The 127,593-nt window shown below is 27.1% G+C and overlaps 9 protein-coding genes and 2 non-coding genes across 13 annotated transcripts; 6 read left to right on the forward strand and 5 right to left on the reverse strand.

The window, feature by feature from the left end:
* Nucleotides 1-3,293: 3,293 nt before the first annotated feature.
* Nucleotides 3,294-8,239, forward strand: LOC124941836 (phosphoethanolamine N-methyltransferase 1-like). Its single transcript, XM_047482191.1, has 12 exons — nt 3,294-3,448; nt 3,537-3,652; nt 4,994-5,131; nt 5,207-5,344; nt 5,451-5,594; nt 6,091-6,204; nt 6,313-6,454; nt 6,751-7,031; nt 7,199-7,360; nt 7,635-7,688; nt 7,764-7,838; nt 7,939-8,239. The coding sequence occupies exons 1-12, from the start codon at nt 3,433-3,435 to the stop codon at nt 8,035-8,037; spliced, it is 1,479 nt and encodes a 492-aa protein (XP_047338147.1). The 5' UTR covers nt 3,294-3,432; the 3' UTR covers nt 8,038-8,239.
* A 1,382-nt stretch (nt 8,240-9,621) lies between these two features.
* On the reverse strand, nt 9,622-14,847 carry LOC124941141. Of its 2 annotated transcripts, none has more exons than XM_047481406.1 (5): nt 14,645-14,847; nt 13,672-14,439; nt 10,290-10,349; nt 10,071-10,205; nt 9,622-9,962 (listed from the first exon to the last, which is right to left on the reverse strand). In XM_047481406.1, exons 1-5 carry the CDS (start codon nt 14,771-14,773, stop codon nt 9,948-9,950), a joined length of 1,107 nt encoding a protein of 368 aa, XP_047337362.1. In that variant the 5' UTR covers nt 14,774-14,847; the 3' UTR covers nt 9,622-9,947. The 2 variants fall into 2 exon arrangements, with proteins under 2 accessions (XP_047337362.1, XP_047337361.1); XM_047481405.1 differs by having other exon boundaries at nt 9,622-10,008.
* Nucleotides 14,848-40,004: 25,157 nt separating this feature from the next.
* Nucleotides 40,005-49,435, forward strand: LOC124941767 (mitogen-activated protein kinase 9-like). Its single transcript, XM_047482120.1, has 11 exons — nt 40,005-40,476; nt 40,992-41,400; nt 41,491-41,618; nt 41,729-41,788; nt 43,968-44,117; nt 44,367-44,522; nt 44,625-44,762; nt 44,859-44,932; nt 45,479-45,580; nt 46,978-47,200; nt 48,882-49,435. Exons 1-11 carry the CDS (start codon nt 40,201-40,203, stop codon nt 48,951-48,953), a joined length of 1,788 nt encoding a protein of 595 aa, XP_047338076.1. The 5' UTR covers nt 40,005-40,200; the 3' UTR covers nt 48,954-49,435.
* Nucleotides 49,436-52,570: 3,135 nt separating this feature from the next.
* LOC124943244 (guanine nucleotide-binding protein subunit beta-like protein) lies at nt 52,571-57,937 on the reverse strand. Its single transcript, XM_047483784.1, has 3 exons — nt 57,927-57,937; nt 52,803-53,241; nt 52,571-52,738 (listed from the first exon to the last, which is right to left on the reverse strand). Exons 1-3 carry the CDS (start codon nt 57,935-57,937, stop codon nt 52,637-52,639), a joined length of 552 nt encoding a protein of 183 aa, XP_047339740.1. The 3' UTR covers nt 52,571-52,636.
* A 4,065-nt stretch (nt 57,938-62,002) lies between these two features.
* Nucleotides 62,003-63,400, forward strand: LOC124943245 (zeatin O-glucosyltransferase-like). The gene has a single exon (XM_047483785.1). The coding sequence runs from the start codon at nt 62,003-62,005 to the stop codon at nt 63,392-63,394; it is 1,392 nt and encodes a 463-aa protein (XP_047339741.1). The 3' UTR covers nt 63,395-63,400.
* A 6,686-nt stretch (nt 63,401-70,086) lies between these two features.
* Nucleotides 70,087-73,068, forward strand: LOC124942342. The gene is made up of 9 exons (XM_047482822.1): nt 70,087-70,428; nt 70,492-70,569; nt 70,635-70,764; nt 70,928-71,028; nt 71,123-71,225; nt 71,839-71,939; nt 72,027-72,201; nt 72,286-72,456; nt 72,518-73,068. The coding sequence occupies exons 1-9, from the start codon at nt 70,147-70,149 to the stop codon at nt 72,628-72,630; spliced, it is 1,254 nt and encodes a 417-aa protein (XP_047338778.1). The 5' UTR covers nt 70,087-70,146; the 3' UTR covers nt 72,631-73,068.
* On the reverse strand, nt 72,929-73,000 carry TRNAW-CCA. The gene has a single exon. It is a non-coding gene; the product is annotated as a tRNA-Trp (tRNA).
* Nucleotides 73,069-74,937: 1,869 nt separating the features above from the next.
* On the reverse strand, nt 74,938-75,009 carry TRNAW-CCA. Its single transcript has one exon. It is a non-coding gene; the product is annotated as a tRNA-Trp (tRNA).
* A 969-nt stretch (nt 75,010-75,978) lies between these two features.
* On the reverse strand, nt 75,979-77,742 carry LOC124942472. The gene is made up of 5 exons (XM_047482987.1): nt 77,245-77,742; nt 76,997-77,146; nt 76,736-76,837; nt 76,495-76,650; nt 75,979-76,331 (listed from the first exon to the last, which is right to left on the reverse strand). The coding sequence occupies exons 1-5, from the start codon at nt 77,629-77,631 to the stop codon at nt 76,200-76,202; spliced, it is 927 nt and encodes a 308-aa protein (XP_047338943.1). The 5' UTR covers nt 77,632-77,742; the 3' UTR covers nt 75,979-76,199.
* A 4,151-nt stretch (nt 77,743-81,893) lies between these two features.
* Nucleotides 81,894-86,427, forward strand: LOC124941398 (GPN-loop GTPase QQT2). 2 transcript variants are annotated; one of them, XM_047481712.1, is made up of 7 exons: nt 81,894-82,022; nt 82,271-82,381; nt 82,864-82,978; nt 83,050-83,276; nt 84,496-84,786; nt 85,696-85,901; nt 86,012-86,427. In XM_047481712.1, exons 2-7 carry the CDS (start codon nt 82,283-82,285, stop codon nt 86,280-86,282), a joined length of 1,209 nt encoding a protein of 402 aa, XP_047337668.1. In that variant the 5' UTR covers nt 81,894-82,022; nt 82,271-82,282; the 3' UTR covers nt 86,283-86,427. The 2 variants fall into 2 exon arrangements, with proteins under 2 accessions (XP_047337668.1, XP_047337667.1); XM_047481711.1 differs by having other exon boundaries at nt 81,901-82,022; nt 82,256-82,381.
* Nucleotides 86,428-101,575: 15,148 nt separating this feature from the next.
* LOC124943246 (LEAF RUST 10 DISEASE-RESISTANCE LOCUS RECEPTOR-LIKE PROTEIN KINASE-like 2.1) lies at nt 101,576-106,596 on the forward strand. Its single transcript, XM_047483786.1, has 3 exons — nt 101,576-102,287; nt 105,128-105,160; nt 105,278-106,596. The coding sequence occupies exons 1-3, from the start codon at nt 101,576-101,578 to the stop codon at nt 106,444-106,446; spliced, it is 1,914 nt and encodes a 637-aa protein (XP_047339742.1). The 3' UTR covers nt 106,447-106,596.
* The last annotated feature ends 20,997 nt before the right edge of the window (nt 106,597-127,593 follow it).

Below are 127,593 nucleotides of genomic sequence, written 5' to 3' on the forward strand. Positions count from 1 at the left end.
ATTGTCCCACATTGGATCTTGTCTTCTCGCAAAATCCGTCCCTTCTCTCTCTCTAATGGCCAATTTTTTTTTACACATATAATGGAAATGTTTAATTCAATCTTTAATTTATTTATTTATATGTAAATGTTTAATTCAATCTTTAAAAACATTATATAAATAAATGTATATGAAATTTTAATTTTAATAATGAATAGATGTAAAGCTTTTTTTTTAATAAAGTCTTGATTGTTTATAATTATTTTTCTAAGAGAATTATTATAATAAAAAAACACTTTTATCAAATGTTGTAATATTTTATATGTTTAAATATTGCATTAATTGAGTTATCATGAATACATAGTGTGATAATAAATATTGTGAGTCAAAATCTTGAACACGCTTTTCACAAAACAGGAAAAGAAAATTGAACAAGTGAGTTTTGACATAAATGTTGTGTAATTAATGAAACTCTTCATTAAATTAATATTTTAATAATTTATAATATTTTAATCTCCATTGTTACTTATTTTTTAGATTGTGAGAATGCATAATTCAAAAATTAGAATTATTGTTGATGTAAATTTCAATTCAAGTTAGTTAGAAGATTGAAAATGATTATTTTTGGTTCTTGCTTTCATGTATATATTAATTAAGAAGATCTTCGATTTTTTTCCATTGTTCAGACTCGAGTTTGATTTTTAATTTTTATTAGGTATTGCATTTTGGTTAACCAAATTAAATTTATTGTCAAAAGATTTTTTTTTAATTATAATAATAAGCTCAACTTTTTATGGATTGTTTGTTATTATATGCTCTGATTTTGTGGGTAATCATTTATTGGGCTATTACTTTAGTAACAAAGAATTAGATTTAAAATTATTTTTCATTTTTTTCAATCACTTTCTTTTAAAGATTAATTATTCTTTGACATGACATTTTTTTTTTATGTATTACAAAATTTTGGATAAAGATAATTTTCATTATCGTTTAGAATACTTATATGCAATTGATTTTTTTTCATACTTTGTTTAGTTTGTTTGACTTTTTTGATTAATTATTTATTGTTATAAAACTCAAATAAGTCCATTTTTTAATTATATTAACATTTTCATTGTAGTTTTTATTTTTGTAAATTGGTTAAATAATTTAACATTTAGATTTTAATTTAATTATTTTAATTTTGTAAAGATTATTTATTATAAATTATTTTTTGTATATGTAATTTTTTATTTGAATTAAATAAAAATTTAACTATTTATTTATAAATTAAATTTTATTTAATTTTAATTCTTAAAATTCTAATGTAGTATATCAGGTGGTTAAAGTGTCTATATTTTAACTAATAAAAAAAAATTGGATTCAAACCTTAATTTAGCATGTTTTACCTTTCCAAAAAAATAAAAACAAATCCATAATTATGTATTTGTTAGCATATATGTAAATTTATATTTTTATGTTTCTCTTGTTACTTGTTAGCTCTAATTAAATATCACTATATGTTATTTTTATTGAGAAAAAACATTATTGTTTACCTATTTTTGTTAACCTTTATCAAATACTTTGATTTTATTATGTATACTTTGCCTGATGATTTGTGTGATTTTTGTTTTATGTTCTAATTGTATTGAAATTTTCTTTTAAACAAATGTATTAATTTTCTTTATAAGATTTTAACATAAATTTTCTGATATTTGCACAAGATATGAATCAACAAATAATTTTATCATAAATTCAAATCAAACCATCTCCTAAATATCTTTTTTTTAAATATATGGTGTGAATCTAGAAAGAATCTCTTAAATCTTTCTCAACCACTTAAAAAAATAAAAGGAAAAAGGGAAAAAAAAGTTGATCATATGATTCATATCTTATTAAAAAAAGATAAAATAAATTCACGAATTATATTAATTAGATTACTTTAGGGCTGGTTTGATATGAGCTTAGTTATTTTTTGCTTTTTTTTCTTTTTCTTTTTTTAAAATGTTGCTTGATAAAAAATAATTTATCTAAATTAATTAAGTGAAATATATATATATATATATATTTAATATTATAAATAATAAATTTATTTTATTTGCAATATTCAAATAATTAAATAAAAAGTAAATTAATAATAAAATATTAATTTATTTGTTTTTTATAAAATAAACTATCTCAAATAATATATTTTTATATAATAATAAAAATTGATGTAAAAACAATTTTTTAGATTATATAGTAATATATTTTAAAATTATTTATTACTTTTTTTCTATGAATGGATGTAGACCACCCACATTACATTCATGTCAGTGAGTTTAATATTTTCAAATTATTATAGAGAGAAAATTAAGAATAATTTATATGTTTTAATATCACTATAAAGTCATATTTGAAAATAATCCAAACTAATTTTATTTACCCATTTAATTTTTTTTTATATATAAATCAAACTGAATTTGAAAAAAAAAAATGTCAATAAATTAACAAATATATATCTATTTAATTTATATTATAAAATATTATCTAATATAAAATCAAACATCAATAAATAACATAATATGTATATAAAAATAAAAATATTTATCAACTTTTTATTTTGAGTACAAACAAAAATTAGGCCTTGTTTGAATATAATTGTTTTTAAACATATAAAGAGAAAAATAATAATAATTGGTAATGATTTTAAGAAAATATTAATTTTTTTGATAAACAAATTTAAAAGTTATTAATATATAATAATAAAATAAAAATTATAATTTAAAATAGAATATATTTTAATATTTTTTTGTTAATGAATTGAGTAATTAGATAAATAAATAGGAAATAAAATAATGTTTAATTAGTTTTGTTTATTTAAATAACTTAATCCGAACAAACAAGGCCATAAAGTTTCTTAAAGATTGTTTTTTTTTTTTAATTTAATCCTAATTAACCATCATTTCATTATCTCACTAATCGCATCACTCAATTATTTTAAAAAAGAGGAAATATTCAATATTTAAGAAAATAAATTTATTTTATCATTTCATATTATTCTTTTATAAAAATAAATACCATCCTCTTTGAAATCACATCCACTAAATATTTGATAAATAAACCAAATTTATTTTAATAAACTCAATCCCAACCAAATCTAGAGGCATGCATATTTAAAATAATCTAAAATATCAAATCGACATAATGAGGCATGCATATATTAAAATAATCTACATTATATTTATTATCTATATCATATTCTTTGATTTTTTCAAAATAATTTATTATATAAAAATTGTTTATTGAAAAAGACATATTTTTCTTTCCTTACTTGGTTTGGTTCATTAAAGGAAACTATAAAAAGTGGCACTGAATGAATGCAATTTCAGAAGAAGAAGAATCACCATTGTAGATCGAGGGTTCTTTACTCTCTATCAGATCCCACATTGCAATTCGATTCATTTCTAGTTCCATACATTCTCAATTTTCACAATGTCTACTCAATTGGGTGAACAAATCTATCTATATATCTATCTCTCGGTTCTTTACAGAGAATTCAAGACTTACATTTTGATTATTGTTAAATTCACATGCAGGACAAGAACGTGAGGTTCAGAAGAATTATTGGGTTGAACATTCTTCAGAACTTACTATTGAAGCTATGATGCTTGATTCAAAAGCTGCTGATCTTGACAAAGAGGAGAGACCTGAGGTTTAAGATTTTTTCAATTTTTATTTCTTTAATTAACCTTTTCACGTGCAAATCTTGTTTTGATGAAGAGAAATAGGACAATGGTTGTTGTTTAAAGTAAAAATGGAAACAGTCTTTAAAGTGTGTTCATTATTAGATCTTAGATCTAATTGATTCTTCATTTGATTCATTCTCTGTTATAACAAACATTCATCCATCATTTCATCATATAGTTTATTGGATTACATATAGAGAGAATATTGGGGCTTTCTGTTTTTTTAATTGCTATTTGTTTATTGGATTACATATAGAGAGAATATTCCTCTTTGTTTTATCCAATTAAAATGTAGAATGGAAAATGTAAGCTACATAGTTCATGAGATGATGATGGGATTGATGTAACCTGGAGAAGGAGCAGATTTTACATTCTTTTACTGTTACTGGGTTTTAGTCTTTGTGATACTTAAAAAAAAATGTAAATACTATTTTTTCTAAATTGAAGTTTATTTTCTGGAATAAGTTAGGCGGATCTACTCATAAGGCTATCTGGGGTAACTCGCATGACCCATTTCTTTTTTTATCTATATAGCTAAGTGAACCAGGTAGATTTTGCTTGGTTGTTTAATATTATTATCCTTATATTCGGGTAAATTTTATGAAAAGTTTGTAGCCATAGTAGATTTTAAATCCTAACTCTGCCTTTTAGCATAACTCCATAGTCACGTTTTCCTTCAATTTAAGGTATTCTTAGTGGGAATCGAAAGATCTTTATTATTTTAATCAAGACTTTTTGCCCTTAAGTTATCCTAAATAGGGAGTTACAAGAAAAATTTTAAGTTCATGAATAACTTGAACTCTAGCAGATTCTGAAATATTTCTTGGGTTTCAACAGTAATCCAGAGAAGGTTTCAAATTATGTGGTATTTTGTTCTTAAAATATGTATTAATGTTCTTTTTAAATTATGAAATATGTTTTTGATCTCATGTATATCCACTAAACCTATCTTTATGAAATTTATCTTATTTTTTCCTTTAAGCTATAGTACTTCTGAATAATTAACATTAAAAGTTGCATCAAATATGATGTTTTATATATTGAAGTTCAATCAACTTTAATTTTCTTACAATAATATCCTGCTGTGATGTTTTATGCAATTTCATGTGTGATTCCTTAATCCAGTTCATTCATAAAAGTTACCATGCTGAAAATGGTGCAAATTTACCCAATTTTGCAGTAACCTTAGATCATCTAAAACTTTATCTAAATCTAAATATTTCAGAAAGTTCAAATATAGAATCTAGAACTGGAAACTATCTAATGGCCTGTTAAAGAAGCTCATATATAAGGAATGGTTTATGCAGGTTCTTTCTTTGTTACCACCTTATGAAGGAAAAACTGTACTGGAACTAGGTGCAGGAATTGGTCGCTTTACGGGTGAGCTAGCTAAGAAAGCTGGTCATGTCTTGGCTCTGGATTTTATTGAAAGTGTGATAAAGAAGGTATTCACATATACATTGATGCCTTCTGTTTGTTTTTATGGTATCTATTTGTTTTAACTATTGCAAATGTTTCAGAATGAAAGTATCAATGGACATTATGAGAATGTTAAATTCTTGTGTGCTGATGTAACATCATCTGATCTCGTTATTCCTGATGAATCCTTGGACATTATATTTTCAAACTGGCTACTGATGTATCTCTCTGACAATGAGGTGAGGTTTCTTTGGGTTGTTTTTGTATCAGTTTTTTTCATATAGATCATTATCCATAAAAGATCTACATTTCTTATGTTTTTTTCTTGCATCTTCTTTACTGCAGGTTGAGAATCTTGTGGAAAGAATGGTCAAATGGTTGAAGGTTGGTGGATATATTTTCTTTAGAGAGTCTTGCTTCCATCAATCAGGAGACCATAAGCGAAAGAACAACCCAACTCACTACCGTGAGCCTAGATATTACACAAAGGTATCTACTTGGGTCAATTGTTATCAGAGCATATGAAGTTAATGGATTAAACTAAAATTAATATATTAAGATAATGATATGATTCTGAAACAGAATAAAGATGAATTCCTTCTATAAAGAAAATGAGAACCTCAAATGGAATTCAATTTGTCTTGGAAAATCCCAATTTTATGAACCATTTATCTTAAATTATCCATGTTCTGAAAGAAAATGTTAAAGAGAGAAATAGTGTGTTGGTATGGTGAATGATCTTGATGAGAGATTGAAATCACTGCTCAATGTATGTTTAGATGGTTGAGACATAGAAGAACTCCATTAAAACTGGATACTTTTCTTTTCTTCAGAACATAGACAAGAGAAAAAGGCTTACAAAACCTGAAAAAGGTTAAAAGTATAAAATCAAGGAAACAGAGAGAATCCCCCATGAAAAAAAATGAAAACAAAGAGTAGAAAATGATGGATCCAAGTAATTTTTATGATTCCTACTTCTCAACAGGTCTTCAAAGAGTGTCATGTACGCGATAGTACTTCTGAGAATTCTTTTGAACTATCTCTCGTTGGTTGCAAGTGCATTGGAGCTTATGTGAAAAACAAAAAGAACCAGAACCAGGTAAAAAAATAATATAGTTTACAATCCTTCTGTTGGTGTTAATAATGTGTTCCATATCATTTAAGATCATAAAAGTTGTTTTTAACATCACTTGTTTTCCTTGTGCAGATTTGCTGGTTATGGCAGAAAGTTAGTTCTGACAATGATAGAGGGTTCCAGCAATTCCTTGACAATGTCCAGTACAAATCTAATGGAATTCTGCGCTATGAACGTGTGTTTGGAGAAGGATTTGTTAGTACAGGAGGAATAGGTATGCTATTTTTGCAATTGATAATTATATTGAAAACTCATATTTTATCATTGAAAGTGATTTTTTTTCATTTGGGTATGGTTTTCTGTTGGATCATGATCAGAAAAAAGTTACAAATTTAATGTTTTCAAGGCATGAAAAAAGTGTATAACAAAACAGCCCAAATTGTGTGGAAGTTTTTTATTTGAAGGGACAGAAGCACAATTTTCTGTCTTTGGATTATTTGAAAAATGGGTAGAGAGAAAGATTGTCTATATAGTATAAAGACTGAGAATTAGAACCGTTTGATTCAACAGAGACAACAAAAGAGTTTGTTGAAATGCTCGATCTTAAGCCTGGTCAGAAAGTCCTTGATGTGGGATGTGGAATCGGTGGAGGAGATTTCTACATGGCTGAGAAGTTCGATGTTCATGTAATTGGCATAGATCTTTCAGTCAATATGATCTCTTTTGCTCTAGAAAGGGCGGTTGGGCTAAAACATGCAGTTGAATTTGAAGTTGCTGACTGCACCAAGAAAACTTGCCCGGATAATTCATTTGATGTGATTTACAGCAGAGACACCATTCTCCACATTCAGGTAGATTTTCTATGTTCACTGATATGGAAATGTGTATATGTTTAATCAATTATAGTTTTATATTTAAAAGTTAAACAAAGAGAACAAGTTAGATTTACTAAACTTAAGTCTGTTGCATTCTTTCCATATCGTCTACCACAATTTATATCAATGTTTTCTTTTGTCAGGATAAACCTGCATTGTTCAAATCATTCTACAAATGGCTGAAACCGGGAGGCAAAGTTCTCATCAGTGACTATTGCAAGGGCGCCGGAACTCCAACAGTGGAGTTTGCTGGTTATATAAAGCAAAGAGGATATGATCTTCATGATGTCGAAACATATGGCCAGGTACTCTCTCAACATTGATCCTATTTGAAAAAAAATATGTACTTTGTCATAATATGTGTCATAATCATGATTCCATTGAAAAATCGCCAATATTGAAACTGAAAGTGATATTTTTATTCATTTTGTTGCTACCTATATTAGTAATCACACGTTACAAAATTTCATATCATGGACTTCTAAGTGTTATCTTTTTACTTTATTTGATATATGAATTATTTTTCAGATTATTATGATTTTTGACAAACATAACGAGTCTTATGTTGGACTCTTACAGATGCTTAGAGATGCTGGCTTTGTCGATGTTATTGCAGAGGATCGGACCAATCAGGTTCTCATAGTCATAAAAAACTTCACTTTTCACCGTAATGAATTTGTATCTTAACCATATTTTCTTTCTTTTCAGTTCTTAAGAGTTCTGCAAGACGAACTAGATAAGATTGAGAAGGAAAAGGAAGAATTCATTCAGGACTTCTCTAAGGTATGTGTGTGTATGATTAAACTTTAAATGACATGCATTGATGAAAGCAAAGATTTTTGATAGGCTAATTATTCCATGCATGCAAATGTATATTCTCTAGGAGGATTATGATGATATAGTTGGCGGTTGGAAATCAAAGTTGGTTAGGAGTTCGGCTGGCGAACAGCTGTGGGGTTTGTTCTATGGCGTCAAGAAATGAACAATGAACCGAAGAACGAGTGGTTAGCCACCTGCCCGAGTCTTGAATTATTGTGATCGTGTCGTTATGTTTGTTGCGAATAAAAGTGGTTCTTCTTAGGGTGGCTAGATTTAAGATTAGGTATTATTGGTTTCTTTGGAGACCATGGTTATTTTATGGATGTTTGGCTTATTAATGTTATGATCAGAACTTTATTTGGAAATTTAGCTTATTTGATATAATTAAATCTATATATTACGTGATTTGAATATGATAAATTTATATTTGAATAAAATTAAGAATTAAGAAATAATGGACAAAGTGAAAGTCCCTCATTTGAAAACATTAATGAAATGAATACAAAATAAATACAATTTGTGGTAAATTATTTGTCTTATTTTTTAACTAGGATAATCTAATCTATAGAATTTATATTTATTGCTTAAAAACTTACTCAAATATTAGGTGTTATAAGAAATTTCAAAAAGTAATTTTAGCTGAAAATTAACTAAAAGAGTAAGAAAATGAAATATATTTTGAGGTGCATTCTTATTTTAGATTGTGAGTGTTTTTTCAAATCGATTTTTAACGTATTGGGATAAAATGTTTAAATTCAAATATTTTTGAAATAAGATCCATACTCGAAAAAATTTATTTGAAATTATTATATTATAGTAATGTTTTTATTTTTATTTTGTTGATGAGTTGTTTTAAAATTAATTTAAAATATGTTAAAAAATTTAAATAGTTATCAAAACCAGTAATATTTGATACATCAAATCTTCCTAATATAGAAAATTTTGATTGAGTATAACCAATGAAACAGTGTTTATACAAAAAAAAAAAAAAAATTGATAGAAAATTTTGATTGAGTATAAACAATGAAATAATTCACCCATAGTTTTTTTTTAATTGACTTTTAACGGATTGGAATAAAATGTTTAAGATTGAATATTTTTGAAATAAGATCCAGAAAAAAATTTATTTAAAATTATTATATTATAGTAATGTTTTTATCTTTGATTTTGTTAATGAATTGTTTTAAAATTAATTTAAGATATGAAAAATATATGCTCAAAAATCCAAATAGTTATCAATCAATAATATTTGATACTTCAAATCTTTGAAATATAGAAATTTTTGATTGAGTATAACCAATGTAATAGAGATTATACAAAAAAAAATCGATTCAATCCAAAATCACCTAGTATATTGTGGATATAGAAAATTTTGATTGAGTATAACCAATGTAATAGAGATTATACAAAAAAATCGATTCAGTCCAAAATCACCTAGCATATTGTGGCTGCTGTCGCCCCGGTTTTAATATTTTTCGCCACCCTATATAGGAGAGAAAAGAGAGAATAGGGAGCAGCAGCATTCATCAACAGGCTGAAGAATGAAGAACAATTAGTTTAGGGTTTTAAAATAACATAAATAAAATGAAATAAAAAAATAATTTGGTTTTAAAAAATGGATAAAAAATTAATAATATAACAATCAAAATCAGGATTAATCAGGCAGCTTAAGACTCATCTCCAAACATTTGATAAACTGCAGTTGTAATCATCAAGCATAAGGAAAAGGAAATGAACTATTATCCTATAAAATCAAATAAGATCAAATAAAATAAAACCCTAAATCCTCAAATTCCACAATAAAAAACATGAAATAAAATAAAATCCTAAATCCTCAAATTCCACAATAAAAAACATCAAATGTTACAGTGATCTCAGATCATTAAACCAACTAATAAGTTAAAAAGCATTATTTCCCAATGCTAAATGCTAAAAAGTACATACAATAACTTCTCAACATCTAGACACTAACCGCCCCTGTACAAAGGGGCGGTTAGTGACCTTGAACTGACTGATGACTCGAAACAGGAAACATATTTGGATCGGCAATAGGGACAGAGGATGAAGGCTGAACTATGACCTGTTGTTCTTGAGAAGGAGAAGCATCAGCTGAAGTTAGAATGGGAAGTTGAACCTGGATTTTGAAATCTTTATATAAATTTCTCTATTAGCTGAAATTAAAATGGGAAGTTGTACCTGGATACTGAAAGGTGCGTACAAACTCTGTCGTGCAAGTTGTTCCAATTCTTGTAACGAACGAAGAGCATATGCAGTTGTGGTAGTATCTAAATGTGGCTTAACTGCATTCACTACCTGTTTGATTTTACCTTGCTGCAAAAAAAAAAACCGACATATATGACTTTTCATTGTATAAAAGGAGTAAAATAAAGACTTTTACAATGTTTTGAGACTCACAATATGTTCCAGCCTTCTTACAAGATCATCATTTGTAGGAGCAGATTCAAGCAACATTGTCTACAATCCATTGTGTTAACAGGAAAGAAAGCTGAATAAGTTATTTAATAAACAAACTTATACAAAAAATAATGTACCTGACATGTTAAACCAAAAATATAACTCGGTTCTCAAAATCGGACTATGATTTGAATGCTAATCATTTCATTGAAGAAAATGGTGTTAGTTGGGCTAGATATTGCATAAAACATAAAAGGGTGGCCCCTTGACTTCAACTGATTAATTTTGTGGTGGTCACCACAAGCTATCACTACTAATACTAAATGTCATAAGATGAAATAGCACCAAAAAAAGAAACAAATATGTCATAAACTAGAAAGTTGTAATGCAATTAATTCAGAAAAATCATAAATAATAACTTATAATAATAAAGAAAATTTAAATGCTACAGTTTTTATTACTATAGTTGTGACAAAGAAGATATCTAATTATATAATTACCATATTAAACAACTCAATTATTAACAATTATAGCATGCGTAAGTTTTTGTAGACTTATCTCTCTATCTTCCTTAAAATTTGTACAATTTCGTTGTCAGTCCTTACTTTTATTATAGTCCTTACTTTTATTACTTTTTAAATATTTAAATTTCTCATATAAATTATAAATCACTATCTAAATAATATAATCACTCTTGACTCTCAAGAGTTCAATATTCTACAGTTTTTGATAATTCATGATAATAGAAATGGATGAAATCGAGACATAAGTCAAAGGATAATTGGTTTCAGTAAAGTGATAAGAATACATTGTTCTTCACTCATTGAAGAGGACAGGTTGGCCAGCTTAGTGGAGACCCTTATGCAAATTACAATTCAATCAGAATTAATTTAATCATGACTGGCCCCCCGAATTTTAAGACTAGTGTCATTTATCATTCGACTATTCAAGGGGCGCCAACTCGATTCTCTTGGAAGGAAGTGTGGAAAGTCAAAATCCCTTTTAGAAATTCTCTTTTTGCATGGGAAGCAATTCACGAGGGAGTTTTAACTACTGTCAAACTTAAAAGGAAAGAGATGAATTTGGCTAGTAGGTGTTGTCTCTGTAAAAGGAACGAGGAAACTATCAATCACATTCTTAATTGAGAAAACTATGATTGAAATAGGGAGCTCACACCAAACAATTGAGGTTGTAAGTCTCCATACTTTCATAGGAAATGGACAAAAACACACAAATATGGAGAAGATCTTCTTCATGTTGTTGGAAGAGAATACATCTACTTTCCATTTGAACTCCTTTTCTTCCACATTGATGGCTTCTTGAAACACAAGCCATCCATGAAGTGACTTTTGATGAAAACATGACATGTCCTCAAAAGGTTTGTAAAAGAACAAGTGAAATGGTGAGATAACAAATGATTGGACATTGAAGCATTTTTTAATACATCTACTTTCCATTTGAACTCTTTTTCTTCCACATTGATGGCTTCTTGAAACACAAGCCATCCATGAAGTGACTTTTGATGAAAACATGACATGTCCTCAAAAGGTTTGTAAAAGAACAAGTGAAATGGTGAGATAACAAATGATTGGACATTGAAGCATTTTTGAGATTTGTAATATTTGGTTTTCATAGGGATCAAGTTGTTTTGACTTAATCTCTTTGAGAAATTTCTCACTTTTAGAAAGTATTAATTTACTTTTCTTGTAATCTTGAAAGAGAAGGAAACACCTTAACACAAGGGCTTTTCAATCTATCATAAAAAGACTTGGACTAACAAAGTCCCATAATGATCTTTTCCCAATGCAAAGTCTTCATCGAGACTTAAAACCTGAACCCTTTAAATCATTTCCATAACCTATTAAAACTATGTAGGTTTCTTTATGTGGCATTCACAGTTGAATATTCCATAGTCTACCAAGTGCCCAATAATCACATACCAAAGCCTCTTTGTTGGAAACAACTTAAACAAGATTTCAGAAGGTGGGCTTTATATAGTCTATCAACTCTCTAACCCAATAGTCATTCCAAAATGGCTCACTCTTCTCAACTGTCATTTAATTTGTTTAGAAAGTCCACCAAATATCTTCTAATTTTACACCACATACTAAAAGCAGGGTTCAAGTTGACTTCCTTTCTTTGGTGACACAACCCTCTTTTTCCAAGTCTCCAAAGTCATTTACTCAAAAATGCATTATTAAACACCTTATCAACATTGTTTAGCCAAGCCTCACTAATTGGGTTCTTGATCTCTAATTTGACAATTGAACCACAACTTTGATTTTCAAGGTGACCCCAAAAAAACACAAAAGGTGCTCTAATCAATGACATGTAGAAAATAGGAATAGCACACAAAGTAGTCTTGAGAAGAACCAACCTTTCTCCTCTTGAAATAATAATATAATTGTTGTTATAACTAAATTAAATCATAATAAAAAATACAAATCAAAATAATAGTACTAACCATTATAGTATGTGCTTGTGTACTTTGCATTTTATAACATTTTAAACAATATTTACTTTTTCAAAAACCAATAATAATAACAATAACAATAACAATAACAATGACAAGTGACAACTAATTAAAATAATAATATTAACAGCATGGGTTTTTTCAGAAAGACAACAGTATTAATTATATTTTTAGAAAAACAAAAATATTAATTTTACAAATTTATAAAGAAAGTAATTCTAATTATTTAATTATTCTCACTAATTATAAATGTTTGTTAATATGAGCACCTTTAGTAAGTTTTCACAATATAGCAAGTGACATATTTTGAAAGATACTTAATAATAGTAATAAATAATTGTGCAAAAAAAATGTTAAATCTAAGTTTGTATCAATGTATGTATTCATTGAGAGGTAATAGTGGTAAAAGTAATCGGTCATTGTAATATGTTTCCACCTTTTATTATGGAATTCTTCTCCTTGACTTGACCAATTATATTTTACTTCATAATACATAAATATTTAATGATAAGTTCAGAAAATTAATTTATAATATTGAGTTGAAAATCTGCAGCAATTAAATTAATAAGAAACACATAACAAATAATGAACCAAATCTAGCACAACGTTTAGTTTATTATTCAAGACTATTTGAATACTTGAATATATAATATATACCAAAAAGAATGTAATTAGTATCTTAATCCCTAATCTAAATAACCTATTGAAATTAAAGTAAATCAATGTACTTTCAATTAACCAATAAATTATACTACTATGTCAGATTGATTTATTTTCTTTAATGAAAAGAACTATTTTAACGGACTTATGTATGTCTCTCTCTCTAGAATAATTGATATCACTGTATAAGTCAAAGGCGCCATATCTATAAAGTTTCAAATTTGAAGGAAAAATAGTAAGAAATTTTACCTTTCGAGGTCTTCCTAATGGCTTTCCACTGAGTCTCCTAGCTTTCTTCATGCTGCTACCCTTTTTCCTTCCCCTCCGTTTCACTGGTGTTACTCCAACCGAAGCCTGTGCTTCTCCTCCATTAATGGTGGCCACAGGTAAAACAACATACTTTCGTGGTCTTCCACGTGGGTTGCTTCCACTCGGCTTCTGTACTAGCCTAGGCATGATTCTTGCAATGCTATCAATCTTCCTTGGACGACCTGGCTTTCTTTTGAGGTCACCAGTAGGAGATAATTGATCCGCAATCGGACCCATTTGGTCAGTTGGAAAAGTAAGAGTTTTCAGCTTAGGAGGCCTACCACGACCCCTCTTACCCAAAACAGACTGAAGTGGTGGTGCTGACGAGTCCTGAATAGGAACAGGCTCGTCCATGAGTCCCAGAGAAAGAAAAACAGCTTCCTGAATAGGAACAGGAGATGAAACAACTAGCTGATGGTTATGGTTTTCATTCCTCAGCTTAGGTGGTCGGCCAGGTCGTCTTTTGATTGAGGTAACAGGGGTAGGAATGACCACATCAGATTCCTGAATAGGAACAGATCCAGGTAGGGCATAGGAGTGTTTGACCATTACGAGCTGACCCGCTTGTTTCATCCACTTCAAGTGACGAGTTAACAAAGCGGCGTTGTCAGCTGGTAGGTTAGTGAAGACCTGCTCAATGTATTTCGCAATCGCTTGCCTACTCGATCCTTCCTGCTCCCTTAAAGCCCCAATCGCAGCTGATATCATCTGCAAAGTAAGTTAGGGCTTATTTTTAGAGAAAACCCTAATTAATTAATACCATTCGGGCAGCTGGAAATGAGTGATGCATTCAAATAATCAATGAAAATGAGAAAATTACTACATAGAGAAAGAAACGCACATATACAGAATTGGAATTGAATGAAAGTGAGATATAGAGAGAGAAAGGAAAAAGTGGATGTTGATGTTTAACCTCAGGGTAAGAAGGATAATTGTGACCGTTGTTAGGAGCGGGATTTGTTGCCGGAGATATGATATTCAACTGCTCCGGCGTCGGATGATTGACGGCGGCCGGCGGCGGATCTATTGAGGATGGGTCCATGGTGAAATGAGAGAGAAAACGTGAAGGAAGAAGAGAGAGAGAGAGATGATGATAAAAAAATAAAGCAGTAGAGAGAGAAGGTGAAAAAAAAAAGGGTTTTATTTTGTATTGACTGTTGTCGCTTTGATAGATTTGTTAATATGGACCGTTGGATTCTGATTCATATGTTTTTATCTGTTTCCTTTGTTAAGTGGCTTGTGTGATCTAGGGTTATTTGTCATCAAATCTAGTGGTTTTTTGGAAACTATTTATTTATATATTTTTAATATTAAATATTATATAAATATATAAAATTAATAATAAATTAAGTAATGAAAATAAAAATGAAAATGAATAATATGAACAATTTGTTTATAATGCATAAAATAATTTGTTTTTTATTTTATATTTTACCCAAGGTTCTAATTTTGTCTTATTTAATTATTTTTTTAATTTAAATTTTATTTGTTTACGACAAAACCAATATGTCAAAATTAGTTAAGGGAACATGTTTGAGATTTTTGAATGAGATTTTCAGACATATATTTTTGCGACCTAATTATTAAGAGAGAATGATAGGATAGAAAGATTCGGAGCAGAGGGCGAATAATGTGCACGTGTAACATTTTTTTATCTTTAATTTTTAAATAATATTATTATAATTTAGAATAGAGGTGAATAATGTGAATAATTTATTTATAATGCATTAAATAATTTTTTTAATAGATTTTATTTAAGGTTCCAATTTTGTCTCAATTAAATTAAGTTTTATTTTTTAAAATTTAAAATTTATTTATTTACGACAAAATGTCAAAATTAGTTAAGGGAATAACTTTGGGATGATTTTTGTATCTGAGATTTTCAGTATATATTTTTGCGAGCTAATTATTAAGAGAATGATAAGAGAGCTAAAAATTTTGAACAGAGAGCGAATAATGTGCACGTGTAACATTTTTTCTATCTTTAATTTTTAAATAATATTATTATAGTATAGAATAGAGGTGAATAATGTGAATAATTTATTTATAATGTATTAAATAATTTTTTTTATATTTTATTTAAGGTTCCAATTTTGTCTCAATTAAATTAAGTTTTATTTTTTAAAATTTAAAATTTATTTGTTTACGACAAAATGTCAAAATTAGTTAATGGAATAACTTTGGGATGTTCAGTATATATTTTTGCGACCTAATTATTAAGATAATGATAAGAGAGCTAAAAATTTTGAACAGAGAGCGAATAATGTGCACGTGTAACATTTTTTCTATCTTTAATTTTTAAATAATATTATTATAGTATAGAATAGAGGTGAATAATGTGAATAATTTATTTATAATGTATTAAATAATTTTTTTTATATTTTATTTAAGGTTACAATTTTGTCTCAATTAAATTAAGTTTTATTTTTTAAAATTTAAATTTTATTTGTTTACGACAAAATGTCAAAATTAGTTAAGGGAACAACTTTGGGATGATTATATATTTTATTGAAGATTCCAATTTTGTCCCAATTAAATTACGTTTTATTTTTTTTAATTTAAATTTTATTTGTTTACTACAAAATGTGGATGATTTTTGTATTTTTGCAAATTAATTATTAAGAGAAAGATATGAGATCTAAAGATTTGGAGCATAGAGCAAATAATGAATAATGTGCACATGTAACATTTTTTCTATCTTTAATTTTTAAATAATATTATTATAGTTTAGAATAGAGGTGAATAATGTGAATAATTTATTTATAATGTATAAAATAATTTTTTTATATATTTTATTGAAGGTTACAATTTTGTCTCAATTAAATTAAGTTTTATTTTTTAAAATTTAAATTTTATTTGTTTACGACAAAATGTCAAAATTAGTTAAAGGAACAACTTTTGATGATTTTTTTTTATCGTTTGCGACCTAATTATTAAGAGAATGATAGTAGAGCTAAACATTTGGAGTAGAGAGCAAATAATAAATAATGTGCTGTAACATTTTTTCTATCTTTAATTTTTAAATAATATTATTATAGTTTAGAATAGAGGTGAATAATGTGAATAATTTATTTATAATGCATTAAATAATTTTTTTTATATATTTTATTGAATGTTCCAATTTTGTCTCAATTAAATTAAGTTTTATTTTTTAAAATTTAAATTTTATTTGTTTACGAAAAAATATTAAAATTAGTTAAGGTAACAACTTTGGGAGGATTATATATTTTATTGAAGATTCCAATTTTGTCCCAATTAAATTAAGTTTTATTTTTTTAAATTTAAATTTTATATGTTTACGCACAAAATGTGGATGATTTTTGTATCTTTTGCGAACTAATTATTAAGAGAAAGATAGGAGATCTAAAGATTTGGAGCAGAGAGCAAATAATGAATAATGTGCACGTGTAACATTTTTTCTATCTTTAATTTTTAAATAATATTATTATAGTTTAGAATAGAGGTGAATAATGTGAATAATTTATTTCTAATGTATTAAATAATTTTTATTATATATTTTATTGAAGATTACAATTTTGTCTCAATTAAATTAAGTTTTATTTTTTTTAAATTTAAATTTTATTTGTTTACGACAAAATGTCAAAATTAATTAAAGGAACAACTTTGGATGATTTACTTTTTTTTTTTTTATCTTTTGCAACCTAATTATTAAAATAATAATAGTAGAGCTAAAGATTTGGAGTAGAGAGCGAATAATAAATAATGTGCACGTGTAACATTTTTTCTATTTTTAATTTTTAAATAATATTATTATAGTTTAGAATAGAGGTGAATAATGTGAATAATTTATTTATAATGCATTAAATAATTTTTTTACATATTTTATTGAAGGTTCCAATTTTGTCTCAATTAAATTAAGTTTTATTTTTTAAAATTTAAATTTTATTTGTTTACGACAAAATGTCAAAATTAGTTAAAGGAACAAATTTGGGATGATTATATATTTTATTGAAGATTCCAATTTTGTCCCAATTAAATTAAGTTTTATTTTTTTTAATTTAAATTTTATTTGTATACGACAAAATGTGGATGATTTTTTTTTATCTTTTGCGAACTAATTATTAAGAGAAAGATAGGAGATCTGAAGATTTGGAGCAGAGAGCAAATAATGAATAATGTGCATGTGTAACATTTTTTCTATCTTTAATTTTTAAATAATATTATTATAGTTTATAATAGAGGTGAATAATGTGAATAATTTATTTATAATGTATTAAATATTTTTTTTATATATTTTATTGAAGGTTACAATTTTGTCTCAGTTAAATTAAGTTTTATTTTTTAAAATTTAAATTTTATTTGTTTACGACAAAATGTCAAAATTAGTTAAAGTAACAACTTTGGATGATTTTTTTTTATCTTTTGCGACCTAATTATTAAGAGAATGATAGTAGAGCTAAAGATTTAGAATAGAGAGCGAATAATAAATAATGTGCACGTGTAACATTTTTTATATCTTTAATTTTTAAATAATATTATTATAGTTTAGAATAGAGCCAGGGAAAGTTCATTCACTCACCGCCCTAGACACTCTAAGATCGTGAATAATGTGAATAATTTATTTATAATGTATTAAATAATTTTTTTATATATTTTATTGAATGTTACAATTTTGTCTCAATTAAATTAAGTTTTATTTTTTTAAATTTAAATTTTATCTGTTTACGACAAAATGTCAAAATTAGTTAAAGGAACAACTTTGGATGATTTTTTTTTATCTTTGGCAACCTAATTATTAAGAGAATGATAGTAGAGCTAAAAATTTGGAGTAAAGAGCGAATAATAAATAATGTGCACGTGTAATATTTTTTCTATCTTTAATTTTTAAATAATATTATTATAGTTTAGAATAAAGGTGAATAATGTGAATAATTTATTTATAATGCATTAAATATTTTTTTTATATATTTTATTGAAGGTTCCAATTTTGTCTCAATTAAATTAAGTTTTATTTTTTTAAATTTAAATTTTATTTGTTTACGACAAAATGTCAAAATTAGTTAAGGTAACAACTTTGGGATGATTATATATTTTATTGAAGATTTCAATTTTGTCCCAATTAAATTAAATTTTATTTTTTAAAATTCAAATTTTATTTGTTTACGACAAAATGTGGATGATTTAAAATGTGGATGATTTTTGTATCTTTTGCTAACTAATTATTAAGAGAAAGATAGGAGATTTAAAGATTTGGAGCAGAGAGCAAATAATGAATAATGTGCTCGTGTAACATTTTTTCTATTTTTAATTTTTAAATAATATTATTATAGTTTAGAATAGAGGTGAATAATGTGAATAATTTATTTATAATGTATTAAATAATTTTTTTTATATATTTTATTGAAGGTTACAATTTTGTCTCAATTAAATTAAGTTTTATTTTTTAAAATTTAAATTTTATTTTTTTACGACAAAATGTCAAAATTAGTTAAAGGAACAACTTTGGATGATTTTTTTTTTTTTTGTATATTTTGCGACCTAATTATTAAGAGAATGATAGTAGAGCTAAAGATTTGGAGTAAGAGCGAATAATAAATAATGTGCAACGTGTAACATTTTTTCTATCTTTAATTTCTAAATAATATTATTATAGTTTAGAATAGAGGTGAATAATGTGAATAATTTATTTATAATGCATTAAATAATTTTTTTTACATATTTTATTGAAGGTTCCAATTTTGTCTCAATTAAATTAAGTTTTATTTTTTAAAATTTAAATTTTATTTGTTTATGACAAAATGTCAAGATTAGTTAAGGGAACAAATTTGGGATGATTATATATTTTATTGAAGATTCCAATTTTGTCCCAATTAAATTAAGTTTTATTTTTTTAATTTAAATTTTATTTGTTTACGACAAAATGTGGATGATTTTTTTGTATCTTTTGCGAACTAATTATTAAGAGAAAGATAGGAGATCTAAAGATTTGGAGCAGAGAGCAAATAATGAATAATGTGCACGTGTAACATTTTTTCTATCTTTAATTTTTAAATAATATTATTATAGTTTATAATAGAGGTGAATAATGTGAATAATTTATTTATAATGTATTAAATATTTTATTTTTATATATTTTATTGAAGGTTACAATTTTGTCTCAATTAAATTAAGTTTTATTTTTTTAAATTTAAATTTTATTTGTTTACTACAAAATGTCAAAATTAGTTAAAGTAACAACTTTGGATGGTTTTTTTTTTTATCTTTTGCTACCTAATTATTAAGAGAATGATAGTAGAGCTAAAGATTTAGAGTAAAGAGCGAATAATAAATAATGTGCACATGTAACATTTTTTCTATCTTTAATTTTTAAATAATATTATTATAGTTTAGAATAGAGGTGAATAATGTGAATAATTTATTTATAATGTATTAAATAATTTTTTTTATATATTTTATTGAAGGTTACAATTTTGTCTCAATTAAATTAAGTTTTATTTTTTTAAATTTAAATTTTATCTGTTTACGACAAAATGTCAAAATTAGTTAAAGGAACAACTTTGGATGATTTTTTTTTATCTTTTGCAACCTAATTATTAAGAGAATGATAGTTGAGCTAAAAATTTGGAGTAGAGAGCGAATAATAAATAATGTGCACGTGTAATATTTTTTTTATCTTTAATTTTTAAATAATATTATTATAGTTTAGAATAAAGGTGAATAATGTGAATAATTTATTTATAATGCATTAAATAATTTTTTTTATATATTTTATTAAAGGTTTCAATTTTGTCTCAATTAAATTAAGTTTTATTTTTTTAAATTTAAATTTTATTTGTTTACGACAAAATGTCAAAATTAGTTAAGGGAACAACTCTGGGATGATTTTTGTATCTTTTGCGACCTAATTATTAAAAGAATGATAGGAGAGTTAAAGATTTGGAACAGAGAGCGAGCGAATAATGAATAATGTGCACGTGTAACATTTTTTCTATCTTTAATTTTTAAATAATATTATTATAGTTTAGAATAGAGGTGAATAATGTGAATAATTTATTTATAATGCATTAAATAATTTTTTATATATATTTTATTGAAGGTTCCAATTTTGTCTCAATTAAATTAAGTTTTATTTTTGTAAATTTAAATTTTATTTCTTTACGACAAAACGTCAAAATTAGTTAAGGGAACTTTGGGATGATTTTTGTATCTGAGATTTTCAGCATATATTTTTGTGACCTAATTATTAAAAGAATGATAGGAGACCTAAAGATTTGGAGCAGAGAATAATGTGCACGTGTAACATTTTTTTTTATCTTTAATTTTTAAATAATATTATTATAGTTTAGAATGGAGGTGAATAATGTGAATAATTTATTTATAATGCATTAAATAATTTTTTTTATATATTTTATTGAAGGTTCCAATTTTGTCTCAATTAAATTAAGTTTTATTTTTTTTAATTTAAATTTTATTTGTTTAAGACGAAATGTTTAAGGGAACAACTTTGGGATGATTTTTGTATCTGAGATTTTCAGCATATATTTTTGCGACCTAATTATTAATAGAATGATAGAAGTGCTAAAGATTTGGAGCAGATAACGAATAATGAATAATGTGCACGTGTAACATTTTTTCTATCTTTAATTTTTAAATAATATTATTATAGTTTAGAATGGAGGTGAATAATGTGAATAATTTATTTATAATGCATTAAATAATTTTTTTTATATATTTTATTGAAGGTTCCAATTTTGTCTCAATTAAATTAAGTTTTATTTTTTTTAATTTAAATTTTATTTGTTTAAGACGAAATGTCAAAATTAGTTAAGGGAACAACTTTGGGATAATTTTTGTATCTGAGATTTTCAGCATATATTTTTGCGACCTAATTATTAATAGAATGATAGAAGTGCTAAAGATTTGGAGCAGATAACGAATAATGAATAATGTGCACGTGTAACATTTTTTCTTATCTTTAATTTTTAAATAATATTATTATAGTTTAGAATAGAGGTGAATAATGTGAATAATTTATGTATAATACATTAAATAATTTTTTTTATATATTTTATTGAAGGTTCCAATTTTGTCTCAATTAAATTAAGTTTTATTTTTTTTTTAATTTAAATTTTATTTGTTTACGACAAAATATCAAAATTAGTTAAGGGAACAACTTTGGGATGATTTTTGTATCTGAGATTTTCAGCATATATTTTTGCGACCTAATTATTAAGAGAATGATAAGAGAGCTAAAGATTTGGAGCAGAGAGCAAATAATGAATAATGTGCACGAGTAACATTTTTTCCATCTTTAATTTTTAAATAATATTATTATAGTTTAGAATAAAGGTGAATAATGTGAATAATTTATTTATAATGCATTAAATAATTTTTTTATATATTTTATTGAAGGTTCCAATTTTGTCTCAATTAAATTAAGTTTTATTTTTTTAAATTTAAATTTTATTTGTTTATGACAAAATGTCAAAATTAGTTAAGGGAACAACTTTGGGATGATTTTTGTATCTGAGATTTTCAGCATATATTTTGTACCTAATTATTAAGAGAATGATAGGAGAGCTAAAGATTTGAAACTGAGAGCGAATAATGTGCACGTGTAACATTTTTTCTATATTTAATTTTTAAATAATATTATTATAGTTTAGAATAGAGTTGAATAATGTGAATAATTTATTTATAATGCATTAAATAAATTTTTTTATATTTTATTTAAGGTTCCAATTTAGTCTCAATTAAATTAAGTTTTATTTTTTAAAATTTAAATTTTATTTGTTTAAGACAAAATGTCAAAATTAGTTAAGGGATGATTATATATTTTATTGAAGATTCCAATTTTGTCCCAATTAAATTATGTTTTATTTTTTTTAATTTAAATTTTATTTGTTTACGACAAAATGTGGATGATATTTTTGTATCTTTCGCGAACTAATTATTAAGAGAAAGATAGGAGATCTAAAGATTTGGAGCATAGAGCAAATAATGAATAATGTGCAAGTGTAACATTTTTTCTATCTTTAATTTTTAAATAATATTATTATAGTTTATAATAGAGGTGAATAATGTGAATAATTTATTTATAATGTATTAAATATTTTTTTTATATATATTTTATTGAAGGTTACAATTTTGTCTCAATTAAATTAAGTTTTATTTTTTTTAAATTTAAATTTTATTTGTTTACGACAAAATGTCAAAATTAGTTAAAGTAACAACTTTGGATGATTTTTTTTATCTTTTGCGACCTAATTATTAAGAGAATGATAGTAGAGCTAAAGATTTAGAGTAGAGATTTGGATGATTTTTTTTTTTTATCTTTTGCGACCTAATTATTAAGAGAATGATAGTAGAGCTAAAGATTTAGAGTAGAGAGCGAATAATAAATAATGTGCACGTGTAACATTTTTTCTATCTTTAATTTTTACATAATATTATTATAGTTTAGAATAGAGGTGAATAATGTGAATAATTTATTTATAATGTATTAAATAATTTTTTTTATATATTTTATTGAAGGTTACAATTTTGTCTCAATTAAATTAAATTTTATTTTTTTAAATTTAAATTTTATTTGTTTACGACAAAATGTCAAATTAGTTAAAGGAACAACTTTGGATGATTTTTTTTTTTATCTTTTGCAACCTAATTATTAAGAGAATGATAGTAGAGCTAAAAATTTGGAGTAGAGAGCGAATAATAAATAATGTGCACGTGTAATATTTTTTTATTTTTAATTTTTAAATAATATTATTATAGTTTAGAATAAAGGTGAATAATGTGAATAATTTATTTATAATGCATTAAATAATTTTTTTTATATATTTTATTAAAGGTTCCAATTTTGTCTCAATTAAATAAAGTTTTATTTTTTTGAATTTAAATTTTATTTGTTTACGACAAAATGTCAAAATTAGTTAAGGGAACAACTTTGGGATGATTATATATTTTATTGAAGATTCCAATTTTGTCCCAATTAAATTAAGTTTTATTTTTTTTAATTTAAATTTTATTTGTTTACGACAAAATGTGGATGATTTTTGTATCTTTTGCGAATTATTTATTAAGAGAAAGATAGGAGATCTAAAGATTTGGAGCATAGAGCAAATAATGAATAATGTGCACATGTAACATTTTTTCTATCTTTAATTTTTAAATAATATTATAATAGTTTAGAATAGAGGTGAATAATGTGAATAAATATTTGATTTTTTTGTTTTTTTAATTAAATTAATAAAAATAATTTTTTTAATTATTAATATATTAATATGTTTTTAAATTATACATATAAATTTATTATTATATATATTAAGTTTGTTATTTATATATATATATAATTTAATATATATATATATATATATATGAAGTTAAAAATTATATAATATATTTTAATTATTTATTTTTTTGTTTGGTTTAATAATTTATTCTCTCCTATTTATTAAAAAAATTATAATATAATTCAAATTTAAATAAATAATAATTAATTATACCTACTTAAATAAAGAATCCCTTAAAATAATATTATTTTAATTTTTGTTCGTATAATTTTTTATTAGTAATGATTTAATAAATTATTATTTTAATAAAAAGAATTGTTTTATAAGAAATAAAATGTATTTTAATAAAAGTAATAATAAATTAAGTAATTAATTAATTAAAATAAATAAAATAATATTAAAATTTGTATAAAATATTAACTTTTTATAGTTTAGAGCATAAATGAATGTTGTGAACAATTTATTATTAATGCATTAACTTATTTATTTTTTATTTTATATTTTGTCCGAATGTTAAAATTTTGTTTGTATTCAAATTTTTTTAAAATTTTAATTTTATTTATTTATGACATAGAAATGTTAAAATTAGTTAAGATAACAACTTTAAGATTTGTTTACAAGAATAATTGGTGAGCAAAATTTTTGAAGCATAGAGATAATGAGAGCATCATCAGCGCACAAGACTTGCCAGCGGGCACATATTGTACTTGGGCAAAACACTCCAATGATTCCGCCCGCCCTCTCCGTACTCTTATCTAAATAATTTAAAGGTGAATTTTATTTATAATATTTTAAATAAATAACTAACTAATTTATACTATTATAACTAATATTCCTATATTATAGGAAAATTTGATAATTTAAACCTTAAGTTAATATAATTAATAAAAAAATATATTAATTTATTTAAAATATATATTTATTAATTAAATATATAAATAATATTCCTATATTATATATATTATAGGAAAATTTAAGAATTTCACCCTTAAAACATGTTAATGTAATTAATAAAAAATAAAAAATAATTTTATAATTTAAAATATATTATAATATTAAAAATATTACAAAAATAATGCAAGTACAATAAAATACATAAAATTTTAAATATTTTGATGGACATTATGATTATGGAATTGTGAAATATGCTCCACCAAATATATTAATTTATTTGAAATATATATTTATTAATTAAATATATATAACTAATATTAAATAAATTGAAATATAAAATATTTTTATAATTTAAAATATAATATAATATTATTATAATTTAATATATAATTAATATTCCTATATTATAGTAAATTTTAGAATATATATTTATTTAATATTATTAAATATATAATTAATATTCATATATTATATATTATAGAGTATATTATATTATATAATTATGAAAATGTTAGGGTATGACTGGCATAGAAGGCACTGCCCTCTTTTTACTTTTATCTACAATGCCAAAAATGAAAAAAAGCAATTACCTGCCCCTTTTCACGACGTGGCAAATGTAATGCGATGGAGATGCTCTGAAGTGCACACGTGTAATATAATATCTTACTTTAATTTTAAAATGTTATGTCATTCTAAAAATAAAAACATTTAATAATTTTTCTCTTTTTTATTTTTTATTATTAAAATAAATATTTAATAGAAAATTTTGTCTTCATTATTAAATTATTATAAAACATTTTTTTGAAATTATTAATATATTAATAAGTTTTATATATATATTTGTTACATATATAAATTTATTTTATATATATATATATTAAGTTTGTTATTTATATACATACATATAATTATTTTTTTAATTTTAAAGAGTATATAATTTTATATAATTTAATATATATATATATATATATATATATATATATATATATATGAAGTGAAAAAATATTATTTTTTTTATTTTTTTATTTTTTTTGGACATAATAATTTATTCTCTCCTATTTATTAAGAAAATCAATAATTAAAATATTTCAAATTAAAATAAATAAGGATTAATTGTATCCTATTTAAATTAAAATATATAGGTGATGATTTTGTTAAATTATTTTTTAATAAAAATATGATTTTTAAGAAATAAAATGTATTTCAATAAATATAAAAATAAATTAAGTAATCGAATTAATGAAAAAAATAATATTAAGATTTGTATAAAATATTTAACTTTTTTATAATTCAACTTAATATAAAATAAATAATATGAACAATTTATTTATAATGCATCAACTTTTGTGTTTTATCATTTAATATTAGGTTGAAAATACCAACTTTGTTGCATTCAAGTTTTCTCTTTTATGAAATATTTAATTTTATTTGTTTACAACAAAGTTGTAAAATATAGTGAAGATAAAAACTTTGAGATTTTTGTATGAAAGTTTTTTTTTTTTGGGCATACAGTGATGTTTTTGTCTTTTAAATTAAATTAATAGAAATAATTTTTAATTATTAATATATTAATATGTTTTTTAAATTATATATATATATATTATTATATATATATATATGAAGTTAAAAAATTATATAATATATTTTAATTATTTATATTTTTGTTTGGCTCAATAATTTATTCTCTCCTATCTATTAAAAAAATTAATAATAATATAATTCAAATTTAAATAAATAATAATTAATTATACCTACTTAAATAAAGCATTCCTTAAAATAATATTATTTTAATTTTTGTTCGTATAAATTTTTATTAGTAATTATTTAATAAATTATTATTTTAATAAAAAAAAATTGTTTTTTAAGAAATAAAATATATTTTAATAAAAATAATAATAAATTAAATAATAAATTAATTAATTAAAATAAATTAAATAATATTAAGATTTGTATAAAATATTCAACATTTTAGTTTAGAGCATAAATTAATGCTGTGCACAATTTATTTATAATGTATTAACTTATTTGTTTTTTCATTTTATATTTTGTGAATGTGAAAATTTTATCGCATACAAATTTTTTTTTAATTTATTTATTTATTTATGACATAGAAATGTTAAAATTAGTTAAGGTAACAACTTTAATATTTTTTATGAAGATTTTGTCGGCATATATTTTTAATTTTTTGTATTTATTTATGACATAAAAAATGATTGGAGAGCGAAATATTTAAAGTATATAGATAATGAAGTGCACACGTTTAATATAATATTTTGCTTTAATTTTAAAATGTTACATGTAATCCTAAAAATAAAAACATTTAATAATTTTTCTCTTTTTAAATTTTTATTATTATAATAAATATTTAATAAAAAATATTGTCTTCATTATGAAATTATTATAGAACATTTTTTTAAATTATTAATATATTAATAAGTTTTAAAATTATATATATATATATATTTGTTACATATAAAAATTTATTATATATATATATTAAGTTTGTTATTTATATATATATATATACATATAATTATTATTTTTAATTTTAAAGAGTATATAATTTTATATATTTTAATATATATATATATATATATATATATATATATATATATATATATATATATATATATATATATATATATATATATATATATATGAAGTGAACAAATATTAATTATTTAATTATTTATTTATTTTTGGACTTAATAATCTATTCTCTCCTATTAATTACAAAAATCAATAATAAAAATGTTTCAAATTAAAATAAATAAGGATTAATTGTATCCTATTTAAATTAAAATATATTGATGATGATTTTGATAAATTATTATTTTAATAAAAATATAATTTTTAAGAAATAAAATGTATTTCAATAGATATAATAATAAATTAAGTAATCGAATTAATGAAAAAAATAATACTAAGATTTGTATAAAATATTTAACTTTTTTTAATTCAACTTAATATAAATATTAAAATGAATAATATGAACAATTTATTTATAATGCATCAACTTTTGTCGTTTATAATTTTTATTAGGTTGAAAATACCAACTTTGTTGCATTCAAGTTTTCTCTTTTATTAAAATTATAATTTTATTTGTTTACGTCAATGATGTCAAAAATAGTGAAGATAAAAATTTTGAGATTTTTTTATGAAATTTCTTTGGCATATAGTGTTTTTTTTTTTGTCTTTTTAAATAAATTAATAGAAATAATTTTTTAATTATTAATATATTAATATGTTTTTTAAATTATATATATAATTTATTATTATATATATTAAGTTTGTTATATATATATATATATATATAATTTAATATATATATATGAAGTTAAAAAATTATATAATATATTTTAATTATTTATTTTTTATTTAGCTCAATAATTTATTCTCTCCTATCTATTAAAAAAATTTAATAATAATATAATTCAAATTTAAATAAATAATAATTAATTGTACCTACTTAAATAAAGCATCCCTTTAAAATAATATTATTTTTATTTTTGTTCATATAAATTTTTAATAGTAATGATTTAATAAATTATTATTTAAAAAAAATTATTTTTTAAGAAATAAAATGTATTTTAATAAAAATAGTAATTAATTAAGTAATTAATTATTTAAAATAAATAATTTAATATTAAGATTTGTATAAAATATTCAACATTTTATAGTTTAGAGAATAAATGAAAGTTGTGAACAATTTATTTATAATGAATCAACTTATTTGTTTTTCATTTTATATTTGGTCCAATGTTACAATATTGTCGCATTTAATTTTTTTTTAAAATTTTAACTTTATTTATTTATGACATAGAAATGTTAAAATTAGTTAAGATAACAACTCTAATATTTTCTTATGAAGATTTTTTCGGAATATATTTTTGCGACATTATTAATATTATTAAGGTGGGCCTGAGATTTTGGAGGCCCTATCCAAATTTAAATTTTGGGCCCTAAAATATAATTTTTTTTAAAAAATTTTAATTAATAAAATAAAATATAAATAATTAATATATTATAATACGAGACTAAAAAAGAGATAAAAAAGTTATTTTTATAATAGATATTTAATATTAAATGAGAAAAAAGAAAAAAAAAATATTAATAATATAATATTATTAAATATTAAAAAATGGGGCTTATAAAATGGGGGCCTATGTAAGTTGTCACGGCCCACTTGTCTTCCTAATCCAAGAGGCTTAACCTTTCATGAAGGCCCAACACAAGGAACCTTCTAGAAGCCTTGTAAGAAAGAATGTCATTCTCTACATTAATGGGTCATTTAATGTAGTGGTTGGTTGGTAAACTATTAAGGTGGTAGTTGGGTAGTAAGTCATCAATGTAGTAGTTGGATAGTACACAATTAATGGGGTAGTTGAATGTTATGTAATTAATGCAGTAGGTGGGGATAACCCTATAAATATATTTGAGGTATTCCTTTGTAAAGTACCAAGTATTCAAGTGAGATAATATTAATATTCTTTGTAAGAGTTACTCTCTCTCTAGAATTCTTGTGTCAATTCTATTAAACGTCGAGTGTTGCGTCGAGAAAGGCTGACTAGTTACTCGTCTTGCGAAGATCATAACTAGTACCGCACGGATCGTCAGTGGAAAGACTGAGCCCGTGACAAAGTGCATCGACATGAATATTATAATATTATTAAGAGAATGATCAGATAGCCAAATATTTGAAGCACATATATAATGAAGTGCGAAGTCTAATATAATATCTTACTTTGATTTTAAAATTTTAAAATGTTACCTGTCATCCTAAAAATAAAAACATTTAATATTTTTTCTCTTTTTAATTTTTTATTATTAAAATAAGTATTTAATAGAAAATTTTCTTTCATTATTAAATTATTATAAAATATTTTTTTTAATTATTAATATATTAATAAGTTTTAAAATTATATAAATTTATTTTTTATATATATATTAAGTTTGTTATTTATATATATACATATAATTTTAAAGAGTATATAATTTTATATAATTTAATATATATATATGAAGTGAAAAAATATTAATTAATTATTTTTTTAATTTAATAATTTATTCTCTTCTATTTATTAAAAAACATCAATAATAAAAATGTATCAAATTAAAATAAATAAGGATTAATTGTATCCTATTTAAATTAAAATATATAGGTGATGATTTTGATAAATTATTTTTTTAATAAAAATATGATTTTTAAGAAATAAAATTTATTTAAATAAATATAATAATAAATTAAGTAATCGAATTAATGAAAAAAATAATATTAAGATTTGTATAAAATATTTAACTTTTTTATAATTTAGAACATAAATGAATAATATGAAATTTTATTTATAATGCATTAACTTGTATGTTTTATCATTTTATATTAGGTTGAAAAAACCAACTTTGTCGTATTCATGTTTTCTCTTTTATTAAAGTTTTAATTTTATTTGTTTAATGTCAAATATAATAAAGGTAAAACTTTGAGATATTTTTATGAAATTTTTTTGACATATAATTTTATGACATTAATAAGAAAATAATAGGAGAGCTAAATATTTTAAGTATAAAGCTAATGAATTGCACATGTGAAATGTTTTCTCTATCTTTAATTTTAAATGTTATATGTAATCTTAAATATAAACGATTTAATAAATTTTATGTTTTTTTATATTATTATTAATATAAATATTATATACTTTTTTGTCTTCATTATTAAATTATTATAAATAATTTTTTAAATTAATAATATTTTAAAAATTTTAAATTATATATATATTACATATATAAATTTATTATTACATATATATTAAGTTTTATTTATATTAAGTTTTATATATATATATATATATATATATATATATATATAAAGTGAAAAAATATTAAAATTTTAATTATTTATTTTTTGCTGGACTTAATAATTTATTCTCTTCTATTTATAAAAAATTCAATAATAAAAATAATTCAAATTAAAATAAATAAAGATTAATTGTATCCTACTTAAAATATTCAATAATTTTTTTGTCTTTATTATTAAATTAATAAAAATAATTTTTTAATAATAAATATATTAATATGATTTTAAATTATATATATATATATATTATATATTAAGTTTGTTATTTATATATATATTTATATATAAATTTTATAATTTAATATATATATATGAAGTGAAAAAATTATATAATATTTTTTAATTATTTATTTTTTGTTAGGCTCAATAATTTATTTTCTCCTGCCTATTAAAAAAATTAATAATAATATAATTCAAATTAAAATATATGATAATTAATTGTACTCTATTTATAAAAACATTCCCTTACTGTTTTAGATATTTTTTATATTAAATATTTTAAAATTAAAATAATATTATTTTAATTTTGTTCGTATAAATTTTTATTAGGAATGATTTAAAAAAATTAATTTTTTAATAAAAAAAATTATTTTTTAATAAAAAAAATTATTTTTTAATAAATAAAATATATTTTAATAAAAATAATAATAAATTAAGTAATTAACTAATAAAAATAAATAAAATAATATTAAAATTTATATAAAATATTCAACTTTTTATAATTTAGATCAAGAACTTTGGTTATTGACTAATTTACCTGATTCGTGAGAGACTTTTAAAGTTTCTCTTTGTACTTTGTTTCTAGTGGTGCAATAATATTGAAGATGGCCAAAAGTGACAACATGATTGAGGAATTAAGAAAAGAATCTCAAGGGTTTTTAATAAATTTAAATGTGTTGGTTATTGAAATGATGGGGAGACAAATTAGTAAAAATAAAAAAGATCATGTGAGACATAAGAGTCGAAGCAAGTCCAGATCAAAGTAGAAGTTAGTTAAATGTCATCATTGTAGTAAAAAATGGCACATTAAGAGAAATTGTTTTAAGTTAAAATACAAAATGAATGGATCTAAACATAAGAAAGACGATGGTGAAGATCACATGTTAATAACGACTTCCAATGATCTTGTCACTGTCCACGATGAGAATATGATTAACCTTATATGTTGTAAGTCAATTTGAGTGTTTGACATTAGAGCTTACTTGTATTTTTTTTATTTAATTATTTTTGAATGAAGGAGAACTAACATAACACCCCACAACCATGACCCACCACTTTAACTCAAAGCGCTTCCAGATGTAATCGAATCCGTGACATTTTGGTCTTTTAAACCGACTCTTACTACTAGGCTATCTTAGTGGGTTTGAAGCTTCCTTACATGTTACACAAAGGAAAAAATATGTTACGTCTTATAGTGTATATGATTTTGGAGTATTGGAGATGGGTAATGATTTTAAATAAGGTTATTGGTATTGATGATGTTTGTTTGGAATCGAATAATGAATCGAAATTGTTACTTAAATTTTTTTAACATGTTACAAATATTAGGTTAATTTGATATCAATTGGAAAAATTGATGATGATGGTTTCATGAGTTGTTTGGTTATGAAAAATTGAAAATTTCTAAGGTAACTTAATTATAGCTCGAGGAGATAAATTTTCTAATTTATATTTAATATAAACTTCGACATGCAAGGATAGTGTAAATGTTGTACAGAGTAAAGATGCTTCCAAGTTATGGAACCGAAGACTTTGTCATATTAGTGAAACTGGTTTGAATTTGTTAGTTCAGAAAAATGTTATTTCTGGTTTGAATGAGATATATTTGGAGAAATGTCCCATTGTGTTGGAAAACAAACTAGAGTATCGTTCAAATATAATTTTCTTCAAAAAAGTCAAATGTCTTAGAGCTGGTGCATTTAGATATTTGTGGTGTACAAACTATTATTAATGTTCTTTATTTGATAACGTTTATTGATAATTATTCTAGAAAGCTTTGGATATATGTTTTAAAGTCTAAAGATGAGGTTTTAGACAAGTTCAAAGAATTCACTCTTGTTGAAAGAGAGACTAGAAAAAAGATCAAGTGCATTTGTAATGATTATAGTGGTTGTTGAAAGAGAGACTAGAAAAAAGATCAAGTGCATTTGTAATGATAATAGTGGTGAGTACTATGGTCATTTTGATGCATACTACAATCAACAAGGGATCATATGTTATGAAACACCTCTAAAGACTCTTTAGTTGAATGGTCTTGTAGAAATGATGAACAAAATAATTGTTTAGAGGATTAGATCCTTGTTTTCAAAAACAAAGTCACCTTAAGAGTTTTGGGGTAAAACATTACTCACAGTGGTACATATTATTAATTTGAGTCCTATAATAGTTTTGGACGGTAAAGTTCTAAAATAAGGTATGGACTCATAAAAAAACTTCTTATGATCACTTCTATGTATTTGAATTCATGTGTTCTGTTTATATTCCAAATAATGAAAGATAAAAGTTGGATGTGAAAAGTCAAGAGTGCATCTTCTTGGGATATGGTCAAGATGAATTTGGTTACAAGTTGTACGATCAAGTTGCAAAGAAGCTTGTCAAAAGTCGTGATGTCATCTTCCATAAAGACTAGACTATTGAAAACATTGATAAAGATAAAACTAGTGAGTTGAAGGAAAAATGTGAGTGTATAAACTTAGATCCAATTCAATTATCTCATTCACCTACTTTAACCGAAATCAAGTGCAACATGATAATTCACATGATGAACAAATGGAGCATATTAGTAACAAGTAAGAGAAAATATCTACCGTTCCAACTAAAAGATTGACAAGAGATCGACAACCTTTTACGAAATATTCTATTAATGAATATGTGTTAGTAACCTATGGGGGAGAGCTAGAGTCATATAAGGAAATTACGAATAATAAATTCAAACATAAATGTGTTGATGCTATGAAAGATGAGATGCAATATCTACACGATAATCATACATTTGAGTTGGTAAAATTACAAAAATAATTTATTTTTTGAAAAATATGTGGAGTATACAAACTAAAGCTAAATTATCATACTTCATCTCCACGACACAAAGCTCGTTTGGTTGTCAAAATTTTCATCAAAGTCAAATAGCCTTTCTTTGACTAAACTCTTTGACAAATAAGCTTTGTGTCGTGGAGTTAAAATATGATTATCTTGCTTCAGTCTTTATACCCAATTGTTCTTTAAAAAAAATGTGTGGTAATTCTACAAACTCAAATGTATGATTATCATGTAAAGAATGTATCTCATCTCTGCAATCGAGACTACAAAAATGTATTACTATTTAAACTTGATATTATGTAAGAGAGGTATGTTCTTATCTGTGATAGTCAAAGTTCTATCTATCTTGCAAAAAAAATCAATGTTTCATTCTAGATCTAAACACAATGATGTAAGATATCATTTGATACGAGATTTATTAGATACAAAATTATTGATTTTAGAGAATGTGCATACAAACAATAATGACGTCGATATGATGAATAAGGTACTGCCACAAAACAATTTTAAATTATGTTGTACAACCGCCAAGTTGACAACATTCTTCCCATAGTTGTAATGGGGGATTTGTTGGATTTTTTTGTTTAGGCTCCCAATGAAAAAAAGACCAAAAGTGGTTCAAGTTCACTTTAATTTTATTAAGGATAATATAATATTTTAAAGAGTTATGTTATAACCCCAATATCTCTAGTATTTAAAAGAGTAGTAGTGAGAAAGAAAAATAAGTCAAAATAAAAAAGAAAGACAGAGAAAAATCATATAGCATATTTTCGTATATAGTCTAACAATGTTCATCAAACTCACGATCAGAGATTCAAACGAAATCCAATTTAGTTGAAATTTTGTCGGGATATTGGTAACTCATTGAGATTCCTCTAGATTTTCAACGGATGGACCAAGGTTTGAACATCTCGAAATTTGATTTTTTGTGCCTTAAAGTTTCTGTCTAATTTAAGTTTTATTTTACTCGTTTAGGACCAAAATGTTTATATCTTTTTGGTTATGCTCTTTAATCTTTTTGCTCTATAGGTTATTATACATTGATTGTATATCTGACATCTAATTATAATGAAACTTGATATGGACGTGAAGTTTCATGGTTTTACTCCTTGATATGATGAGGTTTTCTATGTTAAATATTGTGCGTTCATTGTGTCAATTTACTTCCATTTTTATTTGTGGTTTATTTGCTCATAAGTTTTTCAATTAAGTATGTGATCAAATATACGTTTCCAAACAAAAGGATTCAACAATCATTCAATTTGTTGAGGGTCACTTCAGGAATGAACTCATTTGAGTCACTAAATGATAAGTGTTGAGATATAGCAAGCTTAACTAACCAAATAAACAGTTTTGGAGGAATCTTTACCATTTTGAGCAGTAGTTGAAATTTTCCTTAGCCGATGGATGGTAAGCAATGCCAAAAAAAATCTGCCAAATAATAATTGATCATTTACATATATGACCAAAATAGTAAAAAACTCGTACAAATCATGGGAGGATATCTTTAGAAGGGTCTCCATATAAAAGATCAAATCAAATAACTCATTATTGAAAATATAAAATAACTCAAAATTAGATAATTTTGTCTCTTTAGCTACTAAGAAATGACAAATACGGACTTGAGAAATGATCACCAACATAATTAGTGGGTATGAGCAGCAAACGACTCACAAACGGTTGCAAGTATTATTTAAATCATAAAAATCTGAGAAGAAAAATTCGATCTAACTAAATTAGACTACGTACCAAATGAAACACAACATTTATTCAAATCTAAGTGGTGGAAAAAGAAACAAGGCATCATATGATTCAAAAAACCCCATTAGAAAGGCCTAGAAGAAATGTCTTTTCAATTTAACTAGAACTTTTATTTTTTTATAAAGCGAGAAAAAAAATTGAACTGTCATATTCATGTGATGATAATAGCTCTAACCTATTTTAAGCTGAACTGATTATACACAAACTCGAGAATAGTGATTTAGTGGACGTAGATGAGTATTTTAGTACTTTTGATAAACATTGACAACTAGTTGACTCTTTTAAAGACAACTAGTGATATTGTACAAATGATGTTGAACTTTATAAACTGAATATATCGATAGAAGAAGAATCTAAAAGTATCTCTTCGATTTGAAACCTGCATTTGAACTGGTTAGATGTCGGATAATGGCGATGAAGCCCACGCCGAGTCTGGATAAAGTGTTTTTTGAAGTTTGATAAGAAGAGTTTCGTCTTCAAATAAATCTTAAATCACCGGTCGTTTCTCTAATATTAGAATATTATGCACTTGTCTCACAAAATGAAGCCTCGTTGCAGACATGCTATGTCGGAACCCTAAATCTAACGAGAAATTTAATCGACTTAAATGTGAATATTGCCATAAAACTAGTCACACAAAGGATTAATGTTGGATCCTACATGGAAAACCCATAGACTCAAAGTTTTGCTCAGACCATCGTTTTGATTCGTAGCGTTTGTCAAGAGCTCTTGGGGGAGAGTCTCTCTTTCATTTTTTCTCAAGAGCAGCTGCAGGAAATGAAACGTCTATTTGTGTCTTTGGGTTTCTCCATAACAATCGGTTCATCCAGTCACTCAACTGGTATAGCCAATTAGAGGCTGTTTATTTCTACCCAAAATACAAACAACAGTTCACAACTTGAACTAACTAGCAGTAGTTCAACCCTGTTTGGTTCCAAAGGTGAAGAACAAACTGATATAAATAAAAATGATAAGGAAATGTTTGCCAATAACAAAAAGGATGTATGCATTGTGAATTAAATAAAAATATGGAAATTAGATAATTCATTCAGGTGCTTCTAATTATATGATGTGTGACAATACCAAAATATTCCCGGAATTAGAATCGCTACTAGAATGCCAATTAAAATATATAGGTTTGATTCAGTTTATATTAATCATAAATTATTTCTTAAGACGATTATATATGTACCAGATCTCAATTGCAACGTATTGTATATTAAAAGATAATCTATAGATTTAAAGTGCAATGCTAATTTTTTTCCTCATTATTGTATGTTTCAGGATACAGATTTGACAACGACGATTGACAATGCTAAGTTGTGTTTAGGACTATGTTCTATGCGGAAATTTGTCTTGTGGCTCTCTAGTTTGCTTTCTACTAATTTTAATGTCATTTTTTTTTATCACAATGCTAAAATCATGTTATGATATTATATATTATGTCACTATAATTTTATGCATCTTGCAAAACTCTTTCCAAAGTATTCCTTAATGCGATGTTTAGTTCATTTCTATGTGAAGTATGTCAATTTGTAAAACATTGTCGTGTTCATTTTTTCCTTGATTATCGTACATTGCATCAAAACTATTTTTACTATTTTACATTGATGTTTGGGGTCCATCGAGAATAAAACTTTAACCGATAAACGTTGGTTTGTAGATTATCACACTCGTTTGACTTGATTATTTCTAATGAAAGAAAAATCAGAAGTCAACAAAACTTTTAAACAATTTCACACAATAATTCAAACACAATTCCAATGTGGAATACTTGTCATAAAAATGGACAATGTCAAAGAGTTTTTCAATCACACTCTTGGTCAATTTTTTTTTATAGTAAAGACATTGTTAATCGTAGTTCATGTGTTGACACATATTAATAAAATAGGGTTACCGAACGCAATACCTGTCATTTAATCGAGGTTACCCGATCTATTTTATTCTCGTCTAATGTGCCTAAATATTTTTGGGAATGCTATCTCTACGACGACTTATCTTATCAATCGAATGTCTTACAAAACAATCAAATTTCTAACTTCAATCCAATATCTTATATCATTTTTTTACACACTAAACTCATTTTTTTACCATTCCTTTTAAAGTGTTTGGATGTTCCTTGTTGACATCCATAACTATAGAAACAAATTTGATCTCAAATCCAATTAATCAGTTATGAACCCTTCCAAAAGAGATATCGTTGTTATTTTCTTTCCACTAAAAAAATATACACCACAATGAATGTTACATTCTTTGAGAATCAACCTTATTTTTTGGCTTCCGATATTTAGGGGTAGAATTTAGATGAATATCATTATTTTCCACAATCTTCCACTCCCATTATAGAACCATTCAATAATACTCTATCTTCCACTACTATTACCACTTCTACTTCTTCCAATTCCACCTCTATCTCTACTTTTACTCCTAAATTGATGTCATCTAAAGATCGAACACACTATTCATCACATCAATCGTCAATGTCGGGGCTGAATCCAACTCCAAGAACACTAATGTATTATCATTTCACTTGATCCTAGTTATGTTGTTGATGATATTCTTAACTTATCTATTGCTTGGACAAGAGGACACATATCTTGTATTCAACACCTGATTGATAATTTTTTATCTTACGAAAGATTTTCACTTCAATATCTTCTTCTCTTACCTATCATGATAATGTACAGGTTCCCGATGAAGCTTTTTAACATTCTCATTGGAAAGAGGCAGTTTAACTGCAAGCTCTTTAGAAAAATGGTCTTAGTCTATTTTGACTTGCCTTCAAATAAGAAAGAGATTGGGTGTAAATGAATTTTAAGATAAACATAATGCCAACAAGACAATTGAACGGTTTAAAGTACGCCTCGTTGCAAAATGGTTCTCTCAATCGTACAATATTGACTATTAGGAGGCAAGTACTCCCGTAGCTAAACTAAATACTATTAGAATCCTATTTACTTTGGAAGAAATAAAGATTGGTTGTTGTATCATCTTGATGTTAAAAATGATTTTCTAAATAAAGATTTAGAAAAAGAAGTATACATGAAAATTAAAGTCACTTGAAAACAAGGTTTGTAAACTATACAAATCATTGTACAGACTCAACAACGTAGCTTTGTTTGATAAGTTTGTCAGATCATGAATTATGGATATTCTCAAAGTCAAGTCGATCACACTATGTTCATCAAAATTTCAAACAAAAAGAAGGTATCAATTCTTATTGTATATGTTTATCATATTATACTTAGTGATGATGAGGCAAAACTTTCAGTCTTGAAAAAGACATTAGTGAGAAAATTCGACACTAAAGATCTTGGACATTCTAAGTTTTTTCTTGACATGGAGATTGTTTGACCATCTAAAAGTATTTTTATGCCTCAAAGAAAATACTCTTTAGATTTATTGACAAAAACAAGAATGCTTGGTTGTAACCTATGACACTCCTATGGACCCTTACAACAAAATTGGGTCTTAGTTAATAAATGAAGATATTAGAGACTAATAGGTCGTCTCATCTATCTATCACACACTCATCTCGATATTAGTTTCTTAGTAAGTGTTGTGAATCATTTTATGAATAACCCTACTCAAAATCATATGGATGCGATTTATCGAATTTTGAGATGTATTAAAGGCACTATTGGTAAATGATTAATGTTCCTTAAAAATGAAAACAAGGATATGTTAGTTTATAGAAAATCCACTTCGGCTTATTGCACTTATGTGTGTAGTAATCCTGTGACTTGAAGAAGCAAAAAAAAAAACAATCAGTTGTATCTCAAAGTAGTGCCGAAGCAGAATTGAAAACTCTTACACGGGTTATGTGAAGGACTTTGGGACGTTATAAATCACCTCTTCTAGCCTAGCGGCAACAAGATGTGGATATCCCACAGGCCTCCTTGAAATCCTAAGTTTGAGTCCGTCATGCGACAAGTTCTACGTCTGGTTAAATGGTTAAGTGTGTTTGCGGGCTATGTGCTTAACCCGTAAGGATTAGTCGCACTCTAAAGAAGCAGCGAAACCTAGCGTTCTAAAAAAATATACTGCAATTAATATTTATTGTGATAACCTTAACGCCATCAGTATCGCAAAAATTCCAGTTCGCCATGATAGAACAAACCATATTGAGATCGATAAACATTTCATCGTTGAGAAATTCAACAATGAGCTAGTTGAACTTTCTCACCTTTTATCATGGTTCCAAAACAATGAGCTAGTTGAACTTTCTCACCTTTCATCATGGTTCCAAATTGTCCGATATTCTACTAACAAAAGCGTTACCAAATACTATCTTTTGAAGATTTGTGTTCCAAGTTAGGGATGTACAATTTCTAACTCCCAACTTGATTGAGCCTAATATAAGGCAATGTAACTTTCTTTACATGAAAAAATTGAGATTAGAAAATTAAATTGTTAAAATGAACCATTGTTGGATAAAAAAAGAAAAAAAAAAGAATATTATTACAGTCAGGCGTCTCTCTCATCTCTCTACTCGTCCTGACGGGGACTGTAACATAAAGAGAGAGAAACCTAGAAGAAACCATAGATAGAGAGATAAAATCGCGAATCATAGGATGAGAGCGGCCAATGATGAGAGCGACTGGCTGTAATGCACCGGTAAATCCACTGGAGCAGATAGTTTAGCGTTGTCGGGAGTGTATCGTTCGTTGTATGGGGAGCTGGACATTGGTGGATGGAGTTCGTCGACTGTTTAAGCGTCGTCAATCATCGAGATCTTCAGTTTTTAGCAGTAAGAGTAAGCTCTGCAGAAATGACGGTCAATCATCTGTGATCACTGAATTCAATGACGAATCATCCCAGTTTTCTTCTGGTCCAAAAGACGAAAACCTTAGGGTTGCTGCTGATTTTGATTTTTCGAGCTTGAAACTAATCGAAGTTCCCTGTCGCTTTCATTCGCCTCCCAGTTACATGGATTTTCATAAGAAGGTCATTTTTCTCTCTCTTCCTGTATCATATATGTGTGTGCGTATTTCATGCTCCCCGTGGATAGGTTTATCTGATTTTCACAATTTTCGATTCTTATTACCTCTTTGTTGCATTGGCCTTTAACATAACAATAGAAAAGGGTTGTAATGGGCGTCATACATACTCATATGCTTTTTTACAAATTATCCACAGCTTTGGATGTGTGTAACATTCTCTTTTGATATTCTGGCCATCTTTTCCACGAAGAAGATACGTTCTTATAGATTAGGAAGCTTCAATATTGGAGAAAAAACTGTCATAATCTTGTCAAATCTGCTTCTTCATGGTGAATGAGGCATAAGTATTCCCTTTTCAGGCAGACCGGAGCTTATTTCTTGTAGATTTTCTTTAAAGATAATCTGGAGAGGATTGAGTTAGATAGAGCTATTAGTATTATAATTTGGACAATAATCCCTCTCATTAAGCTCAATAAGTCCTAATACTCCCTTAACCTATTTTTTAATTTCCAACTCCAGAGTGCACTGGACAAAGAATTTTTTACAGAGTATGGTGAAGCAAATAGATACCAAATTCTTGAAGTTGTCGGAAAAGGGAGTTACGGTGTTGTAGCATCTGCAGTTGACACACATACAGGAGAGAGGGTGGCAATCAAGAAAATAAATGACGTTTTTGAGCATGTTTCCGATGCCACAAGGATTCTCAGAGAAATTAAGCTCCTTCGATTGCTCCGCCATCCTGATATTGTAGAAATAAAGCATACTATGCTCCCCCCTTCTCGACGAGAATTTAGAGACATTTATGTTGTTTTTGAGCTGATGGAGTCTGACCTCCATCAGGTTATAAAGGCTAACGACGATCTTACCCCAGAGCATTATCAATTTTTCTTATACCAGCTTCTTCGAAGTCTCAAATATATACATTCAGGTCAGTCGTTTTTCTTTTTTCTTTTATTTTATGGGTAAACTTCATTTTTCATGCTGTTGGTGATCATTGCTAGAACTTTGGATTTTTCAGCTAATGTTTTTCATCGAGATCTAAAGCCAAAGAATATTCTTGCTAATGCTGACTGCAAGTTGAAAATATGTGATTTTGGGCTGGCTCGTGTGTCATTCAACGATTCCCCTTCAGCAATTTTCTGGACTGTATGGCAATTTGATATTTAAGATCTTTGATTTGATTCGCTCTTTTTCTACCGCATTGACTATTATTTAATACTAAAGTACATGTTTCCTATCTGTTCCAATGTTCAAAGGATTATGTTGCAACCAGATGGTATCGTGCCCCTGAACTCTGTGGCTCATTTTTCTCCAAGGTAGGTTGGTTGGTTTGCTATTATCTATTGTCACAATTTATTGGAGTCTCATCCTGCATTATTATGTGCTTGTATTAAATTATAAATCTTTTTTGTGTATGTCTGTCAGCATTATTTACTCCTAGCTGGTTGGCACTCCAGTCTTAATTGCATGTTTGTCATTAATTTTTTTAACGCAATTTATTGACAGCTTGAGTGGCTTACAATGTTAGCTAGGCTATGTTTGAGAAATATGTAATAATGGATTTTGTGAAGTAAAAGTATTTATAAAATGTTAAAGTTTGTAGATTTTGTGAAGTAAAAGTAACAATTTAATTGATAGTTTCCTCTTTCAATTAGGTTTATCAGTTTTTACTCGACAAAAAATCTGTTAAAGAAAGAAAATGTTTGAATAATATATAACTTCAGACTGTAGTTTCTAACATAAATCAAATTAGAGACAAACAACATTATTTCATACAAGTGATATTGGATTTAATACAAACAATTACAAAGCCACAATTATCCACTACGATGATACCTAATACTCATTGATTTATTCTTGACTTTTGAGTAGAGAATGTAGACTGCAATGTTAGGATTTTTTGTTTTGCATTGTAGGCATTTATCTGGTGGGTCTAGTGCACACATCACAATTGCTGACTTTGCCTCATTAGACTTTGAGGTAATAAGAATGGGATTTACTTCCAACCTGTAAAAACAAAAAAAAAGCGATGTATTATTGATTGTGTTGTCTTTACAGAGACCATCTAATAGGATACCACATGGTAATAGCATATTAATAAAATCAATCACATGTAATTATCATCAATTATGTCATAATTATATTATAAGATATTTAGCTTTTGGAACCAACACAACTGATGTTGCTTCTTCTTATGATTTTACACTCGTATCAAAACTAACTCCAACAAAAATTGCTTCCTAACAAGCTATCTTATATTCCAACTCTAACCCAGTTAATTTATATTTTGCTAGTCGTAATGGTCTCATTGCCCATTGTTAGACCTTGTTTACCGTTCTCTAGTCTTTTAGTTTATTACTTTGTATTAAACAACTTATTGTCTAGCTTGTCCCCGTCCTGGTTTCTCTATCTCAAATCCACTTTGTCTCCCGCACATTTTCTTTATTTCTTTACTATAGTCGGAGATGGGATTCTGAGACCCTTTTGTATGAAGTATGTTAAGAATTCTCTTTATCTAAAATTAAAAACCTGGAAATTATATTTTATTGAAATGATTCCGTGTAACCAACTAAAGAAAAAAGATGTATTATTGATTTTGTTGTCTTACATAATGAAGAGTGATAAGGGGAGGAGAGAGAAGAGAGAGAAAATTTGTTATTTTTCAACGAATCAGATTGTGTCACGTCATTCTCTCAAATTCCCTCCCCCAATCATTTCTCTTACATAATATATATCATCTAATAAGATATTACAAGGTTGCATCCTATTCAAATCCAATTACATATGATTATCCTCAATCATATCATGATTGTATTATGTTATGATATCTCTCATGTATATCATTCATAACTTATATTTCCAACTCAACCTATTCCATTATGTTCCTGGCTCCATTTTCAACATTGGATGAGGGCTGCCTGTTAGAATGAAGTTTCCATGTGAGTTAAACAGTCCCGTGTTTTCCTAACCCAGGATTTTGACCTTTCAACATATATATCCATTTCTTTAATCCTTATTCTGCTGGAGACACCATTGTCTAATTGTAACGAATTGAAACTCTAAATTAGGTCCAATCCAAGAAGGGGCTATCTTATCATTGTGGACCAACTAGTGAATTGTTTCTTATACTTATTTCTTTCTTGTCAAAGAGGAGTTTTCATGTTAAAAGAAGCTGATTCTCCTCTTCATGCTAGAAATGCCTTGCCATTTTTTCTTTTGTAATGTATGTAATTTTTTTTTTTCTCTCTTCTCTTTTTTTTCTTAGCTGAGAATCGTAGTCTGCTTGAATATAATTCCTACCTGGTTGAAACATTTGTCTGCTATCGCTTTCTAAATAATATATATGGGATTTACCTCAGCACATTTTTCTATTTGTTTTGCCTTTTTATCATATAAATGTCTGTACACTTAAAAGTATTATAACTTTCTGTATGTGACTTCTACATCCGTTATATTAGAGACACGTTAATGACCTGCATTTTTACTTTTTTGCAGTATACACCAGCAATTGATATATGGAGCATTGGGTGCATATTTGCAGAACTGCTCTTGGGAAAGCCATTATTTCCTGGAAAGAATGTAGTGCATCAGTTAGATCTCATGACTGATTTCCTTGGCACCCCTTCTACTGAATCCATTTCTAAAGTTGGTTCTTCTTCCTTTTCATATATTCCTTTATTCTTTGATAGTTCTTCATCTTTTCGTGATTAACAGCAGCTTTTTATTTATTATGCTATCTGGAAGCGGAAAGGTCTATATTTTGTTCTCATACCTTATTATTCATTTTCAAAAAGAGGAGCTATATTTACTACATTATTCAGCTTGTTTATTCCTTTTATCTCCACTTCATTCCTTCATAAGGGATTTATTTTTCTATTTTTGTGATAATGACAGATTAGGAACGAAAAGGCGAGAAGATACCTAGGCAACATGCGGAAAAAAGCACCTGTTCCTTTTTCTCTGAAGTTTCCTAATGTGGATCCATTAGCTCTTCTTCTTTTGGAACGCATGCTTGCATTTGATCCTAAAGATAGACCAACAGCCGCGGAGGTGAGACTCTTAATGTTCAACCATACTCCTGCCTTAATAATGTTGTAGGAATTGATCGACTGACTCAAAGAACTAGAATTCAGTACTTCGTGTCTTTTGCAGGCATTAGCATTTCCTTATTTTCAGGGATTAGGAAATGTTGATCGTGAGCCATCTACTCAACCCATTTCAAAGCTTGAGTTTGAATTTGAAAGGAGAAAATTAACTAAGGAAGATGTTAGGGAGTTAATTTATAGAGAGGTACTCTCTTTGAGATGCAATCCTTTGGTACTTCTAAATTCCTGAAGGCTCTTTTCTGTTTCAGTCACTTCAGCTCAATTTTTCTGGAGTTCACAGATTTTAGAATATCATCCTCAGATGCTACATGAGTATCTACGTGGTGGTGATTTGACCAGCTTCATGTACCCAAGGTATATTCAATGATTTGAAACCAAATTAGGTCATTTTAAGTTTGACCGTTATAGTATTATGTGTGCTAGGTTGAAACCTGTTCAGTTCACTCATGGCCTTGTGCTGTTTTTGTAGTTGGGAGGTCTAAACGTTCAAGAAAGAGGAAGTTGTAAATAACAAAAAGAAATGTAGTTGAAATAAAATTAATCTTGCTTGAAAATAAGCTAAGGAACAGAAGTTATGATAGAATTCATACATCAATGTCCATAGGATCAGTAACATAAAAGAACACTGACCAGAACTCTAGTATTAAGTGTTTCCAAATGCTATGATTTAGCCTAAACTATCACATTACTTGACTTCTTTCCACTTCGTAGATATGTAAGCATTATGACACTTTCCCTTACTTGGTTCCCACCACAAAAAAAATGATGCTGAAAAGCTCAAATTAAAATTTCTTTTGTTGGATTATTATGTGTACAGATTTATTATGCCCACAAAATGGATTGTTATTTCCTTGTTTTCATTGTTAAATTTTTAACTCTCATTCCTTTTTGCGATTGTAGTGGTGTTGATAGATTCAAAAGACAATTTGCCCATCTTGAGGAGCATCAAAGTAAAGGTGAAAAGGGTAGTCCACTCCTGAGACACCATGCTTCATTGCCAAGGTATGATGATGAGGACGAGTTACCTAGTTTTATTGTTATCTGCTTTGTGATAGGTTATTTAGTTAGCATAACCACACAAGCAAACTTGTCTTCAGTGGAACTTGTTTTGAATGTTGATATCTTGAAAAAGATTAACAAGAAATAAGTGTAGACTTGGCCAATGGAGATAAATGCGTAATAGAACGCACATTGGTAAAAAGCTTTGTTGAGTAAAGTGTTATTCCTCTTCAAATTAGATGGTTATATTTTTCAGTAGACATGCCCGCTCTGAATGTTATCCACTACATTGTAGTCTGGAGCTTGTCTGCTTCACTGAATGTGGGAATTTCGTAGCATCTGTATCCATGCAAGTGTGTCTTCATTTGATTCCTTTATGAATTCAACACCATTCTGGCATTCTTATAAACCTTACATTTTGATCCAAATGTTATATTTAAGGAAATTTGCTACAATTGCACCCAAGGACTAAACATGTATCTTATCTATGCATATTCTATCTTACCATTTCAGGTCGCTGCTATTTTATATAAACTGAAGTTCTATAACATTTTCAACTTTTTATTTCACCTCTTTGGCAAACTGCCAAGTATACATGGGTAGTATCATCAGAATATGTGTATTTGTCATGCCTTCACATTAAATTAATAATAATCAAATATATTTAATAAATAAAATAATGTAAAAATATATACTACAATCAAATTTTATATATTAAATAAAAATTTATTTTTAATTATTTAAATACAATAATTAAGAATATTAAATACTGATAACAAATTTAATTAAAAGAATAATAATAAATAACAACTATATAAATAAATAAAATTATATCACCAATATAAATAGAAGGGCAAAAATGTCTTTTTAACTTATACAGTTATACAACTTGTACCTCTTACCAAACACATCCTTACAGTTTACAGTATTATCATTCTTTTTGTGCATTTTATTGCAAGCAAAATTGTGTATTTATTGCTCAATTGTTCTCATTTAACTTGAATTACATTATTAGTATTTGTTAGATAGGCTAATTCTTCTGTGAGAAATATGGTTCAAACAATTTATAGAAGGTTTTAGTAATTACAGTATTATCATTCTTTTTGTGCATTTTATTGCAAGCAAAATTGAGTATTTATTGCTCAACTGTTCTCATTTAACTTGAAAAACATTATTAGTATTTGTTAGAGAGGCTAATTCTGCTGTGAGAAATATGGTTCAAACAATTTATTACTTTTTTTTAGAAGGTTTTAGTAATTACCATGTGAAAAAGTAATAATTTTTTACCCCTATTGTTCACAAACTGCCCCCCACCAAAACAAATGAACTAGATCCTTAACAATAACTTCTACACGAGTATCCCTTTTTACCGAAAGATAAAATGGCCTCACTGTTTCCAGGGAGAGGGTATGTGCACCAAAAGATGAAAATGCTCCAGACAGTAATGATCTAGAGGGCAGAACTGCTGCTTTTGTAGCTTCAACTATTCAGAGTCCTGAAATTGGAGATGTAGTTTCCCCCAGTGGACAAAACCAGGCAAATTACAGTAATCGCAGCCTTATGAAGAGTGCAAGTATTAGTGCTTCCAAGTGTATTGGTGTTCAATCAAATAATGATCTCGAGGTATTTCATCTCCCTCATTACTCCATGTTCAATGTCAGTTATGGCTCATCTTTGGACATTAATGAATAAATGAACTATTTTTTCTTTTGTTGAGGGGGGGAGGGGGCACACAGATATGGGCCATCCTATGCATCTGTAAATTCATACATTTCAAATTAGTCAAAGGTTCAGATACTGGAAAATTCTTACAATGCATAATCGCCATCTTATGTAGATTTGGGATTTTTTAAACAAAAATGTGCATTTGTTAAGTTAGATTTGTCATGAGTAACCAGAGGTGTACATTGGAAGACCTGCGATTAGGGGTAGGGGAGCAATCCTACCAAATATATTGTTAATTGCTAGTGACATGGCAGTTTGTTACGTGAGGTCTATATAGGATGATAAGATCCCAAATGAGAGGCATGATCGGAGTGTAGTATCTTATATTCGATCTAAGTCACTTTATTCTCCTCTTGGTCTCATCTTCTCTTTTTTATTATACTTGTTACACATTTTGCAGCATGCTAGTGTGAAACATAGGAAGTTGGACTGTAACTGCCTATATACGATTATTGAACTAGAGCCCATTTAGAGTTGAACTTTAGAGTTTGTCTAATTTTGGTTCTTATTTGACATGTAATTCTCACATATGTTGCAAGGCGCAAAACTACTTTTAAATAGGAAAAATTGTTAAACATCTTAGAATATTTAGACTATTGACATATCTTGTAATTTTTGGAGTCAGCAACCTCTGAAGCTTCAAGTTAACTTTTCCCCCCAATAAAATACAGCTTAAAAGTACATCCAACTTTTACTAAAGTCTCTCACTACTGTAGCTCAAGTGGCAAGAGTCGGTGCCTAAGATTTCGAAGTGGAGATTGGAGAGTCATGCTAGCTTCCTAAACTAAAAAGAAAACGCAGAAAACACCTGCTGAATATTACATTGACAGCAGTTCACCCTTTGAACTTGTTTGCTTAGCTCAAATCACTCATTCATTGAAAAGATTTGCCATGCCAAAGCTTTTTCTTTTCTTTAGTTCAAAGCTGTGTTATTGTTTTTCAAAATGAGAAAATTGTCACGAAAAGGAAATAACTATTCTTCATCTCATTGACAATATTAAAAGACCTAACCTGAAACGCTCCTCCCATTTAAAGAGGCGAGAAAGAGGTGAAGAACATTCCTTTAATTCTATAATTGTTTAGAGCTTTTTCTTCGAATGTTTGTCTGTTTATTTCACACCATATGATCCACCAAAAAACAACCGGGATCAGAGTTGACATGTGTAATTCTTGATTCTCTAATTCTCACTCGCTTCACTAACCCCGTAAGTACATTCATTCCCTTCTTAACTCCATCTGAATTCTGTAGTAGAAAGATTTAAAAAAAAATACTGCACTATTCACATCCATCTTAGCCTTCTTTTTGTATTATTCTTCCTTTTTACTTAAGATTGGACCAATAACAGAGTTTAAGTAAATATAGTCATGTAGAAATGGTGTAGACCAAGTGTGTAGTTTTATTGAGTCAATTTAATGTTAATTAGGTGATTTGAGCATTTTTTATTCAAAATTATTGGCTTTGAGGTTTTTTGTTTGTCTTACTCCTTATCACGTATTATCACTATATAGATAAATGGTATAGAGGATTTGTATATACTTACTTGCTTGCAAATGACATAATTTTTTATGTTAATTGCAGGAAGAACCCGATTCAGAAAACATTAGAGCGTTGGATGGTTTAATACAACAAATGGCAACCCTTAACTATTGATCATCTTATGCTTCTTCATACCACACTCACAATATGCGGAAGGCCCCAGCATAATTCTTTTTGTTTTAGACAACCAATGATGGGTTCGTCGGTTACCCACGTAAAGAGCCAAACAGGGTTTACATGTACTACCTCTCCCTTTCATATCCCTCCCCTTGTACTTTTTAAATTTTTCTATGGGGTTAGAAATGGTAACATATGTAATTATGTTCAACATATTTAGATCTCTACATGCTGAATACCTTCTTTCTTCATTAGCAAAAACTAAGGCAAGAAAAGGAGTAATATATTGCCTTGAGAGAATGCACAATCTAGGTCATCAGTATTGAGAGTTGTAATATGTTATTAGTCTATTGATAGACATGCCGGTATCTTTCATTTGAAAACATTTTTATGTCAGATTTATCCAGATGGGATCGTGTTTGGAAACACTGAATTTAGTCGAACATATTCAAAATTTATTAGCAGTTTTTCATCTGGACGTAATCAAATATGCCTAGTAGTGAATATTTTTATTGTTATGGGAATGGACATTTAAATGTGAGTCAGGAAGGCAGAGGTGGTTTCAAAGATGATTGTCATTTTCTTCAATGGATTAAACTTAAGGTATGATATTTAATTTCAAAATGTACTTGTAGGATTCTGTTATGTGTTTATAATCATTCTTAGACTCTTCAATTTTGATAACTTGTTTTCAACAAGTGTTGAAATACTTCAGTTGTTTTGAAATGTGACCAGCCTTCCTTGGACAATTGGCTGCAAAGTAAGTTGGATATTTATGACCTAATTGGCTTAGGTTTAAGGAGGTGCCCTACCAAATCCAAATCAAAAGCCATTTATTAGATTTTTAAACCTGAGACTTCTTTGCGAATACAAAACTCTCCATGGATTTGCTCGACCATTTACTGGACCTCCTAATCAGGTACGATATTCTGCAGACTGCACTGTTATTCATATATTCCCCGTTTGATTCCATATTTCCAATCCATTAGTCCTGGTTTGCGTTTTGTAAATAACTCAAACAAAATTAACTAAAATTGTTAAAATGTCTCGCATTCACCAAATTTGGTATTGAATTTAAAATATAAAGTGTTATTAACTTAGTTGGTTAAATGGTTGTACTTATTTTGTTAGGTTGCAAGTTCAAACCATACCTATAACATTTTAATTTTATTTTTAACCGTTTTAAGTTTATGGGCGGGTCAACCTACAATTCGATCCAAGTATCTATTTACTCTCACATATATATCCAAATTAATTACAGCTCTTGACCCGACAATCCCCGGACACTTTAAAAATTAAGCATTATATATATATATATATATATATATATTAGAATAAAGAAGAGATAGCATGACACCCCATAGCCATGACCCCGCTTAAACTTAAAACGCTTTCCGATGAAATTGAATCCGTGATTCTTTATATATTCTTTATTTTATTTAAGTTTTTTTTTATCAAAAATAATTATTATTTTCTCAAAATTATTAACAATCATTATTTTTCTTTTCACTCTAGATTTTTTAAATAACCTCAATTCGAATAAGGCTTTAGTTTTCTTTGCGTGTCTCTTAGGAGAATCACACCTTAAAAGTTAGCTGATAAGGTTGGGAGAGCCCAAGAGAACTTCATAATTCTAATGTGGGATTCAAGTCTCTTTTCTTAACATTTAGAATCGTTACAATCCTCCACGTTTAACTTCCTAACGTCAACGCGGGCAAGGTCCCGACAATCTCCCAGAAATCCCGCGCTAACCTCTTCGCGATTAGTCACCCAACGTTCATAGGCTGAGTCCCTGACAACCGCCAAGGTTTCAGACAACTCCCCGCATAACCCGGCACAAATGGTTCAACGTAGAGGCCCGCTCTAATACTAATGTAACAACTCCTAAGAGAACCACACCTTAAAAGCTAGTTAATAAGGTGGGAGAGCTCAATACTTATGAATATGCATGACAAATTTTCAGGTTTTGGGGGACCCGAACCAGATCTAAATTTGCCTCGAAAAAAACAGCTATTTAAATTACCCAAATATCGGTTCGAAACTGATGGGTACCCAGACCCGAACCGGATCCAATTTTTTACTTATTTAACTAATTTTAACCCGTTAATATATTTTTAGTTTTTACATATGTTTTAAACATAATTTGAAAGATTTTTTTTTAATATTTTTTAATATTAGATTATTAAATAAAATAATTAATGTGTTTTAAGTTTTAAAATTTATTTATTAAAAACAATTATAAATATTATATTAAATAAAATAAAACAAAACAAACATTTCTATATTATATAAAAGAAGAGATATGTGAGGAAATTTAGGAGAGTGGTTAGAAAAAGATAAAATAGCGAGAAAAGAGAGATAAATTTTATTATTTTTTCTAAATTAACTCTCTTAATCATTTCTGCCTTTTCCCGCCCCATAAAAACGAAATAGCATTAGATCCCACCTCTTCTCCCTCTTAATTTATCTTTTAATTTATCTTTTTATTGTATTCCTTTTAATTAATTACTTATTTTATTTAATTATTAAGTTTTTCTTATTATTAAATATAATTAATTAATTCATTTTTAATACATTTTTTTCTACTTTATTTATTTAATATTCTTTAAATTTTTTAATATTAAATATTTTGGCCATGTTTAGAAAAAAAATATATGTAATAATAGAAAAAAACAAATACACCAAAATAAATAAATATTCTTAACCGATATAAAGAATATTAAATAAATAAAGTAAAAAAAAATTAGAAAATAAACAATTAATTAAATTTAATGAATAAGAAAAATATAATTAATTAAATTAAATAAGTAAAATTAATTTAAATAGAAAAGTAAAATAAATAAAATAAATATACAAAAGGTGGTAAAGATAAATGAGTAATTTTGAGGATAAATAGATGTAAAAAGGAAAAAAGTTATTATAATATACAAATAAATAATTTTTTAATTTTTTAATAGCTACAACATGTAGAAATGGAAATGTTATACCACGAACTGAAAAACCCAAAAAAAATTATTTTCAATTATTTTTATTAGGGTATTCGAAACCGGACCCGAATGGATTGGTTTCGAGCCAAAATTATCCGGAACCAAAAAAACAAACAAATTATCTGAACTGATTGATTTCTTTGGGTACCCGACCCGTTGGGCTAAAATACCATGCCTACCTATGTAATCGTATTATATATCTTAAAGATGATGACCAAATACATGAGAATTCAAGTTGGAAGCAATACAAGTAGATAAAACCAAACATTTGTGTTACAAATGAAAAGTAGGATGAGCTTGTATACATGAATCTTAAAGATGAGAACCCAAATGTATCAATATGATCAAAATCACCAAACAATAATCTATATATTTACTTTCAAAATAAATGCATCTTAATAGTTGAACTGCAAATGCATCTTAGCAACTCCAACTAGATAGAAAAAAATCATTGCTAAAAATTCAGGACAACACTTAATAGTATCCTAATTTGTTGAGCAAAATATAACAAATGATTATAAGCATTAGAAAACACAAATTTTTATTCATAAATGGTTGCATAAGAACCCTCATTTAAGTACAAGAGTCATGGACAAATCTAATTAGAATTATCTAAGACATCATCATGTAGAAGCTTAAAACATAGTCAAAATGCTACTCTAGCAAAAACAATGCAAAATTGGAATAGTTAGTTTAGTAACGACCAATTTCATAAACTCTGATTACCCCATCTGTGTATCCATCGAAAAGAGTACTTCCATCCGCACTCCAATTCAAGCAAGTACAATATATTACCTACAAAAGATTGATTACCCATATTAAATCAAGCAAAAGACAATCAATTCTAAGCAAAAGTTACCTTAGTTTTTGCGCAAGCTGGTTGAATAGAACCATCAACACCCATATCACTCTCAGATTTAAGATCAATCTTCAAATCAACAACAATATTCTTGCTCTCCAAATCCCATATCTTAATACTAGATTCCGTAGAAGCACAAAGCCAATACCTATTCGGACTAAAACATAGAGAATAAACAATCGAACCAGCATCAAGCGAGTAAAGTTTCTTCCCCTCAGCCAAATCCCAAAGTAGAATTACACCGTCTTTACCACCACTAGCACAAAGAGAAACATCAGGCGACACTGCAATAGTGTTAATATATCCATTATGACCTTTCAACGTATCATTAAGCTTGCAATTACTTAAGTTCCATATCTTAATAGTCTTGTCCCAAGACGAAGAAATGATCATTGGCTTGTCATTACTAGGGTCGAACCGAACACAACTAACCCAATCACTTAATTTTTAAAGTGTCCGGATTGGCGAGTCGAGAGTTGTGGTTAATTTTGATATATATGTAAAAGTAAATGAATACTTGGGTCGGATTGTGGGTTGATCCGCCCATAAACTTAAAACGATTAAAAATGTTATATGTATGTTTCAAACTTGCAACATAATAAAATAAGTACAACCCTTAACGAACTAGGTTATTAATATTTCAAATTAGATGAACGCGGTGAACGCGGGGCAATTTAACAATATAGGTTCAACTTTTTAACTAATATATATATATATATATATATATATATATATATATATATATATATATATATATATATATATATATATATATATATATATATATATATATATATATATATATATATATATATATATATATATATATAACGATGCTTAATTTTTAAAGCGTAATTGGGATGTGCTTTGCCGATGAATAATTGACCGATATCAATTAAAAGTGGTCAAAATATATATACATACACAAAATTATAAAATTACTTCAACAAATCATAAGTGGTTTAGCAGTTAAAATGTTAATATTTTATACAGGTGACTAGGGTTCGAATCCCTACAAAAGAAGTAATTATTATATGTGATTGCGCGAACCTTGATAGTTAAAACGGAAGTGAGAATGTTGGCTTGAGTAACGCAATCATTGGTGAAAAAAATCTAAGGGTTCATTTATGAAGGAAATGTTGCCTTGAGTAATTAAACATTGGTGATAAAACCTAAGGGTTCATTCATGAAGGGAATGTCGACTTGAGTAACACAAACCTTGGTGATACCTAAGAGTTTATGCCTAAAAGTGTAATCGAATGTTTATGAATGCACTTTCGAATAATTATTATATGTGATTGCGCAAACCTTGTTTATTGAAACGGAAGTGAGAATGTTGACTTGAGTAACACAAACATTGATGAAAAAAATTTAAGGGTTCGTTTATGGAGAAAATGTTGACTTGAGTAATGCAAACATTGATGATAAAACCTAAGAGTTCGTCCATGAAAAGAATGTCGGTTTGAGTAACACAAACCTTGGTGATACCTAAATGTGTAATTGAATGTTTAAGAATGCACTTTCAAATTTAATTATTAAATAATCAAAATCTTTATAGATATAAAAAATATAAAAACTTAAATGAATTAGTTAGATGATTTTTTTAATTTTTTTATTTTTTTAAATAATTATATAATAATAAGTAATATTATACCCATTATAAATTTATATTTTATTGATAATTTGATCCAAAATTCAAGGAAGATTTGTTTTATTGAAATTATTTTTATTTTCACATAATGAATGTTTTTAATTTATATGATTTTGGGTAGGTTTAAAAAAAATAATAAAATAATTTAAATAAAACGATTGGATAAAGTTAAATTTTGTCATATTTTTTAATAATTAAATAAAAAAAATATTGAATTAAATTATAAAGTCACATTTTTAACATAATATTTTTTGGATTTTTATATCATTGCAAATGCACGGGTTTATGCTAGTTTAATTAAAAATGATAATATATAGAAGAGTGATAGATGAGAGAATGACAATTTACTACATAACCGGTCTCTATTGCTGTCCTAATTTGAATGATACATAGTTTATAAATAAAATCATTTTGTTTACCTTATTCATTAATATTCATTCTTACACTATTATATTAATTTTAACTATTAAATTGATTATTTTATTAATTAAAATATTAAAATACTTTATTTTTATTAAATTTTAAATACATAAAGAAAGTTTATCAATTAAATTACTTAAAACTCACAAAATTTATTTTTTATGTCATAAAGATTTTATTTTGGTTTGTTGAGAAATCAAATGAATATATTTGAGTTATCATTAATAGTGTAGATACTTGTAATTTTAAAAACATATTTTTAATTTAAATATATATTCTTATATTTTAATTAAACTTTTTAAATATATATTTGTTAATATTATTTAATATACAATTTATAATAATATTTTTTTCTAACTAACTCAATTAAATAAAACGATCCATTTTCATTGTCACATTGACATGTATTATTTAAAAAAAAATATATGATTATTATTATCATTAAGATACACACAACTTTTTAAAATAAATATATCTAATATTGAGTATATTAATTGTTTGAAATTATAAAATAATAAACAATTTAAAATTAAGATAAAAAATATTTAGTCATAAATGTTATTTAAATTATAAAATTATTTTTATATTAAATAATAAAAATTTTATAGACAATTTAAACCTAATAAATTATAATAATTTATAAAAAAATTATAGGACCAATAAAAAAAACTAAATTTTTTTAATAAACTCAAATCAAACCATTCCTAAGACTAATAAAAAAATGAGAGAGATGAAATTGTACTGTAAAAATATAAATAAAATATTATTTATTTATAAATATTTTAAATAAAATTAATATTATTTAAATTTAATTAATTTAAAATTAGTTTTAATTTGTAAAAATTATGTTTATTTCAAAATTTAATGTTAACATATATTTTAAAATTTAATAAATATCTAAAGTTAAAAAAAAAAATTAAATTTATGAGTTTAAAAAACATTTAAAAAAATATAAATTTCTAATAAGAATCAAATCAATTACACAATTTATCAAGTTAGTTACTATAGATCAATTTAGATATTTTACTTAAAGTTGTGTCATACATTTTACTCTTATCTAAAGTAATGTTAGATATGTTTTACATTATTACCAATCTCTTATCCATTACCACAATATTTTTTATCACAATTTTGACAAACCAACCACCAATCAAACAATTCACATATCATATTGCGATCTCACACACTTTCACACACATATTATCTCTTGTCAAATCAATCACCAATCTCAATTGACCTCTCATATCATGACCTCACATTTTCATATGTCTCTTATCGTACTCGATAAATCAACTACCAATCTCAATCGATCTTTAGTATTTTGAGCTAACACATTTTCACATTTCGGTCAATCAAAATTTCATTCATATTATTTTTAACCACCGATATCTCCTTTATTATCCGTCTATTATCCTCACAAATCTCACATCTCATCTCATTATTTTTATCCTTACCGCGACCTCTTTTATCACCAATGGACTTCTTATCTTGTGACTCACACTTTTTCATATTCATCTTTATCCATTCAGAAAATCACACACAAATCCCAATCAACTTTTAATCTCGTGATCTCACACACTTTTACAATTCGAATAATCAACATTTCATTCATATATTTGAACCACTAATATCTCATTTATTACCATCCTCTTTTATATTACCGCGACCTATTTTTTTACCCCCACTTCAGTAAACCAACTACCAAATCTCAATTGAAATATCATCTCGTGACTTCACACACTTTCACACACCTCTTATCCTTATCAAACCAACATCAATCTCTCAATCGGCCTCTTATCTTTTGATTCACACTTTTATATATATCTCTTTGTCTCCTCGATAAATAACTCACCAATTACAACTGACCTCTAATCTCGTTACCTCACACACTTTTATATTTCGGTCAATCAACATCTCATTCATATATTTTTAACCACTAATATCTCATTTGTTACAAACCCCTTAAATTATTCCCCACTTCCAGCAAACCAAAACCACCAAATCTTAATCGATATCTCATCTCATTACACACACTTTCACATACCTCTTTATCCCATGTCAAATCAAACAACAATCTCCCTAATCGACCTCTAATCTTGTGGTTCATACCTTTTTATATGCCTCTTTATCCCCCTTGGGAAACCACTCACCAATCCTAATTTCGACTTATAATCTCGTGACCACACAAACGTTTATACTTCGGTCAATCAACATCTTATTTATATATTTTTAACCGTTGATATCTCCTTTTATTATCGACTTCTTATCCTGACAAATCAACAACAAATCCTCACCTCGCATCTCATCATATTTATCTCATCGCAACTTTTTTTATCCACATTTCAACAAATCAACAACCATCCCTCAATCGATCACTTCGGTCAATTAACATCTCATTCATATATTTTTAACCACTAATATATAATTTGTTAAGAATACCTCTTATATTTACCATCACTTTGGCAAACCATCCACCAAATCCCAATTCATTTCATCTCGTGACCTCACACACCTCTTACCCCCTCGACAAACTACCCACCAAATCTTAGTCGACCTCCTTATGACTCACATTTTTTCATATGCCTCTTTATATCATCGGTAAACCACCTACCAATCTTAGTCGACCTCTTTTACCCCCACTTCAACAAATCAACAACCAATTCTAATTGATCACACACCTTTTATCCCTCGTCAAACCAACCACTAATCCTCAATTGACCATCATCTTATGACTCGTACTTTTTCACGTGTCTCTTTATCCCCTTATATGCCTCTTTACCCCATCGGTAAACCACCTAACAATCTTAAATGACTTCTTTTATCCCCACTTCAATAAATCTACCAATTGATCACACACCTCTTATACATCGTCAAACCAACCACTAACCTCCTAATTGATCATCATCTTGTGACTCACATTTTTTCATATTTTCATATGCTTCTTTATCCTCTCGGCTGACAAACTATCCATCACCCGACCTCCATCTCATGACCTCACACTTTCAAATGCTCGTCAAACCAATCAATAATTCCGAACTCACACTTTTACATACCTCTTATCCATTGTTTAAATATTGTGCCACCATATATATTATACTTAAGAATGAATTCTTTTACATCAATCTCTCAAATATTTATAATACTCACTTTTAAATTTATAATTTTTAGGATTCAAACTCTAATCTTATACATAAAATATGAACACCTTAACCGTTAGACCATTTGATAATATTGAAATAATTTTATAATTTTTTGTATGTATACATATTTTGTATTTATTATTTATTACCAATTAGTTAATTAGTCGACATTTTGTAACTTACATTTTTTACATATGTTTCTTTATCATATTTTCAGACGCCTCTTATCCTTCGGTAAACCGACCACCAATCTCAATCACAATTTTACACGCCTCTTATCCTTCAGGAAACTACATATCAGTCTCAATCGATCTCTAATATTGTGACCTCACGATTATTTGTTACCAACATCTTATCCCTTAACAAACTGTATCTCAATCACACTTTCAAACGTCTTTTATCCCTAGGAAAATAAACCACCAATTTCAATCGACCTCTAATTTTGTGACTTCACACTTTGGTTGTATTTGTTTTGTTATGTTGTAAGTTCGAAACATACATATAACATTTTTAATTTTATTTTTAACGATTTCAAGTTTATGGATATGAGTCAACTCTCGACCTGAATATATATAGATAAGAACATTGTTTTCTCTTATTTAGAAAGATAAATTTAAGAGAAATTGATAAGTCAAAATTTCTTAGGTTTCCCTCCCATGGTTTTTATAACATCGGAATGTGCCTTATTTTTATTTTTATCACTCAAATTTGTGTTGATGTTGCGTTTTGTTTGGTTCGGTATCCTATTTAGTCGAATTGGTTTTTTTGTCTCAAATTTGTACAGTCGAATTAATACTTGTACACTCCGATTGTGTTGATGATCTTTTTTCGTGTCCGTGTAAAAGTAATATAGATGCTAACTTATTACCGTATTCAAATTTGTAGAGTAACCAATAAATTCGTGAATTGAATTCTAACTTAAAAAACGATTTAATTAAAAGGGGGTTAACTTTGATTGTAAATTACTTGTTTACTTCAACAAAATTATAGAAGACATATATGGATTTAAATAGATAGAATGTATATAAATTTAGTATAATAATAAAATATAAATTTACAAATTAGTTATTTATTTTGAAATATAAATAAATGATTTATACAATTTGAATCAATATGAATCATAATTTATGGTTGTCATAACTTTTTCTATGCATATAAATGTTTGACCAACCATTTGGACTCGAGAGACTTCTATAGCCTGTTTGATCTTGGTCAATTATTTATTTGATGATATATATATTTAATTTTTTAATTAATTTAATTATTAAAATGTTTTATTTAAAATTTAATAAAACAAAATTAATGTATTTTAATTATTAAAATAAGTAATTTGATAGTTAAATTAATTATAATAATAAGATAGAGAATTATTTTATAAAAAAATAATATTAATTTTTTTTTAAAAAATAAACCCATATCAAACCAACTCTAATAACAATAAGTAAATAATAATGAAACTCAAATTTAACTAACTACAAAAATCATTAATTAAAAAAATATATATTTAAACATAACTGTAAACACTAATATCCCTCTAATATATGAAATTTAAATAATTATTTTTAAATAAATTTTGTAATTATATATTTAAAATAATTAAAATAAAGGTCAAAATAAATAATTATTTGAAACAATTATTATATTAATTAATTTTAAATTAATTATATAAATTTTAATTAAAATATTAGATAAAAACAAAATAAATAATTATTTTAAAAATAACGTTTTGAAAAAAAAAAACAGAAAATGGAATTCAGCTTTTATCTACTATTGACCTAATCAATTGTTTTGCCTTGTGAATTCAATTAAAGGCTTAATTCTTGGGAGAAAAAAAAGTTGTGCCTTTAAAACTCAAGAAAAAGACAAACAAAAGAAAGTCGAAATAGGGTGCGAAATTATTATTATTACTCTTTTTTTAATATAAAATTTAAAATAATTTTATTTTTATCAAATATACAAATATGCGTTTATATACCTAACAAAATACTTTATTAATTTTAAATTAAAATATAAATATTTTTCAATCAATTGTGATTTAATTATTTTAAATTTAAAAGAGGTTTAAATTAATCATAAAAATTAATTATTGTCATAAATAATTTTAAAATATAAAAAAATTATAAATCTTTTAAATAATTAATTTAAACACAAATAAATGTTAAAATTTCTAAAACTTTTTCAAAACAAAGTTTCCATTTATAATAACAAAAATAAAACAAATGGAATATAAAAATGTAACCACGAAAACCAATAAAAACTTATTTAATGCAAAATTCTTCTATTATAATAATTAACTTATGAATTTTATAATTATTTTTTATTTATTAAATTACTATTAAGAATTAAAATAAAAAATAATATCCTAAATGACTTAATATAAATACTGAAATATTTCTTAGTGATGTGTATAAATAAATAAATATGAAACATTTGATTGATGATTTTCATTTAACCTGTGTTGGGTAGAAGAGATTAAATATTATTATTTTGATTATCACTTACAATAAGGCAGACAATCATAATCACATACGAAAAGGAGAGTTAAACAGGAATAGAATAATAAATATAAAAAAAAAAATTGTGCTCTTACAGTCAGATGGCAACTTGTAAGTTTTCAATAAAAGAAAAGTATATGTCAAAAAGGTCCATTTACTGGCCATGGTCATAAAGATCTATATGACCTAACAAAGTCATGGCATGCTCAATTATCTCTTAACCTAGTTATGTTAGGTTCTTTAACCATTGTTGTAGCTCACCGTATATATTCCATGTCTCCTTAGTCCTTACCCATATCTAGCTAGAACACGCCTCTTTCTAGACAAGCAAAGATAGCGGAAAATGAGAAAGATACATACATAACGAAGGACTATATTAGGATGGGCCCTAGCGGTTAGGCATGCAGGTGGGAACGCATTAATAAATAGTTAAACGTGAGTGCTCTTGTCATTTTCCAAGAGATAAAATGTTTCTGTGATGCTGATTCGACTGTTTCACTTATACATTGATAATGAATTATGGCAATATTTTTTTTGTGGGAGGAAATCAGGTCTTTTGGAAAAGTAAGAAATAATTTTATAACACAATCAAAATCAAGTGCAATATTGTTCTATGATCCAACTTACATGTGAACTCGTATGAATAAAATATTAGCTGTTAAGGTTCCACTAGATTTTGTTTATGTCATCAAGGTTCCACTAGATTTTGTTTATGTCATCGATAATGGAGATTGACATAAAAAATCTCTCAATTTGAAAAAATCAAGAAAGTGCAAATTATTGCAGACTTTCAAACTAAAGACCAAAATCTTCTCCAATCAAATACCAGTTTCGTTACAATTACTCACTTTTATAATTATTAAAATAATTTTTTTAAGAGATTTGATTAGATTATATGAATCTATTTAAATATATTATAATGTGAATGGAAAAAAATATACTTTTTGATTTAATGAATTTTTAAATAAGGAGAGATAAGGATAGAAATTGGAGAGAACATCAATCTATTGGTTTAGAAAATGAAAAAAATGTGAAAAAAAGAGAGAAGTTAATCAAAACTATTAAATCATATATAGGAATTCCATAATTCAATGTGGGATTAAAATCCCATTCCTTAATATTTAGAATCACTACAATCTTCATGTTTAATCGCCCGTCCACCCGGGCAACGTCACCCGGGCAACGTCCCGACAATCTCCCAAAGTTCCCGCGCTTAGCCACCCGACGTTCACAGGTTGAATCCCCGACAACCGTCAAGGTTCCGAGCAACTCCCCTCACAACCCGGGCACAAACGGTTCAACGCAGTGCCGACTCTGATACCAATGTAACAACTCCTATGAGAACTACACTTTAATATTCATTCCTTACTCAAGTTCCCTCTCCAAAATCATTTATTTAAATAAAATTTGTTTGAACAATTTTTCTTTACTTTGTTTTGATTTTATCAAATAAGCTAGAGAGCTTGCATATTTTCTTTCCTCAAGCATTCAACAATGGCTGCCCATCATCATGAAGATACCACCTCCTCCATCCCATCTCCAATTATCATGGTCATGGTTCCATTTACAGCTCAGAGTCACCTTAACCAGGCCTTACAACTCTCTTTCCTCATCTCCTCTTACCAAATCGAAGTTCATTATGCCGCCTCTTCCAAACACAACCGTCAAGTCAAGCACCGGTTAACCGGAGGAGAAGACAAATCATCAGATTTATTATCCAAAATCCACTTCCATGATTTACCCATCCCTCATTTCCTATCCCCATTACCAAACCCCAATTCAACAACAAAGTTCCCTGCACATCTCCAACCATCTTTCGACGCCACTATGCATCTTCGCCACCCAGTTGGCACCCTTCTCCGACAACTCTCTACCACCACAAGAAGACTCATCGTCATCCACGACACGCTTATGTTCTCCGTCGTTCAAGATGTTGCCGACATTCCAAACGCTGAATCCTATTCTTTCAGGTGCGTATCAGCCTTCTCCACTTGCTGTATGAAATCTCTTTACAAAGGAGAATCTATACCTCCTGTGGAAGAGTGTTCCCTCACTAATGAGATCAAAAGATTGGCCGCGGATCAAGCCGAATTCGTCAAAATTAAACAAGGGGATATTCTCAACACTTGTAGGCAAATGGAAAGTTCTTATCTTGATTTACTTGACAAGAATGAGTCAAACTTAAACAATAAACAATGGGCTATCGCACCATTAATTAATCGTGTTAGAAACATAAATTCAACCGGGGGCGGGAACGAATGCTTGTTGTGGCTTGAGAAACAGCCGCCAAAGTCAGTTATGTACGTTTCATTTGGGTCATCCACTTCAATGACAGATGAACAAATTGAGGCTATGGCATTTGGGCTTAAAGAAAGCAAACAAAGATTCCTATGGGTGTTGAGAGATGCAGACAAAGGTGATATTTTTACAGGAGAAGTTAGGAATCTGAAACTGCCAAATGGGTTTGAAGAGAGTGTGAAAGAAACTGGAATGGTAGTTCGGGATTGGGTTCCTCAAATGGAAATACTGGCTCACCGGTCGGTTGGTGGGTTTATGAGCCACTGTGGATGGAATTCTTGCTTGGAGAGCTTGAGCTTGGGAGTTCCTATAGCTGCATGGCCAATTCATTCGGACCAACCTTACAATGCTTTGTTCATATCTGAGATATTGAAAGTGGGTATTGAAGTTAGAGAATGGGCAGACCAAAGTGAGGTAGTGAGTTCTTTTGCCATTAAGAGAGCGGTGGAACGACTGATGGATTCGGAAGAAGGGGAACGGATAAGGAAAAGGGCGGAGGAAGTCGGTGGTCTACTCAGGGATGCGGCTGAGGAAGGAGGTGTTTCACAAATGGAGATGGATTCTTTCATTGCTCATATTACTAGGTAAGGTATATGTTTGTTGATTATGGTTTGAAGAGGAATGCCCTGGTCATTAAGAATGCTTAATTGTAAGAAGCTTATGAAAATCTTACTTTTGATAATGTATTATTGTACCTTATTGAGCTTGAGGCTATGGGTTATGTTGATGTTAGAGCTACAAATGAGTTGAGTCAAGTTATTCATTTGTGAGTGTCGAGTCGGCTCGTTTAATATTCGAGTCGAGTTCGAGCTCATATAATGTTTGCTCGATGGCTTGTATATAATATATATTTTTATTTATTTAATATTAAAACTCAAAATTCAACTAATATATTTTTTCTCTTTTTTTCTCTTCAAAGCTCATATGAAGACACCACAATCTATAAAGTAAAACCCTAATTTCTAACATATCTACGTGACTATTCATCTAACTTAATCTTCTTCATCTAATCTAATATACGTGCCTCTTCTTCAATTTTTTCATCCTTCCTTCATTTTCTCTTCCATCTTCATTTTCTTTCACTCTTCATCTTTTCTTTTTCATTCTACATCATTTCTTTAGCTCTTAATCTCTTTTTCTTTAGTCTTCACAATTTTTTCACTCTTCATCTATTCATTTTCTTTTTTTTGTCTTCACATCTTTTTTATTCAGAAGAGTCTTATATTACAGGTAATTAAAATATTTTCACTTTTATAATAAATATTGTTTTTGCTTTCTATTTAACTTTAATTTCTTTTTACCTTAAAGAAATCCAGCAACAAATAAATAAATAAACTATTTTATTAGTTAACTCATTGATAAGGTAAATCTTTTTCATTCTATTTATGTTTATATATGCTTCGATTATTCTATACATAGGTTGAATAGATATATAGAATAATGAGTGATGATAAAAATGACGGAAAGAGATAAAAAAAAAGTATAATAAATTATATATAATAAAAATATATTATATATAATATTGAAAGATATAAAAAGGTTAATATATTATATATAATAAAAGTACTATTAAGGATATAATAATTAGTTTAGTATAAAAAGAAATAAAAATGGTTAATATATTATTTATAATAAAAGTATATTATATATAATATTGAAAGAGATAAAAATAGATAATATATTATATATAATAAAAATAAATATTGTGGATATAATAATTAGTATATTATAATATATAATACTTAATATATTACAATAAAAATGGTTAATATATTATATATAATAAAAATTTATTATATATAATATTGAAAGAGATAAAAAAAATGTTAATATATTTTATATAATAAAAGTATAATATATATAATATTTAAAGAGAAAAAAAAAAGTTATTATATTTATTATATATAATATGGAGAGAGAAAAAGATATATGTGTTTGAGAAAAAAATAATTTATAAGATTAATAATATGTATTATAATATATAAAAAATAATAAATTTTTGCTATAAATTCTTTTTATAATGTTAGAATCTCGCTACACTTACACCCAAATAACTCAAATATATATAATAATATCTAATAGAAATTATATCGAAACAACGTCTTAAAAGTTAAATTTTAGTTATTTGTTTTAAATTTTATTTTTTATATTAATTATTTTTAAAATTAAACATTTCATATTATTGAATGCAGATAGTTATACGTGTGCTATGATTAAAGAACATGAGTTAAAAAAGATTAATATATTGAATGTTCAAACAATTTATATAGTTTTGTACTTTGATTTTTGAATTTTATGTTTTAAAATTTTAATTAGTAACGGTGATTTAATGTTTTGGATTATCATGTTTTAAAATTTTGAATAGTTATGATTGTTTCATATTTTAATTTTGAAATATCATGTTTTAAATATTTAATATGTTTGAAGGTTTGATATTTTAATTTTATAAATAAATTTGGTTCGAGCTCGATTTCGAGCTTAAAAATTCAATTTTTGTTTAAGCTTTCGAGTCGAGCCGAGCTTGTAAATAATATAGTTGAGTCGAACTCGAGCTCAAATTTATAAGCTCGTTCAAAAAAAAAATTGAGTCGAGCTATTAAATACTTAATCGAGTCGAGCTCGAGCTCCATCAAGTTAGAGCTCGGCTCGGCTCATTTGCAACCCTAGTTGATGTTACGGATAATGGATAATGGAGGTGATGTTTCACTTTTGTGTATATATGTGTCACTTTATGAGTGTGATACCGACACTATCGGTACTTGTAACATCAAATTAACCGAGCTATAGACAGAGAAAATGACAAGAATATAATAGTTGGAACTATTAATTAATTAAATATATTAAAATTTATAAAGATTAATTAAATATGTTAAAATAAAGAAAAAGACAATAATAACATAACTATAAACACTTATTATTTATATTAAAGTTTAAAAAGACATTTTAGAATTAATAATTATGATCATATACTTTTAGAATTATTTGATGAATTTCAAACAAATTTAAATTAAATATATAAACAAATTTCTAATAAAATTAAATACGAATCTATTTAGAAATAGATATAATTGAAATTGTGTTTAACGAAAAAAATATTATTAAATTTGTTAATATATAATGAAAATATATTTTATACCATCATTTCAAATAAATATATATTTTAAAAAAATATTTAAAAAATAATAATCTTTTTAATAAAAAAATTGTTATTCAAATTAAGATTATTTCCAAATAAAGTCAACATTATAATTTAAATATTGTGCAATCGTAACAAAAAAAAAAACATATATAAAAATGAGCAAATAAAAAAATTGAACACCAAAACCTAATATTTTGCTACATCTACAACTACATTCTACCCATACATTGCACATTTTGTTCAATCTCATTATCGGTCTACTTCTACCCTCACTATGTGCATTTTTCTCCAACTAATTCATCATTATCGGTAACATATATAATTATTTTGTGCATTTGATTAAATTCGAATCACCATTCTTTTAATCCCTCAAATTCACATACATCCTTCTTCTAAAATCTGATCATTCCTTTAGTCCTTCATATTTACACTCACATTTATATATCATTATCATTAACATTTTAATCTTTATAATACACTCTTTAAAATACACAAAAACTAAAATAAAAAACACAATCTTAAGTTCGAAATGTGAACACTTTAACTAATACATCAATTGTGATTATTAAATTTAATTTATAATTTGTGTATGTGTATATTTTGTATATAAACTCGAATGTATAAAAAAAATTAATACATTATTTAAAAAATTTAATTATAGAGGTAAAATATTTTTAAAATTTAATATTAAATTTTGTAGTATAAAATAATTAATAAAAATAGAATTATTATTATATATATATAATTATTTATTAAAAAAAATCAAGTAAAGAAAATATATAAGATTACAAATTAAAAAAATAATACGAAGAAGACATTAAAAATATATTTTAACTTAATAAAAATAATGGAAGAAAAAATTAATATAAAAGAGACGATTAATAAAATAAATAAATTTATTTTTATTTAAATATATAATGAATTAATTTTTAAATTAATTATATAAATATATATATATTATTAATACAAATAAAAATTTTAATATATAAAGACTGGCGTAGATAGTTACTGACATATATTCATAGTTAATGAAAAAAATTAAAATAATATTATTTAAATTTATTCATTAGATTATATACTATCCAAAATGTTCGATCAATCACTACATTTACCATCATTATGCATTAACAAACTCGTCATTATTGGTCACCTCAAACTTTACTTTCGACAAAATATTCAACTAATCAAACAAAATAATTTTTAAATAAGTTGATATATTTATTTAATATATAATTATATAAATTATTAATAAAAATAAATTTTTTAATATAGGAAGACTGACCCACCTAATTATGATTAATGATATATATTCACAATGAATTAAAAAAAATTAAAATATATTGCATCTCCGGGAAATAGTCATATAATTACTCACCACACGTAATTATTATTACCTTTACCATCACTTTCAGCCTAACATAGTATCCAACTAATCAAATAAATTAATTTATTTTTATTAAATATATAACAAATTAAGGAACTTAAGGAAGTTTGTGTGCCCAGGAGCAAGAATAAATGCTGTCAGAATAAGTTTGTCAAAATTGCATCTCGATCTCCGACGATGGTCGAGAAGGCCAATGACGGAAAAGGAGTCGTTGGTACTTTAGTTCTGTAGCTCTTGCTTGAGTTAAAAAGTAAAATCAATGGGATGCCCGATTTCCCATATTAAGGCGTATTGCGATGATCTGGCTTGACTAAAAGGAGAGGATCGATGTAATTGAGTCATGTTGTGTTGTTCTTAAAAATAAAAAAAAAAATAAAAAAAAAAAAATATATATATATATATATATATGCAGTAGACTCATAGTGGGCTAATTCATAAATTGAATCAAATGGGCCTTTTTTTTAACTAAGCGGTAGAGTCATGCTCTTTAAACGCCCTAAGAAAGAGGGGCGTAAGTCATCGCTTCCGAAAAAGGTTTTTATTTTCCACGAAACTCCTGTCTTAGTCTTCATTTTGAAGTAGAGAATATAGTAGGAAAAAAAGGTAACCGCATGTGAGTAGTTTTTTTTAAGTAATTATAATGATAAGTAGTCGATTAGGAGAACTGTTATGTCACATATATATATAACTAAAGAGAGTATCCGGATATAGGAAAATCTTTCTTAAAAGGTCCAGAGAACTCTCATAGCAGTAGTTATAGTATAAAGAATAGGATGAAAACGACTATCGGAGCGTTGCCCAACAAACATCAAATAAGAATAAGAAGGAAAAGCCTAACACTAGGGGATTCAGCCCAAGAACTTTTAAGTTCCTTCTATTTAACTCTTTGACTCGCTTTCTTTTCAATAGCGGAAAGTATATTCATAGTACGCTCTCGCTTCTCGGCCCTCCCCGACATAGCGCTTCCGGGTCTTTCTTCGTCTCCACTGGCAACAAAGAGATAACGCATCTAGCTTGGGTTAGGGCGGGCAAAAGGTCCAAAAGACACGGAGCCGGGGGCGAGTCACAAAATCCAATAGTTCCATTTTCCTTCTTGTTCCAAAATAGGAAATCAAGACAAATCGGGCACTACAGTGAGACGTGAAAACACCCGATCTCATTCCGACCTTGATATGTGAAATCGTCTTGCGCCATATGTACTGAGATTGTTCGGGAGACATGGCATATATATATATATATATGTATACATGTATACATGTATACATGTATGTGTGTACATGTATACATGTATGTGTGTACATGTATGTGTGTATGTGTGTACATGTATACATGTATGTGTGTACATGTATACATGTATGTGTGTACATGTATGTGTCATTATGTATACATGTATGTGTCATTATGTATACATGTATATATGTATGTGTATATATTTATGTATACATGTGTATATATATATAATCAAGATAATAAAAGGTTAAATTGTTAAAAAAATATTTAATTATCAAAATTATATCAAATATGTCTTTAAAAAAAATAATTATCAAAATTATATCAAATATGTCCTTATTATAAATATTTTATTTATTTATAATTCAGGATAATGATATAATCTTTTATTTTAAGCATATAAATTTTCATTTTTTATTTATAATTCATGAGGATGAAATACTTTTATTTTAAACATAAATTTTCATTTTTTATATTAATTTAATATATAAATAATATTTTAATCAACAACTTATATATATTTTATATAGATATATTTGTTTATCATTATAGCAGTCAGACTCAATTCATTAAATGCTTCCAATAATAATATCTCTATGCAAATTTTAAATAGATATATTTGTTTATCATTAAAGACTCTCCAATAATAATATCTCTATGCAAAACTTAACTTAAATTTTTGGAAGTAGTGTAGAGTTCAATTTTACTAATTTTTAAAATAATATTTATTATTATTAAAATATTATTTTTGTCAAATATTTTTAGAAATTTAATTTTCTTATTAAAACATATATAAAATTTCGTAATTAATTATATATTTAGAAAAATAATTCTTATTACATTTCTCAACAAATTTTTTTATTTAGAAGACAACTGTCTCAGTACTTAATATAATAAAAAAAACTTATCCCTTTTTCAAGGACAAGAGATAAGAGATGACTGGAGTTTGGAGGAAATTTGACTAGATGACAATAAAGATTTATTTATTTGATATAAGTGTCATTGCATAAAATTAAATGCGTTGGTGACATTTTTATTTATTTATTTATTTTGTAGACGATTTTGTTCCTGTCGCGAGACGTTCACAATCGCGAGACGAAAAAGAAATAAAAAAAATTGTGTCTCGCGATTGCCGATTGCGTCTCGCGAATGTCGGTTGCGTCTCGTGAATGTCGATTGTGTCTCGCAATTGTGGACGTCTCGCGACAGGGGCAAATGTCTCAAAAAAAAGTGTTACCAGCGCATTTAATTTTATGCGCTGACACTTATGTCAAATAAGACAATCTTTAGTGTCATTTCGTCAAATACCCGGATGTTTTGGGTCCAGTCCAGCCCTTTAGACGACAATTTCGAACTCTTTAAGGTCAAATTTTACGTCAAAATTAATGATTAAGTATGTTTAAAGTTATATATTTAATCCACCAAAATTGGTTGTCTAAAAATAAAAAATAAAAAAATAATGCAATGTTTTTATTTATATATATAGCCTACTTTTAACTTAACAAAAATCACACATTTTGTATGAGTCATCTTATGATGAAGCTGATAATCACCTTTTGAGAAACAAATCAGTTTTTTCCATAGAAGATGGTGATTCTCCACTCAGATCTTCGATCAATCAACCAGATTGCTTCTCGTACCTTCAATTTCGCCGCCTTGATTCATTCCGTCAAAGGACGTCGTTCCAACGCTCGACTCCCTTTCAATCCACCGCCACCACAACTAGCGCTAATCAAGGCGCATTATCATGCTCGTCAGAGTATCTCCATCGATAAACCTTCAATATGTACAGCTGATGAACTCCACTACGTATCCGTTCCAAATTCTGATTGGAAACTCGCTTTATGGCGCTACAAACCTTCACAAAAGGTTATTATCCCCTCTCTCTGCTTATATAACATATTTTCACATTTTTATATACTTTTTTTGCAGGCGCCTTGTAGGAATCATCCTCTCTTGCTTTTGTCTGGCGTAGGAACGAATGCAATTGGATTCGATCTCTCTCCTGATGTGAGAAATTGGAATTACTTATTCAAACTGTGATTATAGTCTTTAATATAGTCTATAATCTGCAGCGATCATTTGCTCGTAGCATGTCCAGTCAAGGTTTTGATACATGGATTTTGGAAGTGCGTGGTGCTGGATTGAGCACAGAGGTTAAGAGTTCATCTTCTAATGGAAATCAAACAGAAATCTATAAATCTGGTAAATTACAATTGTACAGATAGAGATTGAAATTTATGGATGTTCTTTTACTGGATTAAATGCTAACATTCCTTGTTTGATCAATTTGAAAGAACTATTTGCTGAAAGGTAGAAAATCTTTAGGTTAACTATGTTTACAGACAAGTTGCTTCTCGATTTTCAGATTTAAACAAACACTTAGGATACTTCATGAAACAACTTCAGATTATTGAGAAGTATGATTGGGATTTTGATTCTTATTTGGAAGAGGATGTTCCTGCTGCGGTAACCAAACACGGTGTTTTGATCTGCTGATTTTTTCTCATTATGAATCATCTTTGATAATTTCAAATTGTATGCTTTGTTTTCTACTGTTTAGATGGAATATGTAAGAAGAGAATGCAAACCAGAAGATGGGAAGCTACTTGCAATTGGTCATTCAATGGGTGGTATCTTGCTTTATGCATGGCTCTCACAAAATTGTAAGGTTATATTATTCTTCTTAATTATTATTTTTTATTCCTGTTGCAATCATAAGTTATTGAACTATTGGAATGGAATTGGAATCCTAATGTCATTTCTTTGGAAACTGGAATTGTATAATTCAAATCCTATGTTTGGAAAACTTACATGAATTGTAATTTCAATGAATGAAGAATTGAATTAGGGATAAGAAAATGATTTGCTTGAATTCATTGTATTTGAATTCCAATTTCATTGTATTCTCAAACAAGCAATGGAATTCGAATTGGATCCCCAATATCAATTCCATTTCCAATTCCACCTCAAACCAATAATAGGCCAATTGTTTTTTTCGTGATGATGGGTGGATAGTTTTATGTTAGACTATAGAGATGTGAAGTGCATTTATCTTTGGTTGTTTCATGCTATGCTTGATACAGTAAATAGATGTAATACCACATTTTGCTTTTTCCTCATTTTCTCCTTAATGAGACATAAAACATTAACGAATACTTGTCACATTCTATTCAAGTATAATTCTGATCCTCTAGTCAATATATTCATATAGCATGTTTATTTGGATTATTTTTGTGTTGGTTCTAGTCAATGTGGTATAATTGTTTATCCTTGAAGGTCTCAAAGGAAGAGAATCTGGTTTGGCAGCTATAATTACCTTGGCATCTTCTCTAGACTATAGTACATCAAGATCATCACTTAAATGGCTTTTACCCCTTGTAAGTGAAATGACATTTTAACCGAACATTATATGTTTTGTTATTAAACACCTTGACACTTATTTCAACTAAATTTGGAAATTGCAGGCCAATCCTGCTCGTATCTTCAATCTTCCTGTTATTCCAATTGGAGGTTTGTTTACAGCTGCCCATCTTCTCGCATCTCATCCACCTTATCTCATGTCCTGGTTAAGTCCCCAGATTTCAGCTCAAAACATGTTTGATCCAGATTTGCTCGAGAAGCTTGTCTTGAAAAACTTCTGTAAGTCATTTTACAAACGAGCAATTTCTTTTAGACCATTTCTTTTCCGTGTTCTTGCAGTTAGCTTTTCATAATATTCAACAGGTACAGTACCGGCTAAGCTTCTCTTACAGCTTGCATCAGTTCTCGAAAATGGTGGTTTATGTGACAGGAACAAAGCTTTCTTCTACAAAGAAAAACTACACAAAATTGATATTCCAGTTTTAGCAGTTGCTGGAGATCAAGATCTAATTTGTCCACCTGAAGCTGTATATGGTAAGCTTCAAACATTTACAAACTTCAATTTTATCGCATTTCAATTTGTTTGTCACTGCAGAGACATTCAAATTGCTTCCTAAAGATTTGGCATCGTTTAAAGTCTTTGGCGAGCCAAAAGGACCACATTTTGCTCACTATGATCTAGTAGGAGGTGTTGCGGTATCTTCTTAATCATTTTTATTATATGTTTTAAGTTAACAAAAATATGTTACTGAATCCTGATCGATTACTTTTTCATGCAGGCTGCTCATCGCGTTTATCCATTAATCATTGAGTACCTTAATCGCCATGACCAGTGTTGAGTTCATATGTTTGGTAATTGAATCCATGCCTGGACTATTTCCAATTGAGTACATATTTAAGGTCATGTGAAGTAAATAGAAACTATTTAACTAAAGAAACATTTAACTATTGATCATCTCATCTATTATGGGGATCATTTGAAAATGAAAAAAATAGGAAAAAGATTTGAACCTGACGTGAATCGAACACGCAACCTTCTGATCTGGAGTCAGACGCGCTACCATTGCGCCACAGATCCTTGTGAAGTTTATGTAAGATTGTAATATTCAATCAAAATCTTAATTTACTTAGGAAATGTATTTTGTATTAAGCATTATTTGTTTATTTGGAGTAATTTAATATGATACATAGGCATGACAATCTTGGTTTACCCGAACCGATCGGATGAACATACCCGAAAATTGGGAAAAATTGGGTATATAAGTGATCCTAAATTAACGGTGTCAAAGGACAGGTATTCGATATTAATTACATGGAATAGATTTTTTTTTTAAGGACCAATTTGTTTTATAATTTTTTTTAACAAATTTGAGCTTAGTTTTTAACAAGATTTGATTGTTTTATAGATTAACACTAATATATTACATACTATTCTCTTTATTTTTCACCATTAAACTCTGGAAAAGAATGAATAAAGACATTATATATGTGGATATAGATGAGGATTAATCAATCTCATTTTGAGATTATTTTATTTTTCCGTCTAGATAACTTATAATTTAATGATAAACGGATCCCAAAAGACATTGAATTATAATTTAGTACCAAATGACATATCATGATAGGTTAACGGAAGAGCACAAATTCTGAACTACAAAACATTTCTCATTCTCATCCTTCTTCTAAACAGGATTTGAGGGAAAAAAATGTATGATTAATTAAGATTAACTCAAAAATCAAAATATGCATAAAATAATCATAAATATTTTAAAGATGCTTAAAATTAATGTAGGTGGCATGAACAATACAAATCTTGTAATAAATAAAAAAACAAATGTGATATGGCAAAATGATGCCTTCTTGGCCCATAACTCACTCTAAGGACGAGTCCCGAGTTTTCTGCAAAGGCCATAATTTTTTTTAGAGGATTTCCAAAACAATGATGAACAAGAAAGAAGGGAGTGTATCACCCTATCTAATATCTCGGAGGCTCTTGAAGAATATTTGAGAACTCCCATTTATAATTACATCAAACAAAAATACTCAGTTGACGTGATTATAAGTTTTTTCGATATCTAACTTGACAAAAATATATTTGTCGCTTTTTAAATTAGTTGAGTCAATACACTCATTGACTATTAATACTACATCATAGATTTGATTATATTTGATTAACGTCACTTAATTACTGGATATGATTGTCTCTAAAACTCTCTACAACCTGTTGACAAATATTTTGAAATAATTTTATAGAGAGAGGAAACTAGACTGATAGACTTAAAGTTATTCACGTTAATAGTCTCTAAAAGTTTTACGAACGAGACATATCAAAATAGAGTTTTAATTTTTGTCAAATGATGAGAATAATAAAAATGATCAATTATTTTCATAATTTCAGTCTAAAGAAAATACCATTCCTTTTAAAAAAGACAAAGTAATTTTTTTAACATCCTATGGCTTTATCACTTACGCACCCATTAATGACCTTCTCAATCTCCTTCGTCGAAAAACAAGCATCCAACATATCTTTTGCGATGTACTAATTGAATAAAAAGTAATATCATTCAATTTATGTCTAATCTTAAATGTCTTCTGAAACAAACTCTTATAGAATTTGATAATATTTCAGAGATTTCTGGTATACTATCATGAACTTTCCCCTCGATCGAGTTCAAATTAATCACAATATTTCTTGTTTGTGCGTTAGAGATCTCATTGAAAATTTTGGTGTTTCTATCTCTGACTCTTAACCATGTAACTCTACTACGCTGGTACGCCCTAATTTCTTCTTCCTTACAATTATCAAGTCACTTACTAACAATGTAAATCCAATAACTAATCTCTTATGCGGAGAGTTCACAAATCTCTCCAACCCCGTCAACGACATTAATTTCATTACATAGGTTATTTATCTCCAAGAATCAACTTTTGAGAAGTTTATACAGATTCATTAAGTTCATAAAAAGATTACTTCACGGAGATCATTTACAATAGAATAAAAATTAAAAATTATTTTGAACCTGACGTGAATCGAACACGCAACCTTCTGATCTGGAGTCAGACGCGCTACCATTGCGCCACAGATCCTTGTGCAAGTTTATGTAAGATTTTATTATTCAATCAAATTCTTAATTTACTTAGGAAATGCATTTTAATATATTTTGTATTAAACGTTATTTATATTTGTAATCTTAATATAAATAATCGGATATAATACATAACTCGAAGAACATGTCCCAAAAAATGGGTATATAAGTGATCCAAAATTATAGGTTACAAAGTAACCTGTATTTGATATTAATTACACATAATCAACTTTTTAAGAACTCAATTTGTTTTACAATTTTAATTTTTTATAAACTTTTATTTTTAACAAGATTTGATTGTTTATAAATTAACATTTTTTTTTACAAAGATTCGTTTGTTTTATAAATTAAACATTTTAAATGAGATTATAATTATTAATCAAATAAAACATCCATACTATTATGTAGCCTCATTAATTTATCCAACCAGGGTATCTTCTAATAGGTCATCTTAAAAAAATGGTCTCTAATTTTTTATTTTAGTTACCCGATAGGTCAATAATCAGGGTATCCGTTGTCATGCTAGATAACTACTCAATTTTTAACTTAGTAAGTTAAATTCAAGTGTCAAAAATTGTGCCTAATTAACTAAATATTACCAATTTGTTTCTCAATAAAAACCTTAAATTGTAGTAGCGACATGAATATGGGAAGTCGTGCTAACTTCGTCGCTTAAAAAATAAGAATAATAAGCCAATCCTGTGTATGAACTAAGTATAAAAAAGCAATGTAGTGACAATGACCAAATTTAAATGGAGGAAAGATGTGAATTTTCATTTTTTAGGTCAGGTGATTAGATTTTCTGGAGTACATTGGAACTAGATTGTTATTAGACAACCAATGTGTATATTATGTTTCTCATTAGGTCAGGTGGTTATATCTAATTCACATAACCATCCAACCAGTATACATTTCTTAAATTGGGACTGATCTAAATCATGCCTAAAAATGAAGCTTAAAAAAAACCAAGAAACCAACAAATTTACCAATTCATTTCAATATGAAGCTGAAAATATAGTGAAACAAATTAAACACAGACAAAAGGCTCACAAATTGTCATATTTCCAGAAAACAAAACAAATTTCATCCCTTAAGACAAACAATAACCCAATTTTTTTTCCTTTGAGAAGTAATACTAATAACCTCTATACAACCAAGTTTTCAAGGTAGTAGTGTTGATCATCATCATCATCATTCAGCAATGGCAGCAGTTTTACAGATTGGACAACTGTTTTTCCTTACAAGCCATTGTTCAATACAATGACTGTGAAAGAAATGGCCACAGTCTAGCTTACCAGTCTCATCTTCTTCCCCATATTCCTCCTAAATTAAGTAAAGATTCATACTTTTAGACCAAAAAAAGAAAGAAAGTGAAATGACTAGTGTGGAAGAATAAAGTCTTAAACTTGGGTTATTGAAAATGGTTAATGGGTTATTTGAAATTAAACCCACATCAAAACAAGGCCATAGAGACACCAAGAACAACCTGACATATGCTGCAGTTACGATCCGATTCTGTTAACAAATCTTCTTCTTGTCCTTCTCTACGTGAGATCTTAAGTTTTCTAAGGCAGTGGATTATATCCTCCTCTTTCAATCCAGTATTCACATATCCTATTCTCTCCCCAAGTTCAAGCAAATCCTGCTTGATTTTTATGCATTAGTAAAAACATCTTACCATAAAGAAATATGTTCAATCTGTTTGTTTAAGGAAGAAAAAACACAACCTCATAAGTCATGTTATCAACATTGAGTCTCCATTCCTCATATTGATCAAGCCCACCAATTCGAGCTCCATTCAGCAGCCTCCTATTTTGAATCATCCCAATCTGGATTCAAATTCAACAGCATTTGTCAAAAAAGAAGAACATAAACTAAAGAAATCATCAAAATCTTTGACTCATCGAAGCCCAAGTTCTTAACAGATCTGGCTTTTATTACTCATGTTGAATTTGTTCATCAAGTTGATTCACTAAACAAAAGAAAACCTCGGAAATCCCTTCCAGAGAAGGACTTGTTGGAACATGGTGATGGAATGATCTGGGTCTAAACTCATCAGTCAATCCAAATCTAGAGTCTTGAAATAGAACCGTTTCTTGGGTCATCATTCTTCGTGTAGACGAAGAAGAAGAAGATCGCTGCCAATACAATAAGAAAATGGAAATGAAATGAATTGGAATTGATCAATTGAAGAAGAAGCAGATGAAGAAAATAAGATAGATAGATAGATACCCACCTCATTCTTCTTCTTCTTATTCTTCTTCTTCTTCTTCTTCTTGTCGAAATCAACATCAGTAGTAGAACTCAAAGCAATGGCGGGCACACACCAAAGATCATCAATAGCAGTTCTCTGATTCCTTTTACTAACCTTCTTGGCTTCCCAATTAGCTGACGACCGGATCGAAGCTGGAACAGAAACCTGAGAGGAGGCGGTGCATCCTAGGTTCCTAAAAGATGCTGTTGCGAAGTTCTTCTTCTTATTAGTATTATGTTTCTTCTTGTTGGGTGTTGTATCATCGGCGGTGGAAGAGATGTTTCCGGCGATTCTTCTACTTCTTCTTCTGTATTGATTACTATCATTACTAGTTGTCAAGATATCTGAAACAAAAAATGCAGAAGGCATGATTTCAACAATCAAGAACAGAAATGGAGAGAGAAACGATGCAATGCAGAATTAGGAGAGAGAGAAAGAGAGAATTGAGAAATTGGAATTTTTTTTTTTTCAATGTGAGAATGATGATGTACTCTGGTTCTTGTCTTCTTGTTCTGGTTCTTGTTTTGTTTTATTTTGGTTTGATTAATTTATTTATTTATTTTTAATGATAAAGAGGCGGGTGGATTCGAATAGTTTTGTTTTATTTTAAGAATTATCCATAAAATTTGATTCACCCGTGACTAATCAAAATGTTTTAAAAATTCAAAACTATTACATCTTAAAAAGGGAAGTACCCTTTCTCATCTTTCCAACTAGTATGACATTCACAACTTATTTGTTGTATTATACCAAGTTTTTTGTTTTTAATCATTTATCCATTTATTGTTTATTTAAATTTTCTAAGTAACTTCCACCCATGAATTTATTTTTGTAATCAACATTTAGGGTTTTCAACAATAAATTCCAAATTGTGAGAAATGGACAATTGTCTATTTATGTGAGAAATAAATGACAATTTTGGATTGGTGCTTGTTTGGAAACACTTATGGATTTGGAGTTAAAATTGACTATTGAGTTGTGTCTAGTTTAAAAATCAAGATTTTTTTTAATGTTTTAGTATGAAAATTGTAATGGAATGAAATAAAAAATAAATATTAAACATGTTTGGAAATGAGTTTTTAAATTTATAAATATTAGTGCAAATGCTTATTAACTTTAAGTTTACTACTTTTGCTTTATTATTTTTTATTTTAAACATAAATTTTTATTTGTTCAATTACAACACATAAATTTATTAAAATTTAATATTACTCAACAAATGATATTTCTTTTTTTAAGATAATTTGAAGATATTTAATATGAAACTTTTTAATATTAATAATTAATTATAAAGAAATATTTTATAATCTATCTTATCGGACTATTTATTAATCAAAATACTAAAATATTATTTATTATATTTTTAAATTTTTTATTTTATTATTATATATTAATACTATATAAAAAAATTTATATAAAAAATATTCAAAATTATACAAAATATTCAAAATAACCATATATATTTTAAATAAATCAAGTTTATTTAAATACCCTAAACCAAACAAAATTCGAGTTTATGCATAACCAATTTTCAAACAATGTCATTTTTGAGTGCTTTGAAAAAAAGAAAAAATAAATTGTTAAACTATTTGAATTTTGATGTAAGGAGTTTTTGGTTGAGGGTGTATTTAGATTGTCCTAGTCAAAGTCAAGATGTAAATTGAACCTAGGTTAATATTTTTTTTAATAAAATAGTTAATCTGAACTACCCATACTAATATTTAAATTATAATATTATATAACTCATTTTTTTATATTAAAAATAAATAAATAAAAGTCAATAAGATACCCCCAACCGTCTAACACAAGAAAAAGTACTAAAGTCTACTCTTCTTGCCTTGTATTCATATTATTTAAATCTTGACACCAACAATAAGAGTATAATAAATTAATTTTTGACAGACTATCAAAGGTGATAATTGTGGGAAAGCTTATTATTATAATCTTATTATGTTTTTCATGTTTAAAAACTAAACACTATATACAAAAAAACACAAAAAGAAAAGAGTTAGGCAAAAAGTGACATGATATGAGTACATGTTTAACTTTTCCTTTTAGCTTGATTGGTAATATTTGTTTTACATGTTTGGTTTCACTATCTAATTAAAACTTATCATTATTCCATATCAAAATCTTTTTATTTGTAACAAACCCGAGAGCCAAATCAAGTATATAATTGAATGATTATACATTTTAATATGAATATATATAGGAGCTCGGGTGAGCTGAAACCAACTCGAAAAAAAAAATCAGTAAAAAATTGACATTACCTATATTTAAAAAAAAATCAATATAATACACTAATTTATTTATTTAATTATTAAAATAAATAAGAATGTTTTATCTAAAATTTTATCGTTATTTATTTAAGTTCTTCTTTTTTTCAAGTCAATCTATCTCTCTGAATCCTGGGGTACATCATGGGATAGGATGTATGTATTTTATACATTATTTTCTTATAATATTAAATATTAAAGATATTTTCTTATTATTTGTTCAAATAGGTCTAATAAATTGTTTAATGGTAAGAAAAACAGCTGGAAAGAATCCAACTTGAAAATCAGAAGGTCCAAAAGTCATCATTTTGTTCCAATGGGGCTTTGAAAGTTTAATAGCGGTGCACTCTACTATCTTTTTTATAACTTAAAAAACACTCAAATTGTATTATTTTATAATAATTAAAAATTGGAATTATTTGTGAAATTCTTATAACAACTCTAGCATAAAAATAATATTAAATTTAGAAGGGTCTCGTTCAATAATAATGGGGTTATTTCAATAAGTTAATTTCAAATAATTTGGTATGAGAAATAAATTATTTAAAATTATATTAATAAAATCTAAAAAGATACCAAAGGTATAAAATAAATAAATAATAAAGATAAGTTTGAAATAAAAAAAAATATATTTTAATATTATAATTAATTATTAAATTAAGTGTCAGTTTTGTTTTTATAATCTATGAAATAAAAATAATACTTTCCTAGTATCACATCTAACTATTAAAAGTTGGTTATTTTTTTTATAAGAAAATAATCCTCATTAAATTAATTAAGATTTATCTATAAAAGTTAATTATTAAATAATACAAAAAAAATCTATAAAATTAATAAAAAATAATTGAAAATATAATATTAAATTGTATTGATAATTTACCAAATTAAAATTTTCAATAAACAAACTCCGGCAATAATGCATTTGTTGAGGGTCATTCCAAATCAAATTCATATAAGTTCCTAAACGATAAGTAATAAATTAGAGCAAGTCGAAAGAACTAATTAATCAATTACGAAAGAATCTTTACTAAATATTCTTAACAGTAGTTGAAAACGCCGAAAAATGTCATGTCAAATGATAATTATATGACCGAAATAATAAAACCTGTACAAATCAGAAGATAACTTGTAAGAGGGCCTCCATATTAAATATTAAATAAAATAATTCATTATTGAAAATATAAAAAACAACTCAAATTCTAATAATTTTATCTTCTTTATCGTTAAAAAGATGGCGAACACGGACTTGATAAATTATCACCAACAAATAAAAACACTGCCCACCCTCCTATGTTGAAAAACCATCAAATGAATAAAAAAACATTTCTTTTTAACCTCTCTTTGATTTTTGTTTGTTTTATTTATTTTTTATTTCTTTTAAAGAGAGAAGATTGTTTTTAACTATAAATTGATTAATTATTCTCTCAACTGTTTAGGGGTTAATTTATATATATATATATATATATATATATATATATATTAATATTGATTTGTAATACATATTTCTCTCTTTTCCACACTTATTTTATTAAAATAAATTAAAGTATTTAAATCAAGTATTTATTACTCAAAATTAATTAAATTTAAATAAATTTATATTTTAAATATTATTTTATTCAATATTATAAAATATTAAAAAATAATTAATTTACACTTAGATTTAAATCTAACTAAAAATAAAAATAATATATATATATTTATAATTTTGCTTATAATTTATATATATTAACGTGTAAATGAGCGTACAAATATGTATTGTACAAATACACAAGTTTAAATGGATTTTCTTTTGTCTAAGAATATTTATTATTTATGTATTTTTTTTAATTTCAAATATATAAATATACTTATATATTATATATAATTTTAAGTTTTTTCTTAGATTTAATTTTAAGAGTTTATAATATTAAATAAAATAATATTTGAAATACAAATTTATTTAAATTAAATTAATTTTGAGTCAGAAAAAAATTCTTTATATTAAAAAATAAAAAGAATTATAACCTAGTATTGAAATGAGAAAAAAAATGTATATATATATATAAATAACACCCTAATAATGGATAAATAATTGATAGTAGAACCAATTTTTAATAATATATAATGTTTATTTACATTTTCCATATATATATTTTAATTCATAATTTTTTCATTAATTCGAAGATGTTTATAATTATGAAGAATTATAAGAAAGGAAAAAGAAGATAATATCTCTTGAGCCCAAATTATTTGGGCCTGCTGAATAATTTATCTTGGACCTAAAACTTATGGAATGATAGGTTTTTAGATATTTTATTTGAAAAAAAATAAAAATAGAGTTCGCCTTTTTTCTCCTTTATAACCCCAAAACCTCTACGCCGAGAAAATTCTTTCTCTTTTGAGGTCACCGCCTTCAAAGATTACTCCGTCTGCGAGCTGAAATTCAGTAGCTGTTCTTGACTGAGATTCTTCGCCTTCTCCTTAATTTCTCAAGGAGCTTCTCAGGTTTCATTTCCTATCTCTTGTGATTCTGATACATGTCTAATTCATCAAAATAGTTCATTATTGATAATCATACTGGAGTGTTTGTTTCCAATTGGAGTATTCTTCCATACTGGATATGAACAATCACTATATTAACTTACGAAACACTAAACTGGCTTGATTTTATAATACTACTTTATTGTACTTAGTTCTGTTTGATTTCTTTGTTCTTCTTGCGAATATTAAGCTGAAAACAACCTGAATCATAGGAGAAAGTAGAGATGGACATTGAATCTGATGCAATAAGCTCGAGGTCAAAAGTTCTTGAGGAGTCTGTTTCAGACGTGAAAATGGATTCAAATGAATCATCGAATATTGCAGTAAGCATTTTTACTATTGGAATTCATTAGTTTCCTCGAACAAGTATGTATCTCATTTTCTTGAATTACTAGGTTATTTCAAGGATTAATGATTTAACATATGCTTTTAGTACTAGTTTCGTAAACAAGTATATTGGTTATTGATCTTTGAAGGATGACGAGATAGTCAAAATTGCCGAATCAATTGATTCAAAGGAATCATCGAGTATTGCAGTAATCATTTTTACAATTAGATTTGATTAGTTTCCTCGAACAAGTATGTATCTCATTTTCTTGAATTACTAGGTTATTTCAAGGATTAATGATTTAACATATGCTTTTAGTATTAGTTTCATAAACAAGTATGTATCTCATTTCTTGAACTACTAGGTTATTTCAATTTTTGGTTGCTTAAAGATTAGTGCTGTAAAAGACTTTAGACGAATGATTTTAGTACTAGTTTCATAGATAATGTAGAAGTATATTGATATTGATCTTTGAAGGATGACGAGACAGTCAAAATTGCCGAATCAATTGAGAAACTTGTTATTGATGCTGGAGAGTCTTCCAGCCACTTCAAGAAAAAACCTGTTATCATCATTGTTGTCGGAATGGCAGGTATTACTTTGGAAACATTTTAGTGCATTCATATTTATTTTATTCTAACATTTGTGTTAGATTCTACACAGGAAGTGGAAAGACTACTTTCATGCATAGACTTGTTTGTCATACACAAGTCTCAAACATTAGGGGTTATGTGGTGAACCTTGATCCAGCTGTTATGACACTTCCTTTTGGTGCTAATATCGACATAAGAGATACTGTTCGCTATAAGGAAGTTATGAAGCAGTACAATCTTGGCCCTAATGGAGGGATCTTGACATCACTAAACTTATTCGCTACTAAGTTTAATGAGGTATTCTAACGTTTGATGGAAATCTTCTAATTGAATTGTCTGTATCAATTTAACAGCTTGTTTGATGTAGTTTTTTTTATTTTAATTTCTAAAGAAACCGTTTTTGATGAAATTTTTTTATTTGGATTAAATGACAATTTCATTTGTATTTAATATTTTAAACTATCGTAAAAAAATAAAATTAGGGTATTTTAGTATATTGTTGATGATTTGATCGATGAAGTGATTGGTGATGGGATAAAGGGTTATCTGGATTAATCTAAATTGATTTGTTCGATCTGGATTGTTTGAATTTAATCTGAATTACACAATTTAAAATAACCTACACCACCGAACAAAGGTAGGTCAAACAAGGCCCAAGTTGCTGGCTCTTTAAAGCATAGTTGTCAATAGCGCCCGTAGCGCTAGCTATAGCGAATAGCGTAGCGTAGCGCCCCCTTGTAGCTATAAGGGGCTATAGGCTACGCACTTTCAAATAGCCCCGCTTTTGTAGCTATAGCGCCTATAGCGCCAAAAGCTATTGCCCCTTGTAGCGACGCTTTTACAAAATTAATATTAATTATGACTTTTCATCTCCCCAAAATTTTTAAATTTCAAATTTTTTTTGACTCTTCCTCTATTTTGCACTCTTCTTTTATTCTCTTATTATTTTTTCCAATCTAGTCTTTTCCAATTATTTTCTCTTCTTTCCTCTAATCTTCTTTTTACATTTCTTCTCTAGCCTTTTCTTATCCCTCTTTCTCTTCTCTAGTCTTTTCTTATCCTTCATTCTCTTATTTTCTCTTCATCAACACATTTAAGAAGCTCGAAGGCAATCACATCTAAATCAAGGGGGAAAAGACCAATAGAAACATTTAACACATCTGATATTTTAGATGAATTTGATTACAATGAAAAAAGTGAATAAGAGAATGATGCCAAACATTATGCAATTTCAAATGAAGAAGATGATCTCGATCTTGATGAAGAAAATGATGACAATGAATTTTAGATTATGTTTTGAACTTTTTCTAGTTTAAGAATTGATGGTTTTTTGTTTTGAACTTTTATTTTTGATATTTACATGTTTTTTACGCTTTATTTTCAAATAGCCCTCGCTACGCTATTCGCTTTACGCTATAGCTATGAGCAGCTTTGACGCTATTTAGCGCTATACGCTATTGACAACTATGCTTTAAAGGATGAATTGCAATGTATTAAGCTGTGGAATGTTTTGCAGGTTGTTTCAATGATTGAAAAGAGAGCAGACAAACTAGATTATGTTCTTGTGGACACTCCTGGTCAGATTGAGATTTTTACATGGTCTGCTTCTGGAGCTATAATAACGGAAGCTTTTGCATCAACTTTTCCGACTGTAGTGACATATGTGGTTGATACACCTCGGTCTGCAAATCCTCAAACTTTTATGAGCAATATGCTTTATGCCTGCAGCATACTTTACAAAACAAGACTACCTCTTGTACTTGCTTTCAATAAGATTGATGTGGCCCAACATCAATTTGCATTGGAGGTATGCCTTTCTTCTAATAGATGACTACCCCTACATTTTGAATGATTCTTCAATGTTCAGATTTTTGAAATTGATGCTAATTGTCAGATTTTCCTTTTGGTTATAATAAAATAAATAAATTCTGTTGATCATGATCTGAAAAAATATACATTTGGAGCTTGTTTGATGTATAGGGTTATTTGGAAAAAATATTGTTCCACTTAAAAGTGGGTTATTTAGGTAAAATGACCTAATATGTCATTATTTTATATGTTAAAATCTTTTAAAAAAATAAAATAAGGATAATTTAGTATTTTGTTAGATGGTTTGAATGATTTGAATCATTTGATTAATGAAGTGATTGATGGATGATAGGATAGAGTATAAATCCAAATAAGCCTTCATCAAACAAAGCCATTATTTACAAAAAATCACATTTGATCAATAAAATAATTTGGTCTTGCATTCTCCATTGAAGCGTATTATTGACAATTATAGTTTTTAATCATGAGATGTTCTGTACTACTTATAATAAAGAACACACTTTCACGATATTCCATTGAGAATTGTGGTTGTTTCTTAAACTGTGACAAATCCATTTACATCTAAATTTTATCCAAATAGGCTCAATGTTTATTTAAGATTTTGGATTGATGATGAATATGCTAGAGGATAAATTCCATTTACATCGACATTTTATAAAGATTGTGGAATTTGGAGCAATTATAGTTTTTAATCATGTGATGTTTTGTACTACTTCTAATAAAGAACACACTTTCACGATATTCCATTGAGAATTGTGGTTCTTACTTAAATTCTGACAAATCCATTCAAGATTGTGCTTCATGCTTGATTTAATCTAACAAAATTCTATTGAGATGTAATTGTAGTTTCTAATGATGCGATATTGTTTTAAACTACTTAAAATAGTGGATGGAAGATTTTGAAGTGTTTCAAGCAGCATTGGATTCAGATCACTCTTATACATCGACTCTGAGTAGAAGCCTTTCTCTTGCCCTGGAAGAGTTCTACAAGAATCTGAAGGCAGTTGGAGTGTCTGCAGTTACCGGTGCTGGAATCGATTCTTTCTTCAAGGCTATTGAATCGAGTGCAGAGGAATACATGGAAACATACAAGTAAATACATTTAAAAGAAGTTTCTGCAATTATTATTTTGTTTCGAGACTAGGTTTTTTTGAAGATGAGACCTCAAGACTTATGTTTTTATGTTTGGTTTTGGTAATTAGGTCTGACTTGGACAAAAGGAGGACTGATAAGTTAGAGTTGGAGGAAAAACGGAAGAAAGAGAACATGGCGAAGCTGAGGAAGGATATGGAGAAGTCTAGGGGAGAGACTGTTGTTCTTAGCACTGGGCTAAAGGATAAGGAGGTTGTGATGGAAGACGGAGAAGAGGAGGAAGAAGAAGCTGAAGATTATCTGCCGTGTAGTGACGATGATGAAGATATCCATCATGATTATGGTGATAATGAATCTATCGATCTATCTCCATTTGAGTGATCTTTTAGTTTTTTTCTATCTGAAACAAAACTTGTATTTTTGGTATTTTGTATAGAGAGATTCATTGTGATATCAATTTGAAGCTCTTATGCCTTATTAGTACCCCCAAATGATATTTTTATATTGAAGTGGTTTTTGGCATTAAGATTTTCTTCAGTTGAGAATTGTCTTCAACTCTTAATCTAGGTTCAACTTAAACCGCTCTTATCGGAATTGAACCTTAGATCTTTGGTCTCTTAAATAGGTTAATCTTATCGAAATATTTAAATGTTGTTTAGTTTGAAATTTCTTCTCTAGTATTGGGATAGAATTTTGTTAGTTATGTCTTTATTTTTGTATCTATTATGTTTTCATTATACTAATGTTTGAGGTGAATTCAAACGATCTAAATTGTTCCCCACCAAATTCAATCTGTCGTTTGAACCATAAATTGTTCAATAGAGTTTTGATATAGTAAAAATTGATATATTATTGCCTACTTTATTCAAAATCGAACTCATCTGATCCGCAATCAAACTATATTTATTATTGTTGTAATGTATAAATAAATTTTTCGAATATACTAAATTAATCTTTTCATATTTGTTTAATAAAAAAATGGTTTGAAATTGTAATTATATAGGCATTTGTGTTCATTTTATTTGTTAAATATCAAAGTGGATTAAAAAATTGGTTTACAAACTTGACAAATATAAGTTATTTGATGGCATAATTGATTTTCCTTCAACTTCTAACTTACCATTTTCAGAAAAGACACCAAAACATTGATGGTATAAGGAAGTGCAACATGTTTTACTGTATCTAAATCTGGTTCAACACTTAGCAACATACAAATGCAGAACTAGTGCAAAAGCTAGTAAAGCATGGAAATCTTTTCTTTTGGGGAATTTGACAGGATTTTACTATGTACACCATTCTGCATTTGAATGTTTCAACAAGGGCAGAAGTAACAAGAATAAACTAAAATAAGTCAGAAGAATATATATTTTCTTCCCACAGCCTCAACTATGGCGGCAGGTAGAGCCGTCAATTTGGATTAGGCCCACCCTGCCAAACAATTTAGACGGGTTGGGTTGAAATATTAACAACTCATTTGGAAATGGGTCTACACGGGCCAGTCTGTTCGGGCCGCGGGCTTAGGCGGGTCGGGTTTAAGTTGACCCACGGGTTGCCAAAAATAATCTTATAGACATATGCCGCATAGCCCTCATCTGATGAAGGAGAAAGATTTGCCTGCAGGTAAGAAAATGTATTCATACGGTGAAAAAAAAAAAAAAAATTGGAAAAAGATAGACTGTTATTTAGATACCTGAAAAAATGAGTGTGTCATTTCAAGTTAGGCTGAAAATAAGAGAAGCTTCAAACAGAGACTAAGAATTAAGAGCTGTTTAATCTTTAAGCTTCAAACAGATCTAACTAAGTATGATTCAGCAAATTAAATGTTCAGTATTATGTAAAGTTGACTTCACTTAAAATTTAGCACGTATTTTCAGCTCTACTTAATGAATAATGTGATTTACTTAATATCGTTATCAAACAAGCTTAATTAAAAAAGCACTAACAGTATTTGATACACAACTTATCACTCAATCTATTTAAAAGTTAAATGCTTATTCGAATTAAGCCCATTCAATAAGTATTATCTAAAATCACTATAATCACTCAATTATAGATTCACCTCAAATTAAGTTAGAATAAGTAAGCTATGTATTACTTAACTCTCAATAATGTATTAAGAGCCTAAAAAATACCACTTGAACACTATAAGTATGAAATTTTGGCTTCAAAAGTTAAATATATTTTCTTTTCTTGTTTTAGTATGAATTATTTGATAATTTTCTTTAATTATGATATATAATCCTAAATATTATATTAGTGTTTGTTTAGACAAAACAAGATCATGATTCTCTATGTCAATAAGTTAAGATGATAAACTAATCGAAAGCATAGCTGATGTCATTGCCCAAAACTTGAGTTACCATATGTTGGATCTTTCTATTCTATAGACAGTCTCCCCTGCTTCTCTATCGACGAAGGTATAAAAAAATGAAACTGACGTCTATGAATCAGGGACCAGAATCTTATTTATATTGTCATTTATTTATTATTTAATCCATCATAAATAATAAATAAATATTCGGTTTCTACACATAATTAACCATATCATACTAATAACCATATATGACTTAACCCAATAACTAAAATAATTTAGTAGATCATTTATTGATTAGGTTTTGAATAGATAATAGCCCAAACACATTATTTATATATATTAGTCCAATAAATCGATCTAACATCTACCTCGTCCATAACAACAAACGCATTCCGAAAAACTTACAGAAAACCTAATCAGACAAAATTTAACTTGATTATATAATCACATGGATAAATTGTAACTCACCTTTTTGTGAAGTGCTATATATTTTGGAAACAATGATGGTTGATTATTTCGTTGTGAAGTAGTAGTTTCGGTTACCAAACTGAACACCATGAATAATAATCACATTTACCATTCTCAAGAGTTAAATGGAAATTAACTATGTTTTCTTTACCTTAGATATCTAACAAGTATGATATACAAGTCTATAATGTTCTCCTTCCTGTAAATACTAGCATGGAAACCAAGTTGATCAAGTTGATGGGCCGTATGTTTTCTTTTACCTTAGGAACGACTTTTTTTTCTAGCACTAGTTTCATTTACAAAATAATATTAATAATTTCTTCCTAATAAATTTAAAAATTATTAATGAGAATAAAAGTATCTGAGATTGTGAATGATTAATACTTCTAATCAAATATTACACTTTTATCTATCCTATCCATTCTTATTCCAAACATTTCTAATCTCATTCTTATTTCTATTCCATTATTTGAAACCAAGCCCCTAAATTAATCTTTTCGTCTTTATTTAATTAAAAAATGGTTTAAAATTGTAATTATATAGGCATTTGTGTTCGTTTTATTTGTTAAATATCAAAGTGGATTAAAAAATTGGTTTACAAACTTGACGAATATAAATTATTTGATGGAAAAATTGATTTTCTTTCAACTTCTAACTTACTATATATATATATATTCTTTTAAATGATAGAACCATTTCGTTGAACCAAAAACTTATAAACTCATATTAATTTTATTTCTTTAAAAATATTTCAAAATATTGATTTTATTAACATGATCGGTGCTGAGTGAATAGTGAGCGAACTATTTTTTTAAGTCAAATTAACAATATTTTTTTGTTAAGATTAAATTTTAATATAAAAACTCATTAAGATAAACTTAAGTGACAAAAGTGATTTTTAAAGATTAAATGTCACGATTTCTCTCTTAGCATCTAATTAATCAAATTTAAGCCTAAACTTATAAGTAATTAAAACATGACTAATAAGTTATTATAAATTAAAGAAAGTGTTTTCAAACTAAATGTCATATATTTTGTATTATGTTTAATTTTTAGACAGAAATTTCAGTTAGGCCTTATAAATTCTTTTATAGCATAAATTTTTTGGCGTCGTAAAAAATAATTAAATATATTAATATAAATAGTAATACAATAAGAAATCACAATCAACGTAAACACTCATAATTTATATTAAAATTTAAAAAAATATTTTAAAATTAATAAGATCATATGTTTTCAAAATCATTTGATGAATTTCAAACAAATTCAAATTAAATTGATTAATTTTATATAAATCTATTTAGAAATTGATAAAATTGAAATTATGTTTAGACACAATTTTCTATTTATTAAATTTGTTAATATATATAATTAAAGTATATACCATCATTTCAATTAAATCAATATTAAAATGAAATATTTTAAAAATAATAATACTTTTAATAAAATAAATTGTTATTCAAATTGAGATTATTTCAAATAAAGTCACTAAGTAAAATTATTAAATAGACATCTACATATTGTGAAATTGTAACCCTAAAACATATATAAAAATGAGCAAATAATAAAATTTTTGAACAATAAGAGCTATCATTTTGCTACATATGCGACTATTTTCAACCCACATTGACATTTTGTTCTATCATCACTTTTGACATTTTTCTCCAACTAATTCGTCATTCCCTCGTTTTGTGCATTTAATTCAATTCGAACCATCATTCTATTAATCCTTCAAATTTACAAAAATTTCTTTTAAATTTTGACAATTCCCCTAATGAAAATTTGGTTTATAAACTTGACAAAAATAAATTATTTTATGGCAGAACTGATTTTCCTTCAACTTAACATATATATATATTCTTTTAAATGATAAAATATTTTTTTTTTATTTAATCAGATTGTGTTACTTCCTTATTCATTATTTCTTTTAAATTTCTTCCCCAATCATTTCTTTATAAATATTTATAAAAAATGAATATAAATAGGTGACCAAACACTTCTTTAGTTGGTTCCATAATAACAATTAAAACGACATATTTATAATTATAAAACAGTTTTAGATTTTTTTAAATAAAAAATATTTTAATTAATAAAAATTTGAGGCTTTTATTGTAGTCAATTAAAATTTATGGAATATATTTTTCAATTTTTTTTATTTGGAGCTCCTTATTATTAAAGTTTTACGAAATTTTACCATCACCTTATTATTTATGTGATATTTATAAATAAATAAAATATCATTTTTATTAATTTAACTATTTATCACGTAAATAATAAGGTTATTAACTTTTTTAATATCGTTATTAAGACAAATCCTTGTTTGTCCAATTCATAAGAATATGAATAGTTGTACAACTTTAACCATAAGAAATTATATATGGTGAGATTTAAAATAAAATGTTTAAAATCTAAATTAACCTCTAGTAAAAAGTGCCAATTTTATAATTCTATCAATTATATGATAGAAACAAATCAAAAAAGTCATAGTCCAAGTACAAATTTGTTGAAATATATTTTGGTTGGTGTGATTATGCAGTGTGTTACTTCGAATTGGACAGAATCACGAATGAAAGTCGACTAGAGGAATTCGTCAACACGCCATATAAAGCACAAAAAAAACTCTCACAAAAGATCATTTGATTAAGTTTATTATTAGTGAAAAATCGAGATTGTTAATAAATTATTATGATATTTGAATAAAAAAAATATTACGAATAAATTAAATAATAAATATATTTAACTCTTTATTTTTATCTGTTTTTTTTTTCTCTCTCAACCATCTAGGTGGCTGGCAAAGCAAATAAATTGGATATTATATAATAGCTTATAAAATGATATGAATAATCGGATATTATATATATAATAGCATATAATAAAAAGTAAAAATTATATGAATAATAGAATATTGTAAAATAGCTTATAAAATGAAGCTAATAAGCTGAATCAAAATAATTAAATTTGTTAGAAAAAAGTTAATAATCTTAATTTTAAATGTGGTTAAAGTTTGAGGCTCAATTTAATAATGATTGAGAATGTTTAAATCATTTATCAAAGCAAAATTTCTAACCTTTCAAAGACTATTGACTTATTGACTCATTGACTATTGTTTATCTATTGTTTTTTTTATTATTTAAGTATAGTTTAAGTTTAATATTTTAACAAATTAATTTGCCTAAGGTTAATCATTATTTGATGCGGCAATTTTAATTAAATTGAGTTTATTTAAATAATTTATTGTATTTTTTCATTCTCTTATTAATTATATTACTAAAATTATTAACTAAAATATTAAAATATTTTTTTATTTATTTAAAATAAAAGTATTTTTTATTATATATTAGTATTTTTTAAAACAATTTAAAATTATATAATTTTAATATAATATAATTAAATAAATAAAGAGGATTTTTTTACTAATTAAAAAAAAATCTACAGTTTGATATAGGATTTTTTTAGTTAAAATTCAAGTTTAAAACAAATATTTAGTGATATTTAGAAGAAAAAAAAACAATTTTCTAAGTTATTTTATTAAAATTTTATTTTAATAAAGTAAAAATAATTTAATATTTTAAATAATAAATTGATGAATTAAATAATAAAAAAAAAGACCTAATTTAAAGTTTTTCCGAAAAATAAAACTACAAAATTCAATAAAGAAAATTTAATATTTGACCAAGTCAATGATTTATTGACTTAGACTTATAAGTTGGAAGCAGAAGCTTAGTTTCCGTTTTTTCATAAAAATATTTATCATAAGAGCATCTCCAATGGAATGGAGCTGCAAAACGAAAGCCAAAATGGGATAACCCATCCTCCCTCTCCAAAAGCTGCATATATGCGTTGCTTCCGTAGCAATCGCATATATTTTTTCTTTTTTACATTTTAGCCCTTGAACTTTTATTTCATTCATTTTATATATTAAACTTATTTATATAATTAATTTATATATTTTATTTATATTTTAATTTATTTATATTTTAATTTGTTTATATGTTTTATTTATTTATATATTTTATTTATTTATATTTTATATTTATCTTATATTTTATATTAAGTTTATTTATATAATTATTAATTTAATTTATATAATATTTTTTATATAACATAAATTTATAATATAATTAAAAAAAATTATAATAATATTAAAAAAAATTACTTTAATATTATATATATATTATATATAATTATAAAAAATTACTTTAATATATATATATATATATATTATATATATAATTATAAAAATTACCAAATACATTACAATAATACACAAAATACAAAGTACTTCATAAACTAAAATAATACATCAACACAACAAAATAAAAATACACATAAAATATTTAGATGATATTATAATATTGTAGTGTAATTTATAAGTTTGTAAAAGATATGGGTGATATTAAAAAGTTATAAAAGTTGATGTAAGAAGGAATATTCTAAAAATATTCTTTTGGGTTTGAGAATGGGTTTTTCGGTTGGAGTAAAATTACTGTTTGATGTGACATTTACACCAAAATGAGTTTGAAAATGAGTTTTTCGGTTGGAGATGGTCTAATTGCTTTCATTTGTAGTAGGTGGATCAATTAATACTTGAAAAAAATAATAAATATATACATATAATACAATAAACTAAAAAAAAAGATATTTAATAAATGAATATTTTATAAATAAAAATTTAATAAATTTAATAAATATAATTTTAATAACTAAAATTTAAAACTTCTATTTAACTTAGAAAAACAATTTAAATATCTATACTTCACCGATAAGCTAGAAAATCAATTAATACAATAACCATCTGTCAAATTTTTATTTTTTATTATCTAAACAAAAATCAATTAAACTCAGTTTGGTTCAGTTTTTTCTTATTTTAGTTACCTACACTTCAAACAAATAAAGATTAATCTTAGGACTTGTTTGACGAGGCTAGCTATTTGGGTTTAAATAACTTTATTTTTAATTTTAAATATAAAAAGATATTTTAATAATATAACAAGAAAAATGTTAGGGAGACCAGTGTTGGGACAACTCTCCAACGACCACTCCCACTCCCACCTGACAGCCAAAGTGAAAAAAAAAAAAGGCAATATGGACTAAAAAAATAAATTAATAATTTTTTAAATTTTTTAAATCCCTCTCCATTACCTCTCTTCCTCAGTTTTTCCATTTTCAATTTCCGTTTTCGGCTTTCTTCTTCATTCTTCTGCGACATCAGTTTTATTCTTCCTTTTTCACGACTTCGACTTTCTTATTCCTTCTTTCGCGATTTCAGATTTTAGTGATTTATTATTTCTTCCGAGTATCTTCTTTAGCAAGTTTGAAAATGGTAATTTTTCAATAGAGAACAACAATATTACCGAACAATTCAAACCCTAAAATTATTTTACTTTACTTTTCAAGAGAATCAGTTTCCTTCAACTTATCCAAGTCCAACACTAACAGAAAGTAAATTCCTAAACATGATCATCAAGTAGTTAGGGTTCCCGAACATGATCATCCTGTAATTATGGTTATCCCGAACATTTCCATATTATGTAACTTAATTTAATGCTTGGAAACTTTTTTTTTTTATTTCTGTTTATGGTTTCTGGATATGTATCCATTTACAAAACCTTTAGTTACACATTTTAAAACAAAACCTAAATATTAGAATAGACCTACTGATACTACACATTTTAAGCAAGTTAGGTTTCTGAATCTGTATCCATTTACAAAAACCTTTGTCGTGAGGCTACTGAAACTACTTTTAGTCACAAAAACAAAAACCTAATATTATAATAGACCTACTGATATTGTGCTACACATTTTAAACAAGTTAAATGTTTAAATTGGTAATTACAAGTTAATGATAGTAACTCTTAATACTAACAAATCTGAGTTATAGTGGAGAATCTTAAACTAATTTACAAATCTTCCAAAGTTATATAGATTTGCAACTCTGGCCAAAGTTATTTTAAACTAAATTCTAAATCTTAAACTAATTTATTACATTTTCAGTTATATAGGTCTATAAATGGCACCAACATTGAATTGACAGTTATATGTTTTAGACATTTTCAGAAATGTTACATTTTTAGTTATACAGGTCTAGAAATTGCACCAATATTGAATTTGTAGTTATATATGTTTAGAAATTTTCAGAAATGTTACATTTTCAGTTATACTGGTCTAGAGATGGAACCAACATTGAATTTGCAGTTATATAGGTTATAGACATTTTCAGACCATTTGAAGTTAATGGACCATTTCGTCCCGAACATGGTTATAAAATTTCTTTGGCAAGACCTTAGGCAATACAATATATTGTGGAGTTTACTATTTGTGGCAACTAGAATCATTTATAGGAGAAGAAATACCAGTGAACCCTGTTTTCAGGGAAAATGTAAGTTATATTGTTTGAGAATTATATGTACTAACTTGCTAAAACATGTGTTTGTAAAGTTCAAGACAATACTTGAGTCAATAAGGATAAATATGCTGCGGTGATCCTGAAGTCAGATATAAACAATGTCATGATCAAATTTTCTGAAAAATTACAGAAAGTTTATACATTGTTACAAAATGTAAAATAGATGAACACTAATTGTAAATTAATACGTTGTAACATTATAACATTATCCCCAAAAAAATATTATAATATTGTTTGGTTTCTACATTATATATGAAAATTAAAATCATTTGTTTATATTGAAAATTACTTAGAATGTTTGATTGATACATTATATTGGAAATTCATAACACATTTTTTTATATTGAAATGGTCTAGACATGGCCATGTTCTGAATGAGGGTCCCAAATATTGCCTTGTTCTGGACAAAATTCTTCAAAACATGGCCATGTTCTGAACGAAATTGTCCCAAACACGACCATGTTCGGGAAATTGTCCAGAACATGGTCATGTTCAAGACAAAATGGTCAAGACCACGATCATGTTCAGAATCAATTAGTATGTAATTGGATTTATATTTGTATGTTTTTTTAATATACTAAACTGTAATTTCTTATATACTAAACTTTAATTTCTTTTATATTAAAACATTAACATTTTATTTTATAACATATAACATTTTCATACAATTACTAATTTCGTTAAATCTTGTCCCTACAAGTATTATCTTTGGTATATGATTGAGAAGACAAAAGTGATGTGAAAGAAAATTGAGTAGAGACTAGATCATTCCATTATTATTGTTGTGTTGAATCATGTATTATTGTTGTTGTCATATTTTACTAATACAAAAAAAACAATGGAATTTTGCATTTCAATGTAGTTTTAATAGCAATTTACAAATATCCAAATAAAATTACATCTCAAAAACTAACCTTATTTCGACCCCTTTTGTTCATAACTCTTTCGATGGAAGATTGTTTATGTTTGGTTGGTGTTCGACCTCTAGCCCTTACTCTCACGGGAGAGTGGATCAATTGTGTTAGTACATAAGGTGTTTGTTCTGGTGTAGAAGGTGTATGTGAAGAAGTTGTTGGTGCAGAAGGTGTTGGTGTAGAAGGTGTATGTGCAAAAGGTGTGTGCATAAGCTGTTGGTATAGATGCGGATGTTGTCGAATATGCAATAAACTTTTCCTTTATTTCTTTCACCACTTCATCCAAAAAAGAAGTATTGTGTTCTGGATCATTTCGTCCCCAACATGGTCATGTTTTGGCCATTTTGTCCTCAACATGACCATGTTTTGGCCATTTTGTCCTCAACATGACCATGTTTTGGACCATTTCAGCCACAACATAGACAGCCACAACATAGACATGTTTTTGACCGTTTTGGCCATAACATATACATGTTTTTGGACCATTTCGGCCCCAACTTAGACATGTTTCGGACCATTTCATCTCAAACAGATCAATATTACAAATATTTCACCTTAGTTTATCAGACATTACACTTCATTTTTAAAAATAATATTAAAGTTTAGAATTTACACTTCACCTTAAAAGAACATTATAGTTCATACATTACAGTTTAAGTTAAAATTAATATTACAGTTTAGATTGGTGGTCGTCTTCTTCGCAATCGTCTTGTTTGCGGTAGTCGTCTTCTTCGTAGTGGTCTTCACGATGGTCTTCTTCTTGGTGGTCTTCTTCTTCGCAGTAGTCGTCTTCTAGGTCGTCATTTACTTTGATTTGGGTTTCTCATTGAGAGAGAAATCTAAAGCTCGTACTTTTGAGCTTTTTTCGATAGGAGAAAGATATGATTTGATCATAGCTTGGCTATGATTTGATCAAAACCGAAGAACAACGTGGCTTTATTTATTATTTTATTTTTTCCACCGTGTCATATTTTATCCACGTGGTTGCCAAGTGGAGGGTCGCTAGGAAATAGCTGTCCCAACGTCACTCTCTCTATTCTACCTCATAACTAATATATTTAAACAATAATTGACATTTTTTTATGAAAACATCTTATTAAACAAGTAAAAATTAACAACAGGATAGATTAAGATTAAGACTAAAACAAAGGATAATTTACAATCATGTTAGGTTTTATTTGAGGCTTTTATTACTATTTTTTGTTCATCTTTGAAACTAGAGCAACATTTATATTATTTTCTCAAAAGAATAAAAAGTTTGTGATAGAATTATCTTAAATACATTTGTATGATATATATAATTTAAAATATTAAAAATACATATTAATATTAAAAAATGAAAAAAATTATTTTATAAAATATATAATAAATAATTATTGTACGCGCGCATTTTACTCCCGTCCCGTCGGTATCGGTTCCAACGCCCGGTTCCTCCGGTTCAGGTTCTGATTTAAAAGTTAGACCGGACTGAGCTGGTCAAATGTATAAAAATATGGCCTCGGTTTACATGCAAAAAATCTATTTTAAATAAAACATTATTTAAGAAAAGGATTTGTACGAAAATGTAGCATTGGTGCTTGGTTGGGAGATTTGAAAATAAATTGTTTGTGTATATATAGAAACGTAATAACACTAGAGTTTCCAAAAAAAAAGGTTCGTTGTTTAGTTACACTCGGGAAAGGACTTTCGCACTATGTCTTTCATGCCCATTAAAGAACGGTTTTATTTTTCAAGAGTCTAGCTAGCAAAAGATTTATTTAAACTTTTATTTTTTCGTATTATTGGTCCCGAGGTCCTAAATAAGGGTATATTCGGATTGCGTAAATAATTTAACAAAATTATTAAATTGGCGTAACTACGATTGTGTGTAGTACAAGTTTAAGTAAAAAACCCTGAAACATATCAACATAAGATGTTAGGGTTTAAAAATAAACACCAAATGGGGCCTTAGTCAACATATTTGTTTGGGAAATAACTCGGAAATACTTTGAAATCATTTCGTACCTCTTGTGATTATTTGAAAATGGATTGGGATCCCAAAATTACAAAAATAATTTTGGATTTTAAAAAATAGAACCAAACAAGCCTTAGGACCAGAGTCATAGGTCTTGGGTTCGTTTCCATCAGTCGGGGACCAGAAGGGCTCGGTTTAGAATGAGGGGAGCTCTCGGTCAAGGTTTGGGATTCTCGGTCGAAGGCCCAAGGGCTTAGTCCTAGGTCGATGTTCGGTCCCAAGGTCGGACTTCTCGGTCGTAAGACCGGAGGGACGCGGTCATGGGTCTGGGACGCTCGGTCCCAAGGTTGGTATGATCGGTCCTTAGTTTGAGAGTCTCAGTCTTAAACTCAGACCTCTCGATCCTAGGACATGGGAGTCTCGGTTTAAGGTCAATTTCCTCGGTCCTAGGCGGAATTCCTCGGTCGGATTCCCTGGTCCTAAGGTTCAAGATTACTGGCCCTAGGATTTGGTCATGACTCAAGAACACCAGTCCTTGGTTTTGGTCCTAGGTCAAATTTCTCCGTCCTTGGTCTCGGTTAGGACCGAAGGTTCTCGGTCCTATAGGACTCGGTCCAAGAGGACCGAGTGTTATTCATTTGGTATAAAGATTGGAGGTTTGTATATTTTGATATAGATCATAAAAACATGGTCTATAAGCTGCTAATAACTCATATGGATGTATGGATCATAATCCCTAACCCTAAACCCGATTAATCGAGCTTTACAACGATCAATTTCTCAACCCGATTTCTAGGGCAATATTTGAGAACTTTTGAATTAGGCCATCTCAAGGCCTAATTCTTGTTCCAACAACTTTGAAATGATGTTTATAGTCGAACACAACCAAAACAAGAACATCATACAAACTGTGTAACAATTTTACAAACTAAAATTTAAACTTTTTATTTCAAGATTTTTAGTTAGATCAAACATGATTGGGACGTATGTAATATGATTTGAAAATCATCATAAAACGTTTATAAACATGCTATGCAACTATTTGAATTAAAATTTGAGCTTAAGCTCAAGAACATGAATTTCAAATTTTCCAGATTTTGAAACCGATTTTCGTTTTTTGAATTAAGGATGATTTAATGAAATCTCTTTTGATAAAAAACTTAAAAACTCATCTTAGGATCAATTTCGACTACACAATGCACGAAATTGATCATGAAACAAGATCAACCCGATTGAAATAAAAAAAATCAATTCTTAATCACAACTTAAATTAGAGTAGGTCTAGAAGCTTATTGTTGATTGGAAAACACTCCAATGACTTCAAGGAAGCTTTTCAGAACTCGGGATCGAAGCTTGGATCGTCAAACCGAGTTCGAGCCGAGTTTTGACCGAGCTACTCACGAGGAGCTTGACTCGTTTACACCCCTAAATATAACTCTATAACTCTATATATTTTAAGTTATTTAAAAAAACAAATATGAAGAAAGTTTAACTTATATTTACTATAAATATATAATATATATTTAATTAAAATAAATTTTAATTAAAGAAGTTATCATATAAAATAAAAAAGAGAACTCTTTAGTCTGTTGTTTGATAAAATTAAAAATTAAGATTTGAATATGAATATTAAATTTTAAGATAAAAAATAAAAATATCTAAATTTTATATAAAATATTTAAATTTGTATAATAATATCAAAAATAATAAAATTATATCAAGACTATTATATTCTTATATATTAATTATATTAGTTAATAATTTTAAAATATTGAAGTGTATATAATTTAATATATTAAATGAAAAATAATTAAAATAAATATTAATATTTTTTAATTTTATATTAAATTATAATTTATTAATCTAATTAATATATATGAATGAGTTAATAAAAATATATATTTTTTTCATGAAGTTTGTTGGACTTGTAATAAAAAAAAATAGGAAACACCTAATACAATTCTCTCTATATATTAATAATTTTATTCAATTTAGGAGGATAAATTTAAGGTTTTTTTATTTGTTTTTAAAAATTGGTTAAACCATTAAAATCTCAAAAGTGGGAGGGTTAATATTCAAAACAAAACAAATCCTAGTTATGATTAAAAGATAACAATAAAATGACTCTAAAGAATCTGATTAGTAGTAAAAAAAAATTTGATTAATAACAATCAAACATACAAATAAAGATTACAATCAAAGATTATAAACTATATCAAATTCGATCCTAATTAATGTAGCGTGTTTAGTTTTTTTACACCTTTAAAATAAGTTTAATATTTTATTTTTATATATTAAATATATTTTCACTTAAGTTTATAAGTGATTATAAATATATGTTATTTTTATATATTATTTAAATTTTGTCATTTTTAAATAATTAGATAAACAAACAGTTAATTAATTTTTTTAAATTTTTTTTGGGTAATATTAAATTTTATTGCAAAAATATAAATAAATAATATTTTTTCATAGTGAACTTCAGCCCACCTGAGTCCCTTCACTAAATCATTAAAATAAATTGGATTAGAAGACCAAATAACTCACTAAAGTAATTAAGTGTCAATAACAATTTTTAAGAGATCCTACGTCATGATTTTGATTTTTACTTAGAACAATCATTAAAATAAATTGAATTAGAAGACCAAATAACTCACTAAAGTAATTAAGTGTCAATAGCAATTTTTAAGAGATCCTTGTGTCATAATTTTGATTTTTAGTTAGAACGTTTTAAATTATTTGTATTACATCATTTAATTATAATTAAATATGATTATTTTTAATTAAATAAATAAAAATATATTTTAAAATAAAATAAATATATCTATCATCCAAACTTATAAATTAAAAATTAAAAAACGATTTTCAATTTCACCCTCATAATATTAAACCGTTTCATCTTTCATTGGTTTATTTGCATTGTTGTTTTTCAAAAATAAATCATTGTACCCTCATCAATTATTTCTTATTTTTTTTATATTAAATATTTAAATTTATCCATTAAAATATCATTTAATTAAAAATAATTGATAAAGAGTTATTGTAATTGAGAAGTTTTGTTCATTGACTTGGAATTTTGTGCACCACTCTATAGACTACTTCTCCACAATTAAATAAGGTTGCACCATTTCCTTTTTCTCACAAATTTTGAAACATTAATTAATTTATAATTTAAATATTTTATTATAGCAAAAGACTTCAAACATGTCATCTCTACTTTTAGTCAACTAGAAAAATCAAAGAGTAGGTAAGAATATACTCTCTTAATAAGATATTTAAATGATAAATTAATTAAGTTGTTCAAAATTTATAAAGATTGATTTATTGAATTAAAAATATAACCGTAAATAAATAATCTATCCAATTTAAAATAGAGAAATGATTGAGAGAGAGAATTTGAGAGAGGGAATGAGAGAAAGAATGATGTCAATTTGATTAGTAAAAAAAATAATAAAATTTCTCAATCTTCTTTCCCCTCACTCTTTATGTAGTTACACATCATTCTCTCCCAATTCACTCCTTCAAATTTCTTCCCCTATCTCCTGATTATTGGGTAAATTATTTTTCTTATATATATGTTAAATTATTTTTGGTAATCGAAAAAATAAATAATTCTCAATGATTAATTCCAATCTCCTCGCTCTCACCACTTTCTTCTTCGCAGCAGCGGCCGATTCTTCTGATGCAAGTTGCAAACCAAGCATGTGCGGCAACGTTAGCATCAGCTATCCATTTTGGAATCTCGAATCTCCCGCTGTGGCCGGCGCCGGTGCTTTCCATTGCGGCTATCCAGGTTTTGGAGTTGATTGTTCTTCCGATAACAGAGTACTCTGGAATCTATCGAGAGCAAGCTACTACGTTGAAAATATCAATTACACCGATTACTCCTTCAGATTCATAGATGCAGATCTCAACCAAACATGCCCTAGGGCTCGTCATAACATCTCAATTGAAAACCTGCCTTTGGAATTCACGAGGCAAAATCTGAATGTGACTTTTTACTTTAATTGTAGCGGTCTGATGAACCAATCTGATGATATAGAGTGTATGAGATTCAATGATAAGAAGTCATTCGTATTTGTGAAAGGGTCGCAACCACATGATATGGAATGCGATGAGGTGGTGGAGGTGGCGGTGGTGGACAGAGATTTTGGAATTGCGGAGTCCATGAACCGAGGATTCGGTCTAAACTGGATGCATACGGCGGATTGTAACTTGTGCAAAGAATCAGACGGGCAGTGTGGGCTGAATAAGCTCAGCAACGGAACACAGAGTTTCTCGTGTCTTTGCCAAAACAACTCAACAAATCCTCATAGTTGCCTAAGAAGAGGTATCATTTTTTTCTCTCTTTTTTATGTTTATATTAATATTAAATTAACTACTAAATAAATAAATTAGCATGTATCACATGCATTTGCACGGAAAATAATATAAAAAATCGTGAAAAAAATATTACGATAAAAATGTGACAACATCTTTAATTTTATTTTTAACCATTTTAAGTTTATGGGCGAGTCAACCCACGTTCCGACTTAAATATCCATTTACTCTCACATTGCAGAACGATCTCTAAAACAATTGATATAGTTTGATAACTCAACTCATTTAGTTTGACCTCTAGAGTCCACTTCTTTCTCGTACTACGAGTGAAAGAGAAAATGTAAAGACTATCATTAAAATAGCATAGACGAGACTTATTATATTCATATTAATTATGTCCACTATCTCTATAAATATGACGGAATTCTTCCATTTTGCTCACTAATAACAGCGAATAAAAACTATTGATGACCACCACGTTCATCAAATTTGGTGTTGAATTTAAAATATAAAGTGTTATTAGTCTAGTTGGTTAAAAAGTTGACTTATTTTGTCAGGTTGCAAGTTTAAACCATACCTATAGCATTTTTAATTTTATTTTTAACCGTTTTAAGTTTATGAGTGGGTCAACCCACAATCTGACTCAAGTATCTATTTACTCTCACATATATATTCACAGGGCAATCCGGACACTTTAAAAATTAAACATCATTATATATATATATATATATTAGTTAGTTAAAAAGTTAAACTTATATTGTTAAAATGTCCCGCGTCCATCAAATTTGGAGTTGAATTTAAAATATAAACCTAGTTGGTTAAAGGGTTATATTTGTTTTGTTAGGTTGCAAGTTCGAACCATACCTATAGCATTTTTAATTTTATTTTTAACCGTTTTAAGTTTATGGGCTGGTCAACCCACAAATCGACATAAGTATCCATTTACATCACATATATATTCAAATTAACCTCAACTCTCGACCCGGCAATCCAGACATTTTAAAAATTAAGCATCATTATATATATATAGTTAAAAATATTTTTTTTAATTGAAAAAATAAGTGATAGTGTATATATATGTTTTTTTTATTTTATTTTTAGAAACTAAATGTTTTACTTTGAAAAAAAGACCAAAAGTATTATACTGAGTGTTTGATTTTGGGTTACTTGAAAAGAATTTGTATTAAATAGAAAAATGGATTATTTAAAAGTTATTTGAGTTAAATTAGTAAAAAAATAAAATATATTTAAAGTATTAGTAACTTGCGGGTAAATATACATATCAATCCACAAGTCGTAAGTTTACTCGTAAAATATATATATAATTTATATATAAAAATATAAATATAATTTAATAGTCACCAATAATATTAAAATATTCATATTTCACCATTGGAGATAGTTTGTATCACAATTAAATGTAAATTTAAGAGATTTATAAATATTTAAACGAGAAATGATGGTGGTGTAGTGGGTAGATATCAGGATTCCAATACTCTCTATTATAAACTTATTTGCTAAATTATAAAGATTTAAACTTAAGAGTGATTGTAGTATCCTAGTTATTGTGATATATGGGTAAAAATTTGAATAAATTACATGAGAAGTTTATTTTGGGGATAGAAATGTCAAATAATATAATATATTATATTATATGAAATGTATATAAATATTATAAAAAAAAATGAAGTGCTATTCAATAAGTATATTCAAATTAGGAAAATTCAATATAGATATATTTGTTGACACAAACTTATAAGTCATTTTATATTATTATTTAAAAAATTATACATATTTAATAAAACAATGATGGTGGTACATATAAATTAAAAATTTAAGTAATTATATGATATTATGCAAGACAAATAATATTTTTTTATATGTTTTGAATTTAGAAATCTAGCCTATCTGGTCGCAATGATCTAAATTTCAACTTAAAGGTGTTTCAGAAAATCGAACCAATGATCTATTAAGTAAGACTTTTGTCAATTCACCTAACTTAATTACTGATTTAATATTTTTAATATTTGTATACTTGAAAATGAGTTTTAATATATTTATATAGAATGAGATGTTATTCGAAAAATATAACTAATTTTCTTTCAAAATCTTGTAGGTTTAAATTAAAATATCAAAATAAATAATTGTTTCACAAAGACATAACATGATGTTAAATAACAAGTTCTTCATTTTTATATATGTATTTTGGAGACATAATTAAGAAAATAGTATAAATTGACATTTTCTTCTTTTATTCTACAAGATTATAAATGAGTAGTCAATCATATGATGTTTGATCGCTATAATTTTCGTTAAATTAGTTATTTATCGTGATATTATTGACGTATTTTAACCTAGCAACGTATGTGTATTATTATAATAATTTTATAATTTGAGTTTGTACACAAATAAATTTAAATTATTATTTATTATTATTATTTTTATTTTAAAACAATTTAATCTGCTCTCAAAACTCTATATGACGTTTAATTGTGTGAAATTAAAAAAGACATTATACTTAGTTATATATAAGTTTTAGGATGTTCAAAATTAAGAAAGACGTTATACTTAGTTATGTATAAGTTTCATTTCATTTTTCTTCTTTTATTAGTGATACATTTAAACTTCTCAACTAGACTACTAATTAAAACCAAATTCAACTTTTTCTAAAGAAAAACAATTTAACTCTAGCTAATCAATAATTCCCATGTCTAAGCAAAGAAAAAAAAATAGTTTTTGTAAGTAGCATATCTTGTAAGAAAATTTGGTTTAGTCAACTGAATTTTTAATGATAAAATTTCACTTCATTGAGTTTATAATAACTCTTACAAAAGAATTCTCATTTTGTAGGAATGAGAAACAGTTTTCAGAGGCTGCTTCTAGGTAATCCATGGTTTCATGTTCTACATGAAGAATATGTCTAATATCGAATATTTTTGTTTTGAGTACTATAAAACAAATTAACTAACGGTTGATTATCACATTTGTGGGACTTTTTAGGAATTCTTGGTGGTATTGCCCCTGGCTTACTACTTCTTCTTTGCTTTTGTTATTGTTGGAGGAAGATGAGATGGGGTGGTATATCTAATAGTACTAGAGACGATGAACAAATAGAGTTGTTCATCAGGAACCATGAAACTATGTTCCCAACAAGATATAGCTATTCCGACATTAAACGAATAACAAATTCCTTCCGCGAAAAATTAGGTAAAGGAGGATATGGAACAGTTTACAAAGTTTACAAAGGACAACTTCTTGGCAATGATAATTCTCTCGTGGCAGTAAAGATTCTTAACGAAACAAAAGAGAGTGGAGAAGATTTTGTCAACGAAGTCTCAAGCATTAGTAGAACATCGCATGTTAACATAGTCAACCTCTTGGGATTTTGTCTCGATAGAGGGAAAAGAGCTTTGATTTACGAGTACATGCCTAATGGTTCATTGGATAAATTTATTCACAATGATTTTGTGTTGTTGGACAAGTGGGAAAGGTTGCGACAAATTGCAACGGGAATAGCTCGAGGACTTGAGTATCTACACTTAGGTTGCAACACGAGGATACTACATTTCGACATAAAACCACAAAATATTCTTTTAGACGAGAATCTTAATCCTAAGATTTCAGATTTCGGGCTTGCCAAGATGTGCTCAAATCATGAAAGTATAGTGTCAATGTTGGGGGCAAGAGGAACCATTGGCTATATTGCTCCAGAAATAGTTAGTAGATCGATAGGACCCGTGTCTTATAAATCCGATGTGTATAGCTATGGAATGCTAGTTTTGGAAATGGTTGGAGTGCTCAAGAACACCAATAATGAGAAAATTATGGACGAAAGTAGTGAAATATACTTTCCACATTGGGTTCACAAGCATCTCGAGGAAGACAATATTGTAAGATTACTTCAAAGGGACGACGTGACAATAGAAGAAAGTAACATTGCAAAAAAGATTATACTAGTTGGCTTATGGTGTACACAAACCGAGCCATCTAGAAGGCCTCATATGAGTAAAGTCGTTGAAATGTTGGAAGGTCGTTTGGAAACGGTGCAGTTTCCACCGAACCCTAATGTTCTTTCGTCGACATCTCTTGTCAATTCTCCTCCAAACAACTCGCTCATGTATGAAATGTTGGAGTCTTTTATGATAGCACATTTTTCTAGTACCACTTAGTAAAACATACATAATGATAACTAATATATGTGAGTTTTAGTACTATTCTTGTCAAAATGTTATGAATAGATAGATTATGTTAAAATCACTCCGTATTGAAAAATAAATTAAATTATTTTGATAGTGGGGAATTCATTTTGTTTCTCGAGTTTATAATTTGTTTTAATTTAAAGAATTTGGTTACTTTACTCTCACACCAATTTGACCCGAAAGATATACACTATGATGATATAAAAAATGTATTTCCTAGTGTCAAATTTACTTATATACATAAAATATTTTGTTTATGCCTATTAACTTGTAATATATATTGAATTAAAGGAAAAAATATAATAGATACATAAAATATTTTGTTTATGCCTGTTAACTTGTAATATTTATTGAAATAAAGGAAAAAATATAATAGGATTGTTAATTTTTGCCGCATGCCTATCAATAAAATATATATATATATATATATATATATATATATATATATATATATATATATATATATATATATATATATATATATATATATATATATATATATATATATATATATATATATATATATATATATATATATATATATATATATATATATATATATATATATATATAATGATGCTTAATTTTTAAAGTGTCCGGATTGTCGGGTCGAGAGCTGTAGTTAATTTAGATATATATATGAGAGTAAATGGATACTTGAGTCGGATTCTGGGTTGACCCGCTCATAAACTTAAAACGGTTAAAAATAAAATTAAATATGCTATAGGTATGTTTCAAACTCGCAACCTAACAAAATAAGTCCAACTCTTTAACCAACTAGGCTAATAATACTTTATATTTTAAATTCAACACCAAATTTGATGAACGCGGGATATTTTAACAATAGAAGTTCAACTTTTTAACTAACTAATCTCTCTATATATAATGATGCTTAATTTTTAAAATGTCTGGATTGCCGGGTCGAGAGCTATGGTTAATTTGGATATATATGTGAGAGTAAATGGATACTTGGGTCGGATTCTGGGTTGACCCGCCCATAAACTCTTTAATCAATTAGGCTAATAACACTTTATATTTTAAATTAAACACCAAATTTGATGAACGCGGGATATTTTAACAATATAAGTTCAACTTTTTAATATATATATATATATATATAACGATTCTTAATTTTTAAAGTGTCCAGATTGTCAGGTCGAGAGCTGTGGTTAATTTGAATATATATGTGAGAGTAAATGGATACTTGAATTGGATTCTGGGTTGACCCGCCCAGTGGCAGACCCATAAATATTTTCTCGGGGGGTCAAATACATAGTAACGTAGCATTTTTTTAGCTATCAAATAAATGCATTTTTTAATTAAAATTTTATTCGATAATTACATAAAAATACTAACAAGCACAATTATTAAATTATTCCTGTCCATGAGTCGGTACAAAAAAAGACAAAATATCTTTATTACGTTGACTATACCAATCAATCAATTCAAGAAAATTAACTTTATTTGATGAACTACTTGACTCATATGTCCTCGAAAAGGTAATCTTTGCCTCAATAGAAAACGTGTTACTTCAAACATTGTCGTTAAACGGGTGCGATAATTTATTTCTATATCACGACCATGTGTACGTAAAACGTTTCTCACGTTATGTCTTTAATTTTAAAATGATTCAAATTGAACTCTAGCTTCATTATGACAACTATTTGAAGTTCTCATATGACGATTCAACCTTTCTAATGCCCTTTTCCAATTTTTGTACCCATCTCCTATAAATGTATCATCTATGTTTTCTCTATTTAAAGCTTGAAAAGATAACACCAAAAACAAAATGATGCATCTTTTGATATTCTATATTCTAACCATTTATATTTGATCAATAACATTAGACTCATGAGTAGGCTCATTAATTGATTGAGAAGACTCATGCTGGTCATGTGATGTAGAAGTACAAATTCGTTTATAGAACATCTTCATTATTTTATATCCTACATAAAATAAATAATTAAAAATAAATATGTGTCACAACCCTAGGCCCCTAAATAAAATCTAACAAATACATTTATTTGTTGAAATAATTTAAAACTAATTTAAAATTAAGAAATATAAAATAATATTTTACCCTTATATTTATATAAATTGCTATTTTACCCTTATATTTATAAGTAATTTGTATTATTAATTATATTAAAATTAATCAAATATATATATATATATAAATAAATAAATTATAATATAAATGTAGTTTTAAAATAAATAATAATATTATATGATTTTCATTATTTTATATATAATTCTTTATATTTTAACTTATATAAATAAACTTTATTTATATATTAACTAAAATTTATGTATTATTATAAATATTGTATCTTAGAAAATATTTTTTTTGTATAAAATAAAATATGAATAATAATTACTCTAATAAAATTATATTTGAAATTAGAATAATATAATTATGAATTAGTTTTTTTATTAATTTTTATAAAAGAAAGTGTTAGTTTATTATAAATATTAGAAAATAGTGCTGGTATAAAATAAAAAATTTAAAAAAAGAAGTGATTTAAAAAAAGAAGTGTGAGGTTAGTATAAAAGAAATGTGAGAGAGAGTTTGATCACCTTACCTCTATTATAGATTTCAGCTCCAAAACCAGAAGGACAAAACCTTATTTGCTAAACATATATATATAAAATATCTTAAAAGTTTTATACTGGTTGGGAGAGGCCCGGGCCCCCAAGGCCCCCGTCCGCCACTAAACCCGCTCATAAACTTAAAACGGTTAAAATAAAATTAAAAATATTATAGGTATGGTTCAAACTTGCAACCTAACAAAACAAGTATAACCATTTAACCAACTAGGCTAATAACACATTATATTTTAAATTCAACACCAAATTTGATGAACGCGGGACATTTTAACAATATAATTTCAACTTTTTAACTAACTAATCTATATATATAATGATGCTTAATTTTTAAAGTGTCCGGATTGCCGGGTCGAGAGCTGTGGTTAATTTGGATATATGTGAGAGTAAATGAATATTTGGGTCGGATTGTGGGTTAACCCGCCCATAAATTTAAAACGGTTAAAAATAAAATTAAAAATGTTATAAGTATGGTTTGAACTTGCAACCTAACAAAACAAATATAACCCCTAAACCAACTAGACTAATAACACTTTATATTTTAAATTCAACACCAAATTTGATGAACACGAGACATTTTAACAATATAAGTTCAACTCTTTAACTAATTAATATATATATATATAATAATGCTTAATTTTTAAAGTGTCCGGATTGTCGGGTCTAGAGCTGTGGTTAATTTGGATATATATATGAGAGTAAATGGATATTTGGGTCGGATTCTGGGTTGATCCGCCCATAAACTTAAAACGGTTAAAAATTAAAATTAAAATTACTATAGGTATGTTTTAAACTCGCAACCTAACAAAAATAAGTACAACTCTTTAACCAACTAAGCTAATAACACTTTATATTTTAAATTCAACACCAAATTTGAATAACGCGAGACATTGTAACAATATATTTTTATCCGTTTGCATCGCACGGGGATCTTCCTAGTATAAGTAGTTATTAAAAATTTTGTTTTCTTAGAAATTTTAATTCCTTTAATGAAAAAGACGAACAAATAAGCAAGGATATTAACGAAATCCTATAAATAAGTAGATGAATAAATTAAACTACGAGGCCTAGACCTGACCTTCTAAATATTATATAGAAAAAAGAAGTTAACTTTCACTTTTTTTTCATAGTTTTATTTAGACATGTGCAACGGAATTTGTCAGCACGATCCAACACGATATTAATACGAAACACACGACAAGATATTATCTCACAAGAATCGTTGATGGACACGACACAAGCACAAGTCGGCACAATCATATAGTTGATGAGAAGAACATAAATAAACAAAATTAGGACATTTATTTTCGAGGCGAGTGACAAATAAAATGACATAAGTTGTGCATTTTTGTTTCAATCACTTGATTTTGTAAAATTGTAGAAAATAAAAATTAATCTTGGATTACAAGCACAAATGACCTCTAAGTCTTTAAAATTAAATAAAAGAAACAATCACATAGATAATTAAAAGCAGTGTAGGGAATACACTAACTAAAAACACTAAACATTATACGTCCCACAACTGCAATTCGATTGAATAATCTTTGACAAAACATTGGGTGGAAACGACGATAGCTCCAAAACCTACAAGGATAAGAACTAGTATCCTCATGGTTTGTCATCTGTATAAATATTCATCAACAAAATGTATTACATATATAGATTGGAAATAAATGAAATAATATGAATTTGTCTTTTACATTTGTAGCCAAATAATAGAGGTAAATCGATATATAAACAGTTTCGATGAGGATACCAAAATTATTTATTGTGATCACAAGGACGATGTTTCTTCAAGATTCCATAATAGAGTAGCAGCGTGGAACTGAAAAGTGCGACGACGTACGGAACCGGTTGAAATCCGACCGTGGACTTGTTAATCAAAATTGTGTAAAAGGTTGGGCTGTGGAACAACTTATGAATTATTTTTTGAAATTAATATGTGTTTCACATTATTTTTTATGAATTTTGAAATTATAGGTATTTGAAAACTTATCTGAGTGAGAAGATTTTAGAGTTATGAAATAGATTGACATTATTTTCTTCAAAAATCCGTAGTAGAGAAGTAAATTGCATTGAACAACGGATTTGTCAGAACGATCTAACATGATAATAATATGGAACGACACGACACAATACTATCTCATTCGGGGTCGTCTCATTCGGGGTCGTGAGTTGGACTAGATACAAACACAAATCGGCACGATCACGAGCACATAAATTCCAGTCTTTAAATTCAAATATAAAAGTAGTGTTCAGCCATTTTTTTAATAATTGTATCCTAATAAATAATAGACCATTTTGTTTTCTAAGAAATTTCAATTCGATCAAAAAAAAACTAAACATAACAAATAAGTATATTATATTAATTATGTAGAAAATAAATTAAACTATAAGACCTAGACAATTTTTCAGTTTTATTTAAACATAGGCAACGAGATGAGTCAGCACGATCCATCATAAATTGTTACAAAATCACGTGACAAGATACTATTTCACTTAGACACGACACAAGCATGAGTTGTGCATGATCATCTATTTAATTAAAAGACCATAAATAAATAAAATTATGTCATTTATGATAATGGTAAGTGATAAATAAAATATCATAAATTGTGCATTTTTTGTTTGAATGACTTGTTTTTGCACAATTGTGAAAAAAATGGTACTTATTTACAAACACAAATAAACTCTAATTCTTACACAATTAAATAAAAAGAATGACCACATACAAAAATAAAAGCGGTGCTACAAATACACTGACCGAAAATACCAAGCATATACGTGCCCCAATCGGGACAAATAATCATTGATAAAAAATTGGATTGAAACGATAATAACTTCGAAATCTACAAAGATCAAACCTAACATACTCATAAGCAAATTGGAAATAAATGAAATAATATTATATTGTCTTTTACCTTTATAGACGAATAATAGAGGTAAATCGATATATAAACAGTTTCGATGAGGATACCAAAACTGTTTATTGTGATCAGAAGGACGACGTCGTGTTTCTTCAAGATTCCGTAATAGAGCAGCAACGTGACACTAAAAAGTGCGATGACGTACGAAACTGACTAAAATCCGGCCATGGACTTGTTAATCCAAATTGTGTAAAAGGTTGGGCTGAATTATTTTTTGAGATGAATATGCGTTTCACATTATTTTTTATGAATTTTGAAGTTATAGGTATTTAAAAACTTACATGAGTGAGAAGATTTTAGAGTTATCAAATAGATTGACATTATTTTCTTCAAAAATTCGTAGTAGAGAAGTAGATTACATTGAACAACGGACTGATAAGAATATCTAACACGATAATGGTACGGAACGACACGACACAATATATACTATCTCAATCGGGTTGTGGGTTGGACTAGATATAAACACGAATCGACACGATCACGAACACACAAATTCCAGTTTTTAAATTCAAATTTAAAGGTAGTGTTCAACCATTTTTTAAATAAGTTTTATATCCTAATAAATAATAGACCATTTTGTTTTCTAAGAAATTTCAATTCGTTAAAAAAAACAATTAAACATAACAAATAAGTATAATATTAATTATGTAGAAGAATAAATTAAACTATAAGACCTAGACACTTTTTCAGTTTTATTTAAACATAGGCAACGAGATGAGTCGGCACGATCCATCACAAATTGTTACAAAATCACGTGGCAAGATACTATTTTACTTAGACACGACACAAAGAACGAGTCATGCATGATCATCTATTTGATTAAAAGACCATAAATAAATCAAATTATGTCATTTATGATAATGGTAAGTGACAAATAAAATATCATAAATTGTGCATTTTTTTTGAAGGACTTATTTTTGCACAATTGTGAAAAAAATAGTCCTTAGTTACAAAAGCAAATAAGCTCTAATTCTTATACAATTAAATAAAAATAATGACCACATACCAAAAATAAAAGCGGTGCTACAAATACACTGACCTAAAATACCAAGCATATACGTGCCACAATCAGGACAAATAATCATTGATAAAAATTTGGATTGAAACGATAATACCTCTGAAATCTACAAAGATCAAAACTAACATACTCATAAGCAAATTGGAAATAAATGAAATAATATAAAATTGTCTTTTACCTTTGAAGCCGAATAATAGAGGTAAATCGATATATAAACAGTTTCGACGAGGATACCAAAATTGTTTATTATGATTAGAAGGATGATGTCGTGTTTCTTCAATATTCCGTAATAGAGTAGCATCGTATCACTGAAAAGTGCGACGACGTACGGAACTAACTGAAATATGGTCGTGGACTTGTTAATCCAAATTGTGTAAAAAGTTGGGATGTGGAACAATGATGAATTATTTTTTGAGATTAATATGTGTTTCACATTATTATTTTTATGAATTTTGAAGTTATAGGTATTTGAAAACTTACATGAGTGAGAAGATTTTAAAGTTATCAAATAGATTGACATTATTTGATTAAAAGACCATAAATAAATCAAATTGTGTCATTTATGATAATGGTAAGTGACAAATAAACTGTCATAAATTGTGCATTTTTTGTTTAAATGACTTATTTTTGCAAAATTGTGAAAAAAAACAGTCCTTAGTTACAATTTACAAACTCATATAAGCTCTAATTCTTATACAATTAAATAAAAAGAATGACCACATATCAAAAATGAAAGCGGTGCTGTAAATACACTGACCGAAAAAACAAGCATATACTTGCCACAATCGGGACAAATAATCATTGATAAAATATTGGATTGAAACGACAATAACTCCGAAATCTACAAAGATCAAAACTAAAATACTTATAGGCAAATTGTAAGTAAATGAAATAATATGAAATTGTCTTTTACCTTTGCAGCCAAATAATATAGGTAAATCGATATATAAACAGTTTAAATGAGGATACCAAAACTTTTTATTATGATTAGAAGGATGACATCGTGTTTCTTCAAGATTCTGTAATAGAGCAGCAGCGTGACACTGAAAAGTGTGACGACACACAAAACTGACTGAAATCCGGCCGTGAACTTGTTAATCCAAATTGTGTAAAAGGTTGGTTTGTGAAACAATGATGACTGTTTTTTAGATTAATATGTGTTTCACATTATTTTTTATTTTTTTATGAATTTTGAAGTTATAGGTATTTGAAAACTTACATGAGTGAGAAGATTTTAGAGTTATCAAATAAATTGACATTATTTTCTTCAATAATCCGTAGTAGAAGAGTAGATTGTATTGAACAACGGACTGGTCAGAACGATCTAACACGATAATGGTATGGAATGACACGACACAATACTATCTCATTTGGGGTCGTGGGTTGGACTAGATGCAAACACGAACATGCACGATCACGAGCACACAAATTCAAGTACTTAAATTCAAATTTAAAAATAGTGTTCAACCATTTTTATAATAAAATTTTGTATCCTAATAAATAATAGACCATGTGAAGAAATTTTATTTTCTAAGAAATTTCAGTTTGTTCAAAAGAAACAATTAAACATAACAAATAAGTATAATATTAATTATGTAACATAATAAATTAAACTATAAGGGCTACACTCTTTTTCAGTTTTATTTGAAAATAGGCAACGAGATGAGTCAGCACGATCCATCACAAATTGTTAAGAAATCACGTGACAATATACTATTTCACTTAGACACGACACAAGTACGAGTCATGCATGATCATTTATTTGATTAAAAGACCATAAATAAAAAAATTATGTCATTTATGATAATGGTAAGTGACAAATAAAATATTATAAATTGTGCATGTTTTGTTTGAATGTCTTGTTTTTGCACAATTGTGAAAAAATAGTCCTTAGTTACAAACGCAAATAACCAAAAATACCAAGCATATACGTGCCACAATCATGACAAATAATCATTAATAAAAAAGATTGGATTGAAACGATAATACCTCTGAAATCTACAAAGATCAAAACTAACATACTTATAAGAAAATTGGAAATAAATAAAATAATATAAAATTGTCTTTAACCTTTATAGCCGAATAATAGAGGTAAATCGATATATAAACAGTTTCAATGAGGATACCAAAACTGTTTATTGTGATCAGAAGGACGACGTCGTGTTTCTTCAAGATTCTGTAATAGAGTTGCAGCGTGACACTGAAAAGTGCGACGACGTACGAAACTGACTGAAATCTGGTCGTGGACTAGTTAATCCAAATTGTGTAAAAGGTTGGGACGTGGAACAATGATGAATTATTTTTTTAAATTAATATGTGATTCACATTTTTTTTATGAATTTTGAAGTTATATGTATTTGAAAACATACATGAGTGAGAAAATTTTAAAGTTATCAAATAGATTGACATTATTTTATTCAAAAATCGGGAGTAGAGAAGTAGATTGCATTGAACAACAGACTGATCAGAACGATATAACATGATAATAGTACAGAACGACACGATACAATACTATCTTTTTGGGGTCGCAGGTTGACTTAGATACAAACACGATTCGACACGATCACGAGCACACAAATTTCAGTTTTTAAATTCAAATTTAAAAATAGTGTTCAACCATTTTTTTAATAAATGTTGTATCCTAATAAATTATAGACCATTTTGTTTTCTAAGAAATTTCAATTCGTTCAAAAAAACAACTAAACATAACAAATAAGTATAATATTAATTATGTAGAAGAACAAATTAAACTATAAGGCATATACACTTTTTTCGTTTTATTTAAACATAGGCAACGATATGAGTCAGCACGATCCATCACAAATTGTTACGAAATCACATGACAAGATATTATTTCACTTAGACACAAACACAAGCACGAGTCGTACATGATCGTCTATTTGATTAAAAGACCATAAATAAATCAAATTATGTCATTTATAATAATAGTAAGTGACAAATAAAATATCATAAATTGTGCATTTTTTTAATGACTTATTTTTACACAAATTGTGAAAAAAATACTCCTTAGTTACAAACACAAATAAGTTTTAATTCTTATACAATTAAATAAAAAAATTACCACATACCAAAAATAAAAGCGGTGCTACAAATAAACTAACCGAAAACACCAAGCATATACGTGCCACAATCGGAACAAATAATCATTGATAAAAAAATTGAATTGAAACGACAATAACTCTGAAATCTACAAAGATCAAAACTAACATTCTCATAAGAAAATTGGAAATAAATAAAATAATATTATATTGTCTTTTACCTTTGTAGCCGAATAATAGAGGTAAATCGATATATAAACAGTTTCGATGAGGATACCAAAATTGTTTATTGTGATCAGAAGGACGATGTCGTGTTTCTTTAAGATTCCGTAATAGAGCAGCAGCGTGGCACTGAAAAGTGCGTCATGGAACTGACTGTAATCCAGCAGCCGTGAACTTGTTAATCCAAATTGTGTAAAAGGTTGGGCTGTGGAACAATGATGAATTATTTTTTATTTTTTTTATGAATTTTGAAGTTATAATATACATGAGTGAGAAGATCTTAGAATTATCAAATAGATTGACATTATTTTCTTCAAAAATCCGTGGTAGAGAAGTAGATAGCATTGAACAATGAACTAGTTAGAACGATCTAACACGATAATGGTACGGAGTGACACGACACAATATTTTCTCATTCGGGGTCGTGGGTTGGACTAGATACAAACACGAATCAACACGATCACGAGCACACAAATTACAGTTTTGAAATTTAAATTTAAATGTAGTGTTCGACCATTTTTTAAATAAATTTTGTATCCTAATAAATAATAGACCATTTTGTTTTCTAAGAAATTTTAATTCGTTCAAAAAAAACAAATAAGTATAATACTAATTATGTAGAAGAATAAATTAAACTATAAGGCCTAAACACTTTTTCAGTTTGATTTAAATATAGGCAACGAGATGAGTCATCACGATCCATCACAAATTGTTATGAAATCACGTGACAAGATATTATTTCACTTAGGCACGACATAAGCACGAGTCATGCATGATCATCTATTTAATTAAAAGACCATAAATAAATCAAATTATGTCATTTATGATAATGGTAAATGATAAATAAAATGTCATAAATTGTGCATTTTTTGTTTAAATGACTTATTTTTGCACAATTTTGAAAAAAATAGTCCTTAGTTACAAACACAAATATATATATATATATATAATGATGCTTAATTTTGAAAGTGTTCGGATTGCCAGGTCGAGAGTTGTGGTTAATTTGGATATATGTGAGAGTAAATGGATACTTGGGTTGTATTCTAGGTTAACCCGCCCATAAACGTTTAAAACGGTTAAAAATAAAATTAAAAATTTTATAGGTATATTTCGAACTCGCAACCTAACAAAACAAGTACAACTATTTAACCAACTAGGCTAATACCACTTTATATTTTAAATTCAACACCAAATTTGATGAACGCGGAACATTGTAACAATATATTTGTATCTGTATGCATCGCATGGGATCTTCCTAGTTTAAGTAAAAGTATAAGTATTTTCATGGATAGAACCATCAGCTGCATCCTCTTTTTATATATAAAATAATGATGTGACATCATCTCATTTGTTGGAAAAAGATAAAAGTATGAGTAAAAAGATTAAAAAAATTATTTTATTTTCTCAACGAAAATTCGACTAGTCACTCATTCTTTTCTTTGTTACCTCCCCTTATATTACTCTATATGTCATTAAGATCCTACAAAGATCCCTATAAACTAGTGGCTAACAATGTATATAAACAAATATTTGTTTTTAATATGTATAATAAATATTTTGCTTATTTATTTTATTATATGTTATGAACAAAATATTTTGAAATTATGTTTTTTTTTTAAAGATTTGTAATTAGAAAAGTAATGATAATTTCAAATCACATATTTAAATAATAATTTAATTTTAAAATTTTAATTTATATAAGATTTTTTTATAATACATTTAATTATGAATAACTATTAAAGTATTTATTAAATAAGTATTTAATAGAGTAAATAATAATACTTAAATTATATATTTTGACATAATAATTTTATTTTGAAATTTTTTAATATGATTAATAATTCTAATATATATACATTTCTATTTATAATATATATTTTATGTAATATTATAAAGTAATTATAATAAATTTAAAAAAAAAATCATTTTCATAATATTAAAAAACAATATTTTAAAACTTTTAATAATATATTAGAAATAAATTTATATATAATATTTTAGTATGAAATTTTTAATAAGATTAACAATTTATATGTTATATATATATATATAATATGTTTATTTAAAATAAATATAATTCTTTTTCTTATTTATTAGAATAAGTTCACAATATAAAAATAAATTATTATCGTAGTCATAGAAATTTGACATACTCAAAATTATAATAATATTATTATTTTTATAATAAAATTAAAAAAAATATTTGAATTTTTATAATCAAAAGAAGGATTAAAAATCAAATTAAGACTAATTATTGTGATAATTAAACTCTAATTATAAAAATTATTTGAAAATTAAAAAATAATTTTATGTTAGAATGTTGTATTTATTTTACCCAAATTAGAACAAATGAGAGGTTAAAAATATTTAATTGTGATTTAATTGTGATTTAATAATAAATTATGTTTAATTTATGACTTAAACTAATTAAACAAAATATCCTAAAATTCTCAAAAATAAATTAATTATGATCATAAATTTTATTATAATTATAGAAATATTTTTTGTGAAAAAAACGTAAAATATGGATTAAAAATCTATTTTTAATAACTTTTTAATAAAAATAAAATCTGATAATCTAGTGTAATATAAATTATTTTTAATCTTTGAAGCAGGAACTTGGACCATTAGATGAGCACCTAGGCTTCATCTAACAACAAAGACGCTCCCACGAAGCCCGCTACAACAAAGTCACGCGCGCTCGCCCACACTGAATCAACTGACGGGATGAACTGACCCCGTTAGTCAAAACCGTTGACCGCGGGCAGAACGCAAACAACGTCTAAGAAAACGACGTTGTTTCGATCTTCTTCTTCGCTGTAGCAGTGTGATCACCAAAATCGTGACTCGCCGACGCGTTTCTTCTAGAGGGGACACCTCATGCTTTGGGCGTCCTCATCCCTTCAAAATTTTCCCACGACTCAGCCTTGTCATCTCCTACGAAATCCCCTTATCTAGAAGCCTTACCCTGCCCTGGATAAGGCTACCACGACCGAGGATAAAATTAAGGATAAGCTCGTCGGAGGGCAATTTCGACTTGAATTACCCCTCACCAACCGACCTTGGAGCAGTATAAATACACATAACTACTTTGTGAAGTAAATCATCGAAGAACAATAGACAATTACACATCATAACACCTTGAATCGAAATCTGAAAAATCAGCAAAGAACTATTTTTTGTCAAAACCATCTTCGACCACCACAGCTTCGATCCAGGCTTCTGGATAGCTTTCAACACCTCCCAGGAGTTTTTCCAAGTATTGGTATGAATATAGAAGCTTTGTATTTCATTTTGTAAATGAAAATTTGATTGTTATTTTCAAATTTTCTAGTTTGATTGGTTTGATCTTGTTCTAGGGCTTGTTCATATGATTTCTTTGTTTAGAATCATTCTTTATATCATGTATGAAGCTTTCTGTTGAAAGAGAATAAATCAAATAAACATAAATCAAGAATTTTGAAAATTTAAATTTGAAAACTAGATTTAAAAAAAAATCGTGTTCTTGGTTTTAATTTGGATTTTTTGATCCAATTAGTTGCTATACATGTTTCTTGACATGTTAGGATGATTTCCATGCAACTATAACAACGTTTTGATAATGTATGATCAAATTGTGTTTTTGAAATTTTTGTATTAATTTGATTTAATCTTCAAAAACTGTTTTAATGCTTGAATGATGCTCTTATTTTGGCTGTGTTCAATTATATTCATCATTTCAAAGCTAATGGAACAAAAATTAGACCTTAAAATAGTCTATTTAAAAGATCCCAAAATTTGATCTAAAAATGGTTATTTGAAATTAATCTTTGTAAAAATTCTAAAATCATGATTTATGTTAGGGCTTTTATTTTTCATGATTATATGAACTAACTATAGCTTAGAGATCATGATTATATGATCACAATCAAAAGTTATGGACTTCTGAAGTTTTGAGCAAAATAAGAACACACAGTTTAAGACTTTAGCCTAGGACTGGTGATCCTCGGTCTTGTTCTTCAACAGGGACCGAAAAAAACGAACCTAGGTCGAAAACCCAAGACCGAGAAAACAAACCTTGGACTGAGAATCACAGGAATGAGTTTTCTGACCCAAGACCGATGTTCTTCAGCTAGGACCGTGAACTAGGACCAGTGTTCTTCAGCTAGGACCGATCACTCCCTTTAGCATATGACCGATGTTTCTAATCCTAGTACCGAGTCATCACTTAGCCTAAGACCAAACTTAATCCTAACCCTAGACTTATGACTGATATTTCTAACCCTAAGACCGATCCCTCACTTATCCTAAGACCGGTAGACCTAACCCTAACCCTAGACTTAAGACTGAGCCCTCACTCACCCAGGACCGAGCCTCCCAAGCTTCACCGAGCCTAGATCGACAAAATTGGATCCAAGAACTGTTGGTTCCATTTTTCAAAATTCAAAATTATTTTGATAATTTTGAAACTACACTCTATTCATAAATGGTTTTCACGAGGTTAGAAGATGATTGTCAAATATTTATGAGATGTCTCCCAAAACAAATATTTCAGCTAAGGCCTTGTTTGGGTACACACTCTAATATCTTCCTCTGATATTTTCAGGTTTGTTAAATCTAATACCAACGCAACAGGTACACATCCCTTTTAAATAATTTTGTACAATTATTTACGCAGTCTAAGCTTATCCTTATTTATGACCCCTGTACTACTAATTAAAGGAAATAAATATTATAAATAAATTTATCATAGTCAGACTTTGTTTATTTTAAAAAGATTTTTAAAAACAGTCCTTAGGCGGCCGTGAAGGACATAGCGCGAAAACTCTTTCCCAACTGTAAATAGATAACGAACCTGTTAGGATCAAAGACAACATTAGAAGGGGGGTTGAATACTGTTGTTCTATTTTTCACTTAAATGTAATTTTAATCCTGTTAAGGATTGAAAATCTATTTCTATTCTTGGACAAATTGTAGCAATCTCTTGAACGATTTTAAGTGCGGAAAATGCTTGCAGGATTTGAAGCGGAAAATATAAGAATGAATGAAGCAATAAAAAAATAACACAAGATTTTATGGATGTTCGGAGATAAAAACTCTTACGTCACCCCTTCTTCTGTTTCTAGAAGGATTCCACTAAAAGACTTTGATTTGTATAGACGCTACACAAACCCACTCAGATCACAGGTCTTAACACTTGTCTGTCTGAACTTCTAGCTCTCACACTATTTTGTTTAGCATACGACTATCTGTTCAACTTACACAAGTAAGATGATTATCGAATGATACAAAAGATTATCGATTAAATTATCTTGAGTGACTGTTATGTATGTTAACGTCTCTCAACGTATATTGTCTCGTGTATGCGTAATGCAGTGACTTGTAAAGAACTCAACAAACAACCCTTCACCATTGTTCTTTGATATCATTTTAGACTTGAGGCATTGCAACGGTCGAATCCATTTTTTCAATACGTGGAAACGGTACGTTTGTTGTATGTCTGACGTACGGGGTTTAAATGTGCAAGGGAATGAAATATTCGTTTATCGTTTTGCATTTTAGAGCGGAGAGATGGTTGTACATTTTGTTGTATTGCAATTTATGAGTGCTCATCTACTTGACTTAACTGATAAGCATTCAGCTGATGTGGAACTCAACTAATAGCGAGCTCTACTGATGATCAACTCTACTGATAAGCTACTCTGCTGATAGTGAACTCAGATGTTGATCAGCTCAACTACTAGGAAACTCTGCTGATGGCAAGCTTTACTACTAGCGAACTCTACTGTTTGAGCAACTTTACTGCCAGCGAACTCTGCAGTTTGAGCAACTCTACTGCCAGCGAACTCTGCTATTTGAGCAACTATACTACCAGCAAACTCTGCTACCAGCGAACTCTGCTGCCAGCAAACTGTGTTGTTTGAGCAACTCTGCTGATGGCGAGCTGCTTACGATCTGTTGCCTAGAGCAGATGTCTTTGATTTTACCTGTGCATTAACACATTGCTTAACTTAGTTTTATTCATTCATCAAAACCATGTTTATTCATTTTAATTATTCTAAGTTCATTTTAATCAATTAAAACGTTTTTCATAATTCAACTTAATTTAACGATTTCTCCCTTTAACTAAATTTAACAGATCATTTATAAACTTTCTATATATGTTAGAGACAATCAATCAACCTTAAATAGAAAAACTCAAATTTGAATTTTAAAAAATCAAAAAATCAGGTTTGTTGTTTTTGGGATAATCTTTAAGGAACACAACCCATAAAACGAACAACTAGTGTTCTTGATTTTAAAATCATGTTGGGCATCTATTTGGATCATGTTTGATCAAAATAAAAAATTTCAAAATAATTTAAAATTTTAAGTTATTGATTTGGTCAAAACGAACAACTAGTGTTCTTGATTTTGTACCAATCAAGTATATGATATATAAGGAAGCTATTGGATATATCTTTCTCCTTAAAATAGTTTTAAAACCAAAAATCTAAATTTTGATCCGAAACTATTTTGAACGATTTGATCATTATCCAGGTCGATTGATACCTTGAGATGCTGATCAACATTTTCTTGGGAGTTTTGCGAAGCTACCCACGCTCTTAGATCAAAAAATCTAAGCTTAAATCAAAATTGCAAAATCTACAACTTATGTTCTCTTAAGGATAATGAGGTCTGACCGACAACCATCGGTCTGGACTGAGACCTAGGACCAAGAAATTCGAACCCATGACCGAAAAATTCTATAGAACCAACAAGTCCGGCCGATGTTATTGAGCTAGGACCGAGAAGTATAACCGGTGTTCTTCACCTAGGACCGAGAGGTCTAACCTAGAACTGACAAGTCTAAACCTAGGACCGATGAATCTTGACCCCAACTGAGAATTCTCGAACCTAGGACTGATGAGGTTAGCCTAGAGTTAACTCAGGATCGGTCGATTTATACATCATAACCGATGATTTTAGCCAAGGACCGAGAGTCCTTAGCACCTCGACCGAGGGACTTCAGCACCCCAACTGAAGATCCCGAGCCCCAACTAAGAGGCTCATCAACCCAGACCGAGGGTTTTTAGATCCCAGCCGACAAAAACAAACCCAAGGCCTATGACTCCGGTCCTAAGGCCTGTTTGGTTCCACTTTTCAAAACCCAAAATTATTTTTTTATTTTTGGAACCCCAAACCATTTTCTACAAGGGAAATGATAAAGAGTGGGAAAAATGATAGGAATATGTAGGGAAATGATATGTCATCCCACTATTGGATTGAAAATTTTAAAATTCTCTCTCCTATTAGATTTTCAATCCAATGGAATGATGACACATCATTTCCCTATATATTCCTGTCAATTCTTTCTCGCTCTCTATCATTTCCCTTTCTACAAATCCCAAGTAATTAGAAAATAATTTCAAAAATATTTTTGAGAAATTTCAACAAAAAATATTTTGACTAATGCTTGTTTTGGTGTTTATTTATAAACCCAACACCCATAAAATGACTCATATTCTTTAGGTACACTCCTCTCTAGTTATCATCAATAACAGATACTAACATTTAAATATTGTTGTTTCAATATTTTAAATAACGCTAAAATCTAGAAGAATGACTAAGATCATAAGAATAATTGGTTAAAATAAAACATTATACAACCGATTTTCAAAATCCAACTTTATAAGTATAGACCGTTTTTTAAAACGAATACAGAGGATGAAGCGCGAAAGCCCTTTCCCGAGTATCACCAAACTACGAACTAAAAAAACTCTGTTTGTACATGTACGCCACTTTTATTGATTTTAAAAAATTAATTGGTGACTTTATTTCAAATAAATAATCTTTGAAATTAATTATTTTAAATTAATTTAATTAGCGGATTTCTAAAAATCAAATTGTTATTTGATTAAACGTAAATCCCTGGATTATTTAAAATTGAACCACAAATTAATTATTTTTAAATAGTTTCAAAAGTTGGCCAAGATCATTTTAAAAAATTCTTGACAACAAACCGATTTTGAAATTTCTTAAACTTCGAATTTTTCCGTGAAAACCGAAATTAAGGATTTTTCTAGGTGTTACAATTTATAATATATGTTTATTTATAATAAATATAAGAGACTCTGATCGCTCACTTTTAGCCCTCAAATTAATTTTTGCAACAAATCGCCCTTTCAACTTTTAAAAAGGTCACCAATGGCCCTTCTCGTCAATTTTTTAGTTAAATATAACAGTTTAAGCCTAAAATATTATTTTTTTTATATAATATTTTTAATAATATTTTTATATTTATATATATAATTATTAAATCGCTTATATATATATATATATATATATATATATATATATATATATATATATATATATATATATATATATATATATATATATATATATATATATATATATATATATATATATATCTTTTTCATTAATTTATATATTTATATAGTTATTAAATCTCCTATATATATATATATATATATTATTTATTTATTTATATATATTATATTTATATCTATAAAACAAAATTTAAAAATAATTTATATATATTATCTTTAATTATTAATTATATATATATATTTATATTTATATAATATATATTTTAAAAAAATAATATGAGGGTTAAAAGCTACATACTCAATTACTTTTAAATCTTAATTTATTTTTTAAAATATATATTCTATAAATATTATATATAAATTAATGAATGAAGATAATATATAAAAATTATTTTAAACTTTATTTTATATAGATATAGATATAAGTAAATAATATATATATATATATATCTTTTTCATTAATTTATATATTTATATAGTTATTAAATCTCTTATATATATATATATATTATTTATTTATATATATTATATTTATATCTATAAAACAAAATTTAAAAATAATTTATATATATTATCTTTAATTATTAATTATATATATATATATTTATATTTATATAATATATATTTTAAAAAATAATATGAGGATTAAAAGCTACATACTCAATTATTTTTTTAAAATATATTCTATAAATATTATATATAAATTAATGAGTGAAGATAATATATAAAAATTATTTTAAACTTTATTTTATATAGATATAGATAAAAGTAAATAATATATATATAAGATTTATTAATTATATAAATATAAAAATTAATAATATTATATATAAACGATTTAATAATTACATATATAAATATAAAAAAATAAGATTAGAGATAATATAAAAAAAATTAATATTTTAAACTTAAACCGTTATATTTAACTAAAAAGTTGACGGAATGGCCATTAGTGATCTTTCTAAAAATTAAAGGGGCGATTTGTTTCAAAAATTAGTTTGAGAGCTAAAAGTGAGCGATTAGAGTAATTAGTGGGCCGCTTAGGTAATTTGCCCTAATTATTTTTTTATTTATTAGAATAAGTTCACAATATAAAAACAAATTATTATATATTTTAATAATATATTATAAATATATATTAAAATCATTAATCATATTAAAAGATTTTAAAAAATATATTATCTCAAACTATTTGATTCTAAGTTATTATTATTTACTTAATTGAATTTTTATTTATTAAGTATTTTAGGAATTATTCAAAATAAGAGGTATTATACATATAATTTGTATAAATTAAAAAAATTAATCTAACTAAAATTTTAAAAGAAAATCATATTTTATTTGAAATTATCATCAATTTTAACAAAAATATATATACAAATTAAAATTATTTAACAAATTTACAAAAACGAAAAATAATAAAATAATAAAGTTCAAATATTATTATACATTAAAAAAAATAGTTTTTTTTTTCTATTAGAAGACCTGTAATTTTTTTGTTAATGAAACTTCTTCTACAAATTTTCATTGACAGTTGGGTGGATTATATTGTTCAAATATAAGTGGCAAAAACTAATGTCATTATTATTTTTTCCATTAACTTAATAAATTGTTATATTTTTGCTAAGTTTATTGACATAAACAAAATATTTACCCTACATAACTAAATTTGGCACATTAAACCAAATCGATAAATATGATATTGTTCATATAAAAAAAATAACAATAATCTTTTATAATGATAAAAAAATTAATTACTTTATATTTTTGCAAACATAGTCAAATTAGGGTAAAACAATCACATAATTTCTATTTGTTCATCAATAAATTTTCCGAATATTTTTTTGGTTGAACATTGTAACCATATATCTAAACATGAGGATATGCAATGGTTATATTCACACCCTAGTGGCAAGATCCTGTATTTGTTTTAGTGGTGGCTCAATTTTTTTCTCAACCGAATGATAATCATACTCGCAAAAGACATAAAACACTTGCTCTCTTTGTTAAACTTTAATCAAGAAATCAAACAAGAATCTAAGAGAGAAAGATGAAGAATAGTTGTGTGTATTGATTGATGAAACCCAATGTCTTTGTTACATAATCAATTTGAGAATTGGGGATCGGGACATTTTCGATCCTCATATAGTAAAAATTATAAATAGGTCCTTGAACTAATATTGCAACTTAAAGAAAGAGAATAAACTTTATAAAGTCTTGTTTGAAATTGGAAATATTATATCGGTAATTATAAGAAAATAAAGATTATTAATTTATTAGTATAAACTAATAATTAAATAAATAAATATAACTTATCTCAATACTCCTCCTTCAAGATGAACATCTTGAAGAAATAAACGTGATTGAAGGTCTTGAAATTTAGCAACATTCAATGCTTTCGTGAAAATATCTGCAACTTGTTTCTTTGTTTGCACATGAAAAAGTTGAATAAAAACCAGCCAAATATTGATTTCTAACTACATGACAATCTATGTCAATATGCTTCGTTCTTTTGTGAAAAACCGAATTTTTAGATATGTGTATGGAAGCTTTATTATCACAATATAAAGATATTGGTAACTTTAATTTAAAATTCAGGTCATTAAGAATATAGGAAATCCATTGAAGTTCACAAACTGTAGCAGCAAGGCTACGATATTCAGATTCTACATAAGATCTAGAAATAGTTGTTTGGTTCTTGGCTTTCCAAGATATGATTGATTTACCAAAATATATACAATACCATGTTATAGATTTTCTTGTTTCAACACAAGAGCCCCAATCAGAATCAAAATATGCAATTATAGAAGAATCATTTTCATATGGATAAAAAAATACTCATTGATGTTGAACCTTTTAAGTATTTAACTAAGTACAAAGTTGCATTCCAATGACATAAGAGAGGTTTTTGCATGAATTGAGATAATTGTTGAACATCATATGCAATATTCGGTCTAGTATAGTTTAAATATAAA

This window comes from Impatiens glandulifera, chromosome 6, assembly GCF_907164915.1.
Source record: "Impatiens glandulifera chromosome 6, dImpGla2.1, whole genome shotgun sequence".
Lineage (NCBI taxonomy): Eukaryota > Viridiplantae > Streptophyta > Magnoliopsida > Ericales > Balsaminaceae > Impatiens > Impatiens glandulifera.

Bases quoted from the DNA above. Each gene is read 5' to 3' on its own strand.
- LOC124941836 (XM_047482191.1), top strand. The intron at 5,132-5,206 runs GTATTCACATAT...CAAATGTTTCAG, and splicing joins TTGAAAGTGTGATAAAGAAG to AATGAAAGTATCAATGGACA. The intron at 7,689-7,763 runs GTTCTCATAGTC...CTTTCTTTTCAG, and splicing joins CAGAGGATCGGACCAATCAG to TTCTTAAGAGTTCTGCAAGA.
- LOC124941398 (XM_047481712.1), top strand. From the start codon at position 82,283: ATGGACATTGAATCTGATGCAATAAGCTCGAGGTCAAAAGTTCTTGAG. The intron at 83,277-84,495 runs GTATTCTAACGT...AATGTTTTGCAG, and splicing joins TCGCTACTAAGTTTAATGAG to GTTGTTTCAATGATTGAAAA. The intron at 84,787-85,695 runs GTATGCCTTTCT...TACTTAAAATAG, and splicing joins AACATCAATTTGCATTGGAG to TGGATGGAAGATTTTGAAGT.
- LOC124943245 (XM_047483785.1), top strand. From the start codon at position 62,003: ATGGCTGCCCATCATCATGAAGATACCACCTCCTCCATCCCATCTCCA.
- LOC124941767 (XM_047482120.1), top strand. From the start codon at position 40,201: ATGGGGAGCTGGACATTGGTGGATGGAGTTCGTCGACTGTTTAAGCGT. The intron at 41,401-41,490 runs GTCAGTCGTTTT...TGGATTTTTCAG, and splicing joins TCTCAAATATATACATTCAG to CTAATGTTTTTCATCGAGAT. The intron at 44,523-44,624 runs GTGAGACTCTTA...TGTCTTTTGCAG, and splicing joins ATAGACCAACAGCCGCGGAG to GCATTAGCATTTCCTTATTT.
- LOC124942342 (XM_047482822.1), top strand. From the start codon at position 70,147: ATGGTGATTCTCCACTCAGATCTTCGATCAATCAACCAGATTGCTTCT. The intron at 70,570-70,634 runs GTGAGAAATTGG...TATAATCTGCAG, and splicing joins GATTCGATCTCTCTCCTGAT to CGATCATTTGCTCGTAGCAT. The intron at 71,940-72,026 runs GTAAGTGAAATG...TGGAAATTGCAG, and splicing joins TTAAATGGCTTTTACCCCTT to GCCAATCCTGCTCGTATCTT.
- LOC124942472 (XM_047482987.1), bottom strand. From the start codon at position 77,631: ATGCCTTCTGCATTTTTTGTTTCAGATATCTTGACAACTAGTAATGAT. The intron at 76,838-76,996 runs GTTTTCTTTTGT...ATTTGAATCCAG, and splicing joins CTCTGGAAGGGATTTCCGAG to ATTGGGATGATTCAAAATAG. The intron at 76,651-76,735 runs GTTGTGTTTTTT...AAAATCAAGCAG, and splicing joins TTGATAACATGACTTATGAG to GATTTGCTTGAACTTGGGGA.
- LOC124943244 (XM_047483784.1), bottom strand. The intron at 52,739-52,802 runs GTAACTTTTGCT...AATCTTTTGTAG, and splicing joins CAGCTTGCGCAAAAACTAAG to GTAATATATTGTACTTGCTT.
- LOC124941141 (XM_047481405.1), bottom strand. From the start codon at position 14,773: ATGGACCCATCCTCAATAGATCCGCCGCCGGCCGCCGTCAATCATCCG. The intron at 10,350-13,671 runs GTAAAATTTCTT...AATGGATTGTAG, and splicing joins CATTAGGAAGACCTCGAAAG to ACAATGTTGCTTGAATCTGC. The intron at 10,009-10,070 runs GTACAACTTCCC...TTCAAAATCCAG, and splicing joins ACGCACCTTTCAGTATCCAG to GTTCAACTTCCCATTCTAAC.
- LOC124943246 (XM_047483786.1), top strand. From the start codon at position 101,576: ATGATTAATTCCAATCTCCTCGCTCTCACCACTTTCTTCTTCGCAGCA. The intron at 102,288-105,127 runs GTATCATTTTTT...CTCATTTTGTAG, and splicing joins TCATAGTTGCCTAAGAAGAG to GAATGAGAAACAGTTTTCAG. The intron at 105,161-105,277 runs GTAATCCATGGT...GGGACTTTTTAG, and splicing joins TTTTCAGAGGCTGCTTCTAG to GAATTCTTGGTGGTATTGCC.